Here is a 144,179-nt window from a genome sequence, read left to right on the forward strand (position 1 = left end):
TTCATTTGTTTCCAGAAATGTTTTGATTTCTTCCCTAATTTCATTCTTGACCCATTGGGTGTTTAATAGCATACCATTCAGTCTCCCTGATTTTGGGTGCTTTGGGTTTTCTTCTTTGGGGTTGGTTTCCCATTTCAGTCCCTTGTGGTCAGAGAAGATGCTTGGTATGATTTCAATTTTCTTGAATTTTTTGAGGCTTGTTTTGTGTCCTATCATGTGGTCTATCTTTGAAAATGTTCCATGTGCATTTGGAAAGAATGTGTATTTAGCTTCTTTGGGATGAAGGGCTCTCTCTATATATATCACTTAAGTCCATTTCATCTAGGGTGTTGTTTAATGCCGCAATATCTTTGTTGATAATTTGTTTGGAAGATCTGTCCATTTTTGATAGTGGGGTGTTAAAATCCCCTACCATAATTGTGTTGCTGTCAATATCTTTCTTGAAGTCGTCTAAGATTTTTCTGATATATTTGGATGCCCCTATGTTTGGTGCATATATGTTTACAATATTAATGTCTTCTTGTTGGATTCTTTCCTTGAGTATAATGCAGTGACCTTCTGGGTCTCTCTTTATGGCCCTTTTTTTTGAAGTCTATTTTGTCTGATATGAGAATTGGTACCCCAGCTTTATTTTCTTGTCCATTTGCTTGGAAAACTTGTTTCCAGCCTTTCACTTTTAGTCTGTGATGGTCTTTTGTCCTGAGGTGGGTCTCTTATAGGCAGCATATGTGTGGGTCATGCTTTCTTATCCATGCAGCTATTCTGTGTCTTTTGATTGGAGCATTTAATCCATTTATGTTTAAGGTTATTATTGATAGGTACTTATTCATTGCCATTTTTGTACCTGTGTTCCTCCCTATCTGTCTCTTTTCCTTCCTTTCCTTAAAGCAGTCCTTTTAGTATTTCTTGTAGAACTGGTTTGGTGGAGGCGTATTCTTTTAGGCTTCTTTTGTCTTGGAAGCTCTTTATTTGGCCTTCTATCTTGATTGAGAGCCTTGCTGGGTAAAGTAGCCTTGGTTGTAGGCCTCTGGTTCTCACTACTTGGAATGTTTCTTGCCATTCTGTTCTTGCTTGGAGTGTTTCCATTGAGAAGTCAGTAGCTAGCCTTATTGGGGCTCCCTTGTATGTTACTTCTTTATTCTCCCTTGCTGCCTTTAAGATTCTCTCTTTATCTTGGAATTTTGCCATTTTGATGATGATGCGTCTTGAAATGGGCCTCCTTGGTTTCCTCTTGTTTGGGACTCTCTGTCATTCCTGGATTTGTGTGACTTTTTCTCTTATCAAATTAGCGAACTTTTCTCTCATTAGTCTTTCGAATATGTTTTCTATCCCTTGTTCTTCTTCTTCTCCTTCTGGTATTCCTATTATTCGGATATTATTACGTTTCATATTGTCTTGGATTTCTCTTAATCCCTCTTCATTCTTTCTGAGCCTCTTTTCATTTTCTTGCTCTTTCTGTGAGATGCTTTCTACCTTGTCCTCCAACTCACTAATCCTATCCCTCACTTCATCTATCCTACTTTTGAAACTTTCTACTGTGTTCTTCAATTCAGAAATTGTATTCTTCTTTTCCTCTTGTCCCTTGCTGATATTTTCTATTTCCTTTTTTATGTTGATGTAGTTTGCAGAGAGATCATTATAGTTCCCCTGTAGTTTCTGATAGCTCATTGTGAGCTCTTTGAACTTTGTAATAACCAGTGCTTTGAATTCACTATCTGATAGTTGATTAGCCTCTCTTTCATCTAGCATTCTTTCTGAAGTTTCTGCTTTTTCTTTCATTTGGGGATTGTTTCTTTGTCTTCCCATTGTTTGAGACTCTTCTTGTTAGTCTCTGCTTCTCAAATTGATCTGTTCTGAAACCCTGGGTTTATGGTGTGAACTTCTGTGGTATATGATACCTGTGAAGTTCAGTGGTGCAGACTCCTTGAAGTTTCTTGATGTTCTCTGTCTCCACCTACTTTCACGCTGGTCCTCGCACTGGTCCTCATGCTGGTCGCCTTACCACTGCTGAATGTCCTGGATCTAGCAGCCGACTCCTCCAGCGCCCATCCCCATTACTACGGTAGCGCCACAGGGGCCAAGAATATCCAGGCTCCCGTGGGTAACTCCTCTGGCGCCCAGGCCTGTCACAGGGGTTTGGTATGTCTGGCTCCGGTAGCTGACTCCTTGATGTCCAGGCCCCTCTCTATGGCAGCGGCACAGGGACCTCTAGTGTCCCACTCCCGCAGCTGACTCCCCGGCACCCAGACTCAGTCGCTATGGCAGAGGCACAGGGGCTGAGAATGTTCCTGCTCCCATAGCTAATTCCTTTGCCGCCCAGGGCCATCACAGGGGTTTGGAGTGTCCCGGCTCCCGTATCTGACTCCCTGGCCTCCAGTCCCATTGCTATGGCAGTGGCACAGGGGCCGAGAATGTCCCTGCTCCTGTAGCTGGCTCCCTGGTGCCCAGGCTCGTCTCTATGGCGGCAGCACAGGGGCCTCCAGTGTCCCCGCTCCTGCAACTGACTCTTCTGTTGCCCAAGCCCGTAGCTATGGCATCGGCACAGGGGCCAGGAATGTCTCAGCTCTGGCACCCAACTCCTCTGTCACCCAGGACCATCACAGGGGCTTGGAGTATCCAGCTCCTGTACCTGACTCCCCGGCTCCTAGGCCTGTTGCTATGGCAGCAGCACAGGGGCCCCGTGTGTCCCAGCTCCAGTAGCTCACTCTGCTGCTGTCTGGTATTTCAGAGTCAGTCACAATCTCTGGTCTTTTAATTTCATAAATGCTGGGTAACCGATGGTTTATTGTGCTGTTTCTCTATAGATCTGCCAGGATTTTCACCCATGAGTACAGGAGCTAGAATCAGCCATGTCCTACTCCTTCACCATCTTCCCAGCATCCTTCCAAATTGTTCTTGTTTTTTGTTTTTAAGATTCAGTTATTGATAGTTGTGTTTATTTTCATTCTTTATTGTTGTTCAAGTACATTTGTCTCCATTTGTCTCCATTTTCCCCCACTATTATCCTCGGCCTCACCACCCCAATGTCCCACCCTCAATCATTTGTTGCATTGTTAATGTTCATAGTTTTGATCTACTTATTTTTCTTCAATAACTCCCTCTAACGTTTCATGTAATAATGGCTTGGTGATGATAAACTCCTTTAGTGATGATAAACTCCTTTAGTGATGATGGACTTCTTTAGCTTTACTTTGTCTGGGAACCACTTTATGTGTTTGCTGGATAGAGTAATCTGGGTTGTAGGACCCTGCTTTTCATCACTATGAATACTTTTTGTCATTTCATTCTTGCCTGAAAAGTTTCTGTGGAGAAATCAGCTGACAATTTTATGGTCGCTCCTTTGTAGGTAAACTCTCTGTTTTTGTCTTGGTGCTTCTAAGATTATTCCTTCATCTTTAACCCTTGGCATTTTACTTGTGATGTATCTTGGTGTGGTCCTCTATGGGTTCAAATTGATTGGGACTCTCCATGCTTTCTGGGCTTGCATGTCTATTTCTATAAACAAATTAAGGAAATTTTCTTGCATTATCTTTTTTAAAATAGATTTCCAATTACTTGCTCTTCCTCTGTCACCCCTATGATGCAAATGTTGGACCTCTTGAAGTTGTCCCAGTGGCTGCTTATGCTGTATTTTTTTATTATTTTTTCTTCTTGTTGTTCTGACTGTTGTTCTGATTTTGCTTTTTTTTGTTCCAAATCACTGATTTGATTCTCAGCTTCATCATATTTATTGTTGTATCTCTGTAAATTGTTCTTTACATCAATAAATGACACCTTCATTTCTGACTGGCTCTTTTTTATGCTGCTGAGGTCCTCACTAAGTTCCTTGAGTGTCCTTATAACCAGTGTTTCTAACTCTGAATCTGATAGATTGCTTATCACTGTTCTGTTTCAATCTTTTTCTATATTTTTAATCTGTTCTTTCATTTGGTCCATGTTTCTTTGTCTCCTTATTTTGTGAGGTTCCCTGTGTTTATTTCTATATATTATGTACAGCTGCTTTGACTCCCCATCTTGGTAGTATACCCTAATTTCTAGGTATCCTGTAGAGTTCAATAGCTCAGTTTCTCCTTTAACGCAAGCTCAGTGTTCGAGGTGTGCCCTTCATATGGACTGAGGGAACCCTCCTCTTGTAGTAGAGCCTTGGTTGCTTTGGCAGATCAATTGGAGGGATTTTCCCAGGTCAGTCAGCTGCAAGGATTGGCTGTGACCACTTACCACCAACTTCCATCCTCCATTGAGGATCAGCTATGCAGGGGCAGGGTGGTGGTTCTTGGAAGAAGTCTATAGCTGTTCAGTAGGTGCACTGGCTCTGGTGTATCCCAGGTGGTGCAGGCCAAGGTCTGCCCAAACCTGTGTTTTGCCTGGGGTCACCCTTCCTGAGCTATAAAGCAATCTAAGAAGGCTGATACTTGTGTTGGGGTTGGAGATTCCCAGTAGAAGCTAAGTTGTGAAATTAATCTTGATGCTGCTAGTGTCCAGCCTTGAGCTCACTGAGGGCAGCTGTTGCTTGTTTAATAGGATTTAGGGAGCTCTGAAGCATGATCCAAGGCCAGTTATTCATATGAAAAAGCAGACTGTGTGGGCCGATAAGTTGTGTTGGGTGGAGTCTCTGGGGATCTCCAAGGCCTATCAAAGAGTGTTAGCCAGGTTGATGGAGTCTTAAATATGATACCAGTCTGCTGGCTTCATGGCTTTGCAGAGGGAAAACACAGAAAAGGGATAGTGTCCTCTGCTCACCCCAATGTAAGACACCAAATTCTCTCAGTATTCCACTGGTGCCCTTCAAGCTGCTACCCAGTGCTGGAGCTCAAGAGACAGTGAGCCTAAGTAGATGAGTCCCTCTGTTGATCTTTTTGGAGAAACTACTTGGGGCTCCAAAAGTTTCTTCCATTGACACAATTTCCATTAGTTTTTTGCCACCAGAATTTATGTGGACTTACCTTCATGGCACTGGAACCCAGAACTCAGGCCTTATGTGGTGCTCAAGACTCCTTCTTCCCAAGACATCCACCATAATCCCTCTGCTGCCACCCTCTGACTACAATCATTTGGTTTTCCCTTTACTTTTTTTTTGCTTTGTATTTTATTTTAATGTTTAAGGTTTTTTTAAAAAATTTTTTTATTGATTATGCTGTTACAGTTGTTCTATTCCCCCTTTATTCCCCTCCACCCTACCCCCCATCCCCACCATCACCCCCCCTTTAGTTTATGACCATGTGTCTCAAGTCCTTTAGATTCTATATTTCCCATGCTATTCTTGCCCCCCCATCTATTTTCTATCTACTGTCTATGCTACTTATTTTCTGTACCTTCTCCCCCCTTCTCCTCCTCCCACTCCCCTGTTGCTAACCCTCCTTGAGATCTTCATTTCTATGTTTCCACTCCTGATCTAGCTGTCCTTTTAGTTTGCTTTTGTGTTAGGTGTGGTTGTTAATAACTGTGAGTTTGTTGTCCTTTCACTGTTCATGTTTCTTTAACTTCTTTTTCTTCGATAAGTTCCTTTAACATTTTATATAATAAGGGCTTGGTGATGATGAACTCCTTGAATTTGATCTTATCTGAGAAGCACCTTATCTGTCCTTCCATTTTAAATGAAAGTTTTGCTGGATAGAGCAATGTTGGTTGTAGGTCTTTAGATTTCATGACTTGGAATACCTCTTTCCAGCCCCTTCTTGCCTGTAAGGTCTCTTTTGAGAAATCCACTGACAGTCTGATGGGGACTCCTTTGTAGGTGACTGTCCCCTTAGCTCTTGCTGCTTCTAGGATTCTCTCCTTCATTTTAATCTTGGCTAATGTAATTACAATGTGCCTTGGTGTGTTCCTTCTTGGGTCCAATGTCTTTGGTACTCTCTGAGCTTCCTGGATTTCCTGGAAGTCTATTTCCTTTGCCAGATTGGGGAAATTCTCCTTTATTATTTGTTCAAATAAGTTTTCCACTGGTGGCTGTGCCTTTCCCCCTTCTGGTACCCCTATAATTCGGATGTTGGAGCGTTTAAAGATGTCCTGGAGGTTCCTACGACTCTCCTCATTTCTTTGAATTCTTGCTTCCTGACTCTTTTCTGTTTGGCCATTATTTGCTTTCTTCTGGTCCACTCCATTGATTTGAGTCCCAGTTTCCTTTTCATTGCTATTGGTGTCCTGTGCAATTCCATTCATTTCAATTAATTTCACCTTCATATATTTGTCTAATTTGTCGGTATAATCAACCAGTTCTGTGAGGATCCTGATCACCAATGTTTTAAACTGTGCGTCTGTGAGTTTTGCTATTTCTTCATTGCTTAGATTTATTGGCTCTGGGGTCTGAGATCCTCCTGCGCCATTCTTGGTCTGTTCGGGCCCTTTAAATGTGAGAAGCGGCGCCTTGGATTCTCAGGTCGCTGGGTTGTGACGCTGTATGTGGGGGTGTGGCCAGAGCGGGGAAATGGCGGCCCCCTCTGCTGCTTCTCACAGCTGGGTGTGGAGGAGCAGTGCCTTAGGTGGTTCACCTGGGCCGGGCCACTCAGAGTGGCTGGGTTATGACGCTGTATGTGGAGGTGGGGTCAGAGCAGGGAAATGGCGGTGCCCTCCACTGCCGCTGGCCATGGGGACCTGCCAGCCTGGTCCAACCGCCCACTCCCTCGCCTGTCCACCCACGCAGAAATGCGTGACCTAAGTCTACACGCAGCCCCGGGCCCGGCTGTCTCCCCCTCAGTCGCTCGCCTGGTTGCTCGCTGGGTCGCTCACTAGGTCTGACCCTGCGCCTGGATTCCGCGGGCCTGAGTGTGTCTGGCCGAGAGTCCTCCTGTGCAACCCTGCTCCGCCAGCCACCGGTTTCGCCCTTTACCAGTCAGGCTGAAGAATTTGTTGTTAACGGACTTCCGAAAAGGTCAATTTTCCATGTTCTGGCTGTGTTTTCTGTTGCTAATATTTAGTTTTCTCTAATCTTGGTTGTGTGAGAAGGCACGGCACATCCACCTATGCCTCCATCTTGGCGGAAGTCCTGTATTTTATTTTAATGTTTAAGGTTTTTATTGGTGTTCAATTACTACTGTCTCCATTTTCAAACAGCCATGTTCCCTTGCCCCACTCATGCCCCATAACAATCCTCAATCCTACACTCATCTGGCTTTGTTCATGGGATTGTTACACATGTTCCTTGATGACCCTTCCCCTTCCTTCCGCCATTAACCAACTCCCCACCATTCTGGTTGCTGTCAGTTTGTTCTTTATTTCAATGTCTCTGATTATATATTGCTTGCTTGACTGTTTTGTTGATTAGGTTCCATTTATAGGTGACATCATATGGTATTTGTCTTTCATTTCTTGGTTTATTTCACTTAATATAATTCTCTCCAGTTCCATACATGTTGTCTTGAATAGTAGGAGCTCATTTCTTTCTCCTGCATAGTATTCTATTGTGTAAATTTACCACAGTTTTTTAATCCACTTATTACTGATGAGCACATAGGTTGCACCCAGCACTTGACTATTGTAAATTGTGCTGCTATGAACATTGGGATGTATACATTCTTCTGAATTGGCATTTTGGGATTCTTAGGGTATAATACCAGCAATGGAATTGTCCAGTCAAAAGAAGTTCCAATTTTAGTTGTTTTTTTTTTTTTTTTTCAGGAACTTCCATACTGATTTCCACATTGGCAGAAGCTCTCTGCATTCCCATCAACGATGTATTAGGGTTGCCTCTTCTCCACAACCTCTCCTGCACTTATGGTTTGTTGATTGGTTTATGATGCCATTCTGACCAGTGATGCCAGTGTGAAGTAGTATCTCATTGTGGTTTTACTTTGCGCCTCTCTGATGGCTAGTAACACTGGGCATCCTTTCATGTCTCTGGGCCCCCTGTAGCTCCCCTTTGAAGAAGGGTCTGTTCAAGTCCTTGGCCCATTTTTTAATTGCACTGTTTCTCTTCATGGTGTAGAGTCATATGAGTTCTTTATATATTTTTTCAGATCAAACCCTAGGCTGAGGTATCATTTCCAAATATAGTTTCCCATATCGTTGATTCCCTTTTCATGTAGCTAATGTTTTCTTTTTTTTTTAAATATTTTATTTATTTATCTTTAGAGGGGAAGGGGGGGAAGGAGAGAGGGAGAGAAACATCAATGTATGGTTGCCTTTTGTGCATCCCCTGCTGGGAACTGGCCTGCAGGGAACCGGCCTGCAACCCAGGCATGTGCCCTGACTGGGAATCGAACTGCGATCCTGTGGTTCGCAGGCCCGAGCTCAATCCACTGAGCTACACCAGCCAGGGCTAATGTTTTCTTTAGCCATACAGAAGTTTTTAATTTGATGAAATCCCAGTTGTTTATTCTTTCCTTTATGTCCCTTGCTTTAGGGGACATATTGGTGAAAATATTGCTGTGTGGAATATCTGAGATTTTCGTGCCTATGTTCTCCTCTAGGATTTTTATGATGCCATAACTTATTTTTAAGCCTTTTATTCATCTTGAGTTTATTTTTGTGTATGGTGTAAGTTGGTGGTCTGGTTTCATTTTTTTGGAATGTAGCTGTGCAGATCTCCCAACATCATTTGTTGAAGAGGCCATATGGATTCCATTTTATGCTTCTGCCCCCTTTGTTGGGGTTAGAAGCATAACTCTGCATGGGATTATAACACATGGGTTTATTTTTGTGCCCTCTATTCTGTTCCATTGATGTATGTGCCTGTTCTCATGCCAGTATCAAACTGTTTTGATTATAGTGGCCTTGTAATATAGTTTGCTATCAGGTATTATGATCCCTCCTACTTTATTCTTCTTTCTCAAAATTGCTCAGGCTACTCATGATCGTCAATGTTTCCATATAAATATTTGAAATGTTTCTCCTAAATCTATGAAACATGTTACTAGTATATTAATAGAAATTTTGTTGAAGCTATAAATTCCTTTGGGTCATATGGACATTTTGATGATGTTAATTCTTCCAATATATGAACACAGTATATGCTTCAATTTATTTGTGTCTTCCTTAATTTTTCTTCAGTGTTGTGTAGTTTCTGAGTACAAGTCTTTCATCTCTTTAGGTACACTAATGTATTCCTAGGTACATTATTTTCTTGTTGCTACAGCAAATTACATTTTTGTGCTAATCTCTGATTCTGATATTTCACTGTTGGTGTACAAAAATGCCTTTGATTTCTGAATATTAACTTTGTATCTCAGTCTTTTGCCAAATTCTCTTATTAGGTTGTGCAATTTTTTGCTGGAGAAATAGGGTTTTCTATGTACACTATTATGTCACCTGCAAACAATGACAGTTTTACTTTTTCCTTTCCAATTTGGGTGTATTTTATTTAATTTTCCTGTCTGAACACTGTGGCTAAGACTTCCAATATTATGTTGGATAGAAGTGGTGAAAGCAGACATCTGCGTCTTGTTCCTGATCTTAGTGGGAAAGCTTTTATTTCTTGCTCATTGAGTATATTGTTGGCTGTAGGTTTTTAGTACATGGCCTCTACTGTGTGAGAGTAGGATCCCTTTATTCCCACTTTGCTGAGTGTTTTTATCATAAATGGGTGTTGTACCTAATTAAATGCTTTTTCTGAATCTATTGATATATGATCATATGATTTTTCTTTTTCCTTTTGCTTATGTGATACATTACATTAATTGATTTGTGATATTGTACCATCCTTGCATCCCTTGGGATGAATTCCACTTGATCATGGTGTATGATCTTTTTAATGTATTGTTCTATGCGGTTTGCCAATATTTTGTTGAGGATTTTAGTGTCTATGTTCATTAGTGATATTGGCCTGTAGTTTTCTTTCTTTATCGCGTCTTTATTCCATTTGGGGATTAGGATAAGGCTGGCCTCACAGAAAGAGTTTGGGAGTCTTTCATCCTCTTGGATTTTAGAATACCCTAAAGATAGGGGTTGGCTCTTCCTTTAGTATTTTGTGAAATTCTCTGATGAAACCATCCAGTTCTGAGTATTGTGTGCTGGGTGTGTTTTAACAACTCCTTCAATTCACCAGCTGTTATTGATCTGTTCAGGCATTGTGCTTCTTGATGCAGTTTTGGAAGATTTTATTTTCTAGAAATATGTCCATTTCATCCAAGTGTCCAAATCTTGGCATATAGTTGTTGATAGTAATTTCTTACAATTCTTTGTATTTCTGTGGTGTCAGTCATAATCTCCTCTTTCATTTCTGATTGTATTTATTTGGGTTCTCTCTTTTTTTTCTTGATGAGTCTGCTTAAAGGTTTGTCAACTTTTTTTTAATCTCTTCAAAGAACCATCTCCTGGAATTATTGATCCTTTGAATTGTTTTTTTTTTCTCTATGTCATTTTATTCTGCTCTGATCTTAATTTGTTTCTTCCTTTTACTAGCTCTGTGCTTTTTTTGTTTTTATTTACCAGTACTTTTCTATGTATGGTTAGGTTGTTTATGTGAAATGTTTCTATCTATTTTAGGTAGGCCTGTAGTGCTATGAACTTCCTTCTCAGGATTGCCTTTGCTGTAACCCATTGGCCTTGGATTATTGAATGTTAAATTTCATTTATTTTTAGAAACTTTTTGATATTTTCCTCGATATCATTATTAACCCATTTTTGTTTAATAGCATTGTATGCAGTGTTCATTTGTTTCAATGTTTTTGAGTTTTTTCCTTGAGGTTGGTTTCTAGTTTCAAGCCCCTGTTGTACAAGAATATGGTCGATATGATATCAATTGTCTTGAATTTGTTGAGGCTTGTTTTGTGTTCTATCATGCCATCTATCTTTGAAAATGTTTCATGTTCACTTGAAAACAATGTGTATTTTGCTTTGGGGGGACAAAAGGATATAATTATATATATACACACAATTAAGTCCACTTGAACTAATTCATCATTCACTTTCACAATATCATTGTTGACATTCTGTTTGGATGTTCTATCCATTGCTGACAGTGGGGAGTTAAAATCCTCTAATATAATTGTGTCACTATTCATATCTTTTTTGAAGTCCTCCAAGCCTTTTCTTATGTATTTGGATGCTCCTAAGTTGGATGCATATATGTTTACAGTATTTATGTCTTCTTGATAGATTCTTCCCTTGAGTATTATGAAGTGTCTTATTGGGTGTCTTTTCATGGCATTTGTTTTGAAGTGTATGTAGTAAGTATTGCTACCACAGCTTTTTTTCTGTCCATTTGCTTGGTATGGTTTTTTTTTCAACCCATCACTTTCAGTCTGTATAAGTCTTTTGTTCAGACGTGGATCTCTTGTACAGCATATGTGTGGGTCTTGTTTTCTTACCCATTCACCTACCTTATGTCTTTTGATTGGAGCATTAATCCATTTACATTTAAGGTTATTATTGATAGGTACTTATTCATTACAATTTTGCCTCCTTTGTACTTGTATTTCTCTCTGTGTCACTCTTTTTCTTCATCTTTTTAAATCAGTCCCTTTGGTATATCTTGCAATGCTGGTTTGATGGAGGTATAATCATTTATTCTCCTTTTGTTTTGCAAAATCTTTATTTCACTTTCCATTTTAATGGAGAGCCATGCTGGATAGAATAGTCTTGTTTACAGGCCTTTGATTTTCATTTCTTGGTGTATATCTTGTCATTCCCTTCTAGCTTATAGTGTTTCTGTTGAGAAGTCAGCTCTTAGCTTTTTGGGGGCTCCCTTGCATGTTACTTCCTGTTTCTGCCTTGCTGCCTTCAAGATGCTCTCCTTTATTTGAATTTTGCCATTTTAATTATGATGTGTCTTGAAATAGGTATCTTTGGGTTCATCTTGATTGGGATCCTTCAGCTGCCTGGATGTGTGACTTTTTCTCTCATCAAATTAGGGAAGTTTTCCATCATTACTTTTCCAAAAAGATTTCCTATCTTTGTTCTTCTCCTTCTGTCACCCCTATTGTATAAATTTTATTACATTTCAAGTTGTCCTGCAGTTTCATTAACCCCTCTTTGTGCTTTTTGAGTCTTTCTCCCTTTTATTGCTCTTTGTAGAAGTTTTTTTCTGTATTCTCCTCCAGCTCGCTGAATCGATCCTGTGTTTCATTCAGCCTGAATTCCATTCAGAAGTGATTTTGATTCCTTCTACTATGTTCTTTAATTCATAAATTGTATTCTTTATTTCCTCTTGGCTCTTGTTGACTGTTTCTATGTCCTTTGTCATGCTGACATAGTTTGTATTAAGTTTCTTGTAGCTTCTCTGTGGCTTCTGGTAATTCTCACAGAGCTCATTAAGCTTCCTTATAACCATTGTTTTGAACTCAATATCTGATAGCTGGCTTGCCTCTATTTCAATCATCATTCTTTCTGAGAATTTCTCCTTTCCTTTCTTTTGGGGGTTCTTTGTCTTCCCATAATTTGTGAGACTCTTCTTGTTTGCCTCTGTGTCTTAAATTGATCCACTTTGACTTTCTGACTTTGTGATGTGAACTTCTATGGTAGGAGACCTGTGATATTCAGTGGTGCAGTCTCCTTTATCTCCTAAATTTGAAGCTCTTGAGGTGCCCTTTATGCCATTTATGTTGGCTCTCTGGTTGTAATTGGGTTTCAGCTGTTGTTGGGTCATTCTTTGGTGGGTCATTCCCTCCAGTTGGTTGACCAAGGATCACTCTGTCCACCACATCTTGTATGCTTTGTACAGGTGCTGCCAGAACAAAACAACAAAGCCAGCGAACAAAGCCATATCTGTAAAAATATCTCCACTCCCCACAAACCTATTATCAACAGCAAATGAACTATTATTAATAAAGGTGTAAAGAAATTGTCTATTATAAGAAAGGAGAGAAATAAACTATAGTATAAAATCTAGTGACTTAAATGCTCAAACTTGATGGACAAGAAGTAAATATTAGAAATCTAAGCAGGAAACAAAATATGGCAAATCATGGAGAAGACCACAGTGGATTTCATCTTAGTAGCCTGTAGTACTTACCACTGTTTTTTCTTTCTGGATCTACCTCTGATGATGTCTGGTGTTGATCCTGTCTGACCTTAGTCAGCCAGTTCAAGACTTCCAGGGATCTACCGTCAGTGGCTGTCTTCAGTTATTAATCTTGTCACAATGTATGTACTCAGCAGTCAGGCTTAAGAACTACAAGGAGAGACATAATCCCTTCTGGGTTCAGGGCTATTGTTTCCCCTCAGGCTGGTGCTGCTCTGAGGGGAGTGGTCTTCCAGAGCAGGATGGCTGCTGCCATATGGAGGATGACTCAGCACTGGGGTCCAGAGCTACTCTCAGTACTCTCCACAAAGTTTCCATCTCCAGTCTCTCTTCTAGCCCACTCTGCCCCTGCCTTTGTCTGAGGCCAGGGTAAGTGGCTGCAAATGCAAAGTTGTGCATTGGCCCTTTAAATGGATCTTTGTGTCTCCAGTGATCCATGTTCAGCAGAGAGCAACCCTGCCACTTTTCACTGCTGGTTTTTATCTGTATACATTTTGGGCTCTGGTGCTCTAGGATGGGGATCCCAGCTCAGGGTTTAGACACCACTCTTCTAAAGGGGATTGGACAGGCCACTTAATTAGTCCTCCACTGCTGCCACCTGTGAGCACCTAGCTAGCCTTCTCAAGTCTCAAGCAGCTCTACCTACCATATTTTTGGACTACAAGATGCACTTTTTTACCACATTTTTTGCTTCAATTTTTTTTCTTATTTTCCTCCTCTAAAACCTAGGTGCATCTTAGGTCCACACCATAAGACACACCTAAGTTTTAAAAGAGAAAAATATTTTAAAAATTTTTTGAAGCAAAAACTGTGGTAAAAAAAAAAGTGTGTCTATAGTCTGAAAATGCGGTAATACACAAAAACAAATACAGGGAGGCTGCCAAGTTGTGGAGACTAAGAAATATGTCCCAAATGAAAAAGCAGATCAAAACACCACAAGAAGAACTAATGAAATGGAGATAGCCAAGCTATCACATGCAGAGTTTAAAACACTGGTGACCAAGATGCTCAAGGAACTCACTGAGTACAGCAACAACATAAAGGAAGAAGTGAAGATTACATTATGTAATAAAGAAAATTCTACAGGGAACCAACAATGAAGGGAAGGAAGCTAAGATTCAAATCAATGATTTGGTACATAGGGGAGAAATAAACATTCAATGAGAACAGAAAAAGAAATAAGAATTCAAAAAAATGAGGATAATATGAGAAGACTCTGGGACATCCCCAAATGTGCCAACATCTGAATCATAGGGATTCCAGAAGGAGAAGAGTAAGAGCAAGAAGTTGAAAATTTATTTGAAAAAATAATGAAAGAAAATTTCTCTAATTCGGCAAAGGCAATAGATATACAACTCCAGGCATCACAGAGAGTCCTAAGCAAGTGGGACCCAAAGAGGACCACACCAAGATATATCATAAGTAGACTCCAAAGGCAAAAGATAAGGAGGGAATCTAAAAGCAGTGACAGAAAAGCAGATTGTTACCTACCAAAAATACCCACAAAACTGTCAACTAGTTTCTCAAAGAAACTTTGCAGGCAAGAAGGGACTGGGAAGAAATATTCAATGCAAGGACCTACAACCCAGATTACTATTCCAGCAAAGCTATCATTGAGAATAGAAGGACAGATAAAGTGCTTCCCAGACAAGATAAAGGTAATAGAGTTCATCATTGCCAAGCCATTATTACATGAAATGTTAAAGGGAGTTATTAGAGAAGTATATCAAAACTATGAACATTAAAAATGCAACAAATTCACAACTATCAACAACTGAATCTAAAGGAAAAAAACTAAGCAAACAACAAGAACAGGAACAGAATCACAGGTATGGAGATCATTTGGAAGGTTAACAGTTGGGAGGGAGGAGAAGGAGAAGGGAAAGAGATGCAAGGATTAAAATGCATAATTTCCTCCTTGGAGAAGTGTCTATTCAAGTCTTTTTTTCATTTTTTACTTTAGTATATATCCCATATTATTTTTCTTTTTTAAGTGTATTTTATTGATTATGCTATTACAGCTTTCCCAATTCCTTCCCCTTTATTCTCCCTCCACCCTGTACCCCCCAACCCTCCAGCATTCTCCCCCCTCTATAGTTCATGTCCATAGGTTTTACGTATAAGTTCTTTGATTTCTCTATTTCCAATAACATTACTGATCTCTCCCCATCTATTTCATACCTACCAATTATTCTTCTTGTTCCCTATAATTTCCCCCCATTCCTCCCTTCCCCTCCCCACTGAAATATTTCCATGTGATGTTCATTTCTCTGATTCAGTTCCTGTTTTAGTTGTTTGCTTAGTTTTTGTTTTTGTTGTTTTTCTTTTTTATTAGGTTCATTTATTGATAGTTGTGAGTTTATTGTAATTTTACTGTTCATAGTTCTTTATCTTCTTCAATTTCTTAGATAAGCCCCTTTAACATTTTATATAATAAGGGATTGGTGATGATGAATTCCTTTAACTTTACCTTATCTGGAAAGCATTTTACTTGCCCTTCTATTCTAAATAATAGCTTTGCTGGATGGAGTAATCTTAGATGTAGGCCCTTGCCTTTCATGACTTCAAATACTTCTTTCCAGCCATTTCTTGACTGCAAGGTTTCTTTTGAGAAATCAGCTGACAGTCTTATAAGCACTACCTTATAGTGCTCATAAGGAGCCTCTACAACAAATGGTGTTCTGTGGGATCTGGACAGATACATGAAAAAATGAAAGTCGACCACCAACTTAAACTATACAGAAAAAATAAATTCAAGGTGGGTAAAAGACTTAAATATTATTAGTTAGTACACCATAAAAGTCCTAGAGGAGAATATTAGCAAGAAATCTGAGATATTCCATGCAGTAGTATTTTCACCAATATGTCCCCTAGAGCAAGGGACATAATGAAAGAATAAATAACTGGGACCTCATCAAATTAATAAGATTCTGCACAGCTAAAGAAGACACCAGCAAAATGAAAATGGAACCCACTGTATGGGAAAATATATTTGCCAATGATACCTCAGATGAGGGTGTGATCACCGAAACACATAAAGAACTCACACAACTCCACTCCAGGAAGACAATCCCATTAAAAAATGAGCAAAGGATCTGAACAGACCCTTTTCCAGGGAGGTTAAGCAATATATGAAAGGCCCAGAAATATATGAAAGGATGCTCAGCATCACTAGCCATCAGAGAGATGCAAATTAAACCACAATGAGGTACCACTTCACACTCATCAGAATGGCCATCATAAACAAATCAACAAACAAGTGCTGGTGAGGTTGTGGAGAAAAAGGAACCCCAGTACACGGTTGGTGGAAATGCAGATTGTTGCAGCCACTGTGGAAAACAGTATGGAATTTCCTCAGAAAACTAAAAATGGAACTGCCTTTTCATCAGGCAATTCTACTGCTGCTATGATTATACATTAAGAATCCTAAAACACCAACTCAACAAAATGTATGCATACCAGTTTATAGCAGCATTATTTATAAGAGTGAACTTCTGGAAACAGCCTAAGTGCCCATCAGTAAATGACTGGATCAAAACACTTTGGTACATTTACACAGTGGAATACTATACAGCAGAAAGAAGAAATTCCTACCCTTTCCAACAGCACAGATGGAACTGGAGAGCATTATGCTAAGTGACATAAGCCACGCGGTGAAAGACAAATACCATATGATCTCACCTATAAGTGGAAGCTAATCAACAAACAAATAAGCAAGCAACTTATAACCAGAAATACTGAAATAAAGAACAAACTGAGAGTAACCAGAGGGGGTTGGGTAGGGGGATAATGGGGTATAGAAGGGTAGAGTCATCTAGGAACATGTTTAAAGGACCTTTGGATAAAATCAGTGGTAGGGTGAGGATTGAATGGGGGAGGGAGAGGGGATGGGTAGAAAAATGTGGGGGAATAGGGACAACTGTAATTGAACAAGAATTTAAAAAATTATTAAGACATGAGAGGTATGCTGGGAAGATGGCGACGGAGTAGGACAGAGCTGATTCTAGCTCCTATACTCATGGGTGAAAATCCTGGCAGATCTATAGAGAAATAGCACAATAAACTATCGGTTACCCAGCATTTATGAAATTAAAAGACCAGAGATTATGACTGACACTGAAACACCAAACAGCAGCAGAGTCAGCTACTGGAGCTGGGACACATGGGGCCCCTGTGCTGCGGCCATAGCAACAGGTCTAGGAGCTGGGGAGTCAGGTACAGGAGCCGGACACTCCAAGCCCCTGTGATGGTCCTGGGTGGCAGAGGAGTTGGGTGTCAGAGCTGGGACACTCTAAGCCCCTGTGCCGCTGCCATAGCTATGGGCCTGGGCAACAGAAGAGTCAGTTGCAGGAGCGGGGACACTGGAGGCCCCTGTGCTGCCTCCATAGAGACGGGCCATGGTGCCGGGGAGCCAGCTACGGGGAACCAGGACATTCTCAGCCCCTGTGCCGCTGCCATAGCAACGGGACTGGATGCCGGGGAGTCAGGTAAGGAAGCCAGAACACTCCAAACCCCTGTGATGGTCCTGGGCAGTGGCGGAGGAGTCAGCTATGGGAGTCGGGAAATTCTCAGCCCCAGTGCTACTGCCATAGCATCGGGTATGGACGCCGGGGAGTCAGGTAAGGAAGCCAGGACACTCCAAACCTCTGTGATTGTCCTGGGCAGTGGCGGAGGAGTCAGCTACGGGAGCCTGGACATTCTTATCCCCAGTGCCGCTGCCATAGCAAAGGATCTGGGATCCGGGGAGTCAGCTGGGGGAGCCGGGACACTAGATGCCCCTGTGCCACTGCTGTAGTAACGAGACTGGGCGCTTGAGGAGGCTGCTACAAGATCCGGGACGTTCAGCAGAGGTAGGCAACCAATGCAGGGACCAGTGCATGGACCAGCGAGAGAGTAGGTGGAGACAGACAACATCAAGAAACTTCAAGGAGTCTGCACCACTGAACTTCACAGGTATCATACTACAGAAGTTCACACCATAAACCCAGGGTTTCAGAACAGATCAATTTGAGAAGTTGAGACTAAAAAGAAGAGTCTCAAACAATGGAAAGACAAAGAAACAATCCACAAATGAAAAAAAAAAAGTAGAAACTTCAGAAAGAATGTTAGATGAAATAGAGGCTAATCAACTATCAGATAGTGAATTCAAAGCACTGGTTATTACGAAGTTCAAAGAGCTCACAGTGAACTACCAGAAACTACAGGGGAACTACAATGATCTCTCTGAAAACTACATCAACATGAAAAAGGAAATGGAAACTGTCAGCAAGGGACAAGAGGAAGTGAAAAATACAATTTCTGAAATGAAGAACACAGTAGAAAGTTTCCAAAGTAGGATAGATGAAGCGAAGGATAGGATTAGTGAGTTGGAAGACAAGGTAGAAAGCATCTCACAGAAAGAGCAAGAAAATGAAAAGAGGCTCAGAAAGAATGAAGAGGGACTAAGAGAAATGCAAGATAATATGAAACGTAATAATATCCAAATAATAGGAATACCAGAAGGAGAAGAAGAAGAACAAAGGATAGAAAACATATTTGAACGAGTAATGAGAGAAAATTTCCCTAATTAGACAGGAGAAAAAGTCACACAAATCCAGGAATCACAGAGAGTCCCATCAAGAGGAATCTTAGGAGGCCCATTTCAAGACACATCATCATCAAAATGGCAAAATTCCAAGACAAAGAGAGAATCTTAAAGGCAGCAAGAGAGAAAAAAGAAGTAACATACAAGGGAGCCCCGATAAGGCTAGCTACTGACTTCTCAATGGAAATACTCCAAGCAAGAACAGAATGGCAAGAAACATTCCAAGTAGTGAGAACCAGAGGCCTACAACCAAGGCTACTTTACCCAGCAAGGCTCTCAATCAAGATAGAAGGCCAAATAAAGAGCTTCCAAGACAAAAGAAGCCTAAAAGAATACGCCTCCACCAAACCAGCTCTACAAGAAATACTAAAAGGACTACTTTAAGGGAAGGAAGAAAAAGAGACAGATAGGGAGGAACACAGGTACAAAAATGGCAATGAATAAGTACCTATCAATAATAACTTTAAACATAAATGGATTAAATGCTCCAATCAAAAGACACAGAATAGCTGCATGGATAAGAAAGCATGACCCACACATATGCTGCCTATAAGAGACCCACCTCAGGACAAAAGACCATCACAGACTAAAAGTGAAAGGCTGGAAACAAGTTTTCCAAGCAAACGAACAAGAAAAAAAAGCTTGGGTAGCAATTTTGATATCGGACAAAACAGACTTCAAAAAAAGGGCCATAAAGAGAGACCCAGAAGGTCACTGCATTATACTCAAGGAAAGAATCCATCAAGAAGACATTAATATTGCAAACACATATGCACCAAACATAGGGGCACCCAAATATACCAAGAAAATCTTAGAGGACTTCAAGAAAGATATTGACAGCAACACAATTATGGTAGGGGATTTTAACACCCCACTATCAAAAATGGACAGATCTTCCAAACAAATTATCAACAAAGATATTGCGGCATTAAACAACACCCTAGATGAAATGGACTTAAGTGATATATATAGAGAGAGCCCTTCATCCCAAAGAAGCTAAATACACATTCTTTCCAAATGCACATGGAACATTTTCAAAGATAGACCACATGATAGGACACAAAACAAGCCTCAAAAAATTCAAGGAAATTGAAATCATACCAAGCATCTTCTCTGACCACAAGGGACTGAAATGGGAAACCAACCCCAAAGAAGAAAACCCAAAGCACCCAAAATCAGGGAGACTGAATGGTATGCTATTAAACACCCAATGGGTCAAGAATGAAATTAGGGAAGAAATCAAAACATTTCTGGAAACAAATGAAAATGATCTCACAACAACCCAAAACTTATGGGACACAAGGAAGGCAGTCCTGAGAGGGAAGTTTATAGCAATACAGGCCTACCTAAAGAAGATAGAAACATTTCAAACAAACAACCTAACAGTACTCCTGCAAGAATTCGAGGAACAACAACAAAAACAGCCCAGAGCAAGCAGAAGGAAGGAAATAATCAAGATTAGAGCAGAATTAAATGACATAGAAACTAAAAGCACAATTCTAAGCATCAATGAATCCAGGACTTGGTTCTTTGAGAAGATAAACAAAATAGACAAGCCTTTAAGTAGGCTCATCAAGAAAAGGAGAGAGGACAGAAATAAACACAATCAGAAATGAAAGAGGAGAGATTACAACTGATACCACAGAAATAGAAGGGATTGCAAGCAATTACTATGAAGAACTGTATGCCAAGAAATTTGAAAACCTAGGGGAAATGGACACATTTCTAGAAAAATACAATCTTCCAAAAGTCAGTGAAAAAGAAGCAGAAAATCTAAATACACCAATAACAGCAAAAGAAATTGAAGCAGTAATCAAAAAAACTCCCATCACACAAAAGCCCTGGACCAGATGGTTTCACAGGAGAATTCTACAAAGCATTTAAGGAAGAGCTAACCTCTGTTCTCCACAGACTATTCCAAAAAATCCAGAAGGATGGAAAACTCCCAAATTCTCTTTATGAAGCCAGCATCATCTTAATTCCAAAACCAGATAGAGACACAACAAAGAAAGAAAACTTCAGGCCAATATTGCTGATGAACATAGATGCCAAAATCCTCAACAAAATATTAACAAATCGCATCCAACAATATATCAAAAAGATCATACACCAAGACCAAGTGGGATTCATCCCAGGTGTGCAAGGATGGTTCAATATTTGCAAATCAGTAAATGTAATACATCACATAAACAAAAGCAAAGACAAAAACCACATGATCATATCAATAGATGGGGAAAAAGCTTTTGATAAAGTACAATACCCATTTATGATAAAAACACAGCAAAGTGGGAATACAGGGAGCATTTCTCAATATCATAAAGGCCATATATGAGAGACCTACAGCCAATATCATACTCAATGGGAAAAAACTAAAAGCTTTTCCATTAAGATCAGGAACAAGACAAGGATGTCCACTTTCACCACTTCTATTCCATATAGTATTGGAAGTTTTAGCCACAGTGATCAGGCAAGAAAAGGAAATAAAAGGATTCCAAATAGGAAAGGAGGAAGCAAAACTGTCATTATTTGCAGATGAAATGACAGTGTACATGGAAAATCCTATAGACTCTACCCAAAAACTGCTCGAACTAAATAATGAATTTGGCAAAACAGCAGGATACAAAGTCAATATCCAAAAATCAAAGGAATTTTTGTATACCAACAATGAATCAGCAGAGGCAGAAATCAAGGAAAAAAATCCCATTCGATATAGCAAAAAGAAAAATAAAATATCTGGGAATAAACCTAACTAAGGAGGTAAAAAACCTGTATGCAGGAAACTACACAGCCCTGAAGAAAGAAATCAAGGAAGACACAAACAAATGGAAACATATACCTAGTTCATGGATTGGAAGAATTAACATCATCAAAATGTCCACACTACCCAAAACTACTGACAGATTCAATGCAATACCTATTAAAGTACCAATGGCATATTTCACAGACATAGAACAAACACTTCAAAAATTTATATGGAACCATAAACGACCCAGCATAGCAGCTGCACTTTTGAGAAAGAAGAACAAAGTAGGAGGGATCACAATACCTGATATCAAACTGTATTACAAGGCCACTGTAATCAAAACAGCCTGGTACTGGCATAAAAACAGGCACATAGACCAATGGAACAGAACAGAGAGCTCAGAAATACACCCAACTCTCTACAGTCAATTAATATTCGACAAAGGGGGCAGTAACATAAAATGGTGTAAAGATAGCCTCTTCAACAAATGGTGCTGGGAGAACTGGACAGCAATGTGCAAAAAAATGAAACTTGAGCACCAACTTACACCATATACCAAAAAAATTCAAGATGGATAAAAGACTTAAATATAAGCCATGACACCATTAAAGTCCTAGAGGAGAACATTGGCAAGAAAATCTCAGATATTTCACTCGGCAACATTTTTACTGATATGTCCCCTAGAGCAAGGAATATAAAGGAAAGAATAAACAAATGGGATCTCATCAAAATAAGAAGCTTCTGCATGGCTAAAGAAAACAGTATTAAATTAGCAAGACAACCAACTGTATGGGAAAACATATTTGCCAATGATATCTCAGACAAGGTTTAATCTCCAAAATATACAAAGAACTTACATGACTCCACTCTAAGAAGACACCGAACCCAATTAAAAAATGGGAAAAGGACTTGAACAGACACTTCTCTAAGGAGGACTTTGAGGATATTCAGAGACACATGAAGAGATGCTCGATATTGTTAGCTATCAGAGAGATGCAAAGTAAAACCACACTGTGATACCACTTTACACCAGTCAGGATGGCTATCATAAACAAAGCAACAAACAAATGTCGGAAAGGGTGTGGGGAAAAAGGGTCCTTGGTTCACTGTTGGTGGGATTGCAGACTGGTACAACCATTATGGAAAACAGTATGGAATTTTCTCAGAAAAATAAAAATCGACCTGCCTTTTGACCCAGCAATTCCACTGCTAGGATTATGTCCTAAGAATCCTAAAACATCAGTATCAAAGAACCTATGCACCACAATGTTCATAGCAGCACAATTTACAATAGCCAAGAGTTGGAAGCAACCTAGGTACCCGTCAGTAAATGAATGGATCAAAAATATTGGTACATATACACAATAGAATTTTATGCAGCAGAGAGAAAGAAGGAGCTCCTACCCTTTGCAACAACATGGATGGAACTGGAAAGCATTATGCTGAGTGAAATAGGCCAGGTGTTGAAAGACAAATACCATATGATCTCACCTTTAACAGGAAGCTAAACAACAAAACAAACAACCAAGCAGGAAAAAAAAACCCCAAAGACACTGAAATAGAGAACAAGGTGACAGTGACCAGAGGGGAGAGGAAAGGGAAGTTAAGGGGGAAAAGGGGGAGGGATTTGGAGGAACAAATAGGAAGGACACAGGGACGAGAACTAAGGGGGGTGGAAATGGGAGGGAGGTGGGGAGCACGGGGCAGGGGAGGCTGGGATGGGAGAAATAGACAAAAAAACTGTACTTGAAAAATAACTAAATAAAATTAATTTTAAAAACAGTAAAAAAAATTTAAGCAAATTCAAGCAAACAACCAGAACAGAAGCAGAATCATATGTATGGGGAACATTTGGAGGGTTATCAGCTGGGAGGTGGAAAGGGGCAATAGGGGGAAGTGGTGTAGGGATCAAGAAGCATAATTTGTAAGAACAAAATAGACAGGGGTGTTAAGAACAGTATAGGAAAGGGAGAAGCCAGAGAATTTACATGAGGAATCCATGGTCATGAATTAAGGATGGGAATTGATGGAGAGAAGGGGGATACCATGTGGAGGGTGGCAAAAGAAAAAAAAATTGAGGCAACTGCAATAGAATAATCAACAAAATATGCTTAAAAGTTAAATAAAATAAAGAAAAAATCAAAAGCATATTAAGATCTACTTCTCAGTCACTATAATGGTATAAATACATACCCCATATTCGATAGATGCACACACACACACACACACACGAGGTCTGTCTGGGAAAAGTCCAGCCATTGTTAATATTATGAGAATGGTTTGTGCAACATCAATGTAACCTGGAAGCCCAGAAGAGTAAACTGGAATGCAAATGTGTGAACAATGATGAGTTCACTGTACTGGTCAGTGGGATTGGTAGACATCACTGAGAGAGCATGTGTACTGTGTGGACATTATATTCCAGATGACTGAGTGAGTACAGTAAACAAACTGCACCAAATTTTGTATTAAGTTCAAACATTCCTGCATAGAAAACATTTTTTTTTGGTGAAACATCAAATCATACAGATTTCTGTTCCCCACTATAGCCCAGATTTGGTGCTGGCCTGTGACTTTCGACCTTTCCCAAAACTTAAATCACCTATGAAAGGAAAGATATTTCAGACCATCACAGATTCAGGAAAATATGACAGGGCATCTGATGGTGATTGGGAAACTGTGGGAGGTCCCAAGGTGCCTACTGTAAAGGGGACTGAAGCATCATTGTCATATGTACAATGTTTCTTGTATCTTGTATCTTCTTCAATGAGTGTCTCTATTTTTCATATTACATGGCTGGATACTTTCTGGAATATGAATATATATATTCTTTCCAAAAATAACAAATGTTGGCGAGGATGTGGAGAAGTTGGAATGCTTGTGCATTGTTGGTAAGAATGTAAAATGACACAGCCCCTATAAAACATTATGGCAGTTCCTAAAAAAATTAAACAGAATTACCATATGATTCACTTGTGAGCATATACCCAAAAGAAGCAAAAGAGTTGACTTGAAGAGACATTTGTATACCAATATTTGTGGCATTATTATTCTTTTTTCTTTTTTTATTGTTGACACTATTGCAGATGTTCCTTCCCATTTTTTGTCCGTCACCCCTTTCCTCCCAACCACAACTCCCCCTTCCCCTGGCCATCACCAGACTTTTGTGTGTGTCCATGGGTTATACATATATGTTTTTTGATTTATCCCTTCAACTGCTCTCATCCAGTACTCCCAACCCCTGACTCTCTGACAGCTGTCAATCAAAGTATCCATGCCTCTGTTTCATTTTGTCAGTTTGTTTTGTTCATCAGGTTTCACATATAGATGAGGTGATGTGGTGTATTTGCCTTTCAATAACTGGCTTATTTCAATTAGCATAATGATCTCCAGGTGAGTCTATACTGCAGCAAAAGGCAAGATTTCCTTATTTTTTATGGCTGTGCAGTATTCCAGTGTGTAAATGTACCACTTTTTATCCACTCATCTACTTATGGGCACGTGGGCAGTTTCTAGATCTTGGCAATTGTAAATAATGCTGCTGTGAACATAGGAGTATGTATATTCTTTGAATTGGTATTTTCAGATTCTTAAGATATATTCCCAGAAATGGTATCACTGGGTCAAAAGGCAGTTCTCTTCTAAATTTTTTGAAGAAACTCAATTTTATTTTCTGCAGTGGCTGCACCAGTCTGCATTCCTACCAAGAGTTTACTAGGGTTCCAATTTCTCCACATCCATGTCAGCACTTGTTTGTTGACTTACTGATGGTAGCCATTCTGTTGGGTGTGAGGTGATATTTCATTGTGGTTATTTGCATCTCTCTGATAATTAATGATATTGAGCATTTTTTGATATGTTTGTTGGCCATCTGCATGTCCTATTTTGAGAAGAATCTGTTCGGGTCCCTTGCCCATTTTTTTTAATTGGATTGTTTGTCCTACTGGTGTTTTGTTGTGTAATATATCTCATATCTATATATATCTATGTCTATCTATCTATCTATCATCTCTCTCTCTCTCTCTCTCTCTCTCTCTCTCTCTCTCTATATATATATATATATATATATATATATATAGCATTGTGTATCACTGGCAAATATGTTCTCCCATACAATGGGTTTTTCTTTATTTTGTTCATGATTTCTTTTGCTATGCAGAAGATATTTAGTTTGATATAGATATATAAAGCCATTTCTTTACTTTTTAAATTTTTCATTGTCCTAAATGACATATTGGCAAAAATATTGCTTCAAGAGATGTCTGAGATTTTACTGCGTATATATTCTTCTAAAATTTTTATGGTCATGTGGCTTACATTTTTTTATCCATTTTGAATTTATTATTGTGTATCATGTAAGTTGATGGTATAGTTTTTTTGTATGTATTTGTTTAATTTTCCCAAGAATGTTTATTGAAGAGACTGTCTTTACTCTATTGCATGGTCTTCCTCCTTTGTCAAATATTAGTTGTTCATATAAGCATGGGTTGATTATTTGTCTCCCTGTTCTGTTTCAATGATCTATATGGATGCTCTTATGTCAGTGCCCAGATAGTTTGATTAACTTCACCTTTTAATATAGTTTGATATTAGGTAATGTGATCTCTCCAACTTCTTCTTCTCAAGATTGCTAAAGCTATTTGGAGTCTTTTATGGTTCCATACAATGGAGTATTTAGATCTGTGAAAAATGTCATTGCTTTAATTGGATTTGTGTTGAATCTATAGTTTTCTTTGGGTAGTGTAGACATTTAATGATGTTAATTATTCCAACCCATAAATATGGTATATGCTTCTGATTATTTCTATCTTCCTCAATTTGTTTCTTCAATGTCCTATAGTTTTCTGAGTACATGATTTTACTTCCTTGGATAAGTATATTCCTTTTCTTTCTTTTTTTTTGTTGCAATAGTAAATGAGATTGTTTTCTTGGTTTCTCTTCCTGATAATTTCTTGTTTTATAGAAATGCCACTGATTTCTGGATATTAATGTTGTATTATGATACATTGAAATTTTATTTATTAGTTCTAGGAGATTGTTGGAGCAATCATTTAGGTTTTCTATGTACAATATCATGCCATCTGCAAATAATGACAATTTCACTTTATTTCCAATTTGGGTGCCCTTTATTTCTTCTTTTCTGATTGCCATGGTTAGGACTTCTAGTATTATATTGAAGATGAGAAGTAAAAGTAAATACCCCTGTCTTATTCCTTATCTTTTTAAAAAATTTATTTAATTATTGTTCAAGTACAGTTTTTGGTCTTATACTCCCATCCAAGCCCACTCCCCCAGTGCTCCCCACCTCCTTCCCATTTCTCCCCCTTCCCACCTTAGTTTTTGTCCATGTGTCCTTTATACTTGTTCCTGTGAATCTTTCCCCTTTTCCCCTGAAATTCTCTCCCCTCTCCCCTCTGGTCACTGTCAGCCTGTTCTGTATTTCAGTGTCTTTGGTCATATTTTGCTTGCTTGTTTGTTTTATTGTTTAGCTTCCTGTTAAAGGAGAGATCATATGGTATTTGTCTTCACTGCCTGGCTTATTTCACTCAGCATAATGCTTTCCAGTTTCATCCATGCTGTTGCAAAGGGTAGGAGCTCCTTCTTTCTTTCTGCTGCACAGAATTACATTGTATAAATGTACCATAGTTTTTTATCCATTATTTTACTGATGGGCATCTAGGTTGCTTCCAACTCTTGGCTATTGTAAATTGTGCTGCTATGAACATTGGTGTACATAGGGTATATTGGATTGGTGTTTCAGGGTTCTTGGGATACACTCCTAACAGTGGAATTTCTGGGTCAAGAGGCACGTTCATTTCTAGCTTTCTTAGAAAATTCCATACTGTTTTCCATAGTGGTTATACCAGTCTGCAATCCCACCAAGAGTGAACTAGGGTCCCCTTTTCCCCAAAACCTCTCCAACATTTGTTGTTTGTTGCTTTGTTTATGATGGCTATTCTCACTGAGGTAAAGTGGTATCTCATTGTGGTTTTATTTTGCATCTCTCTGATAGTTAACGATATTGAGCATCTCTTCATGTGTCTCTGGATGTTCTGTATGTCCTCCTTGGAGAGGTGTCTGTTCAAGTTTTTGCCCATTTTTTAATTGGGTTGCATATCTTAAAGTGGAGTCATCTAAGTTCTTTGTATATTTTGGAGATTAAACCTTTGTCTGAGGTATTATTGGCAAATATGTTTTCCCAAACAATTGGTTCTCTTTTTATCTTAATACTGTTTTCTTTAGCCATACAGAATCTTTTTGTTTTGATGAGATCCCATTTGTTTATTCTTCTCTTTATGTCCCTTGTTCTAGGGGACATATCAGTAAAAATGTTGCTGCATGAAATATCTGAGATTTTCCTGCCAATGTTCTCCTCTAGGACTTTAATGGTGTCACAGCTTATATTTAAGTTTTTTATCCACCTTTAATTTATTTTGGTGTATGGTGTAAGTTGGTGCTCAAGTTTCATTTTTTGCATGTAGCTGTCCAGTTCTCCCAACAGCATTTGTTGAAAAGTCTATTTATACTCCATTTTATGTTGCTGCCTCCTTTGTTGAATATTAGTTGCCCATAGAGACTTGGGTTTATTTCTTGGCTCTCTATTCTGTTCTATTGGTCTATGTGCCTGTTTTTATGCCAGGACAAGGCTGTTTTGATTACAGTGGCCTTGTAATACAGTTTGATATCAGGTATTGTGATCCCTCCTACTTTGTTCTTCTTTCTCAAAAGAGCAGCTGCTATTCGGGGTCATTTATGGTTCCATATAAATTTTTGAAGTGTTTGTTCTATGTCTGTGAAATATGCCATTGGTACTTTAATAGGTATTGATTAAATATGTCAATTGCTTTGGGTAGTATGGACATTTTGATGATGTTAATTCTTCCAATCCATGAACACAGTATATGTTTCCATTTGTTTATGTCTTCCTTGATTTCTTTCTTCAATGTTGTGTAGTTTTCTGCATACAGGTGCTTTACCTCCTTGGTTAGGTTTATTCCCAGATATTTTATTTTTCTTTTTGCTATATCAATGGGATTTTTTAAATTTCAGATTCTACTGTTTCATTGTTAGTATACAAAAAATGCCTTTGATTTCTGGATATTGACTTTGTATCTTGATTTTTTGTCAACATCAAGCAGTTTTTTGGCTGAATCTATAGGATTTTCCATGTACCATGTTATGTCATCTACAAACAGTGACAGTTTTGTTTTTCCTTTCTGATTTGGATGCCTTTTATTTCCTTTTCTTGCCCGATCACTGTGGCTAAAACTTCCAATACTATATTGAATAGAAGTGGTGAAAGTGGACATCCTTGTCTTGGTCCTGATCTTAGCGGAAAGGATTTTAGTTTTTTCCCATTGAGTATCATGTTGGCTGTAGGTCTCTCATATATGGCCTTTATTATATTGAGGAATGCTCCCTCTATTCCCACTTTGCTGAGGGTTTTTATCATGAATGGGTGTTGTACCTTATCAAAAGCTTTTCCCTCACCTATTGATATGATCATGTGATTTTTCTTTTTGTTTTCGTTTATGTGATGTATTACATTTACTGATTTGCAAATATTGAACCATCCTTGCATCCCTGGGATGAATCCCATTTGATTTTGGTGTATGATCATTTTAATGTGATTCACCAATATTTTGTGGAGGATTTTAGAATCTATGTTCATCAGCGATACTGGCCTGAAGTTTTCTTTTTTGGTGGGGTCCTTATCTGGTTTTGGAATTAGGATGATTGTGACTTCATAAAAAGAGTTTGGGAGTCTTCCATAATTTTGCATTTTCTGCAATAGTGTGTGAAGGATAGGAGTTAGCTTTTCCTTAAATGCTTTGTAGAATTCTCCTGTGAAACCATCTGGTCCAGGGCTATTGTGTGATGGGAGTTTTGTGATTACTGCTTCAATTTCATCTGCTGTTATTGGTCTGTTCAGGATTTCTTCTTCTTTTTCATTGAGTTTTGCCAGGTTATATTTCTGTAGAAATTTGTCCATTTCCCCTAGGTTTTTGAATTTATTGGCATACTGTTCTTCCTAGTAATTTCTTACAATCCCTTCTATTTCTGTGGTATCAGTTGTAATCTCTCCTCTTTCATTTCTGTTTGTGTTTATTTAAGTCCTCTCTCTTCTTTTCTTGATGAGCCTACTTAATGGCCTGTCTATTTTGTTTAACTTTTTGAAAAACCAGCTCCTGGATTCATTGATCTTTACAATTGTGCTTTTAGTATCAAGGTCATTTAATTCTATTCTGATCTTGGTTATTTCCTTCCTTCTGCTTGCTCTGGGCTGTCTTTGTTGTTGTTCCTTGAGTTCTGGTTGGCATTGGGTTAGGTAGTTTGTTTGAAATATTTCTATTTATTTTAAATAGGCCTGTATTGCTATAAACTTCCCTCTCAGGACTGCCTTCGCTGTGTTCCATAAATTTTAGGTTGTTTTGAGTTCATTTTCATTTGTTTCCAGAAACTTTTTTATTTCTTCCTAATTTCATTCTTGACCCATTGGTTGTTTAATAGCATGCCATTCAGTCTCCCTGATTTTGGGTGCTTTGGGTTTTTTTCTTTGGGGTTGGTTTCCAATTTCAGTCCCTTGTGATTGGAGAAAATGCTTGGAATAATTTTAATTTTCTTGAATTTGTTGAGGCTCATTTTGTGTCCTATCATGTGGTCTATCTTTGAGAATGTTCCATGTGCATTTGAAAAGAATGTGTATTTAGCTTCTTTGGGATGACGGGCTCTCTATATATCAATTAAGTCCATTTTATCTAGGGTGTTGTTTAATGCAGCAATATCTTTGTTGATATTTTGTTTGGAAGATCTGTCTATTTTTGATAGTGGGGTGTTAAAATCCCCTACTATAATTGTGTTGCTGTCAATATCTTTCTCGAAGTCCTCTAAGATTTTCTTTAAATATTTGGGTGCTCCTACGTTGGGTGCATGTGTATTTATGATGTTAATGTCTTCTTGGTGGATTCTTCCCTTGAGTATTATGAAGTGACCTTCTGGGTCTCTCTTTATGGCCCTTTTTTTGGATGTCTATTTTGTCTGATATGAGAATTGTTACCTCAGCTTTTTTTTCTTGTCCGTTTGCTTGGAAAATTTGTTTCCAGTCTTTCAGTTTTAGTCTGTGAGGGTCTTTTGTCCTGAGGTGGGTCTCTTGTAGGCAGCATATGTGTGGGTCATGCTTTCTTATCCATTCAGCTATTCTGTGTCTTTTGATTGGAGCATTGAATTCATTTACATTTAAGGTTATTACTTCTTCATTGCCATTTTAGTTTCTGTGTTCCTCTCTATCTCTCTCTTTTTCTTCCTATCCTTAAAGCAGTCCTTTTAGTATTTCTTGTAGAGCTGGATTTGTGGAGGCATATTCTTTTAGACATTTTTTTTTGTCTCGGAAGCTCTTTATTTCGCCTTCTATCTTGATTGAGAGCCTTGCTGGGTAAAGTAGCCTTGGTTGTAGGCCTCTGGTTCTCATTACTTGGAATATTTCTTTCCATTCTCTTTTTGCTTGGAGTGGTTCCATTGAGAAGTTAGTAGCTAGCCTTATTGGGGCTCCCTTGTATGTTACTTCTTTTTTCTCCCTTGCTGCCTTTAAGATTCTCTCTTTGTTGGAATTTTGCCATTTTAATGATGTTGTGTCTTGAAGTGGGCCTCTTTGGGTTTCTCTTGATTGGGACTCTCTGTAATTCCTGGATTTGTGTGTTTTTTTCTCTCATCAAATTAGGGAAATTTTCTATCATTACTTTTTCAAATACATTTTCTATCAATTGTTCTTCTTTTCGTATTTCTATTATTTGGATATTATTATGTTTCATATTAACTTTCATTTCTCTTAATCCTTCTTCCTTGTTTCTGAGCCTCTTTTCCTTTTCTTGCTCTTTCTGGGAGTTTTTTTTTCCTACTTTGTCCTCCATTTCACTGATCCGATCTGCTTCATCGATCCTGCTCTTGATTCCTTCTACTGTGTCCTTTAATTCAGAAATTGTATTCTTCATTTCCTCTTGTCCTTTGGTGATAGTTTCTGTTTCCTTTTTCATATTGATATAGTTTGCTGTGAGTTCATTGTAGCTCCCCTGTAGTTTCTGGTAGCTCATTGTGAGCTCTTTGAACTTCCTGATAACCCGTGCTTTGAATTCACTATCTGAATGTTTATTAGCCTCTATTTCATCTAACATTCTTTCTGAAGCTTCTGCTTTTTCTTTCATTGGGGGACTGTTTCTTTGTTTTTCCATTGTTTGTGAGAGTGTTCTTCTATGCCTCAGCTTCTTTATTTGATCTCTTCTGACTCCCTGGGTTTATGGTGTGAACTTATGTGGTAGAATACCTGTAAAATTCAGTGTGGCAGTCTCCTTCAGGTATCTTGATGTTCTCTGCTTCCACCTACTCGTGTGTGTGTGTGTGTGTGTGTGTGTGTGTGTGTGTGTGTGTGTGATCAGTTGGAGGGGGAGGCAGAATGGTTTATGACAGTAGAAGAGTGTTTTTTGATATTTTCAGTCACAGCTGGTAGATAAGAGATAGAAGATATTTAGCATATATATAGTGTTAACCATAATTCAACCCAACTTGCACTTTTAAGAAAGGATGGAGAAAAATAATTCTCTTGTTGGGGAGGGAAGGTTTGTGAGTTATATCTAGAAAGCAGTGAGGTTGCAGGTGGTCAGATTTTGAGTTAAAGTGAGAGTAGAGAATAGTAAATAGGTGTAGTGTATGAGCAAATAGAGTTAATCACTACAGTAATAGAATTCAGGAGCCTGTAAAGTGGGCTAAGATCCTGGAGATGTGTTGTGAAGTATTTAGAGTTGTATAGAACAGCTTTTATTTACAATAATATTAGAGCAACAATCCTATGACAGACTCTATGTGATCTGTCTGAATAGGGGGTATAGAACTTGGGTAGTTTGCTAAAGGAAAACAAGTTGCATGAAGTATAGAAAATTAGTAATACACTGTGGAGGAGATAACAGGGGAAACCTGTCAGATAATATAATTTAACCAGCCAAGACTAAGAAGCCTATACATAAAGAGAAGGAATGCAAAGATACTATGAAAATATAAAAGAAGTTAGAGTAATGAAAAAAAGTAAGACTAATATTCAGCAACTTGTGGCTTCTCTGCTGTAGCAAAGTGAAATTTTTCTCTTTGTTTCTACTGTTGGGATGCCCCCTCTTTGGGTCCCACTCTGGTCTTTTCGCAGTTCCTATTTTTTTGTGTGTCTTGTGGGTAAAAGAAAACAAAGCTACAAACAAAAAGAAAAAGGCAGGAGAAGGGAGTAAAAAGTGATAAGTTTGGAAAGAAAAGAAGAAGCGCTAAAACAGGAAAAAAGAAATGAGAGGAACAAAGTATTGAAAGATAAAACAATAAAATTAAAAAATATATGATTACTTAAAAAAAAGTTACTAAAGAAGAAAAACACCACCACCGAAACAAACAAACAAAAAACCCAACCCTTCCCTTGTTGGTTTCAAACTGTCTAAACCAGTTTTTTTGGTTGCAGTAGGTCCTCTCTGTGGACTGGGGTGAAGACTGCCAGAATGGGGTGCGGGCGCCCACGCACCCACAAGCTGCCTTGGTCCCTCAGGATCTGGCATGGTATTTCCCAGTCCTGTAGTGGCACTCAAATGCTTCCATCCCTCCTCTGGATCGCTGCCAGGCTGGGTGGGAAGCAAGCCAAGCTGCCATTGCAGGAGAACACATCAGTCCACTTCCCCCTCAAAAAAAACTTCTCCAGAAAGCCTGCCTCTCAGCCCAGCCCAATCCCCAGCCAGACCAGTGACAACGGGCCTCTCAATTCTCCCAGGCTGGCAACCACAGAGTCTGCAGTTGAACATGGCCCTTTGTCTTTATTACCCTCTCTGTCAACTCAAGCAGACAGGTCTCTGCCAGGTGTTGTCCAGCCTTGCTTAGACATGGAGGGAGCTGATGACCCAGATCTCTCCCAAGGACCCTGCAGCAGGCCCAAGGCTCCCAAAGAGTCTGTCATAGACCTGCTGGGTGCCTTTCTCCCAAAGAGTCCTTCCTGGCACACGCCCCTGGTGCTGGTCGCCTACTGAGGCTGCTGGGTGCCTGGGCTTTTATGGCAGATGCCCCTGGCACTGGTCCCAGACTGAAGCCTCTGGACCCTGACTGGGGCTGCACCAAGGCCACTAGGTGCTGGCTGAGGGTGCCGGCCCCCACCACCACCGCTCTTGTTTTTACTCAGGTTCCCGAGACCCCCACTGACCTGCAGCTGTCTGGTTCTTCAGCATCCATCACAATCTCTGGTCTCTTAATTTCATAAATGCTGGGGAACTGTTGGTTGATTGTGCTGTTCCTCAGTAGATCTACCAGGATTTTCCCCCATGTGTACGGGAACTGGAATCCACTCCATCCTACTCTGTCGCAATCATCCCCCTTCTCTTCCTGTTCCTTATCTTAAGAAAAACACTTTTAGTTTTTACATATTATGATGTTGGCACCAGGTTTTTGGTGTACGGCCTTTATTATGTTGTGGTATGTTCCTTCTATTTTCACTTTGTTGAGTGTTTTTATCATAAATGTGTGTTGTACTTAATCAAATGCCTTGTCTGAATCTGTTGACATGATTTTGTGTTTTTTTTTTATTGGACTTTATATCTTTTATTTATTTATTTGTTTGTTTGTTTATTTATTTATTTATTTAATTGTTGTTCAAGTACAGTTTTCTCTATTTTCACCCAACCATGGCCACCCACTTCACCCACCCTGCCTCACACCCTAGAACCTACTCCCTTTGGCTTTGACCATGTGTCCTTTTTACAATAGCCAAGTGCTGGAAGCAAACTGAATACCCACCAGCAAATGATTATATTATTTTTACCCTTCATTTTGTTTATATGATATATTAAATGTATTGATTTGATGTTATTGTACCAAAGTTCTATTCCTAGGATAAATCCCACTTGATCATGGTCTATGATCTTAAGAAGAAGATCTGTATTGGTAAATCCAGTTTGCTAACATTTTGATGAACATTTTAGCATCTTCATCTATCATGGATATTGGCCTAAATATTTTATTCATGGACTGTCTTTATCTAGTTTTGGAGTTAGAATAGTGCTGGCCTTCTAAAATGAGCTTGTGAGTCTTTTGGGGTTTTTTTGCATTATTTGGAGTATTTTGAGAAGAGTAAGTGTTAGTTCATTTTTAAATGTTTGGTAAAATTCACCTGTGAGGCTGTTCTGTTCAGGACCTTTATTTGTTTTTTGTTTTATAACTTGTTGGGGACTGCTCTGCCTGGTTTCAGGAATTGTAACTATCCCTAATGGCTAAGGAGGAGTGAGCGACCTCTGGAATGTGAGCCACAGGAGACAAAAGTTTTTCTCTGGTAGCTAATGCTTCCTCAGTTTCCTCTTTCTGTCCCCAAGGCATAGTCAGAAGTCAGAGACACTTAAGACTCCTCACAGAGAGGGGCAACCTAAGCCAGACTCGATCACTTGAGAGGCCATCATGGAAGGACTCAGGGGGCTGCAACAAAGAGCAAGCAATAGACCCTTGCCCCCAGGCTATGGGACATATCCTGAGTCCCCATGTCCTCTGGGAGAAGTGCTTCCTGACTCTAATGCACTTAATTCTGAAGACCTGATGGGGAGAGGGTGCAGCTCCTTGCCTTCCTAGAGAAGATACAGGGAAATCTGGCATCAGAAAGAATACCTAAAAATTCCTGTGAAACCTGCTTTGCTAAGAGGGCTTTCATTCATTTGTTAAAGGTTGGAGCAGGAAACACTAAAGTTTCTGCAAAACCCCCTTCCTGATAGACTCTGACTCAAACTAAGCCCTCAGATTTCTTTGAAATGTTAACTACTGTTTGATCCTTTCCACCCTGTATTATTGTGTATTACAACCCAATAAAAGCCCCTGGAGGAAGGGGCTCAAGGCCTTTTTTCTCTGATAAACTGGCCACCTCTCCTCCCCAAGTGGATCATGTCTTGGTAGTGTTTATTTTAATCCATGGTGGACAGGGAACTTGAGGGCAAGGTTGCCCCCACAATAACTGATTCCATTTACAGATTGTAATATGTTTATTCAGATTCTCTGATAATCAGTTTTAAGACATTGTGTTTCCCTAGGGATTTATTCATTACTTACAGATTGTATAATTTGTTGACATATAGTTGTTCATAATATATATTTTTTACAATCCTTCAGGATATTTTTGGGTCAGTTGTCAATTCTTTTTTATATCTAATTTTATTTTTTTGTTTTTGTTTTAATTAATTTATTTATTTTAATTGTTGTTCAAGTACAGTTTTCTGCCTTTTCACCCCACGGCAACTCCACCACCGAGCCCACCCTACCTCTTTCCCATTTCTACCCGCCCTGTTATTATCCATGTGTCCCTTATACTTGTTCCTGCCCAGCTTTCACCCCTTTCCCCTGAAATTCTCTCTCCTATCCCCTATGGTCACTGTCAGGCTGTTCCCAATTTCAGTGTTTTTGTTTGTTTGTTTGTTTTGCTGATTAGGTTACTGCTAAAGGTGAGCTCATATGGTATTTTCTTTCACCAACTGGCTCATTTCACTTAGCATAATGCTTTGAAGTTCCAACCATGCTGCCACAAAGGGTAGGAGCTCTCTCTTTCTTTCTGCTGCATATAATTCCATTGAATAAATTTACCATAGTTTTAAATCCATTCATTTAGTGATGGGCACTTGGGTTGCTTCTAGCACTTGGCTATTGTAAATTGTGCTGCTATGAACATTGGGGTGCATAGTTTCTTTTGGATTGGTGTTTCAGGGTTCTTAGGTTATAATCCTAGCAGTGGAATTGCTGGGTCAAAAGGCAGATTTATTTTTAGTTTTCTGAGGAAATTCCATGGTGTTTTCCACAGTGGTTGTACCAATCTGCAATCTCACCAACTATGCACTAGGGTTCCCTTTTCTCCACAACTTCTCCAACACTTGGTGTTTGTTGCTTTCTTGATTACGGCAATTTTGACCAGTGGGAGGTGGTATCTCATTGTGCTTTTAATTTGCATTTCTCTGACAGCTAGGAATACTGGCATCTTTTCATGTGTCTCTGGACCCTCTTTATGTCCTCCTTGGAGAAGTGTCTGTTCAAGTCCTTTTCCCATTTTTTAATTGGGTTGCTTGTCTTCTAAGAGTGGTGTATTGTGAGTTCTTTACATATTTTGAAGATTAAACCCTTGTCTGTGGTATCACTGGCAAATATGCTTTCCCATATGTTTCATTCTCTTTTCTATTTTAATATTGTTTTCTTTAGCTGTGCAGCTTTTTATTTTGCTGAGATCCCATTTGTATATTCTTTCCTTTATGTTCCTTGCTGTAAGGTATGTATTAGTGAAAATACAGCTCCATGAGATAACTGAGATTTTCCTGCCAATGTTCTTCTCTAGAACCTTAATGATGTCATTACTTATATTCAAATTTTTATCTACCTTGAATTTCTTTTTGAGTATGGTGTAAGTTGGTGGTTGAGCTTCATTTTTTTGCACGTAGCTGTCCAGCTCTCCCAGCACCATTTGTTGAAGAGGCTATTTTTACTCCATTTTATGTTGCTGCCCACAGCAACATAATTTTTTTTTGTAAAAAATTAATTGACCATAGAGACTTGGGTTTATTTCTGGGCTCTCGATTCTGTTCCATTGTTCCAATTGTCTGTTTTTATGCTGTTATCAGGCTGTTTTGATTACAGAGGCCTTGTAATACAATTTGGTATCAGATATTGTGGTCCCTCCTACTTTGCTCTTCTCAAAATTGCAGCAGTTATTTGGGGTCGTTTGTGGATCCATATAAATTTGTGAAGTGTTTGTTCTATATCTGTGAAATATGCCATTGGTACTTTAATAGGTATAGCACTGAAATTGCTTTGAAATTGGTAAATTGCTTTGGGTAGTATGAACATTTCAATGATGTTAATTCTTCTAATTCATGAACATACTACATGCTTCCATTTGTTTCTGTGTTCCTTGATTTCTTTGTTTAGTGTTGTATTGTTTTCTGAGTATAGGTCTTTTGTCTCCTTGGTTAGGTTTATTCCTATTTTATTTTTCTATTTGCTATATCAAATGGAATTTTTTCTTGTTTTCTGATTCTGATATTTCATTGCTAATCAAAAATGCCTTTAATTTCTGGATATTGACTTTGTATCCCACTGTTTTGCCAAATTCATTTATTAGGTCAAGCAGTTTTTTTGGTGGAGTCTATAGGATTTTCTATGGACACTACCATGTCATCTGCAAAAGTGACAGTTTTGTTTCCTCCTTTCTCATTTGGATGCCTTTTATTTCCTTTTCTTGTCTGATTGCTGTGGCTAAAACTTCCAATACTATGGTGAATAGAAGTGGTGACAGTGGACAACCTTGTCTTGTTCCTGATCTTAGTGTGAAAGATTTTAGTTTTTGCCCATTTAGTATGGTGTTGGCTGTAGGTCTCTCATATATGGCCTTTATTATGTTGGCTCCCTCTATTCCCACTTTGCTTAGTGTTTTTATCATAAGTGGGTGCTATACCTTATCAAATGCTTTTTCTGCATCTATTGATATGATCATGTGATTTTTGCTTTTGTTTATGTGAGGTATTATGTTAATTGATTTGAAAATATTGTACCATCCTTGCATCCCTGTGATGAATCCCAGTTGGTCATGGTGTATGATCTTTTTAATGTATTGTTGGATGAGATTTGCTAAAGTTTGTTGAGGATTTTAGCATCTATGTTCATCAGCGATATTGGCCTGAAGTTTTCTTTCTTTGTTGTATCTTTATCTGGTTTTGTGATTAGGATGATGCTGGCTTCATAAAAAGAGTTTGGGAGTCTTCCATTATTTTGGATTTTTTGGAATAATCTGTGAAGGATAAGGGTTAGCTCTTTCTTAAATGCTTTGTAGAATTCTCCTGTGAAACCATCTGGTCCAGGGCTTTTGTGTGTCGGTGGGTGAGGGGGCACTTTTTAATTACTGCTTTGATTTCATCTGCTGTTATTGGTCTGTTCAGGCTTTATTCTTCTTTTTCATTGAGTTTTGGCAGGTTATATTTCTGTATAAATTTGTACATTTCAACTAGGTTGTCAAATTTTTTGGCATATGCTTCTTCGAAGTAATTTCTTACTATCTCTGGATTTCTGTGGTATCAGTTGTAATCTCTCCTCTTTCATTTGTTATTGTGTTTATTTCCATCCCCTCTCTTTTTTTCTTGATGATCCTACTTAATGGCTTGTGAATTTGGTTATCTTTTCAGAGAACCAGTTCCTGGATTCATTGATCCTTAGAATTGTGCCTTCAGTCTCTATGTCATTTAATTCTGCTGGGATGTTGGCAATTTCATTCCTTGTAGTTGCTCTGGGATGTCTTCATTTTTGATTCTTGAGTTCTTGTAGGCATAGGGTTAGGTTGTTTGTTTGAAATATTTCTATTCTTTTTAGGTAGGCTCATATCGCTGTGAACTTCAATTGCAGGAGTGCTTTCACTGTGCCCAATAAATTTTGGGGTGTTTTGAGTTCATTTTTGTTTGTTTCCAGACATTTTCTGATTTCTTCCCTAATCTCATTCTTGACCCATTTATTGCTTAATAGAATGGTATCCAATGTCCACAACTTAGATGGTTTGTTTTTTTCCCCCTTGGATTGGTTTCTAGCTTCATTCCCTTGTGGTTGGAGAAAATGTTTGGTATGATTTCAAATTTTTTGAATTTGTTGAGGCTTGTTTTGTGTCCTATTGTATGGTCTCTCTTTGAAAATATTTCACATGCTTTTGAAAGAATGTGTATTTTGCTTTTTTGGGATGAAAGACTCCATATATATCAGTTAAGTCTATTTCATCTAGGGCCTTGTTCAATGCCACACTCTCTTTGTTAATATTTTGTTTGGAAGATCTCTCCATTTTTGACACTGGGGTATTAAAATCCCCTAGTATTATTGTGTTGCTGTCAATATCTTTCTTGAAGACCTTTAAGATTTTCTTTATGTATTTGGGTGCTTCTAAGTTGGGTGCATATATATTCACAATGTTTATGTCCTCTTGTTGGATTCTTCTCTTGAGTATTATGAAGTGACCTTCTGGGTCTCTCTTTAAGGCCCTTTTTTTTGAAGTGTATTTTGTCTGATGTGAGTATTGCTACCCAGCCTTTTTTTCCTGTCTGTTTGCTTGGAAAATTTGTTTCTAGCCCTTCACTTTCAGTCTGTGTTTGTCTTTTGTTGTAGGCGTGTCTCTTCTAGGAAATATATGTGTGGGTCATGCTTTCTTAACCATTCAGCTATTCTATGTCTTTTGATTAGAACATTTAAACCATTAAAGGTTATTATTGATAGGTACTTATTCCTTACCATTTTTTGTACCTGTGTTTCTCTCTCTGTCTTTCCTTCCTTTCCTTAAAGCAGTCCCTTTAGCATCTCTTACAGAGCTGGTTTGGTGGAGGTGTATTCTTTTAGACTTATTTTGTTTGGGAAGCTCCTTAGTTGGCATTCTATCTTGTTTAGGGTCTTGCTGGGTAAAGTAGCCTTGGTGCAGGCCTCTGGTTCTCATTACTTGGACCATTTCTTGCCATTGTCTTCTGGCTTATAGTATTTCCTCTGAGAAGTAAGCTGCTAATCTCCTGGGGTTCCCTTATATATTACTTCCTATTTCTTCCTTGCTGCCTTTAAGATTCTCTCTTTGTCTTGGAATTTTGCCATTTTAATTACGATGTGTCTTAAAGTGGGCCTCTTTGGGTTCTTCTTGATGGGACTCTTTGGGTTTCCCAGATTTGTGTGACTTCTTCTCTCTTCAAATTAGGGAATTTTTCCATTATTCCTTTTTCAATATGTTTTCCATTCCTTGCTCTTCTTCTCCTGGTATCCCTATTAAATGGATATTATTACATTTCAGATTGTCCTGTATTTCCCTTAATCCATCTTTATTTTTTCTGAGTGTCTTTTCTTTTTCTTGCTCATTCTAGGTGTTTTTTCTACCTTGTCCTCCAGCTCCTGATCCAATCCTCTGCTTTATCAACCCTGCTTTTGATTTCTTCTACTGTGTTCTTCAGTTCAGAAATTCTATTCTTCATTTCCCCTTGGCCATTGTTGATAATTTCTATTTCCTTTTTCATGTTGATATAGTCTGCAGTGAGTTCATTGTAATTCCCCTGTAGTTTCTTTTTTTTATTTTTTAAAGATTTTATTTATTTATTTTGATTTGACATTGTCTTTTTTATTTTTTAAATGTATTTTTTTATTTTATTTAGTTATTTTTCAAGTACAGTTTTTTGTTGATTTCTCCCTTCCCCGCCCCATGCTCCCCACCTCCCTCCCATTTCCACCCCCCTTAGTTCTCGTCCCTGTGTCCTTCCCATTTGTTCCTCCAAATCCCTCCCCTTTTTCCCCTTAAATTCCCTTCCCTTTCCCCTTTCGTCACTGTCCCCTTGTTTTCTATTTCAGTGTCTTTGTTTTTTTTCCTGCTTGCTTGTTTGTTTTGTTGTTTAGCTTCCTGTTAAAGGTGAGATCATATGGTATTTGTCTTTCAACACCTGGCCTATTTCACTCAGCATAATGCTTTCCAGTTCCAATACCTATTAAATACCAATGGCATATTTCACAGACATAGAACAAACACTTCAAAAATTATATGGAACCATAAACGACCCAGCATAGCAGCTGCACTTTTGAGAAAGAAGAACAAAGTAGGAGGGATCACAATACCTGATATCAAACTGTATTACAAGGCCACTGTAATCAAAACAGCCTGGTACTGGCATAACAACAGGCACATAGACCAATGGAACAGAACAGAGAGCCCAGAAATCAACCCAACTCTCTACAGTCAATTAATATTCGAAAAAGGGGGCAGTAACATAAAATGGAGTAAAGATAGCCTCTTCAACAAATGGTGTTGGGAGAACTGGACAGCTACGTCCCCTGTAGTTTCTGGTAGCTCATTGTGAGCTCTTTGAACTTCCTGATAACCAGTGCTTTGAATTCAATATCTGATAGCTTACTTGCCTCTATTTCATCTAGCATTCTTTATGAAGCTTCCTCCTTTCCTTTCATTTGAGGGTTGATTCTTTGTCTTCTTGTTGTTTCTGAGACTCTTCTTGTTAGTCTCTGCTTCTGAAATTGATCTGTTCTGACTCCTTGGGTTTATGGTGTGGACTTCTATGGTAGAATACCTGTAAGATTCAGTGGTGCATTCTCCTTAATCTCTTGAGTTCACTGGTGTTGGGCTGTCATTTATGTTGGCTCTGTGTATGTCTTTGGGCTTTGATTGTTGTTGGATCTTTTTTTGGTGCATCCTTCCCTTCAGCTGTTTAACTGAGGGTCACTCTATCCACCATGTCTTATATTCTGTGTTGCAGGTATAGTCAGGCTGTGTTGAAGCTGATTCTTCTGTATGTCTGAGGTTTTGAGAATTCACTCTTGCTCTTGTTCAGTCATTTGTTGTGGGTAATTTCTCCACCTTTTAGTTGTATTCCAGATCAGTCCTGGATTGAAGATAGTGTGACTTCCACTCTGTCCTTCATTTTCTTCTGTTGTTATCTGTTGGTGGTTCCTTGTTTGGTGGGTTTCGTCTTCTTGTAGGTGTACTGGCTTTCACTGTTTCCGCCTTGCAAGTTCTCTGGAGTAGCAAAGTGAAATTTGGTTCACTGTCTCTGTTGTTGTTGGGATGACCCCTTTTTGGGTCTAACTCTGGTCTTTTGTCTACTCCTGGTATTATTGTCTTACCCTTGGGAAAAGAAAAAAAAAGGGAAGGAAGGGAGAAGGTGTAAAAAAGGGGAGGAAGGATGAAAGGAAGGAAGTAGGAGAAAAAAAGAGAGAGAAGGAAAGGAAGAAGGAATTTTAAGAAAAGAAAGGAAGTAGAAATAAAAAAGGAAAGGATGGAAGGAAGAAGAAATAAAAAGATAAAAGGAAAGAAAGGAGGAAGGAATTAAAAATAATTAAAATTAAAAACATATAAAAAAGAAGGAAGGAAAAAGGAATACAAAAATAAAGGACAGAAAGGAAGAAGAAATTTAAAGACAAAAAAAAAAAAAAGCCTTCCGCTGGCTTTAAACCCATCAGGCCTTTTCTTCTGGTCTTCCTGGCTGCTTCAGCCTGAGGAGAGATTGGTTTTGCTATTCTCCTTTCCTGAGCTGCAGTCTTCACTGTTGTCCAGCCTCCATCCCAGTTGCTCAGTGCCCTTCTGTGCTCAGCCTATGCCTTTAGTCTACCAGTTGCGCGGTCCTTGAGGTGCACCATTGGGGGCAACTCACACACTACCTTTTTGATCTTTGCTGTCCTAGATGCTAGAGACTCTCAGTTCCCATTCAGGGTAGTTCAGCCCCCCACTGTGTTAAGTCTATCAGGGGACTGTAGCTCCCCTCTGTGAGGCTTCCCAGCCTTCATCCTAGAGAGTCGGTTGGTCCTCCAGGACTTTGGGCTCAGAGGCTGGGTGGGAGGTGCTCCATCCCTGATGCCTAGGGGGTGAGGACAGGCAGGCAGCTTCATCATCCCCTGTGCTTCCGGAGTGGGGTTGGGTGGGCTGCTGCCAGGCTGCAAACCAGATGCACACCATCCCCAGTGCATCTGGCTTGAGCATGGACAGCTGCTGGACTACAGACGGGGTGCTCACCTTTCCCAGTGCTTTGGGCATAAATTCAACCAGGTCACCATAGGGCTGCCATCCCTGCTGCCTCTGGAGTGGGTGTGGGCAGACCCACTGCAGGCTGGATCAGGTGTGCACCATCCTCAGTGCTTCCGGTGTGGACCCAGGTGGGCTGGTGGTGGCTGGCAGTGGACTGGATACACTCCAACCTGGGTGCTTTGGGTGTGGGCATGGGTAGGTGCACAGTCACCCCAGGACTGCAGAGGTAGGGGCATGGGAGGTGGGCGGTTGCTGCAGAGAATTCCCCAAACAGCCACGGAGTTACTCTTTTCTCTTTTTCTTTTTGAAAAAATCTTATTCAAGCCCCTCTTTTCAAACAAGCATCTGGCCTGTCACAAAGCCCAACCTGGCTCTCTCTCAAGAATTTTGTAGCAGACCTGGAGGGTGCTGGGCCTGTGGCTGCAGCCACCCAGCACTTGTCCCAGGGACCTTATTGTCCTTAAGCACTCTCGTTACCATCTGATTTTGCAATGTTCTCTACAATTTTTGGTTTCCAATCTTCATATGTTCTGGAATACTGTTGGCTGTTCACACTCTGTTCCTCAGAAATGAGCTAGGTATTTCACCTGTGTGCTGGGGGAAGTGGACTCTGCTTCCACCTATCTTGCCGCCATCTTCTCTTTCTTTATAATATTCTATAATCTAATTTTATTTGTTTTGTTCCACTCATTTTTATACTTGATAGGTCTGGTTAAATTTTTGTCAATCTTGTTTATCTTTTCAAAGAACCAGCTCTTGGATTCATTAATCTTTTGTGTGTGTGTGTGTGTGTGTGTGTGTATATATATATATATATATATATATATATATATATATATATATATTAAGATTCTATTTCATTTATTTCTGCTCTGATCTTTATTATTTTCTTTCATGTACACATTTGGCTTTGTTATTTTTTATGGTTCCTTTAACTGTAAAGTTAGATTGTTCATTTGAGGGTTTTTGGGTTTTTTTTGTATTCTGAGGTAGACATGTAGTGTTATGAATTTTCCTCTTAAGACTGCTTCTGATATATTTTGGGTTGTGTTTTCATTTTCATTTGTTTCAAGATAACTTGTATGTTTTTCAATTTTTTTTATGGTTGACTTTTAATTTCATATCATTATGGTGAGAGAGGATGCTTGATATGATTTCAGCTTTCTTTAATTTATTGAGACTTGTATTCTATTCTAATGTGTCATCTACTCTACAAAATGTTCCATTTATGTTAAAAATGTATATTGGGCTATTTTTCCAAAGAGTATTTTATTGGTAATGCTATTACAGTTTTCCCAATTTTTTTCCCTTTATCTCTTCTCTGCCCTGAATCCCCAGCCCTCCTATGTTCCCCACCCACCTCATTCATGTCCATGGTTGTACATGTAAGTTCCTTGATTTCTCTGTTTCCTATATCATTCTTAACCTGTCTCTGTCTATTTGATGCCTACCAATTGTGCTTCTTATTCCCCATACCTTTTCTCCCCTATTCTTCCCCACCCCATCGCCCACTGAAAACCCTCCATGTGATGTCTATTTCTCTGATTCTGTTCCTGTTCCAGTTGTTTGCTTAGTTTTTGTTTTTTTTCTTTAATATAGTTTATTGATTATGTCATACAGTTGTCCCATCCCCCCATCCCCTCCACCCTGCACACCCTTTCCCACCCACATCCCCCCCTTTAGTTCATGTCCATGTGTCATACTTATAAGTTCTTTTGCTTCTATATTTCCCATACTATTCTTGCCTTCCCCCTGTCTATTTTCTACCTACCATCTATGCTACTGATTCTCTGTACTTTTCCCCCCTCTCTCCTACTCCCACTTCCCTGTTAATAACAATCTATGTAATCTCCATTTGTGTGGTTCTGTTCCTGTTCTATTTGTTTGCTTAGGTATTTTTTGTTTTTGTTTTAGGTGTGGTTTGTTAATAATTGTGCCTTTTCTGTCATTTTACTGTACATGTTTTTTTTAATCTTCTTTATCCTAGATAAGTCCCTTTAACATTTCATATAATAAGGGTTTGGTGATGATGAACTCCTTGAACTTGACCTTATCTGAGAAGCACTTCATCTGCCCTTCTTTCTATTCTAAATGAAAGGTTTGCTGGATAGAGCAATCTTGGATGTAGGTCCTTGCCTTTCATGACTTAGAATACTTCTTTCCAGCCCCTTCTTGCCTGTAAGGTCTCTTTTGAGAAATCAGCTGACAGTCTGATGGGAACTCCTTTGTAGGTAACTATCTCCTTATCCCTTGCTGCTTCTAGAATTCTCTCCTTTATTTTAATCTTTGCTAATGTAATTATGATGTGCCTTGGTGTGTTTTTCCTTGGGTCCAACTTCTTTGGAACTCTCTGAGCTTCCTGGATTTCCTGGAAGTCTATTTCCTTTGCCAGATTGGGGAAGTTCTCCTTTATTATTTGTTCAAATAATAAACTTGTTTCCACTTGTTGCTCTTCTTCTTCTCCTTCTGGTACCCCTATAATTTGGATGTTGGAATGTTTAAAGGTGTCCATGAGTCCCTAAGCCACTCCTCATTTTTTTGAATTCTTATTTCTTCATTCTTTTCTGTTTGGTTGTTTCTTACTTCCTTCTGGTCTACTCCATTGATCTGAGTCACAGTTTCCTTCCCATCACTATTGGTTCCCTGTACATTTACCTTCATTTCACTTAGTGTAGCCTTCATTTTTTTCATCTAATTTGTGACCAAAGTCAACCAATTCTGTGAGCATCCTGATCACCAGTGGTTTGAACTGTGCATCTGATAGGTTGGCTATCTCTTGGTGGCTTAGTTGTATTGGCTCTGGGGCTTTGATCTGTTCTTTCATTTGAGCCATTTTGGGGGGGGTGTCTTATCGCACCTATTATGTAGTGAGGAGTGGAGCCTTAGGTGTTCCCCAGGGTGGGGCAACCCAGTTGCTGGGTTGTGATGCTGTATGTGGGGGTGGGGTCTGAGAGGGAACAATTGGACTTGCTTCGCTCTCTCTCAGATTTCAGTCCTTTCTTCTGCTTCCCCCAAGCAAACTCGGCCTTTCTGGTGCATATTCCTGTGCAGGTGAGCTTGTGTACATTCTAGGACCCTGCAGGTCTCTCCAATGAACTCTCCTATCATGTTGGGAATCTCTTCCTGCCATCAACTTCCACAGGTGTTTTCAATTAGTGTTTTGAGGCTTTGTTTCTTCTCCCTGGGATGCTGAGTTGTGCAGTCTGTCTGCACATCCCAGTTTTGTCTGGTTTATGTGGCTGCAAATGTGGGACCTCCCAGTCTGCCAGTGCCCACACACAGTCTGCTGCATCGCTGGGTCTGCCTGCTGCCACCTGCACACCTGGTGTCCACCAGCCACTGCTTTGCTGCAAGTCCTCTCCAGTCAGCCATCTGACTCCACCCCTCCTACCGGTCTGGATGAATGTTTCTTCTTTAACTCCCTGATTGTCAGACATCCATATAGTTTAATTTTCTGTCAGTACTGGTTGTTTTTCTGTTTCTAAAGTGTTATTGTCCTTCTTTTGGTTGTGCATGGAAGCACAATGTGTCTACCTATGCCTCCATCTTGGCTGGAAGTCCCTTTTTCATTTTTCTCTTCTTTCTTTTTTTTTTTTCCAGCTTCAGTTGTTGATAGCTGTGTTTGTTGTCATTTTACCATTTATCGATTTGGATCTTCTATTTCTTAGAGAACTACTTTTAATATTTCATATAATACTATTTGGTGATGATGAACTCCTTTAACTTGATCTTATCTGAGAAGCACTTTATCTGCTCTTCTATTCTAAATGATAGCTTTGCTGTATAGAGCAATCTTGGGTGTAGGTCCTTGCCTTTCATGACTTCAAATACTTCCCTCAGCTCTTTCTTGCCTGTAAGGTTTCTTTTGAGAAATCAACTGATATTCTTATGGGCAGTCCTTTGTAGGTAACTTTCTCCTTTCCTCTTCTTGCTTTTAAGATTTTTTTCTTTGTCTTTAATCTTGGGTAACTTAATGATGATGTACCTTGGTGTGTTCCTTTTTCAGTACAATGTCTTTGGGTCTCTCTGGGCTTCCTGGACTTCCTTGAAGTCTATTTCCTTTGCTAGATTAGGGAAGTTTTCTTTCTTCATTTGTTCAAATAAGTTTTCAACTTCTTGCTCTTGTTCTTCTCCTTCTGGCACCCTTATGATTTGGATGTTATAGAGCTTAAAGTTGTCCCAGAGTTTTTTAAGACTCTCCTCATTTCTTTGACTTCTTGTTTCTTTGTTCTATTCTGGTTGGATGTTTATTTATTTCTTTTGCTCCAAATTGTTAATTTGAGTCCCAGTTTCCTTCTGGTTACTGTTGGTTTCCTGAATGTTTTGCTTTATTTTGCTTTGAGTAACCTTCATTTTTTTTCTTCATTTTACAACCAAGCTCCATCAATTCTGTGGGCATCTTGATTACCAATGTTTTGAATTCTACATCAGATAGGTTGGCTCTCCTTATCACTTAGTTCTACTTTTGGAGCTTTGATCTGCTCTTTTATTTGGGTCATATTTTTTTGTCTGAGCACACCTGCTAAGTTGTAAGGGGGTGGCACCTTAGTTATTCTCTAGGGCAGGGCAACCCTCACTGCCTTTTGTTGCTGTCTGTGGGGGAGGGATCAGAGAGGGATAAAAGCAGCTTGCTTTGTTGGTTTTGGGGCCCACTTTCCAAAGAATTCTTGTGAGACTGAGAGTTTCTCCCACTATGGCAACCCCTGTCACCGTCAGCTCTGAATCCAGTTTCCTGTTCAGGCAGCCCAGCCCATGTGGTCTGCTGCCTCACTGTGGGTTCTTTCAGCCAGCCTTGCTCATGAGGTCTGCTTCTTTGCCACTGGCCTCCTCTGCCCACCCAGCTGTGTGATCCTTCTTACCAGTCTGGTTGAATGTTTACTTAATTCCTTCATTGTCAGAGTTCCATTCAGTTCAATATCCTGGCACTTCTTTTTGTTTATTGTTTTTAGATTGATTATTATCCTTTTGGTTATGCTAGGAAACGAGGGTTTCTACCAACACCTCCCCCTTAGCTGGAGCTCTACACATGCTTTTATTCAGCTCTTAAGAAGAAATACAGGGAAGACGGTGGTGAGGTAGGTGGGAGCAGAGCCCAGTTATCCCTGTGCCCAGCTGGAACACCTACCCTATCTTCTGAGGAACAGAGTGAATAGCCAATGGAATCCCAGCTTATATTAAGTTAGGAGGCCAAAAGTGGTAGAGGACATTGAAAATAGATGGTGAGGAGATTGCATTGAGATGGTAAGGTTTCTGGGATCTGCACAGGACCTAGACTGCTGTGGCCCCTCCTAGTGCCTGCCACAGCATACTGGGAGGAGAATAGATCACCAGTTCCCTCCCCTATCAGAGCAGGGAGGGCAACATGGCACCAGGAGGGACCTGGAAGGTTGAAGTCACTGGGGAGAATAGAGATGAAGTGGGAGACACAGAGAGGTGGTAACCACCCACTGGGACTGTGGACACTAGTTGGGTCATTACCAGAGAAACTGGAGAGTTGAGTGACACCTGGAGAAGTGGGAAGAGTTGGCCTGTGTCAGACTGTGACCTGGGTAGTCTACAGACTTGTTAGAAAGTTGGGCTGTGTGAAAAGCCATGTACTTGTTGAGAACAGAGGGCTTAAACAAGAGATTTTTACTGAAAAAGAAAAAGAAAAAAAAGGCTCACAGCTGCTTTGTAAGGAACTGGTACAACCTGAGGGTGATTTGAGCTGCATGTCTCTGTTTGGCTTGGGCTTCTCACTTGAATGTGGATTCAAGCAGCACGTCAGCACTTGAGTCTGTCAGCTTGCTGGGCAGATGATTTGTCCTGCTGGGCCTGAAGTTGATTTGAGCTACTTGCCTGACTTGGGTCACTAGCTTGGCAGCTGAGTCACACCAATCATCTGGAAGCTGACTGGTGACACTCACCCTGTATATAATTCTGGCTGTTTATGGCATCACACACCCCAAAACTGATTTGAGCTATGAACCTGAGCTTGACTCATGTTGCTTGCCCAGAGGCTGAGTGGTCCCACCACACCTGGAGACTGACTGGTGGTCAGCTCTGAATATAGTGGGCTCGAAAAGGGCAAGGAAGAGGTGAAACAAATGGACGTCAGTGCAACTGGTGATTTAAAAATTCAAGCCTAGTGCAGATGAACAGTGGGAGGCTGGCACTCATGGAGGAGCTGAGCTGGAAGCTGGGAAACTGATTTTGTGGCCCAGACCTGACCCCCATACTCCCAAAACCATAGGAAGGGAAAGGAGAAAAGCCCATCTTCCCTCTTTCTGTGGCACCCAGGAAGACCAGAAGAACTCACTCAACAAGATTAAAGTCAGAAGGAGGCTTATTTTTTCTTTCCTCTCTTTTTTTTAAAATGGTAACTATTATTTTTTTCAAAGTTATTTTTAAATATTTTATTTGTTTATCTTTAGAGTGGAAGGGAAGGAAAGAGGGAGAGAAATATCAATGTATGGTTACTGCTTGTTTAACCCCTGCTGGGAACTGGCCTGCAACCCAGGCATGTGCCCTGACTGGGAACCAAACTGCAATCCTCTGGGTTGCAGGCCCATGCTCAATCCACTGAGCCACACCAGCCAGGGCCTCTTTCCTGTCTTTTTATTCTTCCCCCCAAGTGAAACAATAAGACCTGGAGTTGTGAAAGGTCCACAGACAGATCCAAAGGGGTAACACAAGGCTAACCCCCAAAACTGAGAAACTGAGACAAATGTTACTTTGCTATCCCGTAGAACTGACATTTTATTGTGTATATGTATAATTATTATTTTTCATCATTTTTACTTCTTTTATTAGTATTTTTTATTTCCCTTCTTTCTGTGTAGTTTTCTTCATTTTATTTCTCTATTTAATTCCATTCTCTGACTGGTTTTTCTTATTCTCTATTGTATTTTAATATTCCTTCTTTCACTTCACTTGTGTTCCAAAAACACACTACTCTTGGCTGTGCACTTTCTGCCCTGGTTATCCAAATCATATATTTCTTGTCATATTATTGTTGTTACAATACTGTTGTAAATAATTGTCATTCCATATAATTGTAATCACTACACAGCAACCCTCCCTGATCTTAGTGTACATCACTATATTCCTAAGGTTTATTATTGTTTTAGTTAAGTTTATTCTCTTGCACACTATACCTACTTCCAATCCTTTAATCTCACTGTATCTCATCATCGAAACTTGCACAAGGACTCTTTTCTGGATTCACCTCACAATCCTCCTCCCCTCTAACAAGAGTCTTACCTCTCTTTTACCTTTTATAAAAAGTGGCCAGTTGGGTGAAATATCATAGTTAATGGTATACTTATCCAAAGAAGCTCTTCTCTACTTGTTGCTACTTTAAATCCATTAGAATACTATCCCACTGTCTTAATCCATTTTGCCTACCCCCTGCCACTGATTATATACAAGAATAGGTGGGAGCTATGAACATAAGTATACCTGCTAGAGGAGAAAAACCATCAACAAAGGAAGCACCAAAAGTTAAAGACTGAAGTACAACAAAGCCAATACAAGCAGTAGAAAGGGGAAACCAAGAACATCCAGACCAGGAGATCAGACCACACCACTGAATCCCATAAAATTTCTAATATGAAAGTTCACCCTACAAAGACGGCTAGCAAAGCAAAATATCAGCAGGTACAAAAACAAACAAAAAGTGTCACCTAAAATGGGGAGACAAAAAGGAACCTGCAGTCAAAAGGAATGCATGACTCCCCACTAAAAGAGCTAAATGAAAGGAGGTAAGCACAATATCAGATATACATTTCAAAATAATTGTTATAAAGATGCTCAATGAACTCACAGACAACTACAAGGTACTGAGTGGGAACTAAAATAGTATGAAAAAGGAAATAGAAACTATATGCAATAACCAGGAATAAATGAACAAAAAAATCTTGGAAATAAAAAACACACAAGCAGGCCGGATGAAGCAGAGGAGTGAAGTAGTGAGCTGAAAGACAAATCGGAAAAAAAAACCCCACCCAGGTAGAGCAGCTTCATGAAAAAATACTCAAGAAATATGAAGATACTTAAGGGAACTGCAAGATAATATGAAACACAACAACATTCAGATCATAGGAATACTAGAAGGAAAAGAAAAGGAACAAAGGATACAAATCCTGTTTGAAAAAAAATAATGTCACAAAACCTCCAAACCTGCAGAGAAAAAAAAAAAAACAAACGTGCAAGTTCTGGAAGCACAGAGAGTCCAAAACAAGATGAATTCAAAGAGACCAACTCCAAGATGTACTATAATTAAAATTCCAAGTTTTAAAGACAAAGAAAGAATCTCAAAAGTAGCAAGGGGGAAACAAGAACTAACATGTAAAGGAACTCCAGTAAGGCTAACAGCTGATTCTTCCACAGAAACACTCCAATCCCAGAGAGAGATTGGGAAGAGATACCAAGTAAAAAAAAAGCAAAGGGCTACAACCAAGTTATTCTATGCAGCGAGGCTCTTAATTAAAATGCAAGGCAAAATATGGATTTTTGCAAACAAAAGAAGGGTGAAAGAATACATCTCCACCAAACCAGCCCTACAAGATTTCCTAAAGAGTCTACTATGAGAAGAGAAAAAAAAGTAGTGAAAGAGAGAGGAATACAGGTACAAAGGGGGGAAAATGAACAAATACCTGTCAATAATAACTTAAATGTTAATAAATTAAATGCTCCCATCAAGAGACATAGAGTATCTTAATGGAAAAGAAATTGTGACACATATGTTGTGCACAAGAGACTCACCTCAGACCTAAAGACCTACATAGACTGAAAGTGAAGGGTTCAAAATATTTCAAGCAAATGGACAGGAAAGAGAAGGGAGGTAGCAATACGCACATCACACAAAATAGACTTCAAAACAAGGGCCATAAAAAGAGACTCAGAGGCCACTTCATGATACTCAAGGGAAGAATCCATCAAGAAGACAAAACCTTTTAAATATATATGCACCTGACCTGGGAGCACCAAAATATATAAGGAAAATATTGGAGGACTTCAGGAAAGATACAGACATCAACACAACTATGGTAGGGGATTGTAAGACACCATTGTCAAAAATGCATAGATCTTCCAAAGAAAATATCAACAAAGATATTGTGGCATGGAACAATATCCTAGATGAAATGGACTTAATGAATATATATAGAGTGTTTGATTCCTGAAAAGCAAAATACACATTATTTTCAATAGCACCTGGGACATTTCAAAGATAAACTACATAACAGGACACAAAACAAGCCTCAACAAATTCAAGAAAATTGAATCATATCAAACATTTTCTCTTACTGCAAGGACTGAAAGTAGAAACAATCCTCAGGAAAAAACTCAAAAACACTCAAACTCATGGAGATTGAATAGCATGCTGTTAAACAATGAATGGATCAAGAATGAGATCAAGGAGGATATGAAAAAGTTTCTGGAAACAAATGAGAATGAACTGACAGCAACCCAAAACTTATTGGACACAGCAAAGGCAGTCCTGAGAGTGAAGTTTATAGAGATATAGGGACCCCTAAAAAATACAGAAAATTTTCAAATAAATGACCTAACCCTATACCTAAAAGAACTGGGGGAACAAAAACAAAGACAGCCCAGAGCAAGTAGAAGGAAGGAAATAACTAAGAGCACAGCAGAATTAAACAACATAGAGACCAAACGCACAGTTTTAAGAATCAATAAATTCAGGAAGTGATTCTTGGAAAAAATAAACAAAATCCACAAGCTTTTAAGCAGACCGATTAAGTAAAAAATGAGAAAGGACCTAAATAAACACAATCAGAAATGAAACAAGAGAGATTACAACTGACATCTACATAAATACAAAAAATTGTAAGAAATTACTTTGAAGAAGCATATGCAAAAAAATTTAAAAACCAAGTTGAAATGGAAACATTTCTAGAGAAATAAAATCTCTCAAAACTCAATGAAGAAGAAGCAAAAAGCCTGAAAAGACCAATAACAGCTCATGAAATTGAAGCAGTAATGAAAAAACTTCTCACACTAAAACCCTGGACCAGATAGTTTCACAGGAGAATTCTACAAAGCATTTAAAAAAGAGCTAACTCCTATCTTTCACAGACTATTTCAAAACATCCAAGAAGTGAGAAGAGTCCCAAACTCTCTTTCTATAAAGTTAACATCATATGAAACCAAAATCAGATAAAGACACAACAAATAAAGAACACTTGAGGCCAGTATTGCCGATGAACACAAATGCTAAAATCCTCAATAAAATATTAGCAAACTGCATCCAGCAATACATTAATAAGGCCATACACCATAAGCAAGTGGGATTTATCCCAGGGATGCAATGATGGTACAATATTTGCAAATCAATAAATGTAATATATCACATAAAAAAGCAAAGAAAAAATCACATGATCATATCAATAGATGCAGAAAAGGCATTCAATAAGGTACAGTACCCATATATGAGAAAAACACTCAGCAAAGTGGAAAAAGAGGGAGTGTTTTTTAATGTAATAAAGGCCATATATGAATGACCTACAGCCAACATCATACTCAATGGGCAAAAACTAAAAACTTTCCCATTAAGATCAGGAACAAGACAAGGTTGTCCACTTTCACCACTTCCATTCAGCATAGTACTGGAAGTTTTAGCCACAGCAATCAGACAAAACAAAACAAAACAAAACAAAACAAAACAAAACAAAACAAAACACACTGAAATAAAAGGCATTCAAATAAAAAAGGAGGAAACAAAACTGTCATTGTTTGCTGATTACATGATAGTGTACATAGTAAATTCTATAGGCTCCGCCAAAAAACTGCTCGACCTAATAAATGAATTTGGCAAAACAGCAGGATACAAAGTCAATATCCAGAAATCAAAGGCATTTTCATATACCAATGCAAGGGTCCAGCCTCAGCAGGGTTCAAGGTCTCCAAAGGATGTACAGCGCAGGTGACAAATGATGAGTCAGACACCTGATTGGATGCTGGAGAACAGCCAGCCTCTGTGGGTCTGACAAAACTTATAGTTTGATTTAAGCTTTATTTTTATACATATTGTTGTATAACATTAAAGGAACAGGTGCATAGTGTGATCAGTTAAGCAGAAAAAACCAATACAGAGGTAACCAGGAAAAGTACAAGAATTTCCATGGTTTTAGTTATGTTAAACAAAAGTTGTTTTGACCAGAAGAGCCATTAATCAGACAATTTGAAATAACTTTATGTACAGAGTTTGAGTGTCTTATTGTTTATTAAAGGTCTTAGAATTTGACATGGGGCAAAAGGGTACACTAGACCAAGCAGAGGTTAGGAAATTCATTATAAGGCCTTTGTGATTTCTAACTTAGCTATCTATCTTTCTGTCTAAAATGTTTCTTTATGTAATATGAACTCTAACACCTTGCTAATTGTTTCTATGTGCTTAGTTTGTAGTAGCTAACCAGCTTCTCCTGTTTTGTTGCCTGTCTACTTCTAATTAATATACATTCCTGTCCAAGATAGAAAAGGGGCTGTTACTCCATAAACTTTTAAATATTTAGATGCTATTTCATTACGGGGAAATTTGTTCTCTGGAGAAGAAATTATTCTGTACAACTTCATTGGAATTATGTGGATCATTGGACCTGAAATGCAGGTGTCTAAAAATCCTGCCACCTATTAATCTTAACAACAAACATGCAAGGGAGAGATAGACAGAAAATCCAGCCACAGTTGCCTCTGCTGTGCAGATGCATCTCATCCGTCCTGACTCTGTCAAAGGATGGCTGCTGGTTGGATCCCGACATACCAACAATGAAACGGCAGAATCAGAAATCAAGAAAAATATTCCATTTGATATAGCAAAAAGAAAAATAAAATATCTAGGAATAAACATAAACTAGGAGGCAAAAGACCTATGTTCAGAAAATTACACAACACTAAAGAAAGAAAGAAAGAAAGACACAAACAAATGGAAACATATACCATGTTCAAGGAATGAAATAGTTAACATCATTAAAATGTCCATACTACTCAAGGCAATTTACAGATTCAATCCAATATTTATTAAAGTACCAAAGACATATTACACAGATATAAGAAAAACACTTCAAAAATTTATATGGAACCATAAACAACTCCAAATAGCTGCAGCAGTTTTGAGAATGAAGAACAAAGTATGATTTATCCCAGTACCTGATCTCAAAGTGTATGACTAGGGCACTGTAATCAAAACAGTATGGTATTGGGGAGGAGGAAAGATGGTGACAGAATAGAACAGAGCAGATTCCAGTTCCTTGTACACAAGAGAGAGAATCCTGTCCAATTGGCGGAGGAGAAGCCAGGCACCCAGCAGTTGCACAGCATATATGAAAATAAGGGACTTGGAATCTTGATGGTCATGTAGGAACCAGATGAGACACAAAAAACTTATAAACACAAAAGGACCAGAGCTGGATCCATAGAATAGGCTTCCCAACAGTAGAGTCAGAGAGAAAAATTGCACTTTGCTGTAGGAGAGAAGCCACAAGATGCTGCATATTTGAGTAGTTGGAAGCAGAGAATGACTGGATAATCAAAAGAGACTGGACCACTGAATTTCACCACAGAAGTTCACACCATAAATCCAGGGAGTCAGAACAGATCAATCTAAGAAGCTGAGGCTAACAAGCAGAGTCTCACAAACAATGGGAAGACAAAGAAACAATCCCCAAATGAAAGGAAAGGAGGAAGCCGCAGAAAGAATGTTAGATGAAATAGAGGCAAGTCAACTATCAGATACGGAATTCAAAGCACTGGTTATCAGGAAGTTCAAATAGCTCACAGTGAGCTACCAGAAACTACAGGGGAGCTACAATGAACTCTCTACAAACTATATCAACATGAAAAAGGAAATGGAAACTATTAGCAAGGGACAAGAGGAAATAAAGAATAAAATTTCCAAATCGAAGAACACAGTAGAAAGTATTAAAAGTAGAGCTGTGAGATAGATCAGATTAGTGAGTTGGAGGACAAAGTAGAAAGCATCTCACAGAAAGGCCAGGAAAAGAAAAAGAGGCTCAGAAAGAATGAAGAGGGATTAAGAGAAATGCAAGACAATATGAAATGTAATAATATCTGAATAATAGGAATACCAGAAGGAGAAGAACAAGAAGAAGGGATAGAAAATGTATTTGAAAGAGAAATGAGAAAAAAATTTCCTTACTTTCATGAGAGAAAAAGTCACACAAATCCAGGAATCACAGAGTCCCAATCAAGAGGAACACAAAGAGGCCTACTTCAAGACCATCATCATTTTTTTTTTTTACTTTTAGTTTTACAATCTAAAACTTTATTGAGGGGAAAAATACATATACTTTGTCATCTTCAATATTATTTTTAAAAGCATCACATTTTAAGATGAACTTTACCACTAATTATTATTATTAACAATAAAAAAAAGAAGTGCAAAGACCATCATCATTAAAATGGCAAAATTCCAAGACAAAGAGAGAATCTTAAAGGCAGCAAGGGAGAAAAAAAGAAGTAACATACAAGGGAGCCACGATAAGGCTAGCTACTGACTTCTCAATGGAAACACTCCAAGCAAGAAGAGAATGGCAAGAAATATTCCAAGTAATGAGAAAGAGAGGCCTACAACCAAGGCTACTTTACTCAGCAAGGCTCTCAATCAACATAGAAGTCCAAATAAAGAGCTGCCAAGACAAAAGAAGTCTAAAAGAATTTGCTGCCACCAAGCCAGCTCTACAAGAAATACTAAAAGGACTTCTTTAAGGAAAGGATGGAAAAGAGACAGACAGAGAGGAACACGGGTACAAAAATGGCAATGAATAAGTACCTATCAATAATAACCTTAAACATAAATGGATTAAATGCTGCAATCAAAAGACACAGAATAGCTGCATGGATAAGAAAGCATGACCCACACATATGCTGCCTATAAGAGACCCACCTCAGAACAAAAGACCATCACAGACTAAAAGTGAAAGGCTGGAAACAAATTTCCCAAGCAAACAGACAAGAAAGCAAAGCTGGGGTAGCAATTCTCATATCAGACAAAATAGACTTCAAAAAAAGGGCCATAAAGAGAGACCCAGAAGGTCACTGCATTATACTCAAGGGAAGAATTCACCAAGAAGACATTAATTTTGGAAAGATATATGCACCAAACATAGGAGCACCAAAATATATAAGGAAAATCTTAGAGGACTTCAAGAAAGATATTGACAGCAACACAATTATAGTGGGGGATTTTAACACCCCACGATAAAAAATGGACAGACCTTCCAAACAAAATATCAACAAAGACATTGCGGCATTAAACAACACCCTTGATGAAATGGACCTAACTGATATATACAGAGCTCTTCACCCCAAAGAAGCTAAATACACATTCTTTTCAAATGCACATGGAACATTCTCAAAAATAGACCACATGATAGGGCACAAAACAAGCCTCAACAAATTCAAGAATATTGAAATCATACCAAGCATTTTCTCTGAACATAAGGGACTGAAACTGGAAACCAACCCCAAAGGAAAAAACCCAAAGCACCCAAAAACATGGAGACTGAATGGTATGCTATTAAACAATGAATGGGTCAAGAATGAAATTAGGGAAGAAATCAAAAAGTTTTTGGAAACAAATGAAAATGATCTCACAACAACCCAAAACTTATGGGATACAGTGAAGGCAGTCCTGAGAGGGAAGTTTATAGCAATACAGGCCTACCTAAAAAAAAACAGAAACATTTCAAACAAATGACCTTACTCTACGCCTGCAAGAACTCGAGGAACAACAACAAAAACAGCCCAAAGCAAGTAGAAGGAAGGAAATAACTAAGATCAGAGCAGAACTAAATGACATAGAGACTAAAAGTACAATTCTAAAGATCAATGAATCCAGGAGTTGGTTCTTTGAAAAAATAAACAAAATAGACAAGCCTTTAAGTAGGCTCATCAAGAAAAGAAGGGAATGGACACAAATAAACACAATCAGAAATGAAAGAGGAGAGATTACAACTGATACCACAGAAATAGAGAGGATTGTAAGAAATTACTATGAAGAACTGTATGCCAAGAAATTTGAGAACCTAGGGGAAATGGACACATTTCTAGAAAAATATAATCTCCCAAAAGTCAATGAAAAAGAAGTAGAACACCTGAATAGACCAATAACAGCAAAAGAAATTGAAGCAGTAATCAAAAAACTCCCATCACACAAAAGCCCTGGACCAGATGGATTCACAGGAGAATTCTACAAAGCATTTAAGGAAGAGCTAACCCCCATTCTTCACAGACTATTCCAAAAAATCCAAAAGGATGAAAAACTCCAAAACTCCTTTTATGAAGCCAGCATCATCCTAATTCCAAAACCAGATAGAGATACAACAAAGAAAGAAAACTTCAGGCCAATATCGCTGATGAACATAGACGCTAAAATCCTCAACAAAATATTAGCAAATCGCATCCAACAATATATCCAAAAGATTATACACCATGACCAAGTGGGATTCATCCCAGGGATGCAAGGATGGTTCAACATTCGCAAAACAGTAAATGTAATTCATCACATAAACAAAAGCAAAGACAAAAACCACATGATCATATCAATAGACGCAGAAAAAGCTTTTGATAAGGTACAACACCCATTTATGATAAAACACTCAGCAAAATGGGAATAGACGGAACATTTCTCAATATAATAAAGGCCATTTATGAGAGACCTACAGCCAATATCATACTCAATGGACAAAAAATTAAAAGTTTTCCACTAAGATCAGGAACAAGACAAAGATGTCCACTTTCACCACTTCTATTCAATATAGTATTAGAAGTTTTGGCCACAGCGATCAGGCAGGAAAAGGAAATAAAAGGCATCCAAATAGGAAAGGAGGAAACAAAACTGTCACTGTTTGCAGATGACATGATAGTGTACATGGAAAATCCTATAGACTCTACCCCAAAACTGCTCAAACTAATTAATGAATTTGGCAAAACAGCAGGATACAAAGTCAATATCCAGAAATCAAAGGCATTTTTGTATACAAACAATGAATCAGCAGAAGCAGAAATCAAGGAAAAAATCCCATTTGATATAGCAAAAAGAAAAATAAAATATCTGGGAATAAACCTAACCAAAGAGGTAAAAGACCTGTATGCAGAAAACTACACAGCCCTGAAGAAAGAAATCAGGGAAGACACAAACAAATGGAAACATATACCGTGTTCATGGATTGGAAGAATTAACATCATCAAAATGTCCACACTATCCAAAGGAATATACAGATTCAATGCAATACCTATTAAAGTACCAATGGTGTATTTCACAGACATAGAACAAACACCTCAAAAATTTATATGGAATCATAAACGAGCCCAAATAGCAGCTGCTATTTTGAGAAAGAAGAACAAAGTAGGAGGGATCACAATACGTGATATCAAACTGTATTACAAAGCCACTGTAATCCTAACAGCCTGGTACTGACATAAAAACAGGCACATAGACCAATGGAACAGAACAGAGAGCCCAGAAATCAACCCAACCCTCTACAGTCAATTAATATTCGACAAAGGGGGCAGTAACATAAAATGGAGTAAAGATAGCCTCTTCAACAAATGGTGTTGGGAGAACTGGACAGCTATGTGCAAAAAAATGAAACTTGAGCACCAACTTACACCATACACCAAAATAAATTCAAGGTGGATAAAAGACTTAAATATAAGCCATGATACCATTAAAGTCCTAGAGGAGAACATTGGCAAGAAAATCTCAGATATTCCACGCTGTAACATTTTTACGGATATGTGCCCTAGAGCAAGGAATATAAAGGAAAGAATAAACAAATGGGATCTCATCAAAATAAAAAGCTTCTGCATGGCTAAAGAAAACAGTATTAAATTAGCAAGACAACCAACTGTATGGGAAAACATATTTGCCAATGATACCTCAGACAAAGTTTTAATCTCCAAAATATACAAAGAACTTACACGACTCCACTCTAGGAAGACATCGAACCCAATTAGAAAATGGGAAAAGGACTTGAACAAACACTTCTCCAAGGAGGACATACAGAACATTCAGAGACACATGAAGAGATGCTCAATATCGTTAGCTATCAGAGAGATGCAAATTAAAACCACAATGAGATACCACTTTACACCAGTCAGGATGGCTATAATAGACAAAGCAACAAACAACAAATGTTGGAGAGGGTGTGGGGAAAAGGGGACCTTAGTTCACTGTTGGTGGGATTGCAGACTGGTACAACCATTATGGAAAACAGTATGGAATTTTCTCAGAAAAATAAAAATTGACCTGCCTTTTGACCCAGCAATTCCACTGCTAGGATTATACCCCAAGAATCCTAAAACATCAATTTCAAAGAACCTATGCACCACAATGTTCATAGCAGCACAATTTACAATAGCCAAGAGTTGGAAGCAACCTAGGTGCCCATCAGTAAATGAATGGATCCAAAAATTGTCGTACATATACACCATTGAATTCTATGCAGCAGAGAGAAAGAAGGAGCTACTACCCTTTGCAACAACATGGATGGAACTGGAAAGCATTATGCTGAGTGAAATAGGCCAGGCATTGAAGGACAAATACCATATGATCTCACCTTTGACAGGAAGCTAAAGAATAAAACAAACAAGCAAACAAAATAAAAACAAAGATGCTGAAATAGAGAACAAGTGGGCAGCGACCAGAGGGGAGAGGGAAGGGAAGTTAAGGGGAAAAAGGGGGAGGGATTTTGAGGAACAAGTATGAAAGACACAGAGATGAGGACTGGGGAGGGGAATGGGAGGGAGGGGGGAGAACGGGCGGGGGGGTGGGGTGGGATGGGAGAAATAGATTAAAAAATGTACTTGAAAAGTAACTAAATAAAATTTAATATAAAAAAAAAGATATTGTGTCATTAAACAACACCCTAGATGAAATGGACTTAACTGATATATATAGAGCCCTTCATCCCAAAGAAGCTAAATACACATTCCTTTCAAATGCACATGGAACATTTTCAAAGATAGACCACCTGAGAGGGCACAAAAAGAGACTCAACAAATGCAGGAAAATTGAAATCATAGCAAGCATCTTCTATGATCACAAGGGACTGAAAGTGGAAACCAACCCAAAGGAAAAAACCCAAAGCACCCAAAATCATGGAGAGTGAATGGTATGCTATTAAACAACGAATGGATCAAAAATGAAATTAGGGAAGAAATCAAAACATTTCTAGAAACAAATGAAAACGATCTCACAACAACCCAAAACTTATGGGATACAGGGAAGGCAGTCCTGAGAGGGAAGTTTATATCAATACAGGCCTACGTAAAGTAGATAGAAACAGCTCAAACAAACAACCTTACCCTATGCCTACCAGAACTCAAGGAACAACAACAAAAACAGCCCAGAGCAAGCAGAAGGAAGGAAATAATCAAGATCAGAGCAGAAATAAATTACATAGAGACTAAATGAACAATTGTAAGGATCAATGAATTCAAGAGTTAGTTTTTTTGAGAAGATAAACAAAATAGACAAGCCTTTAAGTAGGCTCAAGAAAAGAAGAGAGAGGACACAAATAAACAGAATCAGAAATGAAAGAGGAGAGATTACAACTGATACCACAGAAATAGAAGGGATTGTAAGAAATTACTATGAAGAGATGTATGCCAAAAAATTTGAAAACCAGAGGAAATGGACACATTTTTAGAAAAGTGCAATCTTCCAAAACTCAGTGAAAAAGAAGCAGAAAATCTGAACACACCAATAACAGCAGATGAAATCGAAGCAGTAATAAAAAAACTCCCATCAAACAAAAGCCCTGGACCAGATGGTTTCACAGGAGAATTCTACAAAGCACTGAAGGAAGAGCTAACCCCTATTATTCACAGAGTATTCCAAAAAATTCAAAAGGATGGACAACTTCCAATTTTTTTTTATGAAGCCAGCAGTATCCTAATTCCAAAACCACATAGAGACACAACAAAGAAAGAAAACATCAGGCCAATATTGCTAAAGAACATAGATACTAAAATCCTCAAGTAAATAGTAGCAAATTGCAACCAACAATATATAAAAAAGATCATACACCATGACCAAGTGGGATTCATGTCAGGGATGCAAGGATGGTTCAATATTCACAAATCAGTCAATAGAATACATCACATAAAAAAAAAGCAAAGAAAAAATACCATGATCATATCAATAGATGTGAAAAAGATTTTGATAAGGTACGACACCCATTTATGATAAAACCACTCAACAAAGTGGAAGTAGAGGGAGTATTCCTGAATATAATAAAGGCCCCATATGAGAGACCTACAGCCAATATAAAATTCAATGGGCAAATCTAAAATTTTTTCAGTTGAGATCAGGGACAAGACAAGGATGTTCACTTTTACCACTTGTATTCAATATAGTACTGGAAGTTTTAGCCACAGCTATCAGAAAAGGAAAGAAAATAAAAGGAATCCAAATGGAAAAGAAGGAAACAAAACTGTCCTTGTTTGCAGATGACATGATAGTGTACATGGAAAATCCTATAGACTCTACTCAAAACCTGCTTGAACTAACAAATTAATTTGGCAAAACAGTGGGTTACACAGTCAATATCCAGAAATCAAATGCATTTTTATATACTAACAATAAATCACAGCAGAAGCAGAAATCAAGAAAAAAATCCTATTCGATATAGCAAAAACAAAAATAAAATATCTGGGAATAAACCTAACCAATGAGGTAAAAGACCTGGATGCAGAAAACTACACAACCCTGAAGAAAGAAATCAAGGAAGAGACAAACAAATGGAAACATATACCTTGTTCATGGATTGGAAGAATTGACATCATCAAAATGTCCATACTAACCAAAGCAATTGACAGATTCAATGCAATTCCTATTAAAATACCAATGACATAATTCACAGATATAGAACAAAGACTTCAAAAATTTATATGGAACCATAAACTAACCCAAATAGCAGCTGCTATTTTGAGAAAGAAGAACAAAGTAGGAGGAATCACAATACCAGATACCAAATTGTATTACAAGGCCACTGTAATCAAAACAGCCTGGTACTGTCATAAAAACAGGCATATAGACCAATGGAACAGAACAGAGACCCCAGAAATCAACCCAACTCTCTACAGTCAAATAATATTGGACAAAGAGGGCAATAACATAAATTGAAGTGAAGATAGCCTCTCCAACAAATGGTGTTTGGAGAACTGGACAGCTATGTGCAAAAAAAAAAAATGAAACTTGAGCACCGACTTACACCATACACCAAAATAAATTCAAGGTGCATAAAAGACTTAAATATAAGCCGTAAAACCATTAAAATGGATAACATTGGTTAGAGGATAACATTGGCTAGAAAATCTCAGACATTTCATGCAGCAAGTTTTTTAGTGATATGTCCCCAAGGGACATAAAGGAAAGAATAAACAAATGGGATCTCATCAAAATAAAAAGCTTCTGCGTGGGTAAAGAAAATAGTATTAAAACGGAAAGACAACCAACTGCATGGGAAAACATATTTGCCAATGATACCTCAGACAAGGGTTTACTTTCCAAAATATACAAAGAACTTATTTGACTCCACTCTAAGAAGACAAAAAACCAGAGGACTTCTGCCAAGATGAAGGCATAAGTGGAGACGCTGTGCTTTCTCACACAACCAAGTTTAGAGATAACTAAATATTAGCAACAGAAAACACATCCAGAACACAGAAAATTGAACTTTTCGGAAGTCTGTTAACAACAAATTCTTAAGCCTGACCAGTAAGGGGTGAAACCAGCAGCTGGCGGAGTGGAGTTGCACAGGAAAGCTCAGTCAGACGGACTCAGGCGCTCGAACTCCAGGCGCAGGGTTGGACCTAGTGAGAGACCCAGCGACTGCGGGGAAACAGCGAGGGAGCAGGGCTGCGGGTTTACTGTGGTTGTGCATTTGTGCGCTAATAGACAAGCGAGAGAGTGGGGGATTGGACCGGGACACAGTGGGTCCCCATGGCAACAGCAGCAGAGGGCACTGCCATTTCTCTGCTCTGACCCCACCTCCACATACAGCGTCATAACCCAGCCACTCTGAGTGGCCCAGCCCTGGTGAACCAATAAAAGCTCTGCTCCTCACCCAACTGCCAGAAACAGCAGACGGTGCTGCCATTTCCCCGCTCTGACCATGCCCCCACATACAGCTTCACAACCCAGTGACCTGGGAGTCCAAGGCTCCGCTCCTCAGACGTAACAAGTGTAAACAGACCAAAAATGGCTCAAGAAGATCTCAAAGCCCCAGAGCCTATAAATCTAAGTGATGAAGAAATAGCAAAACTCTCAGATGCACAGTTTAAAACACTGGTGATCAGGATCCTCACAGAACTGGTTGATTATAGCCACAAATTAGACAAACATATGAAGGCGAAACAAATTGAAATGAATGGTATTGCACAGGAAACCAATAATGATGAAAAGGAAACTGGGACTCAAATCAATGGAGTGGACCAGAAGAAAGCAAATAATGGCCAAACAGAAAAGAGTCAAGAAGCAAGAACTCAAAAAATTGAGGAGAGTCCTAGGAACCTCCAGGACATCTTTAAACGCTTCAACATCCGAATTATAGGGGTACCAGAAGGGGGAAAGGAACAGCCACCAGTGGAAAACTTATTTGAACAAATAATAAAGGAGAATTTCCCCAATCTGGCAAAGGAAATAGACTTCCAGGAAATCCAGGAAGCTCAGAGAGTACCAAAGAAGTTGGACCCAAGAAGAAACACACCAAGGCACATCATCATTACATTAGCCAAAATTAAAATGAAAGAGAGAATCCTAGAAGCAGCAAGAGATAAGGGGACAGTCACCTACAAAGGAGTCCCCATCAGACTGTCAGCAGATTTCTCAAAAGAGACCTTACAGGCAAGAAGGGGCTGGAAAGAGGTATTCCAAGTCATGAAATCTGAAGACCTACAACCAAGATTGATCTATCCAGCAAAACTTTCATTTAGAATGGAAGGACACATAAAGTGCTTCTCAGATAAGATCAAATTCAAGGAGTTCATCATCACCAAGCCCTTATTATATGAAATGTTAAAGGGACTTATCTAAGAAAAAGAAGATAAAAAAAAAACATGAACAGTGAAAGGACAGCAAACTCACAGTTATTAACAACCACACCTAACACAAAAGCAAACTAAAAGGACAGCTAGATCAGGAGTGGAAACATAGAAATGAAGATCTCAAGGAGGGTTAGCAACAGGGAAGTGGGAGGAGAAGGGGGGGAGAAGGTACAGAAAATAAGTAGCATAGACAGTAGATAGAAAATAGATGGGGGGAGAGCAAGAGTTGTATGGGAAATATAGAATCTGAAGAACTTGAGATGCATGGTCATAAATTAAAGGGGGGAATGGTGGGGGTGGAGGGGTGCAGGATGTAGTAGAATGAAGGGGGAGAATAGAACAACTGTAATGGAATAATCAATAAAATAAAAAAAATTAAAAATGCAAATAAAAACCCAAAACAAAACTAAGGTATTGAAATTCCAAGTAGGTTGGGAAAATGACCCCAAATGAGAGCATTTGTTAATCATCTCATGATATGAGATTAATTAATGACTTTTTAATCTAAATAAAGTCCTTAAAATAAAAAAAAAGAAGTGGCATTTAAAGATCTGGAGAGCTACATGCAAAAAAAAAAAAAAAAGAAACTCAATCACCAATTGACACCATACACAAAGATGAATTCAAGGTACATAAAACCTTAAGTATAAGTCATAGCACCATAAAAGTACTAGAGAAAAAAATTGGCAGGAAAATCTCAGACATTCCTTGCAGCAACATGTTCACAGATATGTCCCCTAAAGCAAGGGAATTAAAGGAAGGAATAAACAATTTGGGCATCATCAAATTAAAACGTTTTGCATGGCTAAAGAAAACAGCATTAAAATGAAAAGGGATATACAAAACGCCTTTGATTTCTGGATATTGATTTTCTATCTTGCTGTTTTGTCAAATTCATTTATTAGGTCGAGCAGATTTGGGGTGGAGTATGTAGGATTTTTTTTATGTACATTATCATGCCATCTGCAAACAGTGACAGTTTTGTTTCCTGCTTTTCAATTTGGATGCCTTTTATTTCCTTTTCTTGTCTGATCTCTGTGGCTAACACTTTCAATACTATGGTGAATAGAAGTGGTGAAAGTCAACAACGTTGTCTTGTTCCTGATCTTAGTGGGAAAGATTTTAGTTTTTTCCCATTGAGTATGATGTTGGCTTTAGGTCCCTCATATATGGGCTTTATTATATTGAGGAATGCTCCCTCTATTCCCAGTTTGCTTAGTGTTTTTATCATAAATGGTGCTGTACTTTATCAAATGCTTTTTCTGCATCTATTGATATGATCATGTGATTTTTTCTTTGCTTTTGTTTATGTGATGTATTACATTTACTGATTTGTGAACATTGAACCTTCCTTGCATCCCTGGGACGAATCTTACTTGCTCATGGTGTATATTCTTTTTAATGTATTGTTGGATGCAGTTTGCCCATATTTTGTTGAAGATTTTAGCGTCCATGTTCATCAGCAATATTGGCCTGACGTTTCCTTTTTTTTGTTGTATCGTTATCTGGTTTTGGAATTAGGATGGTGCTGGCTTCATAAAAAGAGTTTGGAAGTCTTCCAGCATTTCTGATTTTGTTGAAATAGCCATGACACCATTAAAGTCCTAGAGGAGAACGCAGGCAGGAAAATCTCATATTTCATGCAGCAACATTTTTTAAATTAATTTTATTTAGTTTTTTTCAAGTACAGTTTTTTTGTCTATTTCTCCCATCCCAGCCTCCTCCGCCCCTTGCTCCCGACCTCCCTCCCATTTCCACCCCCCTTAGTTCTCGTCCCTGTGTCCTTCCTGATTGTTCCTCCAAATCTCTCCCCCTTTTTCCCCTTAACTTCCCTTCCCTCTCCCCTCTGGTCACTGTCTCCTTGTTCTCTATTTCAGTGTCTTTGTTTTTTTTTTTTTCTGCTTGCTTGTTTGTTTTGTTGTTTAGCTTCCTGTTAAAGGTGAGATCATTTGGTATTTGTCTTTCAGCACCTGGCCTATTTCACTCAGCATAATGCTTTCCAGTTCCATCTATGTTGTTGCAAAAGGTAGTAGCTCCTTCTTTCTCTCTGCTGCATAGAATTCCATTGTGTATATGTATCACAATTTTTTGATCCATTCATTTACTGATGGGCACCTAGGTTGCTTCCAACTCTTGGCTATTGTAAATTGTGCTGCTATGAACATTGTGGTGCATAGGTTCTTTGATACTGATGTTTTAGGATTCTTAGGATATAATCCTAGCAGTGGAATTGTTGGGTCAAAAGGCAGGTCAATTTTTATTTTTCTGAGAAAATTCCATACTGTTTTCCATAATGGTTGTATCAGTCTGCAATCCCACCAACAGTGAACCAATGACCCTTTTTCCCCACACCCTCTCCAACATTTGTTGTTTGTTGCTTTGTTTATGATAGCCATCCTGACTGGTGTAAAGTGGTATCTCATTGTGGTTTTAATTTGCATCTCTCTGATAGCTAACGATATTGAGTGTCTCTTCATGTATCTCTGAATATTCTGTATGTCCTCCTTGGAGAAGTGTCTGTTCAAGTCCTTTTCCCATTTTTTAATTGGGTTGGGTGTCTTCTTAGAGTGGAGTTGCGTAAGTTCTTTGTATATTTTGGAGATTAAACCTTGTCTGAGGTATCATTGGCAAATATGTTTTCCCATATAGTTGGTTGTCTTGCTAATTTAATACTGTTTTCTTTAGCCACGCACAAGCTTTTTATTTTGATGAGATTCCATTTGTTTATTCTTTCCTTTATATTCCTTGCTCTAGGGGACATATCAGTAAAAAAGGTGCTGCGTGAAATATCTGAGATTTTCTTGCCAATGTTCTCCTCTAAGATATTAATGGTGTCACGACTTATATTTAAGTCTTTTATCCACCGTGAATTTATTTTGGTATATGGTGTAAGTTGGTGCTCAAGTTTCATTTTTTTGCACATTGCTGTCCAGTTCTCCCAGCACCATTTGTTGAAGAGGCTATCTTTACTCCATTTTAGGTTACTGCCCCCTTTGTCAAATATTAATTGACTGTAGAGAGTTGGGTGTATTTCTGGGCTCTCTGTTCTGTTCCATTGGTCTATGTGCCTGTTTTTATGCCAGTACCAGGCTGTTTTGATTACAGTGGCCTTGTAATACAGTTTGATATCAGGTATTGTGATCCCTCCTACTTTGCTCTTCTTTCTCAAAAGTGCAGCTGCTATTCTGGGTCGTTTATGGTTCCATATAAAGTTTTGAAGTGTTTGTTCTATGTCTGTGAAATATGCCATTGGTACTTTAATAGGTATTGCATTGAACGTGTATATTGCTTTGGGTAATATGGACATTTTGATGATGTTAATTCTTCCAATTCATGAACAAGTTATATGTTTCCGTTTGTTTGTGTCTTCCTTGATTTCTTTCTTCAGGGCTGTGTAGTTTTCCATGCAGCAACATTTTTACTGATATGTCCCCTAGAGTAGGGACATAAAGGAAAGAATAAACAAATAGTATCTTATCAAAATAAATGCTTCTGCCTGGCTATCGAAAACACTATTAAATTGAAAAGACAACCAAGTGTATGGGAAAATATATTACTAATGATACCTCAGACAAAGGTTTAATCTCCAAAATATACAAAGAACTTACATGACTCCACTCTAAGAAGACAAGCAACCCAATTAACAAGTGGGCAAAGGTCTTGAACAGATACTTCTCCATGGAGGACACACAGAGGATCCAGAGATAAATGAAAAGATGCTCAATATTGCTATCTATTAGAGAGATGCTAATTAAAACCACAGTGACATACTCTTCACACCAGTTATAATGGCCATCATAAACAAAGCAATAAGCAACAAGTGTTGGAGTGGCTGTGGATAAAATGGGACCCTAGCACACTGTTGGTCGGATTGCAGACTGGTACAACCACTATGGAAAATAGTATGGAATTTTCTCAGAAAACTAAGAATGGATCTGCTTCTGGATGTAGCAATTGCACTGCTAGGAGTATATCCTAAGAACCCTGAAGGACCAATCCAAAAGAACCTATGTACACCAATGTTCATAGCAGCACAATTTACGATAGCCAAGTGTCAGAAGCAGCCCAAGTGCCCATCGGTAAATGAATGGATACAAAAACTCTATTACATGTTATACAATGGAATTCTATGCAGCAGAAAAAAAGAAGGAGCTACTACTCTTTGCAACAGCCTGGGTGGTACTGGAAAGCATTATGCTGAGTGAAATAAGCCAGGTAGTGAAAGACAAATACCATATTATCTCACCTTTAAAGGAAGCTAAACAACAAAACAAACAAGCAAGCAGAAAAAAAAAACACTGAAAGAGAGAACAGGCTGACAGTATCCATATGGGAGAGGGGAGGGAGTTTTAGGGAAAAAGGGGAAGAAGGGTTTACAGGAACAAGTATAAAGGACATATGGACAAAAACTAAGTGGGTGTGGAAATGGGAAGGAGGTGGGGACCACTGGGGGGGGTGAGCTGAGATGGGAGTAAAAGCAGAAAACTATACTTCAACTACAATTAAAACAAATAAATTACAAAGATTTCAAAAAGAAAAGAGAACCAACTTCTTCGGAAGACATATTTGCCAATGATTCCTTTGAGGAGGGTTTCTATTCCAAAATATATAAAGAATTCACATGACTCCACTCCAGGAAGACACAAAACCAAATTAAAAAGTGGGCACAAACTTGAACAGACATTTCTGCAAGGAGGACATACAGAGAGCCCAGAGACAAATAAAATGATGCTTTGCATCACTGGTTATCAGAGAGATGCAAATGAAAACCACAATGAGGTGCCACCTTGCAGCAGTCAGAATGGCCAATATAAACAAATCAACAAAGAAATGTTGGAGACTATGTGGAAAATAGGTAACCTTAGTGCACTGTTGGTGAGATTGCAGAATGGTGCAGCCACTGTGAAAACATATAATTTTCTCAGAAAACTAAAAGTGGAACCGCCTTTTCATGCAGCAATTCCAGTGCTGGAATTATACCCTAAATGTCCTGAAACACCAATCCAAAAGAAACTATGCACCCCAATGTTCATAGCAGCACAATTTACACTAACCAAGTGCTGGAAGAAACCTAAGGGTCATCAGCAAAGGAGTGGATCAGAAAACTATGGGACATTTACACAATGGAATTCTTCACAGAAGAGGGAAAGAAGATTCCTTTTAGACAGCATGGATGGAAGTGAAGACCAATTTGCTAAGTGATATAAGCCAGGTGTTGGAAGACAAATATCATACGATCTCACCTTTAACTGGAACAAAATCAACAAAAGAAAAAAATCAAAGAAAATATAACCAGAGTTTTTGAAACTAAGAACAATCTAATAATAGCCAGAGGGGAGAGGACAGTAGGCAGAAGGGTTTTTAGCAACTACTATACAGGACACATGGACAAAACCAAGGGGCAGGTGGAAGGAATGGAGGAAGGTGAGTTTCAAGGTAGTGGATGGTAGCAGTGGGGAGAAAATACAGACACAAATAACTGAAGAACAATAAAATAATTTAAATTTAAAAATATTTGACAATGGGGAAGAAGTATAAAATGGAATAAAAATACTTTGTGAACAAATGGTGTTGGGAGAGCTGGACAGCTGTATGCAAAAAAAAAGACATTGATTGATTGATCACTACCTTATGCCATACAAAAAAAGAAATACAAAGTGCATAAAAGATTTAAATATGTCATGACACTATAAAATTCCTTCAGGAGAACAGAGGCAGAAAATTGTTAGATATTCTACACAGCAATATTTTCACTGATATATCTCCTAGAGGACAGGACATAAAGAAAAGAATAAACAAATAGGAACTCATCAAAATGAAATGCTTCTGCAAAGAAAAAACATTAAAATGAAAAGAGAATCAACTGTATGGGAAAATTTATTTACCAATGATACCTCAGACAGTGGTTTGACCTTCAAATATAAAAATAACTTACACAACTTTTCTCCAAGAAGACAAGCAACTGAATTTTAAAAAATGGTGAAGGACTTGAATAAACACTTCTTCAAGGAGTACATACAGAGGGTCCAGAGACGTATGAAAGGGTGCTTAGTATTGCTAGTCATCAGAGAGATGCAAATTAAAACCACAATGAGATACCACTTTACACCCATCAGAATGGCTATAATAAACAAAGCATCAAACAACAAATGTTAGAGAGGGTGGGGAGAAAGCGGAACCCTAGTGCACTATTGGTGGGATTGCAGACTTGTGCAACCACTGTGGAAAACAGTATGGAATTTCCTCAGAAAACTAAACATGGAAATGCCTTTTGACCTGACAATTCCACTGCTAGGATTATATCCTAAGAATCCGAAACACCAATCCAAAAGAACCAATGCACCCCAATGTTCCTAGAAGCACAATTTACAATAGCCAAGTGTTGGAAGCAACCTAGGTGCCCATCAGTAAATGAATGGATAAAAAAACTATGGTACATTTACACAATGGAATTCTATGCAGCAGAGGGGAAAAAAAGAAGGAGCTCATACCCTTTGCAATAGCATGGATGGAACTGGAGAGCATTACCCTAAGTGAAATAAACTAGTCAATAAAAGGCAAATACCATATGATCTCATCACTAACAGGGACCTAATAAACAAAATGAACAAGAAAGCAAAGTATAGCCAAAGACACTGAAGTTGAGAATAGGCTGACACTGATCAGAAGTGCGAGGGGAGGGAATAAAGAGGGAAAAGGGTGAAGGGTTTACAGGAACAATTATAAAGGACATATGGACAACAACAAGGTGGGGGTGGAATTGCGGGGGAGGTGGGGAGCGCTTTGGTGGTTGGGAGGGGTGGGGAAAAAGGCGGAAAGCTACTTGAAAAACAATAAAAAATTCAAAATAAAATAAACATAGACTATATGAAAAATAGAATAAAAAATAAAAACAATGAACAATGAGAAGTGCCAGAAAATGAAACTGAATGGAAGTTTATCAAAAAAGGAGTGAAAGAAATGTTCACTCAGACCAATAGTGCTACAACTCAGTAAGAGGTTTGTTTTTCCCAGGTGAATATCTAGCCTAGCTTCCTTATAATATGACAGGTGCATTGAGATTAAGAAAAATGGCCCAAATGAAAGACCAGATCAAAACTCCAGAAAAAGAGCTAAGCAACTAGAATATAGACAACCTATCTATGCAGAGTTCAATACACTGATAATCAGCATGCTCATAGAACTGATTGAGCTTGGTTGAAAAATAAAGGAATAAAAAAGGCTACCTAATGTGAAATGAAGCAAAATATATATTTAACGTTTACCAACAGTAAAGAAAGGAAACCAGGACTCAAATCAACAATTTGGAACTAAAGAAAGAAATAAACATCCAACCAGAGCAGAATGAAGAAACAAGAATTCAAAAAAATGAAGAGCTTTTTAGGAAACTCTGGGACAACTTTAATACTCTAACATAGGTATCATAGGGGTTCCAGAAGGAGAAGAACAAGAGTAAGAGTTTGAAAACTTATTTGGACAGATAATGAAGGAAAACTTCCCTAATCTGGTGAAGGAAATTTCCCAGAAGTCCAGAAAGCCCACAGAGTCCCAAAGAAATTGTACCTAAAGAGGAACATACCAAGGAACATCATCATTAAATTACTCAAGATTAAAGATAACAAGAAAATTTTAAAAGCAGTAAGAAGAAAGGAGTGAGTTACTTTCAAAGTAGTACCCATAAGATGATCAACTGATTTCTCAAAGAAACATTACAGCAAGGAGGGCCTGGAAGGAAGAATTTGATGTCATGGAGGGCAAGGACCTATATCCAAGATTACTGTATCCAGCCAAGCTATTATATAGAATGCAAGGGCAGATAAAGTACTTCCAAGTTAAAGTTAAAGGAGTTCACCATTACCCAGCTCTTATTATATGAAATGTTAAAGGGACTTATCTAAAAATAGAAGAAGATAAAAAACATGAACAGTAAAATGAAAACAAACTCACAATGACAACTGAACATTAAAAAAGGAAAACAAAAATTTAGCAAAAAACTAAAACAGGAATAACATCAGAGAAATGGACATCACATGGAAGGATTTTAGTGGGCAGGAGGGGTAGATCAGGAGCAAAAAGATACAGGGAATAAGAAGCATAATCGGTAGGCATCAAATAGATGGGGAGAGGTTGATAATGGTATAGGAAACAGAAGTCAAAGGACTTACATGTTCAACCTATATAAATGAACTAAGGGGGTGATTCTGGAGTGTTGGAGAGTGCAGGGTGAAGGGAAGATAAGGGTAGGGAATTGGAAAAAATTTAACAGCATAATTAGTCAAATATACTTAAAAACATAATGCATCACATAAAAAAGGAAAGACAAAAATCATATGATTATATCAATAGGTGCAGAAAAAGCATTTGATAAGCTACAGCACCCATTTATGATGAAAACACTTAGGAAATTGGGACTAGAGGGAGCATACCTCAACATAATAAAGGCCTTATACAAGAAACCTATATATAGTCAATGTCACACTCAATGGTCAAAAATTAAAAGCTTTCCTGCTAAGATCAGGAACACGGCAAGGATGTCTGCTTTCAACACTTCTATTCAATATGATGTTGGAAGTCCTAGCCATAGCAGTCAGACAAGAAAAAGAAATGAAAGACATCCAAACTGTAAAGAGAAGGTCAAACTGTCATCGTTTGCTTATAACATAGTATACATAGAATATCCTGTACACTCTACCATGAAACTACTTGACCTAATACATGAATGTGGCAAAACAGCAGGATACAAAGTCCATATCTAGAAATAAAAGGCATTTTTGGACACCAACAATGAAATATGAGCAACAGAAATCAGGAAAAAATCCCATTTGATATAGCAAAAACAAAAATAATGTATCTAGGAATAAACCTAGGCAAGGAGGTAAAAGACCTGTACTTAGAAAACTACACAGTACTGAAGAAATTAAGGAAGACACAAACAAATGGAAGCATATACTGTGTTAATTGATTGGAAGGATTAACATAATTAAAATGTCCATATCACCCAAAGTAATTTATATATTGAACATTATTTCTATTAAAGGACATATTTTACAGATATAGAACAAACATTTCAAAAATTTATATGGAACCATAAACAACCCTGAACAGCCACAGCAACTTTGAGAAAGAAGAACGAAGTAGGAGGGATCACAATACCTGATGTGAAACTGTATTACAAGGCCACTGTAGTCAAAACAGCCTGGTACTGGCATAAGACCAGATGCATAGATAGATGGAACAGAGTAAAGAGCCCAGAAATTAAACAAAGTTTCTATGGTCAATTATATTTGACAAAAGGGGCAGAAGCATAAAGTGGAGTAAAAATAGCCTTTTCAGTCAATGATGTTGGGAGATCTGGACAGCTACATGCAAAAAAAATATATTACCACCAACTTACACCATGCAAAAAAACAAACTCAAGGTGGATAAAACAATTAAATATAAGTCCCAACAACATAAGAGTCCTAGAGAATACCATAGGGGAAAAAATCTCAGATATTCCATGCAGCAATATTTTCACTAATATGTCCCATAGAACAAGGGACATAAGGAAAAGAATAAATAAATGGGATTTCATAAAAATAAAAAGTTCTATACAGCTAAAGAAAATATCAGAAAAATGAAAAGGGTACCAACTGTATGGGAAAACATATTTGCAAGTGATACCACAGACAATGGTTTTATCTCCAAAATATATAAAGAACTCAAATGACTCCACACCAGGAAGATAAACAATGCAATTAAAAAATAGGCCAAGGACCTGAACAGACATTTCTCCAAGGGGGACATACAGGGAGCCCAGAGACATATGAAAAAATTTTCAGCATCACTAAGCATCAGAGAGTTACAAATTAAAACCATGATGAGTTACCACTTCACACTAGTGAGAATGACCATCATAAACAAATAAACAAACAGCAAGTGCTGGCTAGGTTGTGGAGAAAAGGGAACTCTAGTACATTGCTGGTGGGAATGCAGACTTTTGTAGCCACTGTATGGAGTTTCATTATAAAATTCGAAATGGAGCTGCCTTTTGATCAGCCAATTCTAGTGCTAGAATGATCAATTCAACAGAACCTATGCACCCCAATATTTATACTAGCACAATTTACAATAGCCAACTCTTGTAAGCAATGTAAGCATATATTTGTAAATGAATGTATCAAAAAACTATGGTACAATTACACAATGGAATACTATGTAGCAGAAAGAACGATGAAGCTCATACTCTCCTTGACAGTATGGATGAATCTGGAGGGCATTATGGTAAGTGAAATAAGCCAGGCTGTGAAATACAAATTCTATATAATTTCTCCTATAAGTGTAATGTAATCAACAAAACATACAAGCAAGCGAAGTATAGCCAGAGACATTGAAATAAAGAACAAACTGATGGTAATCAGAGGGGAGTTTGGGAAGATAACAGCAGTGAATGGGGGAAGGGTCATCAAGGAATATGTATAAAGGACAGATAGACAAAGCCAAAGGAGCATAGTATCAAGGGTTGGAAGTAGGAATGGCTAAGGTAGGGGCAAGTGGTATTGGGAAAATGGAGACAACTACACTTGAGAAAAAGTATAATGACCAGAGCATTTACAACTGACGGCACACCTACTGATTTTCAATTAAAAAATTAAACTGTATGAAAATATTATTGAATAAATCATATTAAAAATAAAGGCCCCAAAAAGGAAACCTTAATGTGGGGTGGCTTTGCCCGCAGAGCCTCTCCTGTCTGTTGCCAATGAGAATAGTTCTACCAAGACATGATCTGTCTGCTTTGGGAGGAAAGATGGCCAGTCTCTCAAAGGAGAAGGGGCTTGAGCCTGTTCCTCAATGGGCTTTTATTGGGTTCAATTTGCACAGGTATACACGTAAAGCTCATCAATCATTGTCAGGAAGCAGTGTTCAAACAATAGATAACATTCAAAGAACTATGAGGACTTATTTTGAGTAAGGGTGAGATAGCTAAAGGGCCATAAAACTTTGGGAAACAAACTCATTTTATGCTTTTACCCTTGTTAGAAAATTGCATTCTCAGCAAAGCAGTTTTCACAGGATTTTGTGCATTCTTTCATGGGCCTGATCATCCTGGGGAACCACCTTTTCCTGTCCAGGGCTGCACCACCCTCCAGCATTGTTTCAGGCTTAAGTCAGTCAGGGGAAGTAAGGCAGCCAAGAGATTAGGAGACTTCTTACACACAGAATGAGGACTGAGGCTATGTCAAAACCGAAGGGTGCAGGTCCATCACCCTTTATTTTTATAGTTCCCCAAGTCCTCCCCTGATGGCCTCATTGTGACTGTGCCTGTCTTAGGTCATCCCTCGCTTAAGGAATCTTACCCATTATTGGGTAACCCAGACATCTGCCTGAGGCCAAGCCAGGTGAAAGAAAGGGGGCAGAGGTGGTGCCTTTGCCAGGAGCATAAGCTTTGTCTCCTTAGTGGTTTATGGTCCCAAGGTCTTTTTACTCAGCCTTAGCCATGGAGGATTACAGCTTCTGAAACCAGGCAGGCAGTTCCCAACACCTAAATAAGGGCTGGCTCAGATGGCAGACACTGTATAGGCCAGTAGTTCAGTGCAGAATCTTATCCATGAAGTGCTGTTTACATGAGATTCCCTTGTGCAAAAATGGCTGCTAGGCTCTGCCTTTTTACTTGAGCCCAGTGCACCACTAGGAGCCCTTCTTGGTAGGTGTTTCTTTCTTTCTTTTTTTTTTCCCCTTAGGGTTTATCATCCAATGGAACTTATTTTTTTCCTCTTGCTTTGGATATCTGTCCCACTGGTGTTACAACCTGTCTGTGAGTTATTTGGGGCCTATGGGGAGAGTAGGGGAGGTGAATTCTGCTTGGTACAGGCCCTCGGTGGAGACTCGCAGGTTGTGAAAATGCCTTTGCAGTGGTTCAAAGTTTCCAATTAGACATTGGTATGAAGGAAATGTAACTTTTATTATTTTTTATGAGTCTTGTCTATTTTATTTTTTCCTTTGTCACTGATAGACATAAACTAACCAGTTCCTCATTAATTCTGTTGAGTTAGTGATTGCTCAGTCATTTTAGGTTGAAAACTTACTGTCTCCTTCCTCCTCATCTCATTCTTGGCTTAGTTCTAGTTACAGAGCACAGGACTTGATACAACCTCCCACCTGGTAACATGGGGGTAGCAGCCTCTCCTAAGGCCTGTTCTCTCTTGGTCTCTGCTGACCCCCATCTGTTTTTCAGCATATGTTTTGTGTTCTCTGGGGCCATCTGAAGAAGGGCCAGCAGGGCTTTGGTAATGGTGTCTGTGGTCCCTTGGCTCCCCAGGACAGAGATATCCTGAGATAGTAGCAACTAACTTCCAAGTCGCACTTAAATCATTGGGAACTGAGGGATATTCTCTCATGTTTTCCAGGTTGGGGACTGATGAGACTGCTATGGGTTCTCTGGTAGCTAGACACACCTGTTCATACTACTCCCCTGAGGCGTGACAACACAGCCTTCTCTGCTGGTTCTTCAAGGCTATTATCTGGTCTTAGTTCTAAATCAGAATCATACTTTAAGGTATAGTCCACTATGTTTCCATCGCTTACCCTCCCTTTCACCCAACCCCGGGTGGGAAGGGTCAAAAGCTGCCTAAGCCTCATGTTTACTCTGTCAACAGTTCTTTCTCCTGCTCATCTTGGAGAGTGCACACACACTAACACACACAGACACAAACTGTATTACATATGTTTTTTATATACAATGAAGGTACATCTTAGCTTCCCTTTAATATATATAGCTTCCTGAAATATATTGCAGATGAGGATGGTAGTAAGGGTGGATATCAAATCTTGTATTTTCCTAATTCATCACCTTTTAAATCTTTGGCCTCACAATGAAAGGTACTTTTTGGAAAAAAAAAACAACAAGGATATATCTTCTTTTTTTTAAATTTATTTTTTAATTGATTATGCCAGTACAGTTGTTCTATTCGCCCCTTCATTCCCCTCCTCCCTACCCCCCGTCCCCACTATTACCCCCCTTAGTTCATGACCATGTGTCTCAAGCTCTCTAGATTCTACATTTCCCATACTATTCTTGCCCCCCATCTATTTTCTATCTACTGTCTATGCTACTTATTCTCTGTACCTTCTCCCCCCTTCTCCTCCTCCCACTCCCCTGTTGCTAACCCTCCTTGAGATCTTCATTTCAATGTTTCCACTCCTGATCTAGCTGTCCTTTTAGTTTGCTTTTGTTTTAGGTGTGGTTGTTAATAACTGTGAGTTTGCTGTCCTTTCACTGTTCATGTGTTTTTTTTAACTTCTTTTTCTTAGATAAGTCCCTTTAACATTTCATATAATAAGGGCTTGGTGATGATGAACTCCTTGAATTTGATCTTACCTCAGAAGCACTTTATCTGTCCTTCCATTCTAAATGAAAGTTTTGCTAGATAGAGCAATCTTGGTTGTAGGTCTTTGAATTTCATGACTTAGAATACCTCTTTCCAGCTCCTTCTTGCCTGTAAGGTCTCTTTTGAGAAATCCACTGATGGTTTGATGGGAACTCCTTTGTAGGTGACTGTCCCCTTATCTCTTGCTGCTTCTAGGATTCTCTCCATTTGAATCTTGGCTAATGTAATGATGACGTGCCTTGGCGTGTTTCTTCTTGGGTCCAACTTCTTTGGTACTCTCTGAGCTTCCTGGATTTCCTGGATTTCCATCTATTTCCTTTGCCAGATTGGGGAAATTCTCCTTTATTATTTGTTCAAATAAGTTTTCCACTGGTGGCTGTTCCTTTCCCCCTTCTGGTACCCCTAAAATTTGGATGTTGGAGCATTTAAAGATGTCCTGGAGGTTCCTAAGACTCTCCTCATTTTTTTGAGTTCTTGCTCTTTACTCTTTTCTGTTTGGCCATTATTTGCTTTCTTCTGGTCCACTCCATTGAGTTGAGTCCCAGTTTCCTTTTCATCGCTATTGGTTTCCTGTACAATTCCATTCATTTCAATTAGTTTTGCCTTCATATGTTTGTCTAATTTGTGGCTATAATCAACCAGTTCTGTGAGGGTCCTGATCACTAGTGTTTTAAACTGTGCATCTGAGAGTTTTGCTATTTCTTCATCACTTAGATTTATAGGCTCTGGGGCTTTGAGATCTTCTTGAGCCATTTTGGTCTCTTCGCACTTGTTATGTCTGAGGAGCGGAGCCTTGGACTCCCAGGTCACTGGGTTGTGAAGCTGTATGTGGGGGCGTGGTCAGAGCAGGGAAATGGCAGCACCCTCTGCTGTTTCTGGCAGCTGGGTGAGAAGCTGAGCCTTAGGTGGTTCACCAGGGCAGGGCCACTTAGGTGGCTGGATTATGAAGCTGTATGTGGAGGCGAGGTTAGAGCGGGGAAATGGCGGCGCCCTCCGCTGGCGATTGCTGCTGGGGCTGCTGGCTATCATCCAATTGCCCACTCCCTCACTTGTCTATCCACACAGGAATGCTCGACCACAATCAACCCGCAGCCCTGATCCCTCGCTGTTTCCCCGCCATTGCTTGCTGAGTTGCCCACCAGGTCCAACCCTGCGCCTGGATTCCCTGTGCCTGAGTCCATCTGACTGAGTTTTCCTGTGCTACCCTGCTGTGCCAGCTGCTAATTTCACCCCTCTTACAGGTCAGGCTGAAGAAGTTGTTATCAGACTTCCGAAAAGTTCAATTTTCTGTGTTCTGGCTGTGTTTTCTGTTGCTATTATTTAGTTGTCTCTAAACTTGGTTGTGTGAGGAAGCACAGCGTCTCCACCTATGCCTCCATCTTGGCGGAAGTCTCTCAGCAGACAGTCTTATGGGCACTCCTTTGTAGGCAACTGTCTCTTTTTCTCCCGCTGCTTTTAAGATTTTCTCCTTTTCTCCAACCTTGGGTAATGTAATTATGATGTGCTTTGGTGTGTGCTTCCTTGGGTCCAACTTCTTTGGGATTCTGAGCTTCCTGGTCTTTCTGGAAGTCTATTTCCTTTGCTAGATTAGGGAAGTTCGCCTTCATTATATTTTCAAACAAGTTTTCTATTTCTTGCTCTTCCCCTTCACTTTCTGGCACCCCTGTGATTTGGATGTTGGAACATTTAAAGTCATCCTGGAGGTTCCTGAGCCTCTCCTCATTTTTTAAATTTTTATTTCTTCATTCCGTTCTGGTTGAATGTTTATTTCTTCCTTTTGCTCCAAATAATTGATTTGAGTCCCAGTTTCCTTCCCTTTACTGTTGGTTCCCTGCAAATTTTCCTTTATTTCATTTTTTATAGCCTTCGCTTTTTCCTCTATTTTGCAACCATACTCTACCATTCCTGTGAGCATCCTGATGACCAGTGTTTTGAACTCTGCATCTGATAGGTTGGCTATCTCTTCATCACTTAGTTGCATTTTTTTCTGGAGCTTTGGTCTGTTCTTTCATTTGGGCTATATATATTTTTTTCTCAGTGCACATGTTATGTAGTAAGAGATGGAGCCTTAGGTATTCACCGGGGCAGAGCAACCCACTTTCCTGTGTTGTGGTGCTGTATATGGGGGAGGGGCCTAAGAGGGAACTTTACTGCTTGCTCAGATCTTGGCTAGTTTTTAGTCACTTCCTCCACTACTTACAAGCCAATTGGGTTGTTCTGGTGCTGACTTCCATGTGGGAGATTTAGTGTACATTCTAGAGCCCTGTGATTCTCTCCAGCAGACTTTCCTGTGAGTCTAGGAGTTTCTTCTGACAACACAACCCCCACAGACTTTTATAGTCAGAGATTTGGGGTTTTTATTTCCCCATGCTGGAACCCTGGGTTGCGCAGTTTGTGTCACTCCCCAGTTGTCCCTCCTGGTTTATCTGCACACAAATATGGGACCATTCACTCTGCTGGCTGCCTCCTCACCTGATCCTCTAGCTGCCACTTTGCTGTGAGTCCTCTCTACCCTGGCTGCCCATCTTTGCCCCTCCTGCCAGTCTGAATGAATGTTTCTTCTTTAAATTCTTGGATGTCAAACTTCCATAGAGTTTGATTTACTGTCAGTGCTGGTTATTTATTGTTTTTAAACTTGTAGTTGTCCTTCTTTTGGTTGTGCAAAAAGGCAAAGTGTATCTACCTATGCCTCCATCTTGGCCAGAAGTGGGTCATATAGAATTTGAATATTGGCCTATGTCTTATGTGCTGCAGTGTCATGCCATGTTCTCTTCACAACACACCAGGCCAAGAGAAACCCCATGTTCCCAGATGGAAGCTTAAACATGGAAATTTAGTCATGGTATATGGATGATGGAATCTGGTTAAATTTATAAATAACAACTTATATCAAGTGTCTTGTCAGTCTTTGGCAGACACAGGGTTGGGTGAGTCATAATACTCAGCTCTTCCAAAACAGCATTCCCCACACAGGTGCCCTTGATGCCCAGCTACTTCAGTGAAGCTGTCATAACACTGGGATCTACTGGCTCTTCCTTATGCAGTTTTATTACCAAATCTGGGTCTGATGTTTGCATTTTATGATCCACCAACTCCAGACCTAAAATGGTGCTCTCTGCTCTCTCCTAAGTTCCAGCTGATGTACACCTTAGATTTCCTGAGTCTTAGCTGTGCTCACACCTGTTTTGCTGTGGAAGCTCTTTACATGGATTCTTAACCTGCCTCAGAGAGCTGGAAATGTCTGAGACTGCAGCAAGGCAAAGCACACCACCCCCTGCTTCCCTTCCCTGCTCCCTTAGAGAAAATAGTAAAGGTGTTGGTTTTCAATTAGAGGAGGTTGACCTTATGGCCTTTGAAAATGTCACTTGGTCTCAGTCTCTGATGCTTCTGTTTTATTTTGACACCTCAGGATTCATTGCTAGGTCCTGAAAGACTGAAGTTATGATACTGATAATTTTTGTGCTTCATGTTTTTTCTATTGCAGTCTCTATACATAGAACCAGTCCTTTTTCTTTCATCTTTGTTCTTACTTCAACCTTTTTGTCCCAGGATTGCACATGCTATGCAAAGTGTGTTCATTCTACTCTCATGTAACCTCTGTGAGAAAGCATTGTCCAAAAGTGTTGTTCTAATCAAAGGGATAGAGAAGCTAAGGCAGGACGGTGATAGGTACTGGAACAACATAAAGTCAGTGGAAATGCTTAACTTCATTCAGGTTCTCCTTAGTGTAATCTTGGAGTGCTTTCAAAATTAATAGACCCCCTTGCTTGGTGGACTGAGTGCAGCTTAGAAGGTCTGTCATGCTAATGGCCTCTTCTCTATCTCTGTAGGTTCTGGTGGGAGCAAGTTCGTGGGACTCCCACTTACCTGACAAAGATTTTCTGTTTGCAGAATACCTCTTGTGTAAGTCAGAGCACCAACTAATCTAGTTCAATGTAGGGGAGACACAAGTTGTAACAAGGTATGCATATTGGAAAGTGTGTTTGGATAAACCAAAGTGTAGCTTAAATGAAGGACTTAGTTTACACCCAGGAGATTTCATCTTAAATGACCACTTTGAACCAAAGCTAGGCCAAACCATGATGAGATCTTTTCCTTCCCTCCTTCCTTTCTTTCTTACTTCTTCTTCTTCTTCTTCCCCAAATTCTAAGAGGTTGTAGAAGAGAGATATTTTTATCTTATGCACTACATCTTCTGGTACTCCTGTGAGTTAGTTGCTCTTTCTTCTATATTTCCTGAACCCAGGATCACTGCTTAAATTGAGCAAGTGATCATCACAGAACTCCAAGGAAGCACTATTTAAATAATACAGTCAAGATAGATCTATTTATTACTGTAACAATTTCCCAGTAGATGGCAGGAATTTGTCATGAAGAGTAGGTGCCTTATTCTAATTTGTGTGGCTTCTCTGAGAGTTATCAGAGGACCCTGACCTAGCACCTCTAAGTTAACAGCACTCACCACTGAGCTGGAGCTGCTGCAGAAAGATGACCATGGTAAGCATGACCATGAAGCTCTGTGCTCAGCCTGGGCACCTGAGGGTGCAGAGTGCAGGGGTCTCTCTTCCAGTGCAGCCAGTAGGGGGGCCTGGTCCATGGCCCTGTGCAGATAGGCACAAGGGCCCTTCTAAGGCACACAGTTTAGTCCAGGATTCCTGACACTATGGCTGGCAGACCAAATCTAGTCAATGCTTGTTTTCATTTGCCCAGCAAAGAAAGAATGGCTTTTATATTTTTTAAATGGTTGAAAAAATATTTGGTGGCATGTAAAAATTATATAAAATCTATATTTCAAACTTTATTGGAACACAACCATGGTAATTTGCTTATTTACTTATATATTGACAATGGCTGCTTCTGTCTTAATACAGCAGTACTGAGCAGTTGTGACAGTGTGACCACAAAGCCTAAAATATTTACTATCTGTCTCTTTACAAAAAAATGTTACCAACTCCTGTATTAGTCCTTCAGAACTACCAGGGGCTCCAAACTATCATGATATTTTGGGGGTATATATAGTGCCAAGATGGAGTGGGGAGACCTGGGGACTGATATACATTAGTCCTTGAGACCCTGGAAATGTGGCTATGGGCTCTCCTATCTAGACCACAGCACAATTCCCAAAGAGTACAATGCCCTGGTGGAGGGCATGTCCCTTCAGTTCCATGTCTGGCTGCAGACTCTGCAGCCATAATCATGAGGGTGCATTTTTGCTTCAGTATCCCCATCTGTCTTTGCAGCAACTATGACCCCTGAACCTGCGGAATGCTTCCAGCTTTTCAAATGTGTTTGGCGGCAATGTGAGCATCTACTAATATATTTTTAAAGTGTGTTTTATTAATTATGCTATTGCAGTCATTCTAATTTTCCTCCCCTATATACTCCTCTACCTGGTATCCCCTTTCCCTCCAGCATCCCTTTTTCCTAGTTCATATCCATGGGTCATACATATAAGTTCTTTGGCAGATCCATTTTCTATATTATTCTTTTTTTATTGTTCAAGTATACTATTCTTAAATTCCCCTGTACCTTCCCCCATTCTCCCTACTCTCCTGTCTGCTTATAACCCTGCATATGATCTCCATTTCTTTGAGTCTGTCCCTCTTCTAGTTGTTTTCTTAGTTTGTTTATTTATTGTGTTTTAGGTTTGGTTGTTGATAGTTGTAAGTTTCTTGCCATTTACTGATCATAGTTTTTATCATCTTACTTTTTTAGATAAATCTCCTTAACATTTCATATAATAAGGGCTTGGGGATGAGGCATTCCTTTAACTTGACCTTATTTGGGAAGCACTTTATCTGCCCTTTCATTCTAAATGATAGTTTTGCTGGATAGAGTAATCTTGGATATAGGTCCTTGACTTTCATGACTTAGAATACTTTCCAGCTCCTTGTCTGCAAGGTTTCTTTTGAAAAATCAACTGATAGTCTTATGAGCACTTCTTTGTAGGTAACTCTATCCTATCCTCTTGTTTTTTAAGATTGTCTCCTTGTCTTTAGTCTTTGGCAATTTAATTATGATGTGTCTTGGTGTGTGCTTCCTTGGGTCCAACTTACTTTCTGAGCTTCCTGGACTTCCTGGAAATCTATTTCCTTTGACAGATTAGGGAAGTTCTCCATTATTTTTTTAAATTTTATTTATTTATCTTTAGAAGGGAAGGGAAGGAGAGAGTGAGAGAAACATCAATGTATGGTTGCCTTTCATGCGTCCCCTGCTGGGAATTGGCCTGCAGGGAACTGGCCTGCAACCCAGGAATGTGCCCTGACTGGGAATCGAACCGCGATTGCATTATTTTTTTCAAATAAGTTTTTTTCAATTTCTTGTTCTTGTTCTTCTTCTCCTTCTGGCACCCCTATGATTTGGGTGTTGGAACACTTAAAGTTGTTGTAGATGTTCCTAAGCCTCTCTTCATTTTTTTGATTTCTAGTTTTTTCAGTCTATTCTGGTTGAATGTTTATTTCTTCCTTTTGTTCCATATCATTAAACTTGAGTCCTGGTTTCCTTCTCTTCACTTTTGGTTTCATGTATATTTTTCTTTGTTTCACTTTGTATAGCCTTTGCTTCTTTTCTTTTGCATCCACCCCTCAACCATTTCCGTGAGCATCCTGATTACCAGTGTTTGAAATCTGCATGTGAGTTTGAAGAGGTTGGCTATCTCTTCATTGCTTAGTTCTATATTTGGAATTTTGACCTATTCTTTCATTTGGGCCATATTTCTCTGTCTCAATGAACCTGTTCTATTGTAAGGGGCAGAGTCTTAGGTATTTGCCTAAGTGGGGCAACCCACTTTGTTGGATTGTGGTGCTATTTGAAAGGGAGGGGTCAGAGAGTGGACAATGCAGCTTTCTTGGCTCTTGACAAGATTTCAGACACTTCCCCTGTTACCCACAAGTAATTTGGGCTTTAATGTTGAAGATTCCCAGGTGGGTGGGCTTGTGTATGTTCTAGGACCCTGTGTATCTCTGCAACAATCTCTACTATGAGGCTGAAAGTATCTCCTACTACCTCAACCCCCACAGGATTTTATAGGCAGAGGTTTTGAGACTTTCTTTTCCTGCACTGGACCCCTGGGCTGCTTGGTCTGTCTCACTCCCCAGTTATTCCTCCTGGATTATCTTCACACAAATGTCAGACCAGCAGCTGCCACCTTGCCTGCTTGGTCCTCCCTGGCTACCACCTTCCCATGCATCCTGTCCACCCTTGCTGCTCATCTCTGCCCCTCCTACCAGTCTGAATGAATGTTTCTTCTTTAACTCCTTGGTTGTTAGACTTCCACACAGTTTGATTTTCTGGCAATTCTGGTTTCTTAAAAATGTTTTGTTGTCCTTCCTTTGGTTGTGTGAGGAGTCAAAGTTTATCTACCTATGCCTCCAACTTGGCCAGAAGTATAAATTTTATTTTTTAATTACAGTTTACATTCAATATTATTCTATATTAGTTTGAGGTTTACAGAATAGTTTAGTATACAATCACATACTTTACTAGTCTTTCTCTTGATATTTTCAGTACCTAACTTGCACCATACATAGTTATTACAATATTATTGACTACATTCCTAATGCTGTATATTATATCCCATGACTATTTTGTAACTACAAATTTATATATTTTAATTCTTTCCCCTTTTTTATCCAGTCTCCCAATCTCCATCTCTTGTTTTTCTAGTATCATTTGTTCTCTTGCATTTATAAGTTTGTTTCTATTTTGTTTGTTTATTTATTTTGTTCTTTATATTTTTTAAAGATTTTATTTATTTATCTTTAGAGGGGAAGGGAAGAAGAGAGGGAGAGAATATAAATGTATGGTTGCCTCTCGTGGGTCCCCTGCTGGGAACTGGCCTGCACCCCATGCATGTGCCCTGACTGGGAATCAAACTGTGATCCCCTGGTTCACAGGCCCGTGCTCAATCCACTGAGCTACACCAGCCAGGGCTATTTTGTTCTTTAGATTCCACATGTAAGTAAAATCATATGGTATTTGTCTTTCTCTGACTGACTTATTTTACTTAGTGCCTTATTTTAAAGGGCCTTAAATAAATAAGGCCCTTTATTTCCATCTGTGCTATCACAAATGTGCTATCACAAATTTATTCTTTTTTTAAGGCTGAGTAATATTCTATTGTATATATGTGCTACCATTGCATCTACTTGCCTGTTCATAGGCACTGGAGTTGCTTTTATATCTAGGCTATTGTAAATAATGCTGCTATAGACATAGAGGTGAATATATTATTTCAGATTATTTTTTTTGGTTCTTTGCATATATTCCCAGAAGTGGGAACACTGGATCATAAGGCAGTTCTGTTCTTAAATTTTTCAGGAACCTCCATACTGTTTTACACAGTGGCTGCACCAATTTGCATTCCTACCAACAGTGCACAAGGGCTCTCTTTTCTCTACATTCTTGACACTATTCATTATTTGTGGATTTATTGATGATAGCCACTCAGACAAATATAAGGCAGTTCTCATTGTGGTTTTAATATGCATCTCTCTGATGATTAGTGACATTGAACATCTTTTTATATGTCCTTTGGCCATCTAGATGTCCTGTTTGAAGAAGTGACTATTCAGGTCTTCTGCCCATTTTTAAATTGGATTGTTAGTGTTTTTGTGTTGAATTGTATGAGTTCTTTATACATTTCAGATATTAACACCTTACTATATCACTTGTTATTTATTATCTACTCTTTAATCTTACTAGAATGCAGATTCCATCAGGTCAGGAATGTTTTATTCATGATGTACCCTCAGTGTTTAGAATAATATCTGGTACATGGAAGGTGCTCAACATATATGTCTTTTCATATGTAATGTTTAATTTTTAATTTTTAATTCTTCAATTACAGTTGACATTCAATATTATATTATTTTCAGGTGTATGGCATAGTGATTAGATATTTATAGAACTTTTAGTATGATCCCCCCAGTAAATCTAGTACCAACCTGGTATCATTCTTAACACATTTTTAAATGAATAAATAAAGAAATCCTTGAGAGATAAGGCTTCCCAAGTACTTAAAACTGTATTGGAATTATAGGTAACTCTCACACTGATAAATTATCTCTAAAAATTTGAGAATTATTTTAACAGGGTTCTTGGTCAGAATTCTTGAGGCAGCTTCTTTAAGTACAGTAGATACACTTATTGTTCTTGCGAACAGAAGAGAAAACCTAGGTAGCCCTAGGTCTTGAACCCAGGGTTGTGGTTTCTAGAGTCTGTGCTTTTAATGATACACAACACCACCTTTTCCATTGTGACCAGAATTTGAATTTGTCTTCTCTCCAGACAAGGTCATATCTTGCCTCTGCTAAACATGGCTTTTTATTTAGTTGCACCATCTCTGTATCCCCACTTTTCTGGGAGGGAGCACAGATAATTTTCCATTTTATATCTGTGAAAACTGAGGCCCAGACATTTTTAGTTAATGGACTCTATTGCAGCATTTGCGATTAGCAGCACCGGTCCCGGAACCTAGGAATTCCAGATTCCATAGGTGAATACATATGCTGTGCTGCCTTCCATTCTGCTCCTTGTTCTTTTCAATAAATTGGATAAAGATATGGAGTGGGTGCCAATTAGATCAACAATAGTAGAAAGTAGGGTGGGAGGCAGGTGAGGAAAGCTCACTAGAAGGTGAGTGGTATAGAGAAGGTATTCAGAATCATGGAGAATAATGAAAGGATCAGAGTGTTTTTAGTTTGAAAATTCTCTTCTAATATTGAATGTTTGTGTGGAGGTGTTAAAGATGTCATGGGGTCCTAAAAAAAGCAGAGGATCTGGAGAGATACTTTTAGAGTGCAAGGGACAAATGTCTATGAACTTGAGTTTTCCTATCAGTGCAGTGAAGGCTCATTATAAACCACTTTGCAGAGTTATACTACAACCATTATGGAAAACAGTATGGAATTTTCTCAGAAAAATAAAAATGGATTTGCCTTTTGACCAGCAATTCCACTGCTAGGATTATATCCTAAGAACCCTAAAACACCAATCCAAAAGAACCTATGCACCCCAATGCTCATAGCAGCACAATTTACAGTAGCCAAGAGTTAGAAGCAACCTAGGTGCCCGTCAGTAAATGAATGGATCAAAAATTGTGGTACATATACACAATGAAATTCTATGCAGCAGAGAGAAAGAAGGAGCTCCTACCCTTTGCAACAGCATGGATGGAACTAGAAAGCATTATGCTGAGTGAAATAGGCCAGGCATTGAAGGACAAATACCATATGATCTCACCTTTGACAGGAAGCTAAACAACAAAACAAACAAGCAAGCAAAATAAAAACAAAGACACTGAAATGGAGAACAGGGGGACAGAAACCAGAGGGGAGAGGGGAAGGAATTTCAGGGGAGATAGGGGAGAGATTTAGAGGAACAAATATAAAGAATATAGAGACAACAACTAAGGAGATGGGAATGGGAGGAAGATGGAAACAGGGAGGAGTGGGGAGCACAGGGTGGGGTGGGCTGGGATGGGAGTAATAGAAAACTGTACTTGAAAAATAATTAAATTAAGAAAAAAGACAAAAAAAGAAAGTCATGAATAAACAGTACACAGCAAAGCTCTTCATATTCCATAAGTGTACCTCACCACAAATGTGGTTTTGAGCAAATTGTGATAAAGGCAAAAATCTACAAAATGAGAGAACTACTTTGGCAACTTGATGAGGATGGTTTCAAAGACTGAGTTAGAGGAAATGTACTACAATTCCACTCTTAGCTGTTTTATTTAATTAAAATCAATCTAGTTTAACACAACAGCCATGGCAACTGCAATATTTTGTACAACTACACTTACTTTAACAAGTAGAATGTAAGTAATATTATTTTAGACATGACAGAGGATGTAGCTAGGATAGTTGACACTTAAATATTTATTGTGTATTTGAATGGCTATGTTTATTGTAATTTACTCACATTGTGTGCATGTTCTATGGCCTTCATGTAATCAGTAAGTACTCCATGACTTATTATTGGCCAGAAAATATAGAAAGATAAATGGAAACCAATCATGACATTACAACATGATGGGTATGTAATATACCTATCATTACAACATTTTCATTTGAGAATCAAAAGAATGTTAGAAATGGGTATGTAGTGAAATTCAACACCTAGAGGGAGGATTTAGAACTCTCAACAGACCTCCTTTCTGGAAGTTGACATCATTCTCTCCTCTTGCAAAAGTGTCACATTGGCATGCACTCTTGGGATTCTAATAAACTTTTTGGTCTTTTTCAGTTAAATTTCATAATGAGTCCCTCTTGCTAATCTGATGCTAATTTGCTTCCTATTGTTGCACCTACAGTGGTTTTTCCATCTGTCTTAGTATACTAAAACTGTTACTTTCCTTCACATTTCCTTTCTTACAGTCTTGGCCTTAGTGTGAGGACAGATTTCTTTTTTTTTTTAATACCTATTGACCATTTTTATTTCTTATTTTGTAAGTTGCTTCTTTCATGTCTTTGCATGTTTTTCTATTGAGACATTCACCTTATTATTGTTGATTTAATAGCTCTTTACATATAAAATATATTAATGTCTTTAAAAAAAGATTTTATTTATTTATTTTTAGAGAGAGGGGAAGATAAGGAGAGAGAGGGAGAGAAATATCACGTATGGTTGCCTCTTGTGCATCCTCTGAGGGGAACTGGCCTGCAACCCAGGCATGTGCCCTGACTGGGAATCAAACCGCAGTTGTTTGGTTCACAGGCCCATGCTCAATCCACTGAGCTACACAAGCCAGGGCTATTTTTCTTTCATAGGGCTACTGATTCAAGTCACAGGAGAGAAACACAAAACAATTCATTTTGGAGACAAATAAGTCTAGAGAAATGGCATCCAATGAAAATTAATGTGAGCTGTGCATATAATTAAAAAATTTCTGGTAGTGGGTAAAGTTAATTTAAAAATATTTTATTTAGCCTGATATATTAAAATATTATTTATATATAATATTAAAATTATGAGAAATATTTTTGCTTTCTTTTTTCTTTATTTAAAAATTTTAATTTAAATTGTTGTTCAAGTTCAGCTTTCTGCGCTTTACCCCCATCTCAGTTCACCCCCCAGCCCTCCCCACCTCCCTCCCATCTCCACCCCACCCCTCGTTATTGTTCATGTGTCCTTTATACTAGTTCCTTCAAACCCTTCCCCCCTTTCCCTGAAATTCCCTCCCCTCTCCCCTCTGGTCACTGTTAGTCTGTTCTCAATTTCAATGTCTTTGGCTATACTTTGCTTGTTTGTTTGTTTGTTTTGTTGATTAGGTTCCTGTTAATGGTGAGATCATATGGTATTTGTCTTTCACCTCCTGGCTTATTTCACTTTGCTTAATGCTCTCCAATTCCATCTATGCTGTCACAAAGGATAGGAGCTTCTTTCTTTCTGCTGCATAGAATTCCATTGTGTAAATGCACCATAGTTTTTTGATCTATTCATTTACTGATGGGCACTTGGGTTGCTTCTGGCCCTTGGCTATTGTAAATTGTGCTGCTATGAACATTGGGGTGCACAGGATCTTTTGGGTTGGCATTTCAGGGTTTTTAGAATATAATGCTAGCCATGGAATTGCCAGGTCAAAAGGCAGATCAATTTTTAGTTTTCTGAGAAAATTCCATACTGTTTTCTACAGTGGTTGCACCAGTCTGCAATCCCACCAACTGTATAGTAGGGTTCCCTTTTGTCTACAACCTCTCCAACATTTATGTGTATTTTATACTCAGAGTACATATCTCAATTCAGGCTTACTCCATTCAAGTGTTTGGCAGACTTGTAGTTAGTAGGCTGGCAAACTAGAGGATGTTAGCTCTATAGTCACACAGAACTGAGTTGAAATCTACCACCACCAATAGAATATCTCTGTCCTGGTGAAAATCTGTCTATAATAATCTCACTATATCTTTAGCTCTTTGTTTACTTGTATCTTGGGGATGTTTATATTATTTTTGTGAATTTTAAACAAAAAGATGTAGGGCCAATAGCTATTATCACTTCAGGCTAGAAGTTGACTTAAAAGTTCCTGAGATTCCAGGAGGTATATTCTTCTGGTTGATAGCATGAAGCCTCCAGGTAAAGTTAGGAGAATTTTATTAGAAATGAAAGAATGAGAGTAGGGTCCCAAACCTTAGAACATGTGAGGTCGTGCTTTGACCTTTTCTAATCAGGTGGAGTAAGTGAAGGATTAATACAAATGATGTTTTAATCATTGCACATGTTATTAATTTAAACCAGACAAAATTCAATGGAAGATCATTCAATGTAGGGTTTAAAAAAATAAATTTCCATGATTTTCCACCTAATTCTCCTTTGCTTATTTTGTTAAGATATTGCAATATTTTTTATTTTAGACATTTTCATCTTTGGGAATAAACCAGACTTGGAAAAAAGATGTTTTGTCAGAATCAATTCAGAGTTATGTACTATATGAAACCAGGATGGCTAATTTGAGAAAGTATGATGGATGGAATGCTGTCCAGTCTGGGTCTGCATTGGGCCTCCTGATCTTAGCCTTGGGTAAGTTAGCTCATGGCCTTCTAGGCCACATCTCCATTTTGAACTGAATGGAATAACATGAATTTTCGTGGTCCTCAGCACAGAAACCTTAGCTGAAAGGAACTGCGTGAAATGCTAATTCACCTCTCTGGATGTTTAATTTGATTAGCAAATGATTTCCGATGGAATAGTTCACTGACCACCCTTCAGGCAGAATCAGCCTACTTGCATGTGGCAGATTTGTCTCAAAGGATTGAATGATGTAGTGAACACAGTTAATTAATATCCAGTGTTTGTGTCCTGCAGAAACCTGCCCAGGGGAGAGAGAGCAGACTTGGTGGTTAGCTATTCAGCATCTATTATTGGCCACATTATCTTTTGAATTTACCACTTTTTTTTTTGTCTTGTACCATCCCAGGACTTGCCATGGGTCAGCACTGGCTGATGCCCTGGCCACACTCTCTGTGGCAGTGATGCAGAGTGTATGTTGAAATGGTGGGATCTCCTTTAGTCAAGACTGAAGAATTAGGTAGTCCAATTTTTACAGGCAACCAAACTGAACTCACAAGGGACAGATGGAGCTAACACTGCAGGAATAAGACAAAAACTTAGAACTCTATGACTTTGGATAGTCCCTGGATGAACCAATTCTGAAGCTGTCTTAAACCTTGGATCTCCAGTTATGTGTGTTAATTGTTTTTAATCCAGGCTGATGTTGGGCTGTCTATAATGTGCACTTTTACAGCAATACAGAGGGAGAATTTTTCTTTGTAATGTTCTGAGTGTAAGATTCCTATTGCCCTTTCTGTGGATGCACCTCACTTGTGGCCTTAAAGTTATAAATATCTCAGACTAACCATTTCTTCCTTTGAGTTGCTTCTTTAAAAAATACACTTAAAATAGTGTTTTTAAGACCCACACATGTAATTATAATAATAAAAATTGTTAATATTTACTTTTTGTTGGGCACTCAATCCCATAAGATTTGATACATATTTTTTCTAGACTCTTCAGTAATGCCCTCAGGCCAAGACTGTCATTTCCCCATTTTAGAGAATAAAAAGACTAAGGTAGTAGGAAGTGCCTACAGAGAAAGGAAGTTGGACTCAGGTGTGATTAGTTCCATTCCAGGGACTGTGTAATTCACTGCTTCTCTGTCCAGATTTCATAGGATGCAACTGGGCAATGGCTACGTATTGCTCCAGGAGATGTCTCAGGCATGTTAAGCAGAGAGGTGAATTTTATGATACAGTTTTGGAAGTAATGTTTTGTTTTCTTTTTTACTTGAAAACAGGATTGTTAAAGTACTTCTAAAGCACTAAACAAAAAGTAATGAAAATGCTTCTGAGCCAAGGACTGATTATGTTATTTAGATTCTTTTTCTTCTGTTTATTTATTAGTTTATTCTTGTTCAGTTACAGTTGTCCTGCCTTTTTCCTCCAGTGCTCTCCCCAGGCACACACCACTCACTCCCACAGTCCATCCACCCATTGTCTGTGCCCATGAGACTGCTATTCATGCTCCTTGGCTTGCCCCTTTCCCTTCTGTCCCCCATTATTCCCTACCATCCTCTCTTCTGATCACTGTTAATATGTTCTTTATTTACAAGTCTGTTGTTCTATTTTGCTTATTTGTTTTGTTGATTGGGTTCCACTTACAGGAGATATCAGATGATATCTGTGTTTCACTGCCTGGCTTATTTCACTTAGCATAATGCTCCCAAGTTCCATTCATGCTGTCACAAAGGGTAGATTTCCTTCATTCTTTCTGCTGTGTAGTATTCCATTGTGTCAATGTACAATAGTTTTTTGGTCCACTCATTTACTGATGACCACGTAGACTGCTTCTATCACTTGGGTATTGTAAATGACCCTGCTATGAACATTGGTGTACATAAATTTTTTTGAATGGTGGTGACTCAGAATTCCTAGGATACAATCCTAGCAGTGGAATTGCTCGGTCAAAAGGCAGTTCCAGTTTTTAGTTTTCTGAGAAAATTCCATACTGTCTTGCACAGTGGCTGCACCAGTCTGCATTCCCACTAGTAGTGTATTAGGGTTCCCTTCTCTCCACAACTTCACCAGCACTTGTTTTTTTTATTTGTTTATGATGACTATTCTGACTGGTGTGAAGTGGTATCTCATTGTGGTTTTAATCTACATCTCTCTGCTTGGATAGTGATGCTGAGAATCCTTTCATATGTCTCTGGGCCCTTTGTATGTGCTCATTGGAGATGTGTCTGTTTAGGTCCTTTGTGCATTTTCAATTGGATTGTTTGTCTTCCTGGTGTGGAGTTGTGTGAGTTCTTTATATATTTTGGAGATTAAACCCTTGTCCAAGGTATCATTGGCAAGTATATTTTTCCATATGGTTAGTTCCCTTTTAATTATTCTGATGTTTTCTTTAGCCATGCAGAAGTGTTTTATTTTGATGTGGTCCCATTTGTTTATTCTTTCCTTTATGTCCCTTGCTTTAGGGGTCATATTAGTGAAAATGTTGCTGCGTGGGATATCTGAAATTTTCCTGCCTATTTTATTTCTAGAACTTTATTTTGTTGTGACTTATATTTAAGTATTTTATCAATATTGATTTTATTTTGGTGTATGGTATAAGTTGGTGGTCTAGTTTCATTTTTTCACATGTACTTTCCAGATCTCCCAACACTATGTATGTATGTATGTATGTATGTATTTTATTTTATTTTTTATTGTTGTTCAAGTACAGTTGTCTCCATTTTGTCCCACCCACATCCACCCATGGATGTGGGTCTCCCACCATTTACCCATGTCCCACCCATGTCCACCTCCCACCCTCATTCCTACCTTTCCTTGACTTTGTCCATTGGTCCTTTATACATATTCTTTGATGACCCTTCCCCTTCCCCACATTTCTCCCCTCCCCACTCCCTTCTGCTTATTGTCAGTTTGTTTTTTTTAATTAATTAATTTATTTTTAGAGAGGGGGAAGGGAAGGAGAAAGAGAAGGAGAGAAACATCAGTGTGTGGTTGCCTCTCATGTGACCCCTACTGGGGACCTGGCCTGCAACCCAGGCATGTGCCCTGATTGGGAATCGAACCAGAGACCCTTTGGTTCACAGCCTGCACCCAATCCACTGAGCTATACCAGCCAGGGCAGTTTGTTCTTTATTTCAATGCCCTGGCTATATTTTGTTTGGTTTGTCTTTTATTGTTGTCGTTGATTAGACTCCACTTATATGTGAAATCATAAAGAGGTTCTTTTCACTCTATTTTATGTTCTTGACCTTTTTGTCAAATATTAACTGATCATATTGACATGGGTTTATTTCTGGACTCTATTTTCATCTCTTGGTCTATATGTTTGTTTTTATGCAGTACCAGACTATTTTGATTACAGTGGCCTTGTAATATAATTTGATATCATCTATTCTGCTGACTCCCATTTTGCTCTTAAAATTGCTGAGACTATGCAGAGGCTATTCATTCGTGGTTCCATATAAATTTTGAAATGTTCGTTTTATCTCTGCGAAATATGTCAGTAGTATTTTAATAGGAATTGAATGTAATCTATAAATTTATTTGGGTAATATGGACATTTTGATTATGTTAATTCTTCCAACCCATGAACATGGCATAAGCTTCCATTTATTTGTATCTTCCTTAATTTTTCTTTAGTATTGTGTAGTTTTCTGAGTTCACATCTTTTGCTGCATGTCTGGAAGGGATCCATCTGTTTTTCTCTTCTTAAAGCAGTCCCTTTAGCATATGTTTCACTGTTGGTTTGGTGGAGGTGTATTTTTCAGTCTTCTTTTGTCTGGAATACTCCTTATTTTGCCTTCCATTTTAATTGAGAGCATAGCTGGATAGAGTAGTCTTGGTTGCAGGCCTTTGCTTTTCATTACTTGGAATATTTCTTGCCATTCTCTCCTGACTTGTAGTTTTTCTGTTGAGAAATCAGGTGCTATCCTTATCAGAGCTTCCTTGTATGCTAGTTCTTGTTTCTTCTTACTGCTTTTAAGATTCTCTTTTTGTCTTTAAAATTTGGCAATTTAATTATGATGTGTCTTGGAGGAGGCCTCTTTCAATTCATCTTGATTAGGACACTCAGTATTTCCTGAACTTGTGTGGTTTCTCCCCTGCCCAGGTTTAGAAAGCTCTCTGTCATTATTTTTTGCAAACAGCATTTTTATCCCTGGATCCTTTTCTTCTCCTTCTGGTATTACTATGATTCATTTGTTGTTGCATTTCATATTATCTTACAGTTCTCTTAAGCTATACTCATATATTTTGAGTCTTTTTTCATGCAGCTGCTTTACTTGGCTGTTTCTTTCTACCTTGTTTTCCAGGTCACTTATTCAGTTCTGTACTTCATCCACCCTGCTTGTATTCCATCTGTTTATTTTTTATTTCAGAAATTGTATCCTTTATTTATTCCTGGTTCTTGTTTATAGTTTGCATTTCCTTTTTCATGCCGTTTTACTTCCCACTCAGTGCCTTGTAATTTTTTGTGAGTTCCTTATCATTCTTATAACCATTCTTCTTAATTCTATATCTGATAGTTTGCTTGACTCCATTTCATTTAGCTCTTTTACTGGGGAGTCTTCCATTTCTTTTGATTGCAGATTCTTTCTTTGTCTCCCCATTTTAGGTGACTGTTTTTGTTTGCTTCTGTGATTCCTGATGCTCTCTTTTTCCAGCTGTCTTCACAGGGTGAACTTTAGTAGTAGGAATTATATAGTACTCACTGGTATGGTATATTTAATATCCTTATCTGGATGCTCTAGGTTTTCCATTTCTTCTATTTGTGTGGCTCTCTTCTTGTACTTGTGCTTTACCTGTTGATGGCTCTTTTGTTGGTAAATTCTATCCTCTGGCGGGTTTATTGGTACTCACAACTCCCATTTTGTCTTGTATGTGATCAGGAACAGGTCAAAGCTGAAATGGATTAAGACAATGGGAGAGTATTTTATGGGATTTAAAATACTAAAAAGTAGAGAACAGATGGGAGATCGTTTGGAGAAGTACAGCAATAATTGTGATATTTCACCCAACTAGCCACTTTCTATAAAAGGTGTAAAAAAGATAAGACTCTTATTGGAAGGAAGAAAGAATATGAGCTGACTTTAGAAAGCAGAGCACTTATGTGAGGTTAGATGGTGAGATATAGTGAGAGTAAGGACAGAAACTTGATATAGTGTGTGAGAAAATAAAGTTAACTACAACAGTAATAAAGCTCAGGAAGATGGTGAAATAGATTAAGATCAAGGTAGGGTGCTATGTGGGATTTGGAATAACAATATCATAAGAAATATATAATCTGAATAAAAAGAATAAAAATAAAAGACCAAGAGTAGTAGTATATTATTGGAATATGAACGAAGTGAAAGAAAAAAATAGAATGCAATGTGAGAGGGAGAATAAAGAAAACCAAACGAACAATGAAATCAAGCAAACAAACCAAACTGAAAAAGTTAAATGGAAAGAAGATAAATAAAAAATAAAAAATAATGAAATAAAAATATCAAAAATAACAAAAATAATACCGCAAGTTCTGAAGGTTAGCAAAGTGGAATTTGTTTCACTCTGAATATCTTTATTACCAGTGCTTGTGTAAGGAAAGGATTAACATGTGTCCCTCCTCAGGGACCCTGAAATAGTGTTTGGTACTATTGGAACCAGTATTTTTCAGAGCAAAGTGGGAAGGAGAGGAGGAAAACCACCAGGCATCATTTCCGGTGGTGCTTACCATCTCTCTAGGCATTATTATTCCACCATTGCAGGCTGAAGAATTATATAAAAAACTCCTCGAGGTTGTGGGGAAACAGGGTCCTTAGTCCACTGTTGGTGGGATTGCAGACTAGTACAACCATTATGGAAAACAGTATGGAATTTTCTCAGAAAACAAAAAATGGGCCTGCCTTTTGACCCAGCAATTCCACTGCTGGGATTATATCCTAAGAATCCTAAAACATCAATATCAAAGAACCTATGTACCACAATGTTCATAGCAGCACAATTTACAATAGCCAAGAGTTGGAAGCAACCTAGGTGCCCGTCAGTAAATGAATGGATCAAAAAATTGTGGTACATATACACAATGGAATTCTATGCTGCAGAGAGAAAGAAGGAGCTACTACCTTTTGCAACAACATGGATGGAACTGGAAAGCATTATGCTGAGTGAAATAGGCCAGGTGCTGAAAGACAAATACCATATGATCTCACCTTTAACAGGAAGCTAAACAACAAAACAAACGAGCAAGCAGAAAAAAATACAAAGACACTGAAATAGAGAACAAGGGGATAGTGACCAGAGGGGAGAAGGAAGGGAAGGGGAAAAAGGGGGAGGGATTTGGAGGAACAAATAGGAAGGACACAGAGACGAGAACTAAGGGGGTTGGAAATGGGAGAGAGGTGGGGGCAAGGGGCGGGGGAGGCTGGGATGGGAGAAATAGACAAAAAACTGTACTTGAAAAATAACTAAATAAAATTAATTTAAAAAAACACCTACACTATTTGCTGAGCCAATTCTTTGCTAAGAAAACCCAATGACAAAATAAACTATCATTTAAAAAATTTAAAAAAAAAAACTCCTCAACCCAGAAATTTTTCTATGAGATTTTTTTGAGACACTGATCCTCCTCCATACCTTAAGCCACTCAGGTAGTCCTTCAAGCCTGTAGCCCCTGAGATTAACATGGAAGTTCATGGAGAAGCATATTTACTTTCAAGTGTGTAGACATATATTATTTTTGTGGTCTGTCCATGCATGTAACAATATGTTTTGCATGTCTCATATGTTTGGGTGTGAAAGTATACAAATGTCTGCACATATTTTTGTGGATGCATTTGTATATATGTCTCTGTGGGGCTTGTGTGTATGTGTAAGAGTGAATGTGTGAACTGAATTAGTGTTGATATTCTTTTTTTAATATATTTTTTTATTTTATTGATTCTGCCATTACAGTTGTTCTATTCCTCCCTTCATTCCCCTCCACCCTGCACCCCCCCATTCCCCTCCTTTAGTTTATGACCATGTGTCTCAAGTTCTTTGGATTCTATATTTCCCATACTATTCTTGCCCTCCCCCCTATCTATTTTCTACCTACTGTTTATGCTAATTATTTTCTGTACCTTCTCCCCCCCTTCTCCTCCCACTTCCCTGTTGCTAACCCTCCTTGAGATCTTCATTTCTATGTTTCTGCTCCTGATCTAGCTGTCCTTTTAGTTTGCTTTTGTTTTAGATGTGGTTGTTATAACTGTGAGTTTGCTGTCCTTTCACTGTTCATGTTTTTTATCTTCTTTTTCTTAGGTAAGTCCCTTTAACATTTCATGTAATAAGGGCTTGGTGATGATGAACTCCTTGAATTTGTTCTTGTCTGGGAAGCACTTTATCTGTCCTTCCATTCTAAATGAAAGTTTTGCTGGATAGAGCAATCTTGGTTGTAGGTCTTTGGATTTCATGACTTGAAATACCTCTTTCCAGCCCCTTCTTGCCTGTAAGGTCTTTTTTGAGAAATCCACTGACAGTCTGATGGGAACTCCTTTGTAGGTGACTGTCCCCTTATCTCTTGCTGCTTCTAGGATTCTCTCCTTCATTTTAATTTTGGCTAATGTAATTATGATGTGCCTTGGTGTGTTCCTTCTTGGGTTCAACTTCTTTGGGACTCTCTGAGCTCCCTGGATTTCCTGGAAGTCTATTTCCTTTGCCAGATTGGGGAAATTCTCCTTTATTATTTGTTCAAATAAATTTTCCACTGGTGGCTGTTCCTTTCCCCCTTTTGGTGCCCGTATAATTCGGATGTTGGATCGTTTAAAGATGTCCTGGAGGTTCCTAAGTCTCTCCTCATTTTTTTGAATTCTTGTTTCTTCATTCTTTTCTGGTTGGTAATTTTTTTCCTCCTTCTGGTCCACTCCATTGATTTGAGTCCCAGTTTCTTTTCCATTACTGTTGGTTTCCTGTGCATTTCTGTCCATTTCAATTAGTTTCACCCTCATATGTTCCTCTAATTTGTGACTAAAATCAACCAGTTCTGTAAGCATTCTGATCACTAGTGTTTTGAACTGTGCATCTGAAAGTTTGGCTATTTCTTTGTCACTTAGATTTATGGGCTCTTGGGCTTTGAGATCTTCTTGAGCCATTTCTGGTCTGTTCACGCCCATTAAGTATGAGGAGCAGAGCATTAGGGGCGGGGCTGGGCCTCTAGGGCGGGGTCGCTGGGTTGTGACACTGTATGTGGGGATGGGGTCAGATTGGGGAAATGGCATCCCCCTCTCCTGCTTCTCACCACGGGGTGAGGAGCGAAGCCTTAGGTGTTCACCAAGGTAGGGTTGCTCAGGTCACTGGGTTGTGAGGCTGTATGTGGGGTCAGGGTCAGAGCCGGGAAATGGCGGCCCTCTCTGCTGCCTCCTGTCTCTGGGACCCTCTTGGTCCCATCTCACTGCCCACTCCCTCGCTGTTTTATTTGCGCAGGAATGTGCCAGCACAGTCAACCCACCACCCTTTATCCTTGCAGGATCTGCCGGTTGCTCACTGGGTCGGCCATTTGCAACCCCAGGCCTGGGATCTGCATGCCTGAGTCCGTCTGACCGAGTTTTCCTGCGCAACCCCACTCTGCCAGCTGCTGGTTTCGCCCCTCTTACCAATCAGGCTGAAGCATTTGTTGTTATCAGACTTCTGAAAAGTTCGATTTTCTGTGTTCTGGCTGTGTTTTCTGTTGCTAATATTTTGTTGTCTCCAAACTTGGTTGTGTGAGAAAGCACAGCGTCTCCACCTATGCCTCCATCTTGGTGGAACAGTGTTGATATTCTGACTGTGTTATGGGTGTATCTCAGTAGCTGAAGAAACAATATTTCAGCTAATAATTGTAATATTTACAATTATTAATTTTGTTGCTACTGTTTTTAATTTGTGAAGCTGCCAGTTGTTGTCTTACCCAATCCCCCTGCCCCCTGCCTACCCTAGGGGAGCAGAAGGCCATTTGGCCAGGCCGTGCTGCTGGAATACATTCTGCTTTCCTTGAGCATACTTTATTATTATTTTTAAAGGTTTTGGAAGGCTTTGTGAGAGAGGAATTCATCACAGATTATCTTTTAATACAGAATTCTAGAGGGAATGGAGAGATGTGTTTTATTGGCAAGCTGTCTTTTCCATCTTTAAAGTAAACAAGACTTCATTTTCTATATTATTTAACTTGTCATCCTACCCTCTCCTTTTAGATCATCCTCTAAATGGCCTTGTGAGGTTCAAACTTACAGGCATGTAGCTCTGTCTGTGTATACTATCCAATGACCCATGCAGGGAACAGCATATACAGTTGAGCTCCTAAGGATTGGAGTCTGACATGACTCAGGTCCTTGCGTGTCTCTGCTTAGAACAGTGACCCTTCAGAGTCCCTGGCCTCTGGCCTGGGTTGGTGATGTGTGAATTTTGGAAAGAATTGGAACATGTGGTTCTGCTAGGCTCTGGTGGCAGAACTATGTTCCAAACTGCCATTTGTAATTTCAATTCTACTCACCTGAGTTTGAGCTATTTGGCTCAACACATAGAGCATCCATTTGGTCTCAGGTGAATGCTAAACCACCATGTGTGTGTGTGCATGTATGTAAATAAATGAAAACTGAGACTCCTACTGTCTATTGAGAATGTTGATATGTTGATCTAATTCACCCAAACCCCAATTCCTCAGATTGTGATAAAGAGCCTGTCACAGCCCTGCATCTGGGAGTCCTGTGGCTCCCTGCAGCCATAGCCCAGTGTCTGGGACTGCTTTGCTGTTCTGCCATGGGCATGGGCAGGGAAGCCCACTTGACCCTAGTTTCTGTAGATCCACATATAGCAAGCATCTTGTAATTTCTTTGCCCTTGTAATGAGGGTGTGGTGCCACTGGCCCTGATACCTGCACCACAACCTTGCTCTGTCTTATTTGTTCCTTCTTTCTGTCCTTTCTCTCAAATACGTATCTGCACAGCTAGCTCTTGTGTCTATGTAGGATCATCTGTCCCATCCTTGGAATTCCATTCAGCTTTACTCTTCATGGGTTTAATAAGAAGGTTTTTTTTTTCAAGTAAATAGGAATTTTGACCAACACATTGTTCTGCCTAATTGCACACAAGCTCACAGCCAGGGAAGAGTCTGTTTTCAAATTGTTTTTGTAGAATATACTACTCTGAAGAGAAAGCTTATTGTCATCCCTTTAAGGAAACTGTTCATTCAATATTTTCAGGATTCTAGCAGCTGCCACTCAATATATATGTTTCTCCAAAGCCTCTTTTCCCACCCTTCCCTTACTCTTCTTTCCTTCTTTTCTCTTTTCTACTTAACAAAAGAATGGTAAAGCATGTTCCTTATGCCATGAAAAATTTATGAGACCAATCACACAGTTAATTGAAGAGCTTGCAAATTACTCATCCTTCAGTCACCCTCAAAACTGTTTAATGTATAGGTGCCAGGAATAGTGCAAGGTGCTGAAGCTCTGCTGCTGTCCTCAAGGGACTCTTGGTCACCTAGGAAGAAATAATGTGTGCACAGATGGCCATAAGGAAAGTATGAAACATGTCAGAAAACCAGAGTTTGGAGGAGATTCCTCCTATTGAGGAGCAGGTATAGTTCCTTAGAAAAGATGAAATTTAAGCTGCCTTTAGAGGCTGATATTTAAGCTGTCCCTGAAGGCTGAGTGGGATTTTGACAGAAGCCTGGGGAAAGGGAGAGGTGGTGGATGGTGGTGCACAAAGTAGAGCAGTTTTAATATGAGTCACACTTCAGGTTACTTAGACTGGAGGGACCAGCAAAAGATAGATGAGAAAAATGAAATGAGTCCTATCTAGGAGGGTGGTAGGGCAAGAAGCAGGGCTTTGGACATTGTCATCGAAATATCTTGAGCAGGCAGGGATGAAGGTTGAACTTTGTGCTAATGAAAAATAATAACACACCTTGTTATGCAGTGGGTGTAGTTAGAGGGTGGTAGAAAGAAATCATGAACATAGAAAGTACTGGTGCATTGCTACTAATGTGCAGAGCCAGGCCTCAGGCCTAGGTATATGCTCAGTTCAGTGACTTACTTCACATCAGAATGAATGTTTTCAGTAACATTTTCAGGGACATTAACTAATCCTCTAACATTTTTCATTCCATATTCATACTTTATGCTTCTTTCCCTCATTTATTTCTATAACAAAAATATTTTTGACAGTGGGACTAATTCATGATTTCTAAAGTAAAATGAGAATTTTTTTCTTTTAATATGAATTTGAACTTGTCTTAGAGCTTCCGCAGCACTTTACACTGTAGGAAGTTTTGATGTTTCTCTAATGTAGTTGTGTTACTAGCATGTGATGGGCAGTGAGAAGGGGAATGGAAGGCATAGTGTGTATTTGCAGGTGAATCTATATTTTACTCATCACCCACATATGTCTTCACCTCTTATCATCTTTTTTTTAGAGGCCACAAAGGGAGTTGGGGATTTTCAGAGCTACCAGAATTTGTTTTTGTTGCTTCAGGAGTGATATTTAACTTTCTTTTAAGGTGCAAGTGGAATGTGCCATAGAATAACTAGTTGCAGTTGGCAATGCCCCAAGAAAAATTATTCTTGTCTGAAAGCAGAATATCACTATCCTGACTACTACAAGAGTGAGATGGGACTGGTTTGGGAACCTGCTGATACTGTCCCTTTTGGGTTGGGGTCCTGGAGAGCTGGTAGCCCTCTGCAGGTGGTATGCTTGCTCATACCTCTCCAGGAGTAGAATTTGGTGGCAGGTGCTTTTTTATGCCAAGGCCTCATTCTCCAGGGAGGAGGAAGCATCTGGGGCAGGGGTGACTGCCCTGTGTGGGGCAGTTCTGGGAGTAGAAGGTGATTTCAGAGTGCTTTGGTGGCATTCTCACTTTTCCACTCTCCCTCAGCTTTCCTTTCTTATTTCTCCTAATGACCTGGGCAAGGGTAATGAGAAACCTGATTTCAGGTGTTCTCTGGCCTTGCTGCCCTCAGCCCTGCTGAACAGGTAAGGTTCAACTCCACTGCTTCTCCCTGGCACTGCTGCTTCAGTCCCAGACCTCATTTTCACCCACTCTTCACTCCCTCAATAAATACATAGGGTCTGACCTTAGTAGTGGACATCTAGAAGCCACATATTGTGTGGACATGGGGCCCAGAGAAAGGGATTCTTAGCATTCGTATGACCTGTCTTGCAATGGAAGAAGAAGCAGTCTCAGCAGAAGAACCAGGATCAGCCACTGGTGGAAGCAAGGCTTGTGGTAGGCTGAGAATGGGAGCCTGCTTACCTGTAGGAGGAGGAGCTCCCACTTGACACACTCTGGCTTAGAGACATTGCAGAGCATCCCTGGGGGCATGGCAATGGAGTCTGTGTCTCATATTCTGCATCCCTGAAGCCTACTCTGTAGATCAGTGGCATTCCCAAGTTTAGCCATTATCTACATGCTCCTGAATGAAGATAAGACCTCAGAGTCTCTGATGGCCCTGAATCAGTTGTGAATCAGCTCCTAGGCTTCTGATTCCCACAGATGACTCTTTGCATCTGGCTTTAGAGGCTGTACTGATCTCCTATACCTGGCTTTCATCCAGCTGGGGTCTGTCCTTCAGATGACTTCTGACTGCTTCTCTTCTCTTTAGACACATCACATCCCAATTCCTGACTTAGATCTCAGCCTGGTTCTAGATCAGCTTCTGGTCACAAATATCTCAGCCTGAAATCTTAACTGTTTGTACTTTTCTTATTGAAAATCTATTGTATTCCAGCTTCTGGGTTCTATGTTATGGAGAATCAAAGAGAATGAGACTAGCTGTGTCTTGAGGCTATTTTAGCTCTGAGTAATCTCTACCTACTTGTTTTTGAATTACAAATGGAAGTACAGAAAAATGACCAAAAACAACACAAAAAGGAGGCTTCCAGCCAAGTTGGAGGTGTAGGTAGACAAACTGTGCCTATTTGCCCAACCAAAAAAGGGACGATGACAATTTAAAAACAAAAAACAGCCAGAAATGACAGAAAATTGAACTGTATGGAAGTCTGACAACCAAGGAGTTAAAGAAAAAACATTCATCCTGACTGGTAGGAGGGGTGTAGTCAGGCAGCTGAGGCAGAGAGGACTCATGGCAAAGCAGCAGCTGGCAGACTGGGCAGTCCTACATTCACATGCAGATAAACCAGGTGAAACTAGGTAGTGAGACAGACTGCAGAAGCCAGGGTCCTAGAGTGGAGGAATAAAGCCTCAATCCACTGATTGAAACACCTGTGGGGATTGAGGTGTAGGGAGATACTCCCAGCCTCACAGGAGAGTTCCTTGGAGAGACCCACAGGGTCCTAGAATGTACACAAGCCCACCCACACAGGAATCTGCACCAGAAAGGCCCGGTTTGCTTGGGGAAAGTAGAGGAACTGACCGAAATCTGGCAGAGAGTGGAGCAAGCACCACTGTTCCCTCTTGGACCCATGCCCCATATACAGTGTCACAACCCAGCCACATGGCTTACCCCGCCCCTGTGAATACCTAAGGCTCCACCCATTACTATGCAACAGGTGTGTCAAGACAAAAAAATGGTCCAAATGAAAAAACAAATCAAAGCTCTGGAAAAAATGCAACTGAGCATTGAAGAGGTAGCCAACCTATCAGATGCACAGTTCAAAGCACTGGTGATCAGGATGCTCATAGAATTGGTTGACTTTGGTCACAAATTAGATGAATAAATGAAGGCTATGTTAAGTGAAATAAAGGAAAATATACAGAAAATCAATAGTGATGGGAAGGAAACTGGGATTCAGACCAGAAGGAAAAGTGAAACACCCAACCAGAAAAAAATGAAGAAACATGAACTTGAAAAAATGAGGAGAGGCTTAGGAACTTCCAGGACATCTTTAAATGTTGCAACACCTGAATTATAGGGGTACCAGCAGGAGAGGAGGAAGAGCAACAAGTAGAAAAGTTATTTGAACAAATAATGAAGTAGAACTTCCCAATTCTGGCAAAGAAAATAGACTTCCAGGAAATCCAGGAAGCTCAGAGAGTTCCAAAGAAGTTGGACCCAAGGTGAAATACACCGAGGCACATCATAATTACATTAGCCAAGATTAAAATGAAGGAGAGAATTCTAGAAGCAGCAAGAGAAAAGAAGAGAGTCACCTACAAAGGAGTTCCCATCAGACTGTCAGTGGATTTCTCAAAAGAGACATTACAGGCAAGAAGGGGCTGGAAAGAAATATTCCAAGTCATGAAATCCAAAGACCTACATCCAAGATTGCTCTATCCAGCAAAGCTATCATTTAGAATGGAAGGGCAGATAAGGTGCTTCTCAGAAAAGGTCAAGTTCAATGAGATCATTATCACCAAGCCCTTATTATATGAAATGTTAAAGGGACTTATCTAGGAAAAAGAGGATAAAAAACATGTACAATAAAATGAGAGAAAAGGCACAATTATTAACAACCACACCTAAAATAAAAACAGAAACAAACTAAGCAAACAACTAGAACAGGAAAAGAATCAGAGAAAAGGAGACCACATGGAGGTTTATTAATGGAGTAATAGGAGGAGAAAAAAAGGGAAAAGGTACAGAGAATAAGTAGCATAGATGGTAGGCAGAAAATAGATGGGGGGAGGGTAGGATAGCATGGGAAATATAGAAGCCAAAGAACTTATATGTATGACAAATGGACATGAACTAAAGGGGGTAAATGTGCATGGGAGGGGGTGTTCAGAGTGGAGGAGAGTGAAGGGGGAAATGGGACAACTGTAATAGCATAATTAATAAAATATATTTAAAAAGACCAACAACACAAAAATACTGACAGGAACATATCAACAATAGATAGCCTTGGAAGGAATTTCCAGATGTCAACTGCTCAGTTGAACAAAAGTAGCTGAGAAGATGCCTTGGTGCTCTGCCTCCACCTCAAGAAACCCCAAAAGGTCTAAAGAAGTCATTGAACCCAGCAGAGTATTTCATTACATGGTTCTCCCTTGCTGCCTTCCAGCCTATTGCCATCTGGCTGATGGGGTCAAGAGAGTCATAATGAATGCTGAAAGGTGTGGTTCTCACAATGTACAATGCTGCTGGCATGGCTGAGGGAGGAAGAACAGAGTCTTCTGTGCACTGTATCCAGTCGATTACAGCTAATCCTTCCTTATATTGATGAGGGCATACATTATACAGAAGTCTGTAAGAAGACCTGACCGTCTTCAACCCAGTAAATGGCACCAAATAAGCGCCAGATACCAAAACATTAACAGTGGGATGGGGGCCTGAACCATTATGCTTTCTGGCTTCACATCTGCAGGGGGGAATTCTTGAGGGAACCAGGGTTTCAGGGATGGGCAAATATGGTAAAATTTTGCCACATGTCTTTTGTCATCAAGATCTTTATGGAGAATGAATATGCAGAAAAATCAAAGCACTAATTCTGAACTAAATACACTAAACACATTTGAAAACAGCTTTAAAAATATATTTTTTATTTTAATTGTTGTTCAAGTACAGTTTTCTGTATTATTCCCATCCTAGCCCACCCCTCCAGCCCTCCTCATCTGCCTCCTGTTTCCAACCCCCCTTGATATTATTCATGTGTTCTTTATATTTGTTCATGCACACCCTTCTCCTGAAATTCCATTCCCTCTGACTGTTAGCCAATTCTCTCTTTCAGTGTCTTTGTTTATACTTTGCCTGTTTGTTTGTTTTGTTGATTAGGTTCCAGTTAAAGGTGAGATCATACGGTATTTGTCTTTCACCACCTGGCTTATTTTGCCTAGCATAATGCTTTCCAGTTCCATCCATGTTGTCACAAAGGGTAGGAGCTCCTTCTTTCTTTCTGCTGCATAGAATTCCATTGTGTAAATGGACCATAGTTTTTTGGATCCATTCATTTAGTGATGGGCACCTAGGTTGCTTCCAGCACTTGGCTATTGTAAATTGTGCTGCTATGAACATTGGGATGCATATGTTCTTTTGGATTGGTGTTTTGAGGTTCTTAGGATATAATCCTAGTAGTGGAATTGCTGGGTCAAAAGGCAGATCCATTTTTAGTTTTCTGAGAAAATTCCATACTGTTTTTTATGGTGGTTGTACCAGTCTGTAATCCCACCAACAGTGCCCTGGGGCTCCCTTTTCTCGACAACCTCTCTAACACTTATTTCTTGCTTTGTTTATGATGGCCATTCTGACTGGTGTGAAGTGATATCTCACTGTGGTTTTAATTTGCATCTCTGTGACAGCTAGCGATATTGAGCATCTTTTCATGTGTCTCTGGACACTCTGTATGTCCTCCTTGGAGAAGTGTCTGTTCTAGTCTTTTATCCAGTCCATTTTTAAAATGGATTTTTTTGTCTTCCTGGAGTGGAATCATGTGAGTTCTTTACATATTTTGGAGATTAAACCCTTGTCTGAGTTATCATTGGCAAGTATGTTTCCCCATACAGTTGGTTCTCTTTTTACTTTAATACTGTTTTCTTTTGCTGTGGAGAAGCTTTATATTTTGATGAGATTCAAAAAAACCTGGGACTGTGAAAAGACCAGAGTTGGACCCAGAGAGGGGGCATTCCAACAGCTGAGACATAACTTTAAAAAACATAACTTTAAAAAAATTGTTTTTAGGAGGAAATAAGAAATAATTTAAAGGTCAATACTTTTGTTCTTCATAAGCTTAAGAATATGTAAGATTATTAGAGAAGATCAGGATGATGAGAAAGCAATGAGCTGAGATATGAGCTCAGATGTAAAGAACAACATTGATACTAGGAAAGAAATTTCAAAGAAACATCCATTCAACAGCAGAGCTATAGGGGCAGTAAAAGGGAAAACTAAAACAGCCCCCCCCCCAATTCTATAATGTTTTAGGCAAACTTGAACTCCTCTCCTAAAATTCACTGAAAGAAGACAAAGTAATAAAAATAGTATTAAGAAGAAATATAATAGTTACATAACCTAATAAAAGGTGACTCAGCCTTTGAATAATATGGTTATTGTCAGGAAGAAATAAAACAAGTGGAAAGAGGCAATAATAAAAATATATACTTTTTGAAAATGTCTGAAGCAGGAATACAAACTTGGTTCAATAATGAGAAAAAGACTTATTTTAGTAATGATATTTAAAGCAGATTTGCTAAAAAAAACCCAAATGGAGATGTATCCCAGTAATTTAATTTAATCAGTGATTTAAAAATCTGCATGAAAGCATTCAGGCTGAGAATACAGTATCCTCAGAAAGGAGCAAATACCATTTAGGTTGATGTTACTCATTCACTGTTGTAAGCTTTGGAGCATGGTCAGATGATATCCAAGTTTTCAGAGAAATTGTATTTATTACCTCCAATTTGACTTTTAAGTCAAGACAACAGAAACATTTGTATATGCAAGGGCTCTAAAAGTATGCTGAACCTTATTCTGTTATAATTGAGAGAAGAGTCAAACATAATGCAGAGGTGGGCAGATAAATTGATAAATGTCTGTATGTTGTCAACTTGAATAAAAAAGTCAGTGATCAGAATGAAGACTAAAGGTATATAATAAACAAGACTGACACTGAATAACAATGGCCCAGCTCTTGAACTCATGATAGACACATACACATTTAGCTAGCACAGTGTAGAAGTGGGGCATAAAGGCTAACAGAATTCCTGTTTTATAAGGTACATATTCCAAACAATACAGTAGTAAGCAAAGACATTGATAAGAGGATTTTTAGATATTGATGAGGTCACAAAGTAATTGATGGGAAGAATAGAAGGAGTGGAAAGTTACTTGGACATACCTTCAGACAGGTAAGAGTCAAAGGTACCAACCCTGTCATGATACTGGGGAGGGACATTCAGGTCACTCTGACAGTGCACGCAAAAGTCCTGAGCAGGGAATGAGTCCAGTATGTCTGTGCAGAGAAAAAGAAGTGTGGCTGGATGGCAGTAGTGTGTGAAGAGGGGTAAGGTGAGGGCACATCATAGAACCCTGGCACCATGGCAAGGTATGTGGATTTTATTAAGGCCACAGGACACTGCTAAAGGGTCTGAGAAGAGAAGTGATCCTCTGACACATGGGCAGAACAGGCTACAAGGGCAGAGAAGCAGCAATCATGGTAGTCAAGGATGGGAAGATGTTGGCTGATGGAGGTCATGTTTTGAAATGACAGAACTTACTGATGGCTTGAGAGAGAGAAAGATAGCCAGCAATATTTTTAGCTTTCTGGCCTGAGAAACAGTGAGGACATGTTCTGAGATGGGGGAGTTGTAAGAGGTGAGGAATATTAGGGTTCTCTTTTGGACACACTGATTTGGAGATGTCAGCTGGGCACTTGGATATGAGTCTGCAGCTGGGGGAGAGGCCTGAGCTACTAATATCACTTGGGTATTATTAGCTTGTGGGTGATATTTTAAGCACTGGGATTTGAAAAGAGATGGAGCCTAACACCAATACCAATTCAGTTTTTGGAGAGGGAAGAGACTTAGAAGAGAAGACTGAGAAAGGGCAGGCAGTTTGGGAGGAGCAGAATTAAGAGATTGTCATATCACAGACATTTTTCAGTTAGAAATATATTTGGTTTCCAGTAGCAGAGATCAAACATAATAATGTCTGATAACATACTCATATAGAAGGGTATTTCTCCTTTGCCATGGGAAAAATGAGATATGTGTGTGTGCCCTGGGACAACATGGTCTCCACAGATATCAGGGACACAGATATTTTCTATCTAAGTTTTGCCACTGTTAGCCTACACTATCATCTTCAAGGTCAACTCAGATTCCATAATAGCTGCTGGAACTCCAGCCATCACAGCTCTATCCTCACACCTAGAAAGAGGAAGGACAGGAGTACAAGAAAGTCTCATGCCAACTGTCAGTCTCCCTCCTAACCTACTTTCATGGAAGTTCCATGCCTAACTTCTTTTTATACCTCCTTGGCTACCTCCATCTCAAGGTAGGATACCTAATACAGGTTTCCTGGCCCTTAATATCTTCATCATAAAAAAAAACATGGAGCTCTTCACTTATTTGTGCTTCATGATTCATGCATACATTCATTTATTCATGAACTATATCAAGCATCAGGGCTGAACCAATTGCTGAATGAACTGGAGCTTGGTGATGGGGAAAGTGAAGCAGTTCCTGACCACTTCTGAGCATGGGCCATTTGGCTGGCTGAGTGCATAGTGCTTGTGTTTAGTGCCTCACTTAATGCTCATCACAACCCTGTGTGCTGATTATGTCTCCAGTTGCTGCATGAAAACAGGGGGGCCACTGAGGGTGAGTCAGCGGTGTGGCATGGCATTGTGTGATGAGAGGTGGTATGCACCATGGTGCTATCTGCACTTGTGGGATTGGTATGATGAACTTGCCTCCTCCAGTAGGCTCTGCTGTGGGCACTTGCAGACTTGTAAACTAAGGGGACAGCTCTGTGTATAGTGCAGGAAGTGTCAGAACAATGAATCCCAAACAGCCCGGAGGCCTGGGCACACCCATGGAGATCCCCTGTGTGTTCTGAAATGTTTGGTGTGGTTGACCTTACCAGTGATTTATAAAATGCATTAAAAATAGTTTATACATAGAGATAAAATATGGCCCTGATTCTTGGGTGTACAATGACCATTGTACTTGTTGATGACATCACCTACAGTTGCTTGAAATCAGTATTATATTCACCCAGATATGTGATAAAATATTTTCCCCAGACAGCACCCGGTTTCTGAGAATTTCCTCTGGCAGTACAAGGAAACTATTCATGTCTTACCCTTAAGAGGTGATGAATAAAGTTATCCTGATTACAAAGTAATTGTTTGTCCAGTGGCTGAAGCCTGCTGATTCTATTGTGTAGATACATGCATTTTTCTGAGTCTGACCACACTCAGCTCTGGCACCCTAAGGAGGCTGATGTGAGGAATTTCCTGGCAGTCAAGCCTAGTCTGACTATAGCCTAAACCTTAGCCTTTCTAATTTTATTTTTCAACATATACAAGCCACATCATTTATGTGTTTTCATTTCTGTCCTGTGTTCATTAGAATCTCCTTTTAAGTGTCCCAAACATCCTTAAGTTTTATATTATCAGGAGAAGGGAAGGTGGCAGCATGTAATGGCCAGGTCCATCCTGCATGTTGATCTTTTTGGGGTGCTCTGAGGGCACAGAATCAGCCTAGAGACTGGGAAAGAGAAACTGTGGTGTGAGAAGCCATGAAAAACTAATAACAACAGGCAAAGTTAAGTCAGGGACCACTTCGGTTTATGGACACATTAGAAAGCTTGGATGATAGAGCCAGACAAGATAGGATTCCATATTCTAGCCCTTCCAGTTACTGGTGTTGTGACCTTGAACACTCACCTAACTTCTCTAAATGTCACTTTTTTCTTTTTAAAAATATGAATTTATTTTTCAGAGAAGTTTTAGGTTCACAGCAAAATTGAGAAGGAGGTGTAGAGATTTCTTGTGTATCTCCTGCTTTTCAAACATGCATGGCCTCCCCCATGATCAGCATCCCTTACAAGATTGGTATATTTGTTAAAAATAATGAATCTACACTGACACATTACAACGCTTAAAAGCCCTTTACTTTAGGGACCACTTTCATTGTTATTCTGTGGGTTTGGACAAATGTACAATTATGAGAATTCACCATTATAGTATCACATAGAGAATATCTTCATTGCTGTAAAAATCTGTGCTCTACCTATTCATCCCTTCATCTCCCCTAATCACTGACAGCCACTGAAGTTTTATTATTTCTATAGTCGTGCCTTTTCCAGAATGTTATACAGTTAGAATCATATAGTATTCAGACATTTTGGACTGGCTATTTCCCTTAGTAATATACATTTAAAATTCTTCCATGTCTTTTAACAGCTTAATAGCTCATTTCTTTTATATTAAAATTATTAAAAATTATTTTCAAATTATGGTTGACAAATGATATTATAATAGTTTCTGGTAAATAACATAGTGACAAGATTTTATATGCTTTATGACATGACTTCATGTTAAGTCTAGTAGTTGACACCATACATAATTATTGCAATATTATTGACTGTATTCTCTATGCTGTACTTTACACCACCATGACTATTTTTATAATAGGTTCTTTATCGTTAATCCCTTTTCACCCAAATCATGAGCTAATCTGGCAAATCTCTTTTTTTTTCTCTGTGTCTATTAGTTTCTCTTTTGTTCATTTGTTTATTTTTCATTTTTGGTTAAAGTTGATATTTAATATGATATTGTCTTCAGGTATACAGCATAGTATTTACATAACTATAAGTCTAGTATCTACATGAAACAATACATAATTATTTAAAAATTATTGACTATGTCCCTCATCTTATATTTTATATCCCCATCACTATTTTTTTCTAAAGTATGTTTTATTGATTATGTTATTACAGATATCCCAATTCTTTTCTCCCCTTTATCTCCACTCTACCCTGCAACCCCCCACCCTCCAGCATTCAGCCCCTTAGTTCACATATAAGTACTCTGGCTTATCTATTTCCTGTATTATTCTTAACCTACCCTGTGGGGGAACTCTGTCCACAGAGCTCTCCTGGCAGCTGTGGATGAGAATAAGTCCTCCTGGACACAATCTTGTTGTTCTTGGGTCAAGTGAGGGAGTGGCAATTCCCTCTAGTGGGAAATACCCTAAGCCTTTCTCCCAAACCTCTTTTATTGGGAATGGTGTGTGCAGAGGCATACAGCATACACACATAGCTCATCAGTCAGTGTCAGAAGGCTATAGTCACACAAGAACAGGTATTATCTATAGATAACAATTGAATAAACAAATATTTGTTGTAGATCAGGGTCTCTGAGACATGCTGAAGCAAGATGGTCTAAAGGACACATGGACAACAACTAAGGGGGGTGGAAATGGGAGGGAGGTGGGGGGCACAGGGGGTGGACTGGGATGGGAGTAAAAGACAGAATACTGTAGTTGAAAAAAATTAAATAAAAAAATAAAAACAACTTTTGCTGAAAAAAAAGACATGTTTCATGAGATAAGGAGTTTACTCCTTATGCCTTGAACTTAAATATCTGGTTTATATATAAACAAGGTTACACAAAGCAAATCAAGCTTCAAAGGATACAATGTATTTATTAGGCCTGATTTCCCACAGGAACCCTTGATGTCATGTCTGGTCATGTCAGACATCAGGTCATGTCTGCCACCTGTATTTCCTGGTTTTCCAGTGGGACTTATTGGCCTCTTTCAAGGCTTGCTCTTGTGGGGCTACAGTCTCCAAAGCTTCACAGAGTGGTCCCCAACACTACCCCTGTCTATTTTGTGCCTACAATTATGATTCTTATTTCTTGTACCTTTCCCCGAAATTCTCCCCGTCCAACTCCCCATTGATAAGCCTCCATGTGATCTCCATTTCTGTGATTCTCTTCCTGTTCTAACTTTTTGCTTAGTTTGTTTTTGTTTTTAGGTTCAGTTGTTGATAGTTATGAGTTTGATGTCATTTTACTGTTCATAGTTTTTTATCTTCTTGTATTTCTTACATACATTCCTTTAATATTTCATAATAAGGGCTTGGTGACGATGAACTCCTTTAACTTGACCTTATCTGGGAAGTACTTTATATGCCCTTCCATTCTAAATAAGAGTTTTGCTGGATAGAGCAATCTTGGATGTAGGAACTCCCCTTTCATGATTCTGAATAATTCTTTCCAGCCCCTTCTTTCCTGTAAGATCTCTCTTGAGAAATCAGCTGATGGTCTTATGGACACTCCTTTGGAAGTAACTCTCTCCTTTTCTCTTGATGCTTTTAAGATCACCTCTTTATCTTTAATCTTGAGTAATGTATTTATGATGTGCCTTGGTGTGTGCTTCCCTGGGTCCAACTTTTCTGAAACTTTCTGAGCTTGCTGGACTTCCTGGAAGTCTATTTCCTTTGCCAGATTAGGGAAGTTCTCCTTCATTATTTTCAAATAACTTTTCTACTTGTTGCACTTCCTCTTCTTCTGGCACCTGTATGATTCAGATGTTGGAATGTTTAAAGATGTTCTGAAGGTTCCTAAGTCTTTCTTCACTTTTCTGAATTCTTGTTTCTTCATTCTGTTCTGGTTGAATGTTTATTTCTCCCTTCTGCAATAATCTATTGATTTGAGTCCTGGTTTTCTGCCCTTTACTTTTGAGTCCTTGTACATTTTCCTTTATTTTACTTTTCATAGCCTTCACTTTTTCCTCTATTTTGCACCCATCCTCAATCATTTGAGGATGTGACCATACTGAATACCAGTGTTTTGAACTCTGCATCTGATAGGTTGGCTATCTCTTCATCACTTAGTTGTATTATTTCTGGAGATTGATCTATTCTTTCATTTGGGTCATATTCTTTTGCCTCAGCATGTCTGTTATGTAGTAAGGGGTGGAGTCTAGGTATTCACCAGTGTGAGCTATCCACTTTGCTGTGTTGTGGAGCTGTTGTGGGGTATAGGTCAGAGAGGAAACAGTGCTGCTTGCTCAGTTCTTGGCCAGCTTTTAGTCATTTTCTTCACTACTCACAAGCCAATTGGGCCCTTCTGGTGCTGATTGCCAGGTGGGAGGTTATGGGTACATTCTAGGATCCTGTGGGTCTCTCCAATGAACTCTCTTGTGAGGCTGGGAGTTTCTTCTGCCGCCTCAACTCCCACAGGTTTTTTCAGTCAGAGGTTTTGAGGCTTTATTTCCCTGCACTGGAACCCAGGGTAGCATGGTATGTATCATTCCCCAAGATCCCTCCCATTTTATCCACATATAAATGTGGGACTTCCCACTCTGACAGCTGCTACCCCTCTGGGTCTGCCAGCTACAGCCTTACAGTGAGTCCTTTCCACCCCAGCTGCCCATCCCCACCTCTCCTACTAGTCTGAATGAATGTTCCTTTTTTAAAAAATAATTTATTTAATTGTTCAAGTACAGTTTTCTGTCTTTTACTCCCATCCCAGCCCACCGCCCTTAGTTGTAGTCCATATATCCTTTATACTAGTTTCTGTAAATCCTTCACCTTTTCCCCTAAAATTCCCTCCCCTCTCCCCTCTGGCCACTGTCAGCCTGATCTTTATTTCTGTGTTTTTGGTTATATTTTGCTTGCATGATTGTTTTGTTGTTTATCTTCCTGTAAAAGGTGAGATCATATAGTATTTGTATTTCATTGCCTGGCTTATTTAACTCAGCATAAGGCTTTCCAGTTCTATCCATGCTGTCACAAAGGATAGGAGCTCCTTCTTCCTTCTGCTGCATAGAATTCCATTGCATATATGTACCATAATTTTTGATCCATTCATTTACTGATGGGTACCTAGGTTGCTTCCAACTCTTTGCTATTGTAAATTGTGCTGCTATGAACATTGGGGTGCATAGGTTCTTTTGGATTGATGTTTCAGGGTTCTTAGGATACAATCCTAGTAGTGGAATTACTGGGTCAAAAGGCGTATTCATTTTTAGTTTTCTTACACCAGTCAGAATGGCCATCATAAACAAAGCAACAAACAAATGTTGGAGAGGTTGTGGGGAAAAGGGGACCCTAGTTCACAGATGGGGGGATTGCAGACTGGTACAATCATTATGGAAAACAGTATGGAATTTTCTAAGAAAGCAGTTTACTTTTCAAGAAATTTCTCCCACTCAATCCTGCTGCACAGCTCAGCCCAATTCTCCAGCCAGACCGACTACAGTCAGGGTCAGAGCCCTACACTGCAACTCTCAATTCTCCCAAGCTGGCCACCACAGACTTCATGGGTGATTAAGTGAGTGTTTCTTTTTTAACTCCTTAGTTGTCTTACTTTCATATAGTTAGATTTTTCTGGCAGTTCTGGTTATTTTTGTTTTTAAATTTGTTTTTCTTCTTTTGGTTGTGTGAGGAGGCAAAGTGTATCTCCTTCTAACTCCATTTTGGCTGGAAGTCTGGGAAAAATAAAATTTAAAAAGAAAGAAGGAAAATGGAATAAGAAAAGGGGAGATTAATATATGTGATTTTTTTAAAAGTTGTGAAAAATAGGAACAAATTTGAAGAAAAAGAGAAAGCATGGATAGAACTGAAAGTCATTATGCTAAGCATGAATGGTAGGCACTCCTTTTTTTCTGCTGCAAAATATTCCATCATGTAAATGTCCCATAGTTATTCAAATCCACTTGTTTAGTGATGAGCACTTAAGTTGATTCAAGCACTTGGCTATTGTAAATAATGCTTCTATGACAATTGGGGTGCATACATTCTTTTAAATTGGTGTTTCAAGATTCTTAGTTTCAAGATGGAGTGTATAATCCATTGGTGCAAAAGAAAAAAATAATGCAAATAATGAAAAAGAATGAAGTGAAATTAGTCTCATCAGAATTTAGTGCTTGCCTACTGTGTTCCCCTTTTGTATATGACTCTAGTGTCTGAAGCTACTGTAAGCTAATGTCAGATACCACCAACCTCTAGCTTCTAGACAGCTTGTTTGAAGCTACAAGTGATCCACAGTCTGTTGCTGTCTCATTCAGGCTTGGCTGTGTCCATGATGGTCCTTGCTACACTTCATGGCTGGCTTTTTTCAGCACAAGGTTCAGATGTTGGTCAAGTAATGACCAAAAGCACCAGAGGTACTGCTTCCACCTCCCTCTCTCTGTGGTTGTGCCATTAGTCTTAGCCTAGTGGCTAACACATCTGTTTTTTTTTAATGTTGTTCAAGTACAATTGTCTCCATTTTCACTCCAACACATCCCCTTGTCCCAACCATTCCTGCATCCCACCCTCAAACCCACCTCTTTTGGCTTTTCCCATGTGTCCTTCATACATATTCTTTGAAGGCCTCTCCTATTATCCCTCTCCCCCTCCTATGTGGTTACTGTCAGAGTGTTCTTAATTTCAATGTCTCTGGTTGTATTTTGCTTGCTTGTTTGTTTTGTTGATTAGATTCCACTTATAGATGAGATCATACGGTATTTGTTTTTCACCACCTGACTTGTTTTGCTTAGCATAATGACTTTCAGTTCTACCCATGCTGTCATGAATGGTAGGCACTCCTTTTTTTCTGCTGCAAAATATTCCATCATGTAAATGTCCCATAGTTATTCAACCCACTTGTTTAGTGGTGAGCACTTAAGTTGATTCAAGCACTTGGCTATTGTAAATAATGCTTCTATGACAATTGGGGTGCATACATTCTTTTAAATTGGTGTTTCAAGATCCTTAGTGTATAATCCATTGGTGTATAATCCCAACAATGGAATTGTTGTGTAAGATCCATTGGTGTATAATCCCAACAATGGAATTGGCAGGACAAAAGGAAGTTCTGTTTTTACTTTTCTGAGAAAATGCCATACCATTTTCCACAGTGGCTGCACTGTCTGCTTTCCCACTGTGTATTAGCATCATCTTTTCTCCACAACTTCACCAACACTTGTTGTTTGTTGATCTGTTTATGATGGCCATTAAGACAAGTGTGAAGTGGTGTCTCATTGTAGTTTTAATTTGCATTTCTCTGATGTCTAGTGATGCTGAGCATCCTTTAATATATCTCTGGACTCTCTCTATGTCCTCCTTGAGAAGTGTCTGTTCAGGTCCTTTGCCCATTTTTTAATTTAGTTGTTTGTCTTTCTAATGTGGAGTCTTGTGAATTCTTCATATATTTTCTAGATCAAACTCTTGTCCAAGGTATCATTGGTAAATATATTTATCCATGCGACTGGTTCCCTTTTCATTTTGCTTATGTTTATTTAGCCATGCAGAAGCTATGTATTTTGATGATGTCCCATCTGTTTATTCTTTTCTTTATGTCACTTGCTTTAGGGGATATATTGATACAATTTTGTTGCATGGAATATCTAAGGTTTTCCTGATTGTGTTCTTCTCTAGGATGTTTATGGTGTCTCAACTTACATTTAAACCTTTTATCTATGCTGGCTTCATAAAAGGAGTTTCAGAGTCTTTCATCTTCTTGGATTATTTAGAATAATCTGGGAAAGATAGAAGTTTACTCTTCTTTAAATGTTTCATAAAGTTTTCCTGGGAAACCATCCACTCCAGGGCTTTGCATGATGGAAGTTTTTTGATTACTGCTTTGATTTCATCAGCTGTTTTTGGTCTGTTCAGGCTTTCATTCAGTTTTAGAAGATTATATTTTTCTAGGAATTTGTCCATTTCACCATGGTTTTCAAATTTCTTGGCACATAGTTCTCCTTAGTAATTTCTTTTTCTTTTTAAATATTTATTTATTTATTTATCTTTAGAGGGGAAGGAGAGAGGGAGAGAAACATCAATGTATGGTTGCCTCTAGTGTGTCCCCTGCTGGGAACTGGCCTGCAGGGAACTCGCTTGCAACCCAGGCATGTGCCCTGACTGGGAATTGAACCGCAATCTTCTGGTTCGCAGGCCTGTGCTCAATTCACTGAGCTACACCAGCCAGGGCTCCTTAGTAATTTCTTAAAGTCCTTTGTATTCCTGTAATCTCTTCTATTTCATTTCTGATTGTGTTAATTTGGGTCCTCTCTCCTTTTTCTTGATGAGTGTACTTAAATGCTTATTGATTTTGTTTATCTTTTCAGAGTCAGCTCCTGGATTTATTGATCCTTAGAAGTGTTTTTTTAAGTCATTATATCATTTATTTCTGCGCCGATCTTGGTTATTTCTTTCCTTCTTCTTGCTCTGGGTTTTGTTTATTGTTCCTTCATTTCTTGTAGATGTATGGTTAGGTTGTTTATTTGAAATGTTTCTAACTCTTTTACGTAGGCCTGTATTGCTTTGAACTTGCCTCTCGGGACTGCCTTTACTGTATCCCATAATTTTGGACTGTTTTGTGTCCATTTTCTTTTGTTTCCAGAATCTTTTTGATTTCTTCCTTGACCTCATTATTAACCCATTGCTTGTTTAATAGCACGCTATTCAGTCTCCAAGAATTTGATTATTTTTAATTTTTTCCTTGCAGTTGGTTTCTAGTTGCAGTCACTTGTCATCTAAGAAAATGCTTGATGTGAATTCAATTTTCTTGAATTTGTTGAGATTTGTTTTGTGTCCTATCATCTGGTCTATCTTTGAAGATGTTCCACATGTATTTGAAGAAAATGTGTATTTTGTTTCTTTGGTATGATAGGTTCTATATATATCAGTTAATTCCATTTGATCCAGGACATTGTTCAATGCCACAATATTTTTGTTGATATTTTGTTTGAAAGATCTATCCATTTTTAAGAGTGGGGTATTAATATCCCCTACTATAATTGTGTTGCTGTCAATATCTTTCTTTAAGTCTTCCAAGATTTCCTTATTTATTTACATGCTCCTATGTTGGCTGAATATATTTTTATGTCTTCTTGATGGATGTTGCCTTTACTATTATGAAATGTCTTATGGTGTCCCTTTATATGACTCTTGTTTTGAAGTCTATTTTGTGTGACCTGATTATAGCTATCTCATCCTTTTTCCCTGTCCATTTCTTGGAGTATTTTTTCCAACACTTCACTTTTAGTTTGTGTAGATCTCTCCACTCTTTCATTCTTTTCCTTCCTTTTCTTAAAGTAGTCCCTTAGCATCTCTTGCATTGCTGGTTTGGTGGAGATATATTCTTTGAGCCTTCTTTTGTCTGGAAAACTCTTTATTTTGCCTTCTCTTTAATTGAGAATTTTGCTCGAGAGAATAGTCTTGGTTGCAGGCCTTTTTTAAAATTTGGAATAGTTCTTGCCATTCCCTCCTGGCTTGTGGTGTTCCCACTGAAAAGCGAGCTGCTAGCCTTATTGGGGCTCCCTTGTATGTTACTTCCTATCGCTTCCTTGCTGCCTTTAAGATTTTCTCTTTGTCTTGTGGTTTTGCCATTTTATTTATGATGTATCTTGGAATTGGCTTCTTTGGGTTCCTCTTGATTGGAACTTTCTGTGCTTCCTGGAGTTGTGTGATATTTCTCTCATCAAATTAGGGAAGTTTTTAATCATTACTTTTTAAAACAGGTGTTCTATCTCTTTCTCTTCTCCTACTTCTGATATCCCTATGATGTGGATACTATTCTGTTTCATGTTTTTTTGCAGTCACCTTAAGGCCTCTTCTTTCTTTTTGAATCTTTTGTTGTTTTCTTGCTCTTTCTGGGAGTTTTTTTCTACCTTGTCTTCTAGCTCACTGATTCTATCCTCTGCTCCATCTAGCCAGCTTTTGATTCCTTCTACTATGTTCAATTCAGAAATTGTTTTCTTCATTTCCTCTTGGCTCTTGTTGATAGTTTATATTTCCTTTTTTATGCTGTTATAGTTTGCAGTAAGTTCATCATAGTTTCCTTGTACTTTTGGGTAATTCTCAATGAGCTTATTTAGTTTCTGTATAACCATTGTCTTGAACTTAATATCTGATACTTGACTTTCCTTTATTTCATTTAGCACTATTTCTGAGACTTACTCCCTTCATTTCATTTGGGGTTTGTTTCTTTGTCTTTTAATTGTTTATGAGATTATTCTTATTAGTCTCTTCTTCTTGAGTTGATCTGTTTTGACTCTCTGACTTTGTGGTATAAACTCCTACAGTCAGAGAGCTGTGAGATTCAATGGTGCCCTCTCCTTCATCTTATGAATTGCTGTTCTTTGGATGGTGCTTTCCTTGGCTCTCTGCATGTAATTGGATTTTGATTTTTGTTTATTCACTCTTCTGTGGGTCCTTCCCTCCATCTGGTTGACTGAGGATTACTCCATCCACAATATATGTATGCTGTTGTTCAGGTGTTGCCAGAAGAAAACCACAAAGCCCAGGGAATAAACCCACATCTGCATCCCCCCCTATCTCAGTATCAATAGCAAATGAACCAGTATTAATAAGGGTGTTATGAGATTAATACTATTATAAAAAGGAGAGACATAAGCTATAGTATAAATTGTAGTGACTTAATATGTACATACTTGCCAGAAAAGAAATGAATGTTAAAAAGCTATGCAGAAAAGAAAATATCCTAATTATGGAGAAAACAACAGTGGATTCCATCTTGGTAGATTCTAGTATTTACCACTGTTGTTTTCTTTCTGGATCCACCTCTGGTGATGTGAGATATTGATCCTTTCTGACCTTAGGCAGTCTGCTCTGTGAGTGCCAGAGATCTGCTATCTATTGTTGTTTATTTCAGTTATTAATCTAGTCACTTTGCACTCATTAGTCAGGTTTAAGCCCCATAGGGTGGTGAAGAATTCCTCCTAGGGTTGGGGCTATTGTTTCCCCTCAGGCTGCTGCTTCTTGGAGGCAAGTGGTCTGCTTGAGCTGGATGGCTGCTGCAGTCTGGTGATGACTTAGAACTGGTACCCTAGTGGATGTTCTCTCAGTTCTCTCCACCAAGCCTCTGTATTCAGTCTCTCCTCAAGTGTATGTATTCTACTCTTTCACTCATTTGCCAGGCATCTACACATGTGTCTATTTCCTTTAGTTATTAATCTAGTCATTCTGCACTCATCAGTCAGGCTTAAGCACCACAGAGCTGGGGAAGAGTCTCTCTTTTGGGGAAAGGCTGTTTTTTTCCTTCAGGGTGTTGCTACTTAAAGGCTTGTGGTTTGCCTGAGCAGGATGGCTGAAGCTCTTTGGGGTATGACTCAGCATTGGGATCCCTGCAGTTGTCTCCAAAGCTTACATCCTCAGTCTCCCCTTAGGTGTCTCCAGCTCAGTCTGCTCCTGCCTTTGCTGGAACCCTGTGGAAGTGACAGCAAATGAAAATTTGTGCATCACCCCTTTAAATGGCTCTTTGTGTCCCCATCTGTCTGTCTCTGGCATAGAGCAACCCTGCCACTTCTCATTGCTGGTTGTTATCTGTATACCTTTTGGGCTTGGTGCTCTAGGCTGGGCATCCTAGCATAGAGTATAGACCCCATTCTTCTTAGGGGGATCCAACCTGCCACTGAATTATCCCTCCACCACTGCTGCTTGTGGGCACCAAGTCAGCCCTGTTGAGTCTCCACTGCACTCCTTACTAGATGGGTTGTGCTGAAGGTGAATCTTCTGTCTGTTCAAGGTTATAAGGCTCCTCTCTCTCTATTGTTCAGTTGTTTTTTTCTGAGTAATTTCTGCACAATTTAGTTTTAATTTCGGTTGGTCCTGGGAGGAGGTTTGTATGGATTCCCTTACTCCTCTGCCTTGCCAAGGGGTTTTAAAGTACCAGTAAGTATAGAACAGAAAGGAGATCCTTTTGAGAAGCATAGCAATAACCTTAATATTTCACCCAACTAGCCACTTTTTATAAAGGTGAAAAACAGATAAGACTCTTATTCAAGGGGAGAAGGAATGTAAACTGAACCCAGAAAGCTGAGTGCTTGTGCAAGATTAGATGGTGAGCTATGGTGGGAGTAAAAAAGGACAGAAACCAGGCTTAGTGTGTGAGGGAATAGTTAACCACAGCAGTAATAAAGCTTAGGAAGATAGTGAAATGGGCCAAGATCAGGGAGAGGTGCTGTGTAATATTTACAATAATATGGAACAACAATTATTTACAGTAATACTGGAACAATAATAAATATCAAAAGAAATATATGATCTGAATGAAAAGAGTAGAAAGTAAAATACCAAGAGTAGTGTGTTATAGGAATATGAGTCAAGTGAAAGAAGAAAAATTAAAATGCAATATAAAAGAGACAACAAGAAAAATAGTCAAACAATGCAATTAAACAAAGCAAAGAGAACTAAACAGAGGAGAAAAATTATAATTAAATACAAGAAATAAAAGTATTAAAAATGATAAAAATAAACAATAAAATGCAAATTCTATAGGATAGCAAGGTGCAGTTTGTCTCAGTTTTTCAGTTGTAGGCATTAGCTCTGTAGTCCCTCTCTGGATCTGTTTTTGTTTCCTTCACAGGTACATGTCTTATTGTCTCACACTTGGGAAAATGAACAGAAAAAAAAGAAGAGAAAAACAGCGTCCTGCTGCTCATAGACCAAAGGAGCAGAACAGAGAACCTAGAAATAAACCCAAGATTCTACAGTCAATTAATATTCAACAAAGGGGGCAGCAAAATAAAATGGAGTAAAAATAGCCTCTTCAACAAATAGTGTTGGGACAGTTGAACACCTGCATGCAAAAAAAAAAAAAAAGAAAAAGAAAAGAAAGAAAGAAACTCAACTACCAACTTACACCATACACAAAAATAAATTTAAGGTGGATAAAAGATTTAAATATAAGTTGTGACACCACTGAAGTCCTAGAGGAGAACATAGGCAGAAAAATCTCATATTTCATGCAGCAATATTTTCACTGATATGTCTCCTAGAGCGATAGACAAATGGAAAGAATAAATGAATGGGATCTCAGCAAAATAAAAAGCTTTTGCATGGCTAAAGAAAACAGTATTAAAATAAAAAGAGAACAAACTGTATGGGAAAACATATTTGCCAATGATACCTCAGACAAGGGTTTAATCTCAAAAATATATAAAGAACTCACACAACTCCACTCAAAGAAAACAAGCAAACTATGGAAAAATGGGCAAAAGATTTGAACAGACATTCCTCCAAGGAGGACATACAAAGGATCCAGAGACACATGAAAGGATGCTCAACATCACTAGCTATCAGAGAGATGCAAATTAAGACCACAATGAAATACCACTTCACACCAGTCAGAATGACCATCATAAACAAAGCAACAAACAACAAGTGTTGGAGAGGATGTGGAGAAAAGGGGACCCCGGTTCACTGTTGGTGGGAATGCAGACTGGTACAACCACTATGGAAAACAGTATGGAATTTTCTCAGAAAACTAAAATGGATCTGCCTTTAAACATAGCACTTCCACTTCTAGGATTATATCCTAAGAACCCTGAAACACCAATCCAAAAGAACCTATGTACCTCAATGTTTATAGCAGCACAATTTACAATAACCAAGTGCTGGAAGCAACCTAGGTGCCCATCACTAAATGAATGGATCTAAAAACTATAGTAAAAAAAAAAAAACTATAGTACATTCACACAATGGAATTCTATGCAGCAGAAAGAAAGAAGGAGCTCCTACCCTTTGTGACAGCATGGATGGAACTGGAAAGCATTATGCTGAGTGAAATAAGCTAGGCGGTGAAAGACAAATACCATATAATCTTACCTTTAACTGGAACCTAATCAGCAAAACAAACAAGCAAAACAAATATAAACAAAGACACTGAAATAAAGAACAGGCTGGCAGTGACCAGAGGAGAGAGGGGAGAGAATTTCAGGGGGAAGGGTTTTTATAAACAAATATAAAAGACACATGGACAATACCAAGGGGGGTTGGAAACAGGAGGCAGGTGAGGAGGGCTGGGGGGTGGGCTGGGATGGGGGCAAAAGGCCAGAAAACTGTACTTGAGCAAAAATTAAAATAAAATAAATTTTTAAGAAAAGCCTCCTGATGACTTTAAACCAGCTAAGTGACTGCTGGTATTCCTGGATGCTGCAGACAGAGGTTGGCTGGGCTTTGCTTTTTTCCTTTTCTGTGGTTTTGTTAGGATGGGGGCTAGGTCTGGGTTGCAGTATTCACAGGTTCTCAGCCTCCATGCAACACATATAGAGTGCTGCTTGGCCCCCACTGTCCATGTCCGACAAGTCAGCACATTTAATTCACCACATTGTTCCGCCCCGTGAGGCACCCTGATTAGGAGAAACTGGCAACTCATCTCCTCCCTTTTTGCTGGCCTGGGTGTTGAGCACTCTCAGAGTCTTTTCAGGGTAGTTTAGTTCCCCTGTTAAATTAAGTCTCTCTGAAGACAGCTACCCCTGTGAACTTGTACTGCACTAATGTGGTCAGTCCATGAGGTGCCCTGATTAGTAGCAAATTCTGCCCGCCCTGCTCCATCTTTGTTGGCCCAGCCTCTGTGTGAGGGTTCCTTAAACAGTGCCTGAGACCTTTTTTGTTTGTTTGTTTTTTTAAGTAATTCCCTTTATTTGTACCCATCATTCTTTTTTAAATTTTTTAAAATTTTATTTAGATATTTTTCAAGTACAGTTTTTTGTCTATTTTTCCCATCCCAGCCTCCCCCGCCCCTTGCTTCCCACCTCCCTCCCATTTCCACCCCCCTTAGTTCTCGTCCCTGTGTCCTTCCTATTTGTTCCTCCAAATCCCTCCCCCTTTTCCCCCTTAACTTCCCTTCCTTCTTCCCTCTGGTAACTATCCCCTTGTTCTCTATTTCAGTGTCTTTGTATTTTTTTTTCTGCTTGCTCATTTGTTTTGTTGTTTAGCTTCCTGTTAAAGGTGAGATCATATGGTATTTGTCTTTCAGCACCTGGCCTATTTCACTCAGCATAATGCTTTCCAGTTCCATCCATGTTGTTGCAAAAGGTAATAGCTCCTTCTTTCTCTCTGCAGCATAGAATTCCATTGTGTATATGTACCACAATTTTTTGATGATTAGTTTACTGATGGGCACCTAGGTTGCTTCCAACTCTTGGCTATTGTAAATTGTGCTGCTATGAACATTGTGGTGCATAGGTTCTTTGAAATTGATGTTTTAGGATTCTTAGGATATAATCCCAGCAGTGGAATTGCTGGGTCAAAAGGCAGGTCGATTTTTATTTTTCTGAGAAAATTCCATACTGTTTTCCATAATGGTTGTACCAGTCTGCAATCCCACCAACAGTGAACTAAGGACCCCTTTTCCCCACAACCTCTCCAACATTTGTTGTTTGTTGCTTTGTCTATTATAGCCATCCTGACTGGTGTAAAGTGGTATCTCATTGTGGTTTTAATTTGCATCTCTCTGATAGCTAATGATATTGAGCATCTCTTCATGTGTCTCTGAATGTTCTGTATGTCCTCCTTGGAGAAGTGTTTGTTCAAGTCCTTTTCCCATTTTCTAATTGGGTTGGGTGTCTTCTTAGAGTGGAGTCCTGTAAGTTCTTTGTATATTTTGGAGATTAAACCTTTGTCTGAGGTATCATTGGCAAATATGTTTTCCCATACAGTTGGTTGTCTTGCTAATTTAATACTGTTTTCTTTAGCCATGCAGAAGCTTTTTATTTTGATGAGATCCCATTTGTTTATTCTTTTCTTTACATTCCTTGCTCTAGGGGACATATCAGTAAAGAAGTTGCTGCGTGAAATATCTGAGATTTTCTTGCCAATGTTCTCCTCTAGGACTTTAATGGTGTCATGACTTACATTTAAGTCTTTTATCCACATTGAATTTATTTTGGTATATGGTGTAAGTTGGTGCTCAAGCTTCATTTTTTTGCATGTAGCTGTCCAGTTCTCCCAACACCATTTGTTGAAGAGGCTATCTTTACTCCATTTTATGTTACTGCCCCCTTTGTCGAATATTAATTGACTGTAGAGAGTTGGGTTGATTTCTGGGCTCTCTGTTCTGTTCCATTGGTCTATGTGCCTGTTTTTATGCCAGTACCAGGCTGTTTTGATTACAGTGGCCTTGTAATACAGTTTGATATCAGGTATTGTGATCCCCCCTACTTTGTTCTTCTTTCTCAAAAGAGCAGCTGCTATTCAGGCTTGTTTATGGTTCCATATAAGTTTTCAAAGTGTTTGTTCTATGTCTGTGAAATATGCCATTAGTACTTTAATAGGTATTGCATTGAATTGGTATATTGCTTTGGGTAGTGTGGACATTTTGATGATGTTAATTCTTCCAATCCATGAACACAGTATATGTTTCCATTTGTTTGTGTCTTCCCTGATTTCTTTCTTCAGGGCTGTGTAGTTTTCTGCATACAGGTCTTTTACCTCCTTAGTTAGGTTTCTTCCCAGATATTTTATTTTTCTTTTTGCCCTATCAAATGGGACTTTTTTCTTTATTTCTGCTTCTGCTGATTCACTGTTGGTATACAAAAATGCCTTTGATTTCTGGATATTGACTTTGTAACCAGCTGTTTTGCCGAACTCATTAATTAGTTTGAGCAGTTTTGGGGTAGAGTCTATAGGATTTTCCATGTACACTATCATGTCATCTGCAAACAGTGACAGTTTTGCTTCCTCCTTTCCTATTTGGATGCCTTTTATTTCCTTTTCTTGCCTGATCGCTGTGGCTAAATCTTCCAATACTATATTGAATATAAATGGTGAAAGTGGACATCCTTGTCTTGTTTCTGATCTTAGTGGAAAAGCTTTTAGTTTTTTCCCATTGAGTATGATATTGGCTGTAGGTCTCTCATATATGGCCTTTATTATTTTGAGAAATGCTCCCTGTATTCCCACTTTGCTGAGTGTTTTTTATCATAAATGGGTGTTGTACCTTATCGAAAGCTTTTTCCGCATCTATTGATATGATCATGTGATTTTTGTCTTTACTTTTGTTTATGTGATGTATTACATTTACTGATTTGCAAATATTGAACCATCCTTGCATCTCTGGGATGAATCCCACTTGATCATGGTGTATGATCTTTTTGATATATTGTGGGATGCGATTTGCCAATATTTTGTTGAGGATTTTAGCATCTATGTCCATCAGCGATATTGTCCTGAAGTTTTCTTTCTTTGTTGTATCTCTATCTGGTTTTGGAATTAAGATGATGCTGGCTTCATAAAAAGAATTTGGGAGTTTTCCATCCTTCTCGATTTTTTGGAATAGTCTGTGGAGAATAGGGGTTAGCTCTTCCTTAAATGCTTTGTAGAATTCTCCTGTGAAACCATCTGGTCCAGGGCTTTTGTGTGATGGGAGTTTTTTGTTTACTGCTTCAATTTCTTTTGCTGTTATTGGTGTATTTAGATTTTCTGCTTCTTTTTCACTGACTTTTGGAAGATTGTATTTTTCTAGAAGTGTGTCCATTTCCCCTAGGTTTTCAAATTTCTTGGCATACAGTTCTTCATAGTAATTGCTTACAATCCCTTCTATTTCTGTGGTATCAGTTGTAATCTCTCCTCTTTCATTTCTGATTGTGTTTATTTGTGTCCTCTGTCTTCTTTTCTTGATGAGCCTACTTAAAGGCTTGTCTATTTTGTTTATCTTCTCAACGAACCAACTCTTGGATTAATTGATCCTTAAAATTGTGCTTTTAGTTTCTATGTCATTTAATTTTGCTCTAATCTTGGTTATTTCCTTCCTTCTGCTTGCTCTGGGCTGTCTTTGTTGTTGTTCCTTGAGTTCTTGCAGGCATAGGGTTAGGTTGTTTGTTTGAAATGTTTCTATTTTCTTTAGATAGGCTTGTATTGCTATAAACTTCCCTCTCAGGACTGCCTTTGCTGTGTCCCATAAGTTTTGGGTTGTTGTGAGATCATTTTCATTTGTTCTCAGAAATGTTTTGATTTCTTCCCTAATTTTATTCTTGACCCATTCATTGTTTAATAGCATACCATTCAGTCTCCATGTTTTTGGGTGCTTTGGGTTTTTTTCTTTGGGGTCGGTTTCTAATTTCAGTCTCTTGTGGTCAGAGAAGATGCTTGGTATGATTTCAATTTTCTTGAATTTTTTGAGGCTTGTTTTGTGTCTTATCATGTGGTCTATCTTTGAAAATATTTCATGTGCATTTTAAAAGAATGTGTATTTATCTTCTTTAGGATGAAGGGCTCTATATATATCAGTTAAGTCCATTTCATCTAGGGAGTTGTTTAATGACACAATATCTTTGTCAATAATTTGTTTGGAAGATCTGTCCATTTTTGATACCGGGGTGTTCAAATCCCCTACTATAATTGTGTTGCTGTCAATATCTTTCTTGAAGTCCTCTAAGATTTTCTTGATATATTTGGGTGCCCCTATGTTTGGTGCATATATGTTTACAATGTTAATGTCTTCTAGGTTGATTCTTCCCTTGAGTATAATAAAGTGACCTTCTGGGTCTCTCTTTATAACCTTTTTTTTACGTCTATTTTTTCTGATATGAGAATTGCTACCCCAGCTTTGTTTTCTTGTCTGTTTGCTTGGAAAACTTGTTTCCAGCCTTTCACTTTTAGTCTGTGATGGTCTTTTGTCCTGAGGTGGGTCTCTTGTAGGCAGCATATGTGTGGGTCATGCTTTCTTATCCATTGAGCTATTCTGTGTCTTTTGATTGGAGCATTTAATCCTTTTATGTTTAAGGTTATTATTGATAGGTACTTATTCATTGCCATTTTTGTACCTGTGTTCCTCTCTGTCTCCCTCTTATCCTTCCTTCCCTTAAAGCAGTCCTTTTAGTATTTCTTGTAGAGCTGGTTTGGTGGAGGCATATTCTTTTAGACTTCTTTTGTCTTGGAAGCTCTTTATTTGGCCATCTATCTTGATTGAGAGCCTTTCTGGGTAAAGTAGCCTTGGTTTTAGGCCTCCAGTTCTCATACTTGGAATATTTCTTGTCATTCTCTTCTTGCTTGAAATGTTTCCATTGAGAAGTCAGTAGCTAACCTTATTGGGGCTCCCTTGTATGTTACTTCTTTTTTCTCCCTTGCTGCCTTTAAGATTCTCTCTTTGTGTTGGAATTTTGCCATTTTGATGATGATGTGTCTTGAAGTGGGCCTCCTTGGGTTCCTCTTTGTTGGAACTCTCTGTGATTCCTGGATTTGTGAGACTTTTTCTCCTATCAAATTAGGGAAATTTTCTCTCATTCCTTTTTCAAATACATTTTCTATCCCTTGTTCTTCTTCTTCTCCTTCTGGTATTCCTATTATTTGGATATTATTACGTTTCATAAGGTCTTGCATTTCTCTTAATCCCTGTTCATTCTTTCTGAGCCTCTTTTCATTTTCTTGCTCTTTGTGTGAGATGCTTTCTACCTTGTCCTCCAACTTACTAATCCTATCCTTTGCTTCATCTATCCTACTTTGGAAACTTTCTACTGTGTTCTTCAGTTCAGAAATTGTATTCTTCATTTCCTCTTGTCCCTTGCTGATAGTTTCCATTTCCTTTTTGATGTTGCTGTAGTTTGCAGAGAGATCATTATAATTCCCCTGTAGTTTCTGGTAGTTCACTGTGAGCTCTTTGAACTTCATAATAACCAGTGCTTTGAATTCACTGTCCGATAGTTGATCAGCCTCTATTTCATCTAACATTCTTTCTGAAATTTCTGCTTTTTCTTTCATTTGGGGAGTGTTTCTTTGTCTTCCCATTGTTTGAGACTCTTCTTGTTAGTCTCTGCTTCTAAAATTTATCTGTTCTGAAATCCTGGTTTTATGGTGTAAACTTCTGTGGTATGATCCTTGTGAAGTTCAGTGGTGCAGACTCCTTGTAGTTTCTTGATGTTCTTCATCTCCACCTACTCTCATCTGGTCCTCGCACTGGTCCCTGCATTGGTCGCCTACCACTGCTGAATGTCCTGGCTCTAGTAGTCGCCTCCTCAAGTACCCAGGCCCATTACTACGGCAGTGGCACAGAGGCTGGGAATGTCCCAGCTCCCATATCTGGCTCTCTCTGCCGCTCAGGGCCCTCACAGGGGTTTGGAGTGTCCCGGTTTCCGTACCTGACTCCCTGGTGTCTAGTCCTGTCTTTATGGCAGTGGCACAGAGGCTTAGAATGTCCCAACTCCCATATCTGATTCCCCAGTGTCCAGCCCCTTCGCTATGGCAGCAGCACAGGGGCTGAGAACGTCCCAGTTCCCATAGAGGGCTCCTCTGCCACCCAGGGCTGTCTCAGGGGTTTGGAGTGTCCCGGCTTCCGTACCTGACTCCCTGGCGTCAGTCCCGTCGCTATGGCAGCCGCACAGGATCAGTGAACATCCCAGCTCCTGTAGCTGGCTTCTCAGGGCCCAGGCCTGTCTCTATGGTGGTGTCACAGGGGCCTTTGGTTTCCCAGCTCCTGCAACTGACCCTTCCATTGCCCAGGCCGGTAGCTATGGCATCGGCACAAGCGCTGAGAATGTCCCCGCTCTGGTTCCTGACTCCTCTGTCTCCCAGGACTGTCACAGGGGCTTGGAGTGTCTGGCTTCTGTACCTCACTCCTGGGCTCCCAGGCCTGTTGCTCTGGCGGCAGCACCGGGGCCGCGTGAGACCCAGCTCCAGTAGCTGACTCTGCCGCCGTCTGGTGTTTCAGCGTTGGTCACAATCTCTGGTCTTTTAATTTCATAAAGGCTGGGTAACCGATGGTTTATTGTGCTGTTTCTCTATAGATCTGCCAGGATTTTCACCCATGGGTACAGGAGCTAGTATCAGCTCCATCCTACTCCGTCACCATCTTCCCAGCATCCTGTACCCATCATTCTTAACAGGATCTGGCTTTTCCCACAGCCCAACTCTCTGAACTGTTTGGAGACTATCCAGGTCAGGGTTCATCACAGCTCAAGTCTTCTTTCTCCACATGTCACATGGCTCCCCAATTTCTCTAGTAGTGTTCTAGTTGAAGTCCACAGTCCCAGAAGGTGAACACTACCTCTGTGCATCTCCCACTACTTCTTTATCCTCCCCCCGCCCAAAGACGTCAACCATTCAGGTCTCTCCTATCTTGTTGCCAACTTCCCTGCTGTGGCACGGGAGGGTGCTGCAGAGTTACAATCGCTGATCTGTCTCCATGCGCGAGGTCTGTGGACTACAGCAGCCCTGGTTCCTGCTCTGGTCCCAGGGACCTTACTATCCCAATGCAATCTTCCTACCATCTGTTTTTTAATGTCCTGTACAATTTTGACTTCCAAACTTCATAAAAGCTATATTCCGTCGACTGGTTCAATCTCTTCTTCAGAAGATCGGCTAAGTGTTCCAGTTGGGTGTATTGGCAAGGGGGTTCAGCTCCCACCTACATTGTCCTAAGTTAGTATTCTCTTTTTTAGTCAGTGACATTTTAAAAAGCTCCCTAGATTGTAATGTGCCTGCCAAAGTTGAGAACCATAGCTCTATAACCTTGCAACTCCATGCATCACCTGGTAGGTTGTAAGAAACACAGAGTCTCTGTACATATGTAGACCTACTGAACCAGCATCTGCATTCTGATCCATAGATCACACTTTGAGGAGTTAGCTGCTGTAAGAATTTTGTCATTCAGAAGTATCGGCCTCACTTTAAGAGACTGCTGTGACACTGACAGGTGTTGGCATTCACCTTTTTTTTCTGTGTATGGTTTACCTTCTTAATGCTCAGGAATCCTTATACATGTGTTTTTTTCCCATTCTTTTCCTTTATTGTGATCAAGTATACATAACAAAATTGATTAGTTTAAACCATTTTAAGTGTACAACTCAATGTCATTTAGCAAATTTACCATATTGCATAACCATCACCAGTAACCATCATCAAAGCTTTCTAAATATCATTTTGTTTTAAGCATAGAGTTCTGAATCCACTTGTTTCTTCGATGTTACTAGCCATTTGTCCCATATCATTTGTTGACTAGTCCATATTTTCTTCCATAGTTTTAAATGACACTCTTTTAATATATTAAATTCCTATATACTTGGATTTATTTCCGGATTTCCAAAGTTTTAAGTGCTATAGCTTTAGAGTAAGGTTTATTAATTGAAATGTATAAAATGAGAAATATTCAAGCATTTTTAATATAAAATATCAATTTTAAATAACTAAACCTAATATCTAATAGGGTCAGTTCTGCACATCCCTTTTTGTTTACTCCATCACTGTTAAAAATATATTTCTGGTTATTCTCACATTTTCTCTGATAAAGTTAGTGTATCTTTGTCAAATTTTCCCTGTTGGAATTGAATTAAAGTCTCCCCATAGTTCATATGTTGAAGCCTGAATCCTTAATGTGAAGGTAGACCTTTAAGGAGGTAAAGTTAAATGAAGTCTGCCTTATAAGGACTGCCATCCTTATAAGAAGGAAGACACAAGGGCACATGTACACAAAAGAAAGGCCAGTGAGGACACAGTGAGAAGACAGCTGTTTTTAAGTCAAGAAGTAAGGCCTTTCAGAAACCAACTTTGCCATCACCTCAGTATTGGACTTCCAGCTTTCATACTGTGAGAAATAAATTTCTGTTGTTTAAGTCTCTCTCACAATAATTTTGTTATTTATATTGAGATCCTGTAAATGTCTAAGTCAGTTAAAGGAGCATTTAGAAATTTAAAATATTTAGTTTTCCTATACAGAAGGCATAGTTTTCCACTTAATCAAATACTCTTTTATTATACTAATTAGAAATTTAAAGTTTCATATATCAAATATGTGCATGTTTGTGCTAACTTATTCCTAAAATTATTAATTCCTTTATGGTATATGTTATCGTGATAGTTTGAATAAATTTTTCTTCTATGTTTTATTTACTTTTAAATTTTAACTTCAAATATATATATACATATATATATATATATATACTCACACATATACACATTTTGTGTATATATATTCAGTATATATATATATATACAGTATATATATATATACTGAATATATATATACTGAAATAGTATATATACTGAAATAGTATATATACTGAAAATAGTATATATACTGAAAATGCAGGGTATAAATACTGAGATAACTCAAAGGTCTTGTTAAAATATTCAGCAGCCCTCTGTACCCTTTGTTTGCTTCCTGGAGTCAGTGCAGGGGATTGAGCCCAGGGATGTCAACTGATCTTCCAGGTAAACTGAAAAAACTACAAGGAGGACCTAATGAAGTAGACATAGCCTTTATTACTCACATTACAGGGAGCATCGAAAGTGGTATATCGGTGAAGCAGGACCACGTCTCCCTCAGTCTGAGGTTTGTTATATTGGGTCCCAGACAAAGGTGGCACAGGTCCAAGTTGCACAAACCTTTATATAACCCAGAACCACATTACATCACTGTATATGTATAGAAGGGAAAGGTCAAGAAGCAGTCACCAGACAAGAAACCAGTCCCAGGAGAGATGAGGAGAAAGACATATTCTGTTCCCAGGACAATACACATTCTTTCTGGCCATGGTCTCTCTGGCCAGCCTTGTATCATGTATGGTGGAAGGGCTATGTTCAGCATTAACCACAATGCATTCCACCCAAACACTGCTCTTCCATTTCACATTCTTTGTGTTATTTCTTCTAATAGGGGAACTGCGTGGTAAGCATGTAGGCACATTGCATCCATATACTACAGATACAGTAACGTTCACACCCCAAGACTAAAAGTACAAGACAGAAACCTAAGAGACCTAAGAGGAGGGAAGAGCATCAAGAACCTAAAGAATTCTACCAAGTTGTAAAGGGGTCACAAGCTATGGTCAATATATAATTGATTTTAGCTCCTAGAGCAGATAACTCAGGACACATTGTGGGCGTTATCAGGAATATATACACCATACTCTGTGTGCAGAATGACACAGGTGCCCTCCTGTGAAGCAGTGAGTAAGTCTAATGCCACTCTCTTCTGCAGCACATCTTTCCTCATTTGAGTTACTTCATCAGAAATAAGAGCTACAGTGTGCTGGTGTGGTTAAGGGCTATTGCAATGTGATTTTCTAGGGCCTTAATGGCTTCATGTGTTAGAAGAGTGTCTTCAAGGGGGAAAAAGCATTAGAGGGCAGAATCAGAGGGCATAATTGAGGTCAGAGTGCTTGACTCAATAATGTGCCCAAAAAGAGTCCCAGTTCCAAGGGACATCTGAAATAGTATTCAGTACCCATCCTGGGATATATTGTTCTCCCCAGGTGCAATGTCCCATCCAATTAAATGGGAGATAAGGCCAACCATATTAACCACAGGACCACAGGGCTCCCCATGGGATGGGAAAGGTCTGTATTCCATTAGTAGAATATCCCCAGTAACCTGTTGCAGTCATTACTGTAATATTCTTGTATAGGGATGCCAGCATCCTGAACTGAACAGTTTCATTTGCAGTCCCATTTCTGTGCTCAATACATATGGGTATGGGCTTTCATACTTCTACCTACAATGCTGACAGCCACCCAACATCATCCTAAACTACATATATGATCCATGGCTTGGTACATTTAGCCTGTTCTTTCATGAGATAAAATGTCTTTTCATGCATGTGCTTGAAGAGGAGGTTGGAAGCCTTCCAGCCATGCAGCCAATCCCAGTATGTTTGGTTCACATGGTGGACCTACCATGGTAGGCTGGCAGAGGCAGCAGTGGGAAATTCAGTGATTCAATGTGGGACCAACAATCAAAATAATTGCTGATGCCCTGGCTGGTGTAGTTCAGTAGATTGAGTGCAGGGCTGCAAACCAAAGGGCTACTGGTTTGATTCCCAGTCAGGGCACATGCCTGGGTTGCCAGCCAGGTCCCCAGTGGGGAGCACAAATAGGCAACCACACATTGATGTTTCTCTCCCTCTCTCTCTTCTCCCCTCCCCACTTTCTAAAAGTAAATAAATAAAATCTTTAAAAAAATTATTGCTGATGGCTGCTAGCATACCAGCCCACTGTAGAAAGGTACTCCCAAGGCAGGGTTTAGGGGTGATTAGAGATGTTTAATAGAAAATCTACAGACAGATCTTGGCAGTCTGGCAATACACAAGCAACAGTCTGATATTTGGTTAAGTTTGTTACACTAATCAGTGGATGCCCTGGCCATTAGGACCATGCTCTATCTGGCTTTATGCTAAGGCTGTCCTGTACTCAAAAGGCCAAGAGGATGTGTGTGCTTGCCAAACTGAGGCTAAATTTCCTTAGGAATTGAGGTTGGCTGTGGGTTATAACAAGGTCAAGGGGCTAGGAAGCCATTACCAAGGGTGCTAGCTGTAACTCCACTACCAACCCTCTCCCCAGTGAGCCACCAAAGAATACCAGTGGGACCCTATCTGCACCTGCCAAGGCTAGGTTAGAGTATATTTTCCTGGTGGTATGTCTTGATGTGCTGGTAAGAATGTTATTTTGTTATCTTGGTCTAGTGTGCAGCAGAGGCTCCTGGGTACTTAATTGTAGGCAGATATGTGCTGCCCAAGGTCTAGTGAGACGGTTGATGGGAAATGCTTGTTCTATCCTGAACCATTTGTTGAAAGCTCATAGGAAGTCAGAAAGATAGGTTGTCTATCCCTGGAATGAGCCAGAGTCAATCTTCAGATCATCTTTCAAGAGGCCATTATATCTGTCAATGAGGCTACCTCCAGTAGGGTTTAATGGCAGGTGGAATCTCCAATCTATATTTAGGGAATTGGCCTATTCTTATATTTGGTGTTCCATAGAATGGGTACCTGGTTGCTTTTTATGTTGTTATGGGTCCCATAGGCTTCCTATAGCTGTTTTAGGCCTCAGATGGTGGCTCAATTTGTGGCCCTTTTTGCATGATTATGCTTGTAGCAAGCCAGTAGTCATGACCAAGCATGTTGAGGCATAGTGTAAGCCTTCAAATAGCAGTAGGGGTCCAACATAGTCAACCTGCCAGTGGGTAATTGGGATATCCCCCATCGTAGGCCACCCATGTCTTCGGGTGGCTGGCAGAGGTGCTTCTCTGCACAGATGGTGTGTTGCTTATAGGCCATAACTACTTAAAAATAATGGAGGAGTAGGCCTCAAGCCTTTACAACTTCCCATAAAGTCTTCTGCCCCACGTTATGTATCTTTCTGTGGAGCCATTTGGCCATGTATTCTGCTGGAGCCTCTTCTAATCAGTGGATGCATGCCAGGTAGTCAGCCTCAGCATTGCCTGGCCTTCTGTGAGGTTGGTGTCCATTGATGTGGTAGTTATCACCTTCTGCAGACTATGTTCATAAAGGTCATTCCATAGGTCCTGTCCACACTAGGGTTACCTTGCCACCTTCTTGCCAGTCATCTTGTTGCCAATGGAGTAACCATAGACTTAGTCCTTTGTACACTGCCCAGCTGTTTTTGCAAATTGTTACCAACCCTGGTTCTTAGATTATGGCTATCCAAATGACTCTTAACTCAGCCCATTGACTATTTTGTCCTGAGTTATATTCCACCCACATGCTGTTTGTGCTGGGCTGATAGGCTATTTCCCTCCATGTGGGTGGATGGTCCCAGCAAAAGTGATCAGTATACCAGGCATCCTCATGCACAGGGACTTGTCCCTCTTTAATAGCAGGTCTAGGCATAAAAAGGGTACTGAGGACCTCCATGTTGGCATCTTGATAAGTAAATGGGCCAGGAACAGCTGCAATTCTTGGCTCAGAAGTCTTGTCACCAGTTTCCTCCACTGTTGGAGATCTGCACTCCACTTAGTCAGAGCAGCCATCTGTGCTACTGAGCTCTTGGGTAGGTTTACAAGATCCTGTACCCAACCAACAGTAGGGTAGGTAGTAAGTACTTGAACTTCGGCAGTTCCAGTGTTGGCTTCAGTAGCCAAGAGAGTTTGGTAAACAGCATTCAGTCATTGTTCTATCAGGCTGTATCAAACCTCCACTCCCTTCTAGACCTGGGACCAAAAACCAATTGGCACCTTGGTGCACCCTTGACATTGCCAGAGGCTGCATGCATCGTTCTTAGGGTAACATGGACATCCAAATCACACACCTGAGATTGATCTATGACTGTTAGTGCTTGTATGATCTTCATTGCTTATTTAGCAGTTTTAAAGCCCTGGTCATGCTCTTTCCCCCCAATCCCAGGTGGCTCCTTTGTGGGTTGGGTGATATAGAGGGTGCACTAGCTGAGCTAAGTGTGGTATAAAAACCTGCCAATATCCTAGGAACTCTAAAATTTTTTGTAATTGTTTTAGCTTTTGAAGAATGGAGAAAGCCTGAATCTTATCATTGATGGCGGCAGGTATAACCTTTGTATTACCCAACCAAACAACCCCCAAGAATTTTAAAGACAATCCAGGTCCCTGGGTTTTGTTGGAATTGACTGACTATCCTCGGCCCTGGAGATGAATCAACAGTTGAGGAGCAGCATGCTCTAACTTTGTAAGGGAATCAGAGGTTAGCATGATGTCATCAATGTAATGATACAATTTCACAGTGGATAGTCTATTCAGCTAAGTGTTCAGCCACAAGGCATGGCAAACAGTAGGATTATGTAGGTAACCATGAGTGTCCTACATGATTACCTACATAACAGTAAATGTCCACTGGCATACTTCCCAAGTGAAGGCAAACTGATATTGACTGGCAGTGTATGTCTATTGAGACAAAAACATTAGCTTAAGTCTAATACATAATGGTATATCCCAGCACATGGATGAGCTGGTCTAGGAGGCTAGCTATGTTAGGTAGGGCTGCAAAGAGAGGACCTTATAAAGAACCTTATTTAGTTCTCTATAATTTATAGTCATGTGACAAGTTCCATCTGATTTCTGGACTGGCCCCACAGGTGAGTTGTAGGGATGTGTGCCAGTCGGGTTCTGTTTAACCTAGCCAGTTATTCTTTGGTATAGCCAATTTCCTTATGGCTAACAAGAAGACAGCATTGTTTGGTTGCCACTACTTTATGGGGAGGAAGAAGTGCCACAGGGGGATGTTTGCATGCCCCCTTAAAACAGCTTTTACAACCCATGAGCAGAGGCAAAACTCTCCTGTGGTAGTCTGTAGGAGCAAGCTGGCTAAAGTGTCACAGCCTAGGATGTAATCTGGGTTAAGGGACACATGTATTTTATAGAGGCATGGTGGTAAATGCCCCACCCCAAGGGTTAATGTCATAGTTTGAACCCAAATGGATTGTCCTCCATAACCATCAATGGCAGTTATAGGTCCTCTAAACCTCTCTGGGTTACCATAAATAAGAGTACACTCTGCACCAGTATCAACAAAAGCCAACATTCTTTGTACATTCTTTGGGAACCAGAAAATAACCAGCTCTACTGTGGCCCCTGGTACCTACTGGGTCTCCACAGGAGGGTCCCTCAGTCATCCCCCAATGCAAAGGTCCCTGTCATGAGTTGTTCTGTGGATGAGCCAAAGGCAACTACACAAGTAGGGCAGCCAGAAATTCAGCCAAATAGGGTGTTAGCTGTGGGGGTGCCAGTGGGACCAGTTCAGTTGAGTATCTACTCCAATGTCCTCACTGTAGATGTTGCTATTGGCTGAAATTGTCGCTCAGGTTTCAGTTGCTGCCACAGGGTTATAAGAACACAATTATGATTTTTGTCTATTTTATTTTCATCTACTCCAGGCTTTACCAATTTACTCTATAGCTGTTTGCAGGTTAAATTTACAGAACCTTTCTGCTTATATTTCACATTTAAATTCTCTCCTTTTTTTTCCCTTTTGTCCTTCTTTACTGATGTTATTCCTTTCTTATGTCTCAGTAATTCAACATCTCCTAAGTAAGCCACTGTCTGTGCTACTTCTTGCACATAATTCCCTACCTTGGTTGGCAAAATAGGAATTAAAGTGCCAAAATAACCTGGGGGTGCTGTCTGCACAACTTGATCCCTCATTCCTACAGTAAACCTCTCCATATCTGGCCCATTGGACCATGAATTATACATGGGCTTGTCACCTGCCCAGTATCTAGATGAACTGCTGGAGCTCAAATAAACTAGTATAATGTGGATTATAGGAGGATAGATCCCCCTCATTAGGCCACACAGCTCTGAAAACAGCCATTAGCTAAGAAAAAGGTAGTTGTGTGGCCTGCCTGAGCTCCAGCCCTGTGTATCCTTTGTCTTAAAGAGAGATGGGTGGTGATGGAAGAAATAACGTTTCAACTCATCTCCCATAAGCAAAATGCCTCTAGCCCCTATATCCCAGAGCTGCATTAGCCACCTTGCAATGAATTTGGACCCTTTATGTCTGAATAAGGCATGTATAGGTGCACTGTGGTGTGCAAGGTCTTCTGGGGAGGCAGTGCTTGAATTTCCTGTGGCACTCACAGCTGTTGGGTCTTAATCATCTGGATCCTACTGGAATAGACCATAAATTTCCCTTGTTCTACCTTTATATCCTCCCCATCTTCATCTACCATGACATCTACATCTGAGTCACTTTCACTTTTAGCTGTAGGATCTCAGATGCAGGAATTCCAGTCACACTGTGCCACAATTACTAGTATACAGATGGGCACTGGTTGCTGCTCCTGTATCTTGTCAAAGCGGCATTCTAGGTCTTGTAATTTTTCACTAGTCTGTTCTAATTTTCTCCCTAGGGCATCCTTATATTCACCTGTAAGAGACACATGTCCCTTTCCAGTTTCAATTCCTCTTCTAATTGTGCAGCATGTGCCTCTGCCACTACCTGCTTGTCAGTCACATTCTACAGCTCTGATAGCATTAGCCAAACAACAGCAGCAGCAACATGGCAGAAGTCTTTTTTTTCCACAGGGCACAATGCTCTCCCATATGCTTAAAGACTTGTAGGAGGCTGATGGGGATTTTTGGAAGTGCCCCCATCCCTGCAGTCCAATGGTCATCCTCATGAATTGAGAAGGTCTGAAATCTCAAAACACATAGAATTTGCTTGCCTGTCCATGATTCCCCCCAGAACTGCCCCCAGCAACTCTGCAGAGAGTCATCCAGATTGGCTCAACTTGAGGATTTTTTGAGGTATCCTCATCCTGCCAACTACACCAATTATAATGGTGAAGCCCAGGGATCTCAACTGCTCATTTGGATAAATTGAAAAAAGCACAAGAAGGACCTGATGGAGCAGACAAAGCCTTTATTACTCACATTACAGGGGTCACTGATGGTGGAAGATTGGTGAAGCAGGACTATACCTCTTCTAGAAAGAGGCTTGTTATAAGGAGCTCTTGACAAAGATGGCATGGGTTCAAGTTGCACAAACCTGCATATAGCCTGGAGCCACATTTCATCAGGGTGTATGTGCATGGGGGAAAGGTCAAGAAGCAGTCACCAGACAAGAAACTGATTCCTAGGGGAGAAAAGGAAGGAGCTACATTCTGTTTCCAGGACAATACACATTTCTTCTGGCCAGGGGCCCTCTGGCCAGCCTCTTGGCTAGGTCTAGCACTAACCCCACAATGACTGATTTGTGTTAACTCTATTTTCACAAAACACACTATATTGTTAGCTCCCAACTTTTGGTTTAAGGTATTGCCACTGACATTTTTTAGGTGGAAGCTGAGGTTTTTAATCTTTAAAAATTTTACTCTTTAGGGCTTCCACCAAGATAGAGGCATAGGTGGAGACACTGTGCCTTCTCACACAACCAAGTTTACAGACGACAAAATTTTAGCAACAGAAAACACAGAAAATTGAACTTTTCGGAAGTCTGATAACAATGAATTTTTCAGCTGGACCAGCAAGCTGGGTGAAGTCAGCAGCTGGCGGAGTGGGGTTGCACAGGAAAACTCAGTCAGACGGACTCAGGTGCGTGGATCCCAGAAGTGGGGTTGCAACAGGCAGATCCAGTGAGCAATAGGCGAACCCAGCGGGAATGCAGGGCAACAGGCTGAACGCGATCACACATTCATGGGCAGATAGACCCGCAAAGGAGTGAGCATTGAGACGAACTGAGCAGGCCCCAGTGGCAGGAAGCAGCAGAGAGGACTGCTATTGCCCCACTCTGACCCTGCCCCCACATACAGCATCACAACCCAGCAACCTGGGAGGCCCCGCCCTGGTGAACACCAAAGGCTCCGCTCCTCATAGTTAATGGGCATGAAGACACGAAAATGGCTCAAGAAGATCTCAAAGCCCCAGAGCCCACAACTCTAAGCAACAAATAGCAAAACTTTCAGATGCACATTTCAAAACACTGGTGATCAGGATGCTCACAGAACTGGTTGATTTTAGTCACGAAATTAGAGGAATATATGAAGGCTAAACTAATTGAAATGAACAGAAATGCACAGGAAACCAATAATAATGGAAAGGAAACTGGGACTCAAATCAAGGGAGTAGACCAGAAAGAGGGAAAAAATGACCAAACAGAAAAGGATGAAGAAACAAGAATTCAAAAAAAATGAGGAGAGGCTTAGGAACCTCCAGGACATTTTTAAACGATCCAACATCAGAATTATAGGGGTACCAGATGGGGAAGAGGAACAGCCAGAAGTGGAAAACTTATTTGAACAAATACTAAAAAAGAATTTCCCCAATCTGGCAAAGGAAATAGACTTCCAGGAAATCCAGGGAGCTCAGAGAGTCCCAAAGAAGTTGGACCCAAGAAGGAACACACTAAGGCACATCATCATTACATTAGCCAAGATTCAAATGAAGGAGAGAATCCCAGAAGCAGCAAGAGATAAGGAGACAGTCACCTACAAAGAAGTTCCCATCAGACTGTCAGCTGATTTCTCAAAAGAGACCTTACAGGCAAGAAGGGGCTGGAAAGAGGTATTCCAAGTCATGAAATCCAAAGACCGACAACCAAGATTGCTCTATCCAGCAAAGCTTTCATTTAGAATGGAAGGACAGATAAAGTGCTTCTCAGATAAGATCAAAGTCAAGGAGTTCATCATCACCAAGCCCTTATTATATGAAATGTTAAAGGGACTTATCTAAGAAAAAGAAGATAAAAAATATGAACAGTGAGAAGACAGCAAACTCAGTTATTAACAACCACACCTAAAACGAAAGCAAACTAAAAGGACAGCTAGATCAGGAGTGGAAACATGGAAATGAAGATCTCATGGAGGGTTAGCAACAGGGGAGTAGGAGGAGGAGAAGGGGGGAGAAGGTACAGAAAATAAGTAGCATAGATGGTAGGTAGAAAATAGATAGGGGGAGGGCAAGAATAGTATGGGAAATATAGAATCTAAAGAACTTGAGACACATGGTCATAAACTAAAGGGGGGAATGGTGGGGGTGGTGGGGTGCAGGGTGGAGGAAAATGAAGGGGGGAATAGAACTGTAATGACATAATCAATAAAATAAAATAAAATTAAAAAAATTTACTCTTTAAATATTTAAATATATTTTATTGATTATACAATAATTGTAATACAATTGCCCCATTTCCCCCCACTTATTCCTCTTACCCTGCACACCCCCTTTCACCCACATTCCCCCCTTTAGTTCATATCCGTGGGTTGTACATATAAGTTCTTTGCCTTCTACATTTCCTATAATATTCTTAACATCCCTCTATTTCCTACCTACTATTTATGCTACTTATTCTCTGTACCTTTCCCCACTCTCTCCCCTCCCACTCCCCTGCTAATAACCCTTCATTTGATCTACATTTCTGTGATTCTGTTCCTGTTATAGTTGTTTGCTTTGTTTGTTTTTGTTTTTAGGTTCAGTTGTTAATAGCTGTGAGTTTATTGTCACTTTACTATTCATATTTTTATCTTCTTTTTCTTAAATAAGTCCCTTGAACATTTCATATAATAGGGGCTGGGTGATGATGAATTTCTTTAACTTGACTTTATCTGGGAAGTACTTTATCTGCCCTTCTATTCTAAATGTAGCTTTGCAGGAGAGAATAATATCAGATGTAGGTCCTGGCCTTTCATGACTTGGATTACTTCCTTCCAGCCCCTTCTTGCCTGCAAGGTTTCTTTTGAGAAATCAGCTGATAGTCTAATGGGAACTCCTTTGTAGGTAACTATCTTTTTTTCTTCCTGCTTTTAAGATTCTTTCCTTATCTTTAATCTTTTGTAACTAAATAATGATGTGCCTTGGTGTGTTCCTCCTTGGGTCCAACTTGTTTGGGACTCTGTGAGCATCATGGACTTCCTGGAAGGCTACTTTTTTTTGCCAGATTGGGGGAGTTCTTCATTATTTTTTTCAAGTAAGTTTTCAATGTCTTGTTCTTCCTCTTCTCTTTCTGGCACCCCTATGATTCAGATGTTGGAACATTCAAAGATGTCCTGGAGGTTCCTAAGCCTCTTCTCATTTTTTTTTTTTGAATTTTGTTTCTTCATTCTGTTCTGGTTGAATATTTCTTTCTTCCTTCTGGTTCAAACCCTTGATTTTAGTCCTGGTTTCCTTCCCATCATCATTGGCTCCCTGTACATT

This window comes from Artibeus jamaicensis, unplaced genomic scaffold (genome assembly GCF_021234435.1).
Source record: "Artibeus jamaicensis isolate MK-2021 breed Jamaican fruit bat unplaced genomic scaffold, CSHL_Jam_final contig_687, whole genome shotgun sequence".
NCBI classification, from domain to species: domain Eukaryota; kingdom Metazoa; phylum Chordata; class Mammalia; order Chiroptera; family Phyllostomidae; genus Artibeus; species Artibeus jamaicensis.